Source organism: Venturia canescens, chromosome 9 (genome assembly GCF_019457755.1).
Source record: "Venturia canescens isolate UGA chromosome 9, ASM1945775v1, whole genome shotgun sequence".
NCBI classification, from domain to species: Eukaryota; Metazoa; Arthropoda; class Insecta; order Hymenoptera; family Ichneumonidae; genus Venturia; species Venturia canescens.
The window spans coordinates 15,500,613-15,644,146 of record NC_057429.1 but is presented as its reverse complement, the minus strand read 5'-3'; the positions used below and the strand labels follow the sequence as shown (position 1 = coordinate 15,644,146).

Sequence of the window (143,534 nt, the reverse complement as noted above, 5' to 3'; positions counted from 1 at the left end):
GCTCTTCGGATGCTCATAATTTTCAATTCTCTTTCTCCGAGTTTCGATCTTCTGCCCGATAGATTGCCGACGAGAGAGCGCGTTCTTCGTATTTTCCCCGTATAACATCCGAGTTTCTCGTGTGACGAGGGAGCACACACGCGCACCGTGATGACGACGTTGATTGCATGTGCGTTCGCGCGGCGCACAGGGTCGAGGAAGGAAGGTGAGATGCGCGAGCGAAAAGAAGACGAAACACTGCGAGTATGAATTTGTATATATAAAACAGATAAATGTGTATGCGAGTATAGTTTTTGCTCTTTCTCCGAAAGAACGAGCGAAGCCTCGGGCTCAACTTTCGCTCGACGGACGTTCGCGCGTCTCCGTCACGTTGTCGAAGCATCGCATCGTCTTCCTCGCCTTGTCTTCTTCACCTGCAACTGCTGCCATTTCCTCGGTGTGCGCACGCCGACAGGGATCTCGGGCACAGCGACGAGAGACCCGTGCCGTTATGGAATTATTCAGTGAAACTATATTAAGGCCCGTTCGCTTTAACCGCAAATTAACTCGTTTTTTATCTCGTTTTTTCATCCATTCGAGAAAAAAAGCGGGACGACGTAATATGAAAATCGAAAATTCGACTCCGTCGTGCCTATTTCGCCATCCGAATGCCTTTTGTCTTGCGGTTTTTATAGAGTCGCGGGCGAGATGTCATAAAAATAAACGATTCGTATGTTTGCTGAAGTGTCGGGAGGCTTAATAGAATTATTGCCAGGTGATTATGCTTTTCATTGCTTATTTATGCTTGTTTATATTTTTATTGTTTTTATTTGACTTTCCTATCTGTGGGAGAAGCTTCTTCAATATTTCTGCACGTTCGAGTTCTCTCGTCGAGTGTCTCAGTCCTGCTGGCTGGAGGAATTCTATTTATTTTCAACGTTCGATTCGCTATTCGAATCGATCGTCCATAAAACTCGGACTGCAGCCTTTGGATTCTCAACGTCCGTGGGTTTTATTTCGATAAAAAAGGTTTCGTTGAATCGCGGTGTATTACGATCGGCGGGTGCACTTCGCGTCTTCCTCAAATTTCTTTCTCTTTGCTTATTCGCTCAAATATGACACTGATTCCGAGGGTGATCGAGGAGCGGATAGTTTTCAGTTAAATTTTTTCACCAATTCGTTGCTGGTCAAGAAGCACCGACGATCTCGGGCCAACAGTCCAATTCATTTCTACGAAAATTCTCCGTTTTTATATTTTTACGAATGACTATATTTGTGAGTCATAACCGCGTACGTAACGATCGTACGAATGTGCGCTGAAAGTAACCGGTTAATGGTGTATTGCCTGCTGCCACGATTACGCAAATTGCTCACGGGAAATGGAGCGAAGAGAGGCTCGAACCCTTGCGAAACGCGAAGAGAGGTTTCTTCTTTTGCACACTTCTCGCCATCCTCTTCTCCTCCTCCTTCTTCTTCTTCTGCTTCTGCTCGAAGACCGCGGACCATTTCACAGATGGACGTGTCCACAGTGCGAGAAATACAGGACGCATGAATCTATGTCGACTTGAATACAGTAATGGAGAAATCAAATTTTGGAGAATCCATGGGATCAAAAGCGTTCGCGTCTTCCGCTGGAATAAAAATTCTGCGGCGTCATCCACACGGCTGAGGATAACGGAGATGTTTTTTCCTCTTCCGTGAGCGTCCGGTTGCCCTACTTTTGTCGGCGTCCTTCGAGATTCTTTAAGGTAGAATCGTATTTTATGGGTGTCTAAAATCGATCGATTTTTACTCCCCCTAATTAAACGTATAATTGAATTAATGTCGCAGAGTTATTTATTCGAAATTGTAAATACATTTGTTCAACTCACCTTTTGCCGAATGATATTACAGGCCGTTATAAGCAAACGGAGATCCATCACTGGCCGAACCCCCAATTTCGTTCGCCCCTCTGTCGAAAATACTCTGGTTTTTTATGTAAACAAGCGCAAAGGGAAAACACTAAGGGAAATGAATCAAGAAAAAAGTGTTGATAAAAAAAAAAATTAAAAAATGCCGAAAATTTTGTTCAATCTTTATTTTATTAATTCTCATTAAAAGATGAGTTCTTGTTTAGAATATTCTCGTATGGGAAGAGCCATAAATAATCGTTCGATTAATTAGTGATAGAGAAGTTAAATTTCCTGGAAAAATGGATAAGATTTTGATTCGAAGTTTCCCACTTTGAACGATTCAAGGAAGAAGAATATTGACTCATTATTTAATTAGATTGTCGCTCCTATTGCGAACGTTTCTTTCGAATCAGAATAATTCAGTGTTTTTTCGTACTCTTTTCTCCCTGCGGAATCTCTATTCCCATCAAATTTTATAATCGAATAATCATACTCGCTAAATTGATCGTTAAATGACTGTACGTAATTCCATGTTTATATGAAAAATAAGGCAAGAAAATAGTGCACCCAGAGGCGGTTTACTCGCAAAACTGCGAGTATAGAGTGTGCTGGGACGAGCACATTCGGTGCGAATGTATATTCCCATGTGGCTGTATAATTATCACGACGGCATGTGAAACTGGAGAAACGCTTCCGGTTGAGACACTGTATACTCTGAAATAAGTAGATTCATCCTTCGCCAACAGCGAGCACAGTGAGTGAAACATTAGCGTACATTCACGAGGGTTAATTTATTCGTGTGTTGAGAGCGAATTCAAATGGAACAAAGTCGTTGTTCCATTCAACAGAGTCTCAAGGCCCGAACTATCATTTTATGCAAAAGTTATTAAAAATCAATTGCGAAAAGTCTGCGATGAAAGACTGCGAATCTAAAGAGGGATCGATTTGAAAAAAAGAGAATTGAAAGTACGCGAATGCTGGATGCTTCGAGGACACGGAATTATTGTGGTTCCGTACGAAATATTCTCCTCCAAGTTCGACCAGCTTGGACTCAAACCTCCCAAATACGAAACTTGGTTTTCCTCATCAAACGGGTCAAAGGTTATTCGAAAATCATTATTTTCAATTCGTTTATTATTGAATTTATCGTTGGAGTGAAAGGACACCGTTCATTAAATTAGTACAAGTCTTGAGCGGCGAGAAAAAATAGCAGGAGTAATCCTCGCATGTTAATAAGGTCGAACAAAATGGAAAATGAGGACTTTCGTTTTCAGTTGTTCAAATACGTTTCAGGCGCGTTCGAATTAACGAGTGTTATACACTCGAGTTAAAGTACAAATAATATACACTCAAGCATATTCGTATATATCAATGATTAATCGTTATAATGGTCTCTGCTGCCAACAAATATCGAGGTCAAATTATGCTCGAGGGTTCAAGATTTCTCTCACTCTTTTGATGGGCTCCTGTCAGGCATTCAGGATCCAGTCGATTTTCAATACTCGAATTCATCCTTACTCGAAATAAACGCGTGCTCGGGCCTTTCTTTGTACACGAAAAACTTACGTAATTCGAGTCCAAAATGTCGGGTGAATTGCACACTGATAAAAATTTGTTCGTTCAACAAGATTCATGCAGTTGGACGGAAATTTGGTGGATTGAAATGTTCAATGGTTGAACGAGCCAAAAAATGTGACGTTTGAAAAAAAGTATGACGATTCCCCTAAATGTTTGTTTCCCCGAATGGATTTTGTTCGACGAGCCTAATTTTTCGTCGCGGATGAATCACGAAACAAGATTTCTCGCACCCGCAACTAAAATCGAGCAACAAAAGTTTTTCGAGTTCATTCTGACTCTCTGCCATTTTTCATCGTCATTACGATCGTCGATTTATTCGGTATCGTCGACCAATTTCCGGTCGCGTCGATGCTCAACGAGCGAAGAAAAGAAACCAGCTGCGATGAAGAGACAATGGGCGAGGTGAAACTGAGAACGGTCGATGGTTGGAAGAGCCCGGGCTTCGATCGACCTCTCGAAAGGTCAATCGTCCGAGATTTAGCGAAGAAAGTGAAGTTTCCTAGCGAGAGTGCGAGGAAGAGTCTGCGAGGGGGGCGACGATCCTTTCGCCACTGAAGATCCACGTATTTTAGCTCTTCCTGGGAGTGCATTACAACATTTGAGTTGAAAAATGTATCGCTGCGCGAAGATCAACATTAAAGCAATCAACGGAACGGAGAGTCGATGAAGTTTTCGGAATGATTAAACGCGAGTCCGTTGAAACGAGTGCCAAGATTAATTGAAACGAAGAGCCCTCTCGTTTGTTTAATCTTGTAACGAATTATCGGGAGTTTCGTTGCTCGGAATTTATTGGCGTTTAATATTCTGATCGATGTTTTTCAAAACGCCACGCGACATCAGAATTTCTCGATGCTCCGTTATTAATCCCTGCGTTTAGAAATAAACGTCGAAAAAAATGTATTTCGTCAACTCTTTTTCTCGTCAGCAGCCCATTTTTTAACTTATGCGCGTCATTTGATGGATATTAAGAATCATGCACCGTAATACTTGGGAGAATGTAACTACGTGTCTTCGTTAGCGGATACCTTCACCTTTGAGCTACAGATATACGATTCACTTTCTCGCACAGGTCGTGATGCATCTGAAACCGTGTGACTTTGCTCCGTTTGATCTTCCGGGCAATCGCTGTACGTTGCACGTTCTGTTTCCCTGTGCAAAAGAAAACGCTGAAATTCAGTTTTTCGTAGGTCGATTGTCTCGGGGGATTGGAAAATCAGGCAAATTGTAACGGCACGGAAAAAAGGCGAATATCGTTTGAGGATAAACGAGCAAAGTTTTCGAGCCACTTTGAAAATCCGAGATCTTTCGATTCTTCTCTGCTCCTCGTAGAGTTGAACTTTTGTATCCAGTTTATAAATAGCTCAGAATTTCCAGTTTATCGATAAGCTACGGGAAAAGATATCGAATTAAAAATAAAAATAGATCGTTTCGTTTTAATCAGCCTCCGATGTGAACTCTCATCATTCTTTTTAGCGATTCCACAGCACCGTCTCGCTCTGCGGAGAGCGACGATACGATGATGATTATAACGATGACCCGATGGGTTCACTCTCACGCGCCCCCTCGTACATGCTCGTCTTCCTCCCACCGACTTCTTTCCACACTTCACTTCCGCCAGTGAAAGGATCCCTCGCCGAGTCCCTACGTGTACGCGTATTTTTCCTGTCTCATGTAAGCACAGAATTCACCTGTGCCTTGTACGGAATAATGCATTAGCAAAGCGCACGGAAATAATTCGTTACAATCGATCGCTTCGTTTTTTTCAGAGTTTCAATAATTTCAGAGTTTCATTCGAAGTCGTTTCAGCGGCACGAGGATTTCCGTTGTTGAGTCGAAAATTTATTGCCATTTGTGATGCAAATTGTGAAATAATAATTCGCGATCTTTCGCGTTTAAGGTATTTCTATCACGAACCCGAATATTCTACGAATAACTGATTTTTCATTTAAAAAGTCGAGTAAAAGGGCTGGCGAAGAAATTGGCGAAATTTCAAGTCAGATTATCGGACGTTTAATGAATAATTAAAACTTCAAAAATCGTAAAATTTATGCAGGAGCTTAAGGAGATTCCTTCCTCACTAAATTATTTCTATTCAATAATTCATGTACTAAAACAATTATAAATTCCTGATGCAAACTGTCTCATGCGGATAGAAAAAAAATTAAGAAATCCACAGCCACGATGAAAAACCGAATGCTTAAAAAAGATATTAACGATAGGAGTTGGAAAAGTGGCAGAAGCAGAAGCTTTTCCCGCATAACTGCGACTTTCAGAGGTCAGGAATCAGTCGAAATTTCTAGTGCCCCAATTTGCGCCAGCAAAAAATGCGCTCTTGGGATAGGAATACCTTAATGGTTGAATCAAAGATTTATTGGCTCTCTCGAAATTTCGAAAAAAGCGACGCTTTTTGAGAACTACCTGCTCCAACGAAACCAATCGACTTTTTATGTCGTTATTTTACCACGTGACTAAACAGTTTTTGCTTAATTATTCAAGAGCGTTGGACATGCGAGAGCGACCCAATGAAAATGGCAAGACGATCGTAAATTTGGTGATTCTTTTTTCAGTTTTGTAGAAAGGCGAGTTACATTTGCACTCGCTCAAAATGGAAGCGTGCCTGCCTTTCGAATTTTTAATACAATTTATGAAATTACGAAAAAATCCGATGATATAAAAAGTTGTGAAAATCGAATTTTTCTTTTCGACTGATCCTCACAATCGTCTTCCACGCGAATCCCTTTTCTCCATTATTCGGAGGGAGTTTCTGCCTCTTCGTCTATCATTTTTATAATAATTTTTTCGCAGCTGCTCGCCGGCTCGAAGCGAGGAACCTTCGGCCATGTCTTCGGGACGCCCGAAGATTCCCCGATCGGTATTCTATCGGGTGTCCCACGATCGTCGAGATCGAACGCGATGCTGTGACGAAGAAAATCCGATACGCTACCGGCTGTGCGAAACTCGGGGACTCCGACGCTGTTTGCGAGTCGCCGCGATGGAACTCGATTTCTTACGTAACCGTATGACCGATCTCATACGCGTATAAATATGTTAATGCACACGAGAAACTCGCAGTTTGTATTACATCGGGTGCTGCAGCTGCGGAGTATTTACGCCTGTTTCTTTTCAACAGCAGATGAGTTTTAACGTCGGCGATTATAACAGCGAAATGTTTACTCGACTAAAAAATTCAACCGCTTCAGAATCCGCTTTACGAGGTGAGCCGCTGTCGAGGAAGGATTCTTGGAAGATGCCGAATAAATATCTCGTCGCCCATAGCTCTGTACGCTCTTTATTGCGAGCATTCCCAATGTTTCATTCACCCAAATTGATAAGCCCAAAACGTCGTTTTTTACGCTCACGATTTCTTCATTATTTTCCCCCTTATTTCGCCTCGTGGATTTGGCTTTTTGTAGTATTTTATTATTCCGAATAAAAAATATTTCAACACAAATCTCGTGATAAGTGACGATAATAATAGATTGCGTTCTCACAATGTTGAAAGTAAATATGTGAAGAAATGAGAAAGGAAATAGGAGTCGTCACTGGCGACGAATCCGCTTCGTTATTCGTCGGCGCTTTCCGCGGATTCGAGTTACTCCGCGTGCAAAAAATAATGATCTCATTCGTGCACTTTCGAATTCTTCGATCATCGAAATTCTTGATTCCGATGATTTTGCTCCTCCGCGTAAGCACGTGGGCGGAGCATTTATTCACCTGCAAATATTTGGCTGACCTCAATAAAACAAAAAGGAGATTACTGGAAACGTCATCGAAAGGTGTCTCGCTGAGAGGAGCGAGGGAGACGGAAATGTTGACATCTCGGCGCACCACATGCGCCATGCAAATGCGAATCCTTGGCTCGTTATTACAGCAATAAAAAGACGCGAATACCTCGCGTCCCAGACGCGCGTATTATATTTTTCAACAGCACTTTCTTCCCGTCTTACACTCCACTCGACTGATCGTTCGATAACTTTTTTTGCATCAGCTGTAATAAAATTTCCTCAGAATTTCGAAAGGATCGAGAAGCAGTCGCAGAATTTTGACATTCTCGTTCGAATTCCGCGTGGAAAATCGGCGGATTCTCGTTTCCCAATATCTCGCCCTTCCTTCCTTTCCTTCGGACGAAATCAAGAATTTTCTCAACGTACGCGTCGTAAAAACAAGATCGAGAAACAAAAGCAATAACCGACTCGAGTGCATTCGTGTCACGACGAGTGTCTTTTGTAATTCTAATCGCACCGGGGTTTCTAAATCGTGTTGCTTTTTCCATCGGACTCGACAATGTGTATTAAGAAATAAATTTATACACTTTTAACGTGCGCCACACTACTCTCCAAAAGTTTTTAAACACTCACATTATTTCTTATGGATTCTGCATTGGAACAAAAGTCCGCTGGAAAAGTTGATTTTTTTAGTTGCAAAAGACCTCATCGAACGAGTAAATCTGGCCATTCGATTGTGCAAATAATTCATTGACATTCTTAGGAGAAATGGAGAAAATTATTCGATCAATTAGTTAAATAAAGGGAGTTTTCAGCTCACCGCAGTATTTACAAACTGAGCATAAAAACGTAAAACAATGAAAAACTGTTTTTCTCAACGAGGCTGCTGAACTTTTGAGCGGTAATGTATGTAGCTGAACAGTAAAGTGCTTTATTGTACTCTCGAGGAAGAATCGAAGGTGGGAAAAAGTTCGTCGCTGCAGGTCGAGTGACAATGACACTTTGCGTAACGTCTGGCTAGAGTCCAAAGCCAGTGAATTTGATTCATATATCTGATTGTCGTAGAAAAAGTATCGAGATTAAGCTGCCTGCGAAGGCGACGCGAATTCTTCGCGAGAATACGCAATTCGGTGGAGAAAATTCTCCACGAACGATATGCAACGAGCGAGGATAAATCATTTTTTTAAAAAATTGAGCTTCAGCACTCGTGACGCTCTTATTGCGGCACAAAAGCTAATAATTTTGAAAAAATGTTGGCACACTAACAATCGTTTGCTTTATTTTTTCCTTCTCTTTTCGATATGCTTCTAACACAAAATGAAACTCTAAAAAAACTTGCGATTGTTTCGAAGGTCAGCGAGTATCAGGTTCATTGGAATACGCAATGGGTTTTAATTACATTGGGAAATAAAAACTTTGGTAATAACCGTTGAGGAGAAAAGTGTCAAAAATGTTGACCGATGCGGTGGATCGTTGCGGCAACGAATCGATGCTCTCTCCGTCCACCTGAGTGAGTATTTCTCCTAGTTTTAAAACCGACCGGACTTGTGAATTTTTCGAATCGACGTTTGCTCGACACCGAATAAAATGAAGAAGATTTGGGCGAAGAGAAATTATCGTCTTTTGCAATGTGCAATGTTGGGGAGCGGTTTTCCTTTACATTTTTTGAGCCAACCATCCCAGTCCTTGAATCCATTACTCGCGACAATTTTCTGTGCACAAACGATGTCGTCCTGGATATCGTCGTTGGCAAAGTCCTCGCAACGCTTGTTGCAAACGCCGCCGGCTCTTCCCCTGGCGCACCATTTCAAACTGTTTATTTGAAAGATTCCAAAACTGTAGCTCGAGGCTGTTTTCGGTCCTGTGATCAAGCTCGTGTTCATGTCGCTCTCACTTTTCATTAGACAGATATAATTGCTGATCAGCGATCGCGAAATACCGCCGCGTTGAAGCTCCTTCACCGCGTCACATTCGGCCAATATTTTAGCCTCGGATCGCCACGGATTTGCGAGGAGGATCAAAACGATCCACCACAACGATACGCTCCCCTTGGCAAGCTTTACAATCATTTTTATTTCCTTTGTTTCACAGATTCTCAGGTTTTATTATTTTTGTCAGCCGAATGTTAACTCATCTGCATTTATTTACTAAAATTCTTCCGCCCCCGCGCGCAGCCAGTTTCGACACGGAGCTCAATTCCCCGACAAATTCCCGGACACCGATCAACGTAGCATCGAACTCGAATCTATTAATACTGGCTCCCGCGACTGAATGTAGCTTACTCCTCGCTGCTTTCAATGATATGCCCCGTATTTTATAAGGCCTTGAGCTTGCTCGATAAGCTACTATCTGCATTATTCTGTTTCCCCGTTCGTAACACGAGTGGGAGTTTGCGGAAAACGAAATAAATGAGAGAACGCACCGACGCCACTTTATGAGATAATTCAATGTTTGCTCGTCCGGTTTTAATAGTCGTCGAATTATCGCGCGGTTGCCTATTCGACTACACGTTAAGGTGATCACTCCGAGCCAATATTTTTATCAAAATTATTTTTATTTTTCGAAAAATCTTTATCTTTTATCGCACGAGTTCGGGCGGAGCTCAATATTTTATTATTATGATGAAATAGATTTCTTGGAATTTCGCGGTACACTTGGCTTTTATTTTTCACTAAACTTACGAGCGCAAGCGGAGTATTTAAATTCGAGGAAAACGCATGCGGGAGGTCAAGGCAAAGGGCACACGCTTCCGAAAAATAAATTCGACCTCCTCACTCAAAGTCGTCGATTCGTTACATTCAATTTTTTCGAATCCATAGCAAGGCAGGCTCTTCCCGATGATAATTATTTCAGCTGAAGCTGCAAAAAAACGGAAATGATTAAATGTTTCTTTGTAAATCGCATCAATAAGCTAGAGCTCCGGAGTATCGACTGAGTTTTGTTCGAAAAAGGGGAACCCAGCTATTCTTCCGAACTGCTGAATCCGACAAAATTGTTGTCCTATGGAAAAAAATATTCTTCCTTTGGCTTTTACATCTTTCTCGTAAAAGAGATGAAAAATTCCAATTTATTGTTGAATTTTGAAAATTTACCTCAAAATCCACAAAAACTCGAAAAACCTTTTTCACCTTCCTGCGATAAATTCATTTGAAAAAAATACCAAGTCCAACCGACACAATCTAATCGTAGCATCGAAAAAATATCGATTACACTTCGTCTTTCGGGAGACACGAACCGAAACTGCAATCTTTGTCACTGATGCGTTGACAAAAATGTTGGACATCACGCGAGAATAATTCACAACAGTTTTATTCAAAAGTCTCGTGATGCGTATACACAACTTTTGACAATTACTCATTCACAATCAGATCGTATTTCGCATTTAAAGTCATCATAATGAAAGATAGTTAAAGGTAGGAATGGATAGTAGATTCGTATACAGAGATTTCGTATGTCCTTTCATACTCATAAAAAAACTAATTCCGTAATTAATGTCACTTGTTAGACTCTCGTCCAAGATGGCCGTATTGACTAGACAGAGACGTTACGTTACTCCAATTAGTTCGTATCGCATTAATTCTAATAACCATTGGAATAAGTGAAACGAGACAATTTCTACGATGTGGCGCTCGCGTCGCAACTGTCATGGCGGCTTATAAATTTCGAGGTTAAGTTCTCGATCATGGGATTGAATTCCAGCAAGAAAATCTTATTTTCTTATTGATAAGCAACGAAAATAACTTCATTCGATTCATTCAATTTTTACCCTTGATTTCCTAGTGGATTTGCTACTTAATTTTAACCTTAATATTAATCAACGTGTCTCCAAATGTCGCAAGTCTTTGCAACTCCAAACGGCCTTGGCGCATTCACGAATTTCTCCTCCTCAAAATTGTGCGTGTGAAGATAAATTTTCGGTTTTATATAATATGCACGTTTTTTTCGTTCAATTCTCATCAGTAATGACGATTCGACGGATCTTATCGCGTTCTCGCAGAGGCACTCGATGGGTTTCGCGCTACAAATTATTGCTTATCAGGAGATTTTTCGTGGGGAAACAAAACATGCAAAATCATCGGGATTCCGAGACAATAAATTGGTACAGAGTTCTCTCGTATATTATTACGAGGCTTCGTGGAATTCGTCGGTGTATCCGAGCATTTGTCGTCGCGTTGCGCAATGCTTGAGAAAAAATCAGTGTAAAAGAGCAAGCTGAATAACGTAGGAAGAGAACAGCCTTGCAAATTGAGAACTGGAGAGGCCCGACGATACAATAGAAAATCGTTTGACAAATTTATACGTTTTCAATCGTCCAATACGACGATGGTGATTCTTGAAAAAAATTCAACTAATTTTTGTTTTATTCGCTATTATTTAAAGCTCTAAAATTTTGATTTCACGAAAAAAAATTTAAAAATTGCTCGAAACAATTGCAATCGTTGGTGTTGTTTCTTTTTTTGGAAATTATTTGAATTTTGAAACTGTTTTACGATAATCCTTCTGTTTTGGCCTTTTTACGATTAATTATAAATTCTGATCTCATTTAAATCATTTCGTTTTCCACTATCATATACGAAAGTCTAGTTCGCCCTGGTAATTAGAAAAGTAAATATTTACAAAGCGACGTATTTACAATAAAAATTCTTCGAAACGGACTCCCGGAGTATTCTCGAGGGTCTGAGGGACCCGCGACAAGGGCAGAACACTCGTGCAGTTTCATGAAGAAACTTGGACGATTTTTGCTCGACGGTCCGAATAGCTTTCCAAGCATGTTGAGGCCGGGTCCCGCAGACCCAGTGGGTTTTTCAACGAAAACTGTACTCCGAGAGCTGATAAACGAAAAGAATGATTTTCTTATTAATCAGCTCTTCGTCAATCCCCGTTGATTCACTCGAGGAGCTTAAGTCATGAGTCCTATTATCACATTTAGAAAAATATCGCTTTCCTTTACGATTGAAAGCGAAGAACGAGAGCGGAAAAAGGAGGCTCGAGTGGGACGTTCGTTGACGTTTATCCAGCGGAATTGGTCAGATTGGGAATCCGCGATTTGGCGAATCTGAGATACTCCGGATGGTCGTAAATGATTTGAGCGAGTACTTCGGTGTTGGCATAAATGTCAGCGCGGGTACCTTTGCACATGGCTAGCTGAGGGTCGATGAGCTTCTCGTCGCACTCGACTTCGTGATAGACGTGAATGAGATTTTTATCGGGTGATCGGAAAACGTTGATCTTCGATTTAATCGCCTTTTCGTAGAGGTCAATGTCCTCCTTGCCCCAACCCTTGATGGTGAGATCGAAGCCGCCGATTTCGCGGAAATCTTCTTTGTATATGGACACGATACCGAATCCGAATTGTCGCCAGAAGCCACTTTTTTCATCGATCGCAAAGTGATTGTATTTCTCGTTCTGATTGTGGATGATTTTCGGGTTGAACTGACTGAAAACCACCGGGAAATAGAGGCGTCGATTGAGAACGGTGTTCAATCGAATCCGGACGAGCGCCGATGCCGTGAAAACGATGTCAACGTCGACGAAGAAGAGCAATTCTTTGTCCTCGGCTCGCGAAACGCCCAAACCGAGGGCTCGCCCTCGAGAAAACTCTCCGTCACCTTCCAGAACAGTGATTTTATCGTATCCGTATTTGTATCTCATTTTCTCAATGAGATCCAAAGTCTTGTAATAAGAGTCGTCGTCCTCGCGACGATAAAGAACTACCACGAGGTCCGTTTGATGATCCCTCAGCAAACAAATCTCCTCGTAGTTCTTCAAAAATCTCTCGAATATCGCGAACCTCCCTGCCAGCGGCAGTATGAATTTTATTCTTTTGCTTCTGAGCGGATCTGCTGCGGCCTCGTCGCCGTTGAAGCTCAAAAACCCTGCTGGGAATATACCCAAACGAGACTTTTTCGAAGGACGCTCCTCTCGGTCCACTTCCACGCAATCAACCACTTCACGAATTTCCAAACCTGCGTCATCAAAACAATAAACAAATCAGAGGATCCTTTGAAGCGGAAAAATCGATCGAACGCTCTCGAAATTCCTTTCGGCTTTTCACTTTCAAAGGGAACAAAGAAATCCACGTTCTTCCGGTAATTCAACCGTTCTAGCTCGTTCGTTGACCGTGAAAATTTTCGACGATCCGAAAAACTGCAAGTCCGAGTGTGCACAAACTCACTTATTTGCTCAAATGTTTGGAAAAACAGAGAAATAAAATATTCCGAAGGTGAAAACTTGTGTTAAAGTTTGAAAAAAATCGTGCCCAGATTGCCGGATCGTTGATGAACGATCGAGAAGAAATTATGGTGATTTTCTACAATTTGGAATGTAAATTCGTTCGTGGAAAGTTGATCTCGAGATAAAAGATTGTGTGACGCCGCAGGTAAAAAGATTTAACGAGAGTAACGAGGTCAAGTGTGCGCGAAATCTCGTACCAGTAAAATGCTGATGGAGATAGACGTGTCTCCTGACCGGGAGAGTGACTTTACGGCCTCTGTACTTCCGGTAGACAAGAAGAAGATCGAGTATCGTGTCCGCGCCGTAGGCGTCGACGCGTCTGTAGCCGTAAAGAGCGGAGCGTTCCTCAACGATTCTGCCGCGTTGTCGAGAGTACAAATTAATCGATGCCATGACCTCGCGAGTTATTTCGTCGAGACCCTCTTTAACGTCGCTGTGGACTCTTCGTCGGGGATTCAAATCCCCGAGAGTGAATTCCGACCTCGAATAAAAATCCCACGGTATCACCTCGCGGCTCCTTCGCGGCCTGAAACTTCGCAATCCTGCTGGAAGTCCTGAAATCATTAAAAACTCATGAAAATTTGGAAAATCATATTCATCTGAATTATTCTTCCACTTTTTTCTCAATAATCATCCGCGTAGAGTATTGAAAATAATAAAATTACAAAGAATTTCATTTATTTAGTTATTGCAAGGGGGGGGAGGATTCAAATTTATTTTTTCAACCCCGCTGATTCCACGTGGAGAAAATGCCACTCAAGGTGGAGAAAATGGCAAAAAATCGCGTTCAATGAGTTAACCCGTAGACACATTCAAGTGTCTAGACACCTCAAAATTCCTTTCTTCAATTTGGCCATTTTCTATGATTTTAGATTTTTCCATTTTTTTAATGATCCTAAATCGAGTACTAAGGAATCGTTATCCCTAAAAAGTCTCGTTGTAAGATTCATTTAATGCATTCATGGATGAAATAAAAACGTTTTGAAAAGTCCGAGTGCAAATGTGCATGCACCAGTGTGGTGAGTGTGTGACCTCAAAGTGTCTACGGGTTAAAAAACAATGTTCAAATTCGCAAGTTTCTTAATTATTTTGTCAAAAACTCGAACAAGTTGAATAAAAAATTAATCACGTTCATGGAGTTTTCAGCATTTTTCGGTTCTGCCAATGAAACGAATTTTTAAATCGCGCTTTCCGCTCAGAATTTCATTATTCCTAAGGAGAAAAGAATAAACTCGAATGAATTATTCGCTCGATGAGTTTTGAGCGTACGGTACAACGACACGAGATCGTATGAATTGCCATGAACGATATACGCAATGAAAATTCTAAAAAGATTGTTCGATGCTCTGATGGGCTCAAACGAAGCGTGCCTTGCTTTGGTCTATGCGTGTTCGACGATGACTCGTCTGGCACTCAATTTGTTCGAGTCAATCGTAACACCCAAGTGGATTCTATATTTTGATGTACGAAGAATAGAGACTTTCCGACTTTTATTGTCGAGTGTTCGTCGTTTGAGTTTTGCCGGATGCTCCAAGTCCTGATTGAAACGCGAACGATTCATCAGTCCCACGAGGCCTCGGGGTTATCGTACAGTTTGATGTAAGCAAATTACGAGTGTGTCCCACTCATCGTTCTCAATTACGAGGCTAATTAAGATCGAGTAAGATCGTGAGAAAGAATTTACGATGATTTCGCACTTAATATTCATTGAAGATCTTCAATGGCTTTCTCCATTTCTTTTTTCTACTGAATTTCAATATTTTCCTTGAAGAATTTACGATTTTTTTCCATCGCTGTTCACCGGATATTTTTCGTAATTAATTTTTAACTTTGGGCTTGTTCGTATTTTACCTTTTTTTCAATTTCATTCATTTTCAAACGTTCGTTTTTTATATTCGAATTTCTAATTCACTTGTTTAGTACTTTTAAAAAATTCTCAAACAGTCTTTTTTGTTTTGATATTTGTTTGATCCTCGCGCGAATAGAAGTTCATCAGAAGTGTCAATCGCTCGAATAATTCGAATATTTTTCGTGGAAAAATCGTCAAATTGCGGAGAACGTTGAATAATATTTAAAAAGTGATAATTTTGATGGCTTCTCACCCAAAACTTTGGTGTCGCCGGGATAATTTTCGAAATCAGGAACGTTGGGAAAAAGTGTTACGTTTTTGGCGAGAGGACGTTTCTTGAAGTCGTCAATACCCATGCCCAGTTCTCTCGACATTGTACCAACGTCCCTGTGCAGTCGCACTCTCTCTTGTTGAAGCTCCTGAATCCTGAGGCCCTGCATTAGCGTAAATCAATGAATAAAAATAATCACGATTTTTTCGGGATGTCTGAGAAGATAAAATAAGCGATATAAATATGTGGAAACTCGAGTTTTACTCACTCTCATATAATTATGAATTCTATACATGTGCGGAGGCTTTTTAACAGGATGCAACGTAATGGCTCGATGAATCTCTTTCCTTTTAAGATTCCCAGTAAAAGCATCATCGTTCCCGTTGTGATGCAATATCGTCTGCATCTGTAAACAGCACGTAGAAAAAAAAATCATTTTCACACGATCCCTTAAGTGAAAAATAAATTGAAAATTTGAAAGGCAAAAACGAATCAAATTTCCTCGAATAAAAATCCAAGCATCGGGCACGAAAAGCCAATAAATTATTTTCAAAAAACAGAATAAACGTTGGGCTTATCAGAGGCAACGAATCGAACGCAAGTGAAATTTTCACGAAAATTCTTTGGCTAATCGGCGAACAAATTATTTCACATTTTTTCTTCTAAGCTTCGAAACTTTTAACACAATCGGTCCAGACCGAACATTGAGATAAAAATGCTGAGGGTCAGTGTCATTTCGATTTAAACTGGAACGTAGCAAGATTTGAAATCTCGGTGACGAAAAGGGCGCAAGTGGAGTCTGAGGCTGCGGCTGAGCGTCCTTTTGACTCGAGCTATCGACGTACGTACGAAATAGAGAAGAAAATGAGTGGAATTGCCATACCGGCTTGCTCGAGGTAGTCGGTGAGTTGGCGTGGTTACCATTCGCTTGAATCTAATGACCAACATCCTCATCCTCGTGCATCTGACTTTTTGAGGCAACGAGAGAGGAGGGAAGATATGGAAAGAGAGCAGAAATGGAAGCCACGAACGCGAGCCATAAAAAACCGTGGATTTGAATAATTCCTTCGAGGAACAAAATTCAAGCGACGTTTCCTCCTTAAAATTCAAAGCTTTCCGATTACCTACAGACGATTCGAAACGCTCGAAAAGAGAGCAATGAATAACAATCGTCATTACAATAATTCGACTCATAATTCCACGCATCAACCGAGTGAATTTCGTGCTCAGTTCAAATAAATAAAAAAAAAAGAGAGAGAGAGAGAGAAAATGAGAGAAAGAGATGAGAAGGAAAGTCAAGCACATATTTATTTCCGGATGCTTTGCGCGGATCGTTGACGTTTCAAATTGGCAGACACGAGGGAACTGGAGTCTCCGGTACGCAGAGATTATTCAGACGCTATTTATTGGATAATATTGTTGCTCGTGTACGAGAGCGATTTGTAAACAACTTTATTTCCTCGAGGATGAGAAAATTGGTTCCAAGAGTCGGAGCTCCTACGATCAGCTATGAAATTTCTATTTTATTTTCGGGACAAATCTACAGTTGTGTATATATAAAATTGTTACTTTCATAAGGCAGAATTAACAAGGTCTGCTTGCTCGTGAGTCGTCGTCAAATAAATGCCGGATGCAATCGCTCGTACTTCTCGTGCTTATATCTATATAGACAAATATAAATACACGTATACATATATTTAAGGGTATTTGACTGGTGTCAAATTGAGGCAGAAGGTTACGAGACGTTTTGCACGAAGAATCGTCAGTTCTTCGCTCCTCCTTTTTCTAACAATCTCTCCTGCTCTGTAAATGCGTTTTTCCTCTGCGAACCCTCCAGGAGCGAAGTTTCAATCGAGGGACAACCAACCAGGTGAATTTCGCTTCGAAAGTCCTCTGGCGAGACACAAACTCGTTTATTTTTGGAGACAAAAACGTTTTTTTCGCTTCTTCTGACAATGTGGGTTCATTCAGCACCTTCGGAAATTCGATTCTTTGAAATTTTTTTTTTGTTTTTTCCTTTTGCTGGCGACGGTTCAAGGCACGCTTCAGAGGCGGATTGTACCAAAGGATTGTAATTTTATTTGCGTTGTTTGACGTTGTGTGTGCAAAAAATATTGCCACCGAGCAAACGCGTTCGGATTTCTTCGACCGGGTTGAGAAATTGCTGGAGCTCGCGCGCTCCCTTTCGTGTTTTTTTTTCTTCTGCGGGCATTCGCGTTGTGCAAATAACACGTTAAACGCGCGAGTTTGTAGTCAAACATGCGAGCATTCGAGCCCTGACGTCTCTAAAAGACTCTCCTTGCGCCGCCATCTTTTTTCAAAAGGCAACGTGATTAAAACGTAACACGAAAGAGGATCGAGCTCATGAGCTCGGGGGAGCGTTATCGAATCGGTAAAACGAAATTCAAAAAATCGGAGAGAACAAACGAAACTGAAAGTTTTAATGGAAAAACGGAATTTTCGTTTTGCTGCAGTCGATGACGATTCACCGCGATGATAATTATCGGAAAAAATCTGTATGCAGACTGAAGAGAAAACTGAAGAAAAAAATGTTCATTCCACGGAGAAAATAAAGTTTCAAGCCCGAGTTTTTGGTCGTTTAGGCTTATCAGCGTCTCACAAGTTTTTCTATTTCTTTTTCTGGATTCTCGTAATCGCGTCTCGGAGCGTGGGAGATAAGAGAGAAAAGAGGAGATCAAAGAGTCAACTGGATCGAGTGAAAGGAATGATTGAATGGTGAAAAAAGCTTTTTTTTCTGTTTTTTTTTCAACAGTTATTATAATGTCCGACTACGATTGGGGAGGTGAACGATTGCAACATTAATAATGGCGATTTTGTACGGATGAGGCTGATCATTGAATGTCGAGAAAACGTCGATGGACAATTAATAGAGACCGTTAGGCGATGATGAATGTGCGTAAAAAAACTGCTGATTTATTCTCTCCGTCGTTTTTCACGCAGCTACTCGCACGAGTTGCACAATTCTTTCTTGCGTCATACAACTCACTGAGATCGTCAATCATGAGAGAGTACAAGATTGTAAGGAGCAAGAAAAATTGGCAAAAAACGTGTTCGCATGATTGTGTGCATAACGAGAATAAGCAGAGACTGATCCGAAGTACGTTGGGAGCTACGTTCGTCCATCTCAAGGCAGCTCTCAAGGAGCGAGTCGAGGACATCGTTCACAGTTTTTCAAATAATATATGGAGAAACTGGAAAACGAGAAATTTCGAAAAATTTCATTCCATCGAACGAAATGATTCTCATTGAAGGGAATGATTTCGTCTCGACTTTTGAGGCCTTGTGTGCACTTGCAGCAGGCGAAAAAACGTGATTTTCTTCATTTTTTTTCGACAAGAAAATAAATGTTTATTGAAAAACTGTGAACGATATTCATTAGTACACATGCTCATGTAATTGTACAATTGTTTTCATCAAAAAGTTTCTCAAAGTGGCGCAACTCCAGCTGTACTCCAGCAGCACCTTTTTTGAGCATCAGTTGCGGTGGATATGATAACTAAAAAACTATTAATCCCTACCAAATTTATACCACTTATTTATTATAATAATAACCTGGGCATGGACGAAGAATTTGTTTAAACGTTGATTTAAAAAAGTGGCGACAGTTTTAACAGAAAATTCATTTCTCGAGGTCCTAAATTTTCGGTTTTTTGTTTAAGGAGGGTGGCTGCGTTCGTCAAAATGATAAGAAATTGATCAAATTTGGTGATAATGTTCTTCAACATCAAGTGCGAAGACACAATTTTTTTCAAAATTTTCTTCTGCTTAGTTATCGAGTAATTACGCATTAAAGCAGATTTCTTATGCCCGGAATATATACCATATGGAAATGCAATGCTTATACACGTGAACTTTAGTGATTAATTACTCGATAACTGTACAGAAGAAAAATCTTAAAAAATTTGTATTGTCAAATTTGGCACTAAAATTTTATAAAATTCTGAACTTTTTGAAATTTTTAATGTTTTTAACATGGTTTAGCATGGCAACATTGTATCGTCGCTAGCCACCCTCCTTAATAGTTTTTTAGTAGCCGTGTCCACCGCAAAGGTATTTTTCAAAAAAGACGATTCTGAGATAATCGCGTTTTAAGCTACGAATCTAATGCTCCGATCTTTATGAAATTTGGTGAGAATATTCTTCAGATATTGTACTTGAAGAAAATCTAATAAAAAAAAATTTCGATTTTGGCGCCCATCACAAGTGTATATAAGCCCTTAACAGAGAAGAAAAATCGTTTAGTTTGCTAGGGAAATCGAGTTTTTTTAAGATAATTTTTGTGGTTTCGCGTCTTGTGCGAACGAGCCTAATTCAATTTCGTATGTTTCGATGATAACAGAGATAATAATCTCCACATTAGTTTCATTCTTATCTCGTATAGTGCTCGAGTAAAAAATAGACGATCGAGATCGTATGCGTAAGAATATATAAGACGCTACGAAGGCGGAGTTGGATGAAAGAAAGATGAAAACCGCTTTTATAATTATTTATCGAAGCGTTAGAATCGTGTCAACGGCCAGAGTGATTTAATTGCAGTGACGTGCTCGTAAAATTATCGTAACTGGTCGCAGTAAAACGGAACAGCTTACAGCATTCGCTCGCCGCGCTTCTTTTATCAGCTTCCCCAATAATTTACAGTTTAATGTATTTCTCGAGAAGTGGCTGCGATAACGTCGAAAGTGTCACAAAAAATTGATATTTTTGAGAATATTTTAATGAGAATTCAATGCCGGACAAAGATTTCTGTCTTCTGTTCAACACTTGAAAAACGATCGTTGAAAGTGCACGAAAAAGTGGGCAGCACGAAAGCTTTTCGAGTGTACCCGCGCAGCAGCTTCTCTTATTTTACGTAGCTTCAAAATTTTCTATGATTTCTTCGATTATCCTGACTTTTCCGTTGTTTTTGAAGGACGTTTCGAGATAATTGACGGAGACTCGACAATATTCGCCATTGCTTCAAAGTGAGCTTTCCTCAAAGCTGACATTCACCCACCCCAAATGAATGAAACGAGAAGGCTGTAAGGGAGCTAATAGAAGAGTAAATACCTCGTAACTCCAAGTGCAAGGGATTCCGGCGTACTTTTGGACGCAGCGACCGAGTTCGACGTCCTCGTGAGTGGTGTAAAGATTTTTCAGGCAATATTTGATGTGCGGAACGATCCTGTTGAGCGTCTCCCTCGAAATGATGACGCCCGGACCGCCCATGCAGTAATTTTCGTTGTACTCGAGGGCGAGAGTGCCGAATTCGTCGGCATTTCCTCGTCCGGCTTGGCCAATGTACATTGGCTTTCTCGAGTCGACCGATCTCAGAAATTTTTCCAAACGATCGGCTTTTACGTAGACGTCGTCGTCGGCGCGGACGAACCATTCGTAGCGATCGCGATACTTTTTCCACATGTATTGTAACATGAGGAAAGACTTTTTTTGGGGGGGATAAACGTCGGTGACGCGGGGCAGTGGGACCAATGGCAGATCGGTGCAGTTGTCCGGAACGCTTGAAAATTCGGAGGAAAAGAATTCGATTTTTCCCGGCAAATCCTTCCCCCAAGTCTCCCAAACCGCCTTCGCCCTCGTCCCCAAATACTGCTTCGCTGTCATCACACCGACGTAAACCAAACTCGTTTTTCGCTCTTCCTCCTTCTGCCAATCCTCCCCGAAGGTCGTTCCTTCCTCGCGAATGTTACTCCCCGTTTCTTCCTCCTCGTTATTCGCCATCGTCACGTTATTGCGAAGATCGCCAGCTCGCCAGGCGATCCCGATCAACAGGCCCAACGTCAGGCCAACGACGGCGCTCCCGACGCCGCGTCTCCTTCGCATCACTCTCGACCAACCCTCGATTCGCTCTTACGTCACCGGGAGCAACATGCTTCAATTTTAAATCCTCCAACTTTCGGCTCCGATTTCGCGATCCCTGAAACACCCGATCCTGGAGCTGCGATCGGATCCCCCGTTCGAACGATCCTTCTCACGTCCATCTTGATTTGGTATTTGAAATTTGGAGGTTTCCGAGTGATTCTAAAAATTTTAATACCGCATCGATGTTTAAGGTTTTCAGTATAAATTTGCTTTTGTTCGTCGAGCAGAAAAACGTCGTCGAGCAATTCTATTTAATTCCGATCGAAATATTTTTCTGCGTAAACTATTTATGACAGACTGTGACAAACAAGCGAGAAAAAATCCTACTTTTTATCGAGGTTGGCTTACCGTTTATTCGGGAATATTCCATGGATAGGATCGAAAGGTTAAATTCATGCGAAGAGAATTGCTGAATTACGGTCCACGTGAGTGACTAGTTCGTAGTCCAAGCAGCGACCGGGACGAGAGTCACGATTCTTCCATTCTCTGCGACGACACTTTCGGCCTTCACCGTTTTAATTCTTCCGCAGAACCGGAATTTTTATCGTCCGATTCTGATAGCAGCGTGCTGTTGAATCGTTCAAAATCCGCTGTGATCCTCCGAAATTGAGTGCGGACCAGAGAGACTTTCTAGAAGACAGAAAAAAGCGATTCTCGCCAATGAAATTTCGCCAACGAAACGTCCGAAGTTTCGGTTCAGACTGGAAAACGATTTTTATTTCGAGACTTCGGACATTTGCATCACAATTGTAAATTCGAGCTAAAACGTTTTGTTCTCGACGTTATAAAAAGTGAAAAAAGACGAAATAAACTGCACGTCCAAGAAACGAGCGTTATCGCGAATCTCATATATTTACAAAAGCGTGACTTTTTTCATATTTTTTTGTGCCTTTATTGTACAGCGGACAAGTGGACGAGTGTGTTAACGATTGCCTCAGACTAGAGGTTTCGTCACGTCTCTGGCTGTGCAGCATCATAATCGAAGTAATAATATTGAAATGATTTTTCAGTCTGGCGAGCATTTCAAGCGACTGGAAATTTCGAAAAATTTGCACGTCAAACGTGATAGGCAGTTGGAAAGTTATAATGTGAGAATAAAATGAAAATTGGAGTTTTGTACAAATTGTTTTGTAAAAAAAAACTGTACAAAAGTTTCGTACAGTTTTCCTGTCAATTAAATACTTGGAGAAAGAACATCTCCATTTTTTGACAATTTTTTAAGGTTCCATCAAAATTGCTTGAATTTATCTTTCCTTCCAATCACCATTGCTGCTGTATAAATTTTACGATTTTTGAAATTTTTATTCTTCATCAAATGTTCGATAACCTGGCCTGCAATTTCGCCAATCCATTCGCATGCACTTTTACTTAACTGTTATTTGAAATCAGTTATTTGTCAAATATTCGGATTCCTGAAAGGAATATCTTAAGGAGGGTGGATCACGGAATCAAAATAATCAGAATTTGATCAAATTTCGTGATAACATTCTTTGGCATCGAGTACCCAAATACAATTTTTTTCAAATTTTTTTTACCACATGGTTATCGCACAATTGAGCGTTAAATCGAACTTGTTATTCACGAGATGTATGACTGTATGCTTATACACGTGAACTTTAGTGTTCAATTACTCGAGAGCTTTGTGGTAGAAAAATCTAAAAAAATGTACAATGTCTTAAATATTTTGAAAGAATACATTTACCATATTTTTTTATTAAATTCTTATCATTTTGAAATTCTTTATATTTTTAACGTGACCTGATTTACATACAGCGAGATTAGCGCTTTGTTTAAATTGCTTCATTCCTCTTGGCAAATGTTTCTTTTCAACTTTTCAGTTGCCAGGCGTGAGTGGTATTAAAAAAACGACAATCGTGTCACGTGTAACGGTGATTTTTGTTCAATGAGAAGCAGCGAGCCATCTGCGCGAATGATGCTGTTGATGAGAGGCTAAAAACTTCTGTATAATTTAGTATTATAAGGTCGTCGGCGTGAGTTTATAAAACCGTGTCAAATTTGTGAAAACTTCATCTCGGACAATTCTTCTTAGAAACCCGTTATAAAATCTTTCACGATGGATTAACCACGACGAGAATCCCCCCGCGTCTGTCCCTCTCCTCTTCTTACACTACTCGACCTTACGGCGATGCAGTTACTTTCCCGGAATACAGGTAACACCTGGTGAGCGAGATCTCGTCCAGTGTATAAATAACGTAAAGCAGAGACTTCGATAAACGACGATTGGAGGCTCTATTGACATTTCGAAAAATGTGTATAAATCACTGTTTCTTATTTACCAGCACCTGGCATCATAACGGATTATTAAGGAGTCTACTCCGATAAGAATTCTCAAAAAATCTGTTGTCGAGATTTCAACGAGCAATCTCCGAAAAGATTTTGCTTCAAGCAGGTCGCTTTACAGTGACTGGGAAAACGTTTCTGCTTACTCAAATGTTGTTTACTCTGTAACAGTATTTTTATGAGGCCTTTTATCCTTGAATTTCACAAGATCAGCCTCAGCATAATTCTCGTATGAAGAGCATAACCCTCCCGATTGTGTTTCTAATATCCTCAGGCAAACTCCGTGTGGTCACTGAGCATACACAACAGTGTACTCGCACGCTCGTTTCCGTTCTCATGGATCCTCTCGCTCTTCTCGTTCTATCTTCTCATTAGGGTAATCCCTCTTTTACTATTCTAATTTCGCCTTCGGTATTGCACTCGTTGAATGCTGGGTGCACTGAACTCGGGAAGAACAACTCCAAGGGCGTAATTTCCACATTTAAAGTTTAATGATCACACATGTTCGTTGCTCTTCGTTCTCGCCTTTTCTTTTCCTTCTCACTCTCTATTTTCTTCCCTCTTCGTAACAGCGGTTACAAAAAACAATCATTTTCCACCATCCACTACATCGCAAGTGTCGTAATTGTTTTTGAATTAAATTAACTTTACTTTTCGTTTCCGCTGGATAATTCACGCAATTTTCATCTTTTTTCCCGATGCTAATCACACTCTATTTACCTCCTAAGTAAACACCTTTCTTTATACGATGCGCGCACGATCCTTTTTCCTTTCGTATTAATTATTCGTTGCAAGCTTTCGAGATGGTCTCATTTTTTCTTGCTCCGACATTTTGTGCTCAAATTCAACGAGGTTTCAACTTTTTCGAATATTTTATTTTGAATTTTTTTCTCTCAGGAACGCGTTTTTGGACTTGGAAGACTCGCATTTTTTGTGGAATTTAATAAAACTCTACGTTTTTTTATCGTTTTTCATTTTAACGAATTTTTGTTCAGTAGTTTTGTGGGCTCCTTCGCGAGATGGCAATATTTTGGAGATTGCCCACGATCGCTGCGTGCGAACTCGAGTCCCCGCGGGATTCATTAGCCGAACGGAAAACTGCGAATTTCCATTGGTCATGCCGCGTCTCATCAGTGCTTCGAGACACCTTGAGCCACGTGTTGAATTTCTCATTGGCGTGTATGCGAGAGTGAAATAACCCTGCGGACTGTTCGGTGAGCATTGTTCAAGATAATATAATAATGGAAAACAAGTTTTTGCCTTAACGTCCTCTCCGCAATTGAGGGGCTGCTCTTCCGGAACGTAAAACGAAATGACTCCGGTTTCCGGCCACTTTATCCCGACGTTTCGTACTCGCAGTTACGAAAAGAGGTGCAGAGTGGAACTTCTTCCAACGTGATTTGTCCTCAGGCGCATTGCGATTGCAAATATTTGCAAAAGGAGCAAAAAGTGCATGAAAATTCTTTTCTGTTCGCACTTAAACAAAATTACGGGACTTTCAGAAACTTTTTTTCTCCAAATAATTTGGCGAATGGTAACTATTTTGAAAAAAATTGCGTCTCTGTGAAAAAAAAATGAAAAACATCCGAACACCGAGAAAATTGGCAGTCGTTCGACAAACTCACCTCGCGACGACATCGCCGGCATAACGGAGATTTCTTCGCGCGTTTTGAGAAACTTAATAATCGTATGGGATCAGCGGCATCGGAATTGAGGAAGCCGCGCGACGAGGAGCCGGAAAAGATTTAGCCGATCGAAAACCTGTTCCTTTGACCGAGTCTTCGTGCACAATTTTTTCGTTTCTTATCCATTTGCCTGTCACAATATCCTTGCACGATTTCAATGAGAAGAGAGGCAGTGGGGGAAGAGGGAGGGGGGAAAGCCTTGACTTTTCGCCGTCTGAATGGGATTGAAGTATTACGACAGAGAGAAGTAAAATGGGAAGAGGATAACGAGGGCGTGCAACGGTTGTTTTATACTCCGGTTCCTTTCCTTGTTTATTATTCTTCTTCTTCACTACTTTGCACTTTTCACCTACATACACACATCCAATTATTTTCCCTCGTTTCGATCCACCTGGTAAACGTTTACTGGACACTAAATCATCCGCGCACGGAAATCAGTTGGAGCAGGTTGAATAGCAGTTTCTGCAAATTCCAACACTTTATTCAGCTGGTGAAATTATTCGGTTGTTCAAACTCGAAATTTCTGTTATAGCAGTTTTTGGGGAAGTCTTGAAACGGGATTTTGGAAGATGGAAAAAAGGCACGACGACGGCGAGCACTTGTTAGCGATGGCCCTTCGTTCTGCCCTGTGATTTTCTTCAATTGAACAATCTCAGGAAGGAAGGCACTGAGATAATCGAGGGGCACGGACAAAACCTTTTACTCGCTTCTCAAGCACCGTGCAATTTTCACAATGACAATAATTTTGTGTAATTTGGTTTTATTTTGACGAAATTTAGCATTCGATTACGAAACTGAGATTTGGGAGACTCAACGAGGATCGAAAACGTTCCGGGATTCGCTCACTTTTTTCATCACCCAGCACCACTTGACACTAACGAATTTTTCACAATTTTCTTCACCGATTTGTCGTGATCGAATTGCAACTGGAATCACGGAATAATTAATCGTGCCTGATTGGACAACGTTTTTTGTAGTAGTTCAACTGATTTTAAGGAAAAATGTTGTCTCCGAAGCGGAAGAACTTGACGAAAAGTGAGAAGCAACAGGCTGGCGTTCAGACGTGCGGGGGCCACACTGGCTCACGGCTAAATGGGGCCCCGAAGTTCGGAGGCGATCCGAGAGTCACAGGGCACTTCTCTCGACTCGTCGTCGAACGTGCGTCGAGCTCTTCTGGGTCTCACAGCTTCGTCGTCGTCGCACTCGGCGCCCTCTCTCTCTCTCTCTCTCTCTCTCTTCATCTTTCTTTCTTTCCTTTTTTCCTTCGCTCTCTCTCCCTCGTCCTCTGTCTCTCTCGATGACGATCTCGCGTGGGATCGACCGGTTGTTGGATGCCAGTATGCCAGCACTCCATTTAGCTTTGATCTTGCACACAGTCGAAATCACTACAAATGCTTCTTCGAATTTACGAGCTACGTGAGCAAGTTGAATCGGCGTTTTTGTACAATGTTCTACAGAAATAATTTCGCACATTTGGGAAAATTGGAAAAATATTTCGAACGATAAAAGGAACCCAAAATATTTGATCGCGTTACGTCGATCATTGGAACGAATTTTTCATTACAGTATTTGAGTTAATTATTCAAATTTATAAAATCAATTGAATTGAAGTTTGATAAATTTGATTTTTTTTTTCAATTCTATTGAAATTAATATTATGTGATAGAAATTAATTTAATTGCAATTAAATTCATTCGATTTCTTCCAATCAATGAAAATAAATGAACTCGATTGAAAAGTAATTCAATTTGGATTACAAAATCAATACAAATGCAATTGAAATTAAGAAATTTTAATAAAAAATGAAAATCCAATGTACAGAGGTCAGTAAATATTTATGGAATTCAAAATCGATTTTTAAAATCGAATGACTTAATAATAATTTACGCGATGACGTTGTTTCGAAGCTCGCTCACAGACGCGATTGTTTCGTAACCAAAACTCCAAGCCACAAGTTTTTAATGTCCAGGAACGAAAAAAAAGTGAAGCTCACATTTTTAGCAGCGTGCGATACTGAATAAGTGTTTTATGATGGTGTTTTTTTCGCACACCACGCCTTTTGGGTTTCGGCAGCAAAATGAAGAGCTTCAAATTTCAAGCGTCACGATACGAAGTCTGTTCTTTTGGAAGACAAACTGAATAACCGTGGCAATATTTTTCGAGGTTCCGTGCACATTGGAATAAAGCGTGTTGAAGGCAAGATAAGCCAACTGGAGTGATTGTGGCGATTACTCCACTTGATTCACATCTTTATCTCCAATTTTCTTTAATTTTTTTCTATACACTGCTGACTTTCCGTTTTAAAGCATTTTCAAAATAGATTTTGCTCCGCTCGGCCGGACTTTCGGTCAGCCAAAATCATCGAGGTCCATTTAATCGTTCGAAAAGCGATTCGACTACTCAACAATCACTCAACTTTTCGACGGTTCATTGAAAAATAGTCTAAATTCGTATCCGATGCGATTTTCAATGAGAAATTAAATATTTTGTATTATATTGAGATAAAGCATTCCCATCTCAACATGTCCTTCAGCATCGATCGTCGAGAAAAAGCTAAAAACTACTCCGACCACCTCACGTATGTTTGCCTGACGACGACCTCACACTGATCTCTCTTTTTCCTTTTTTCTCTCCCCCTGCCTCGCTCCCCTCCCCCTCTCTCTCTCTCCTTCCCGCTGTACCTTGACCACCGATGACGCAACAAGAATAACGCGTTCGCCGAACTCCGGGACGTCACGCAAATGAGTTTAGTCAGAAATCGTTTTACTTTTGAATGCGGTCTTGATTGAGAATCCAATTGATCGATCCTTGATCGTTATCCGGACGGCAATATTCTGCTTATCATTTTAATTGGCCGACTGTTGTTGCGTCTCTACGCTTTGTAACGGCAAATGATTGAACGTCGATTCGATCATTGAAAAATGATGGATAAAGCTTTGCAGAATCTTGCCACGAAAAAATTGCGTTTCTGGAAAGAAATCGGAGAAAAAAGCAACGGCGAGCAGGTGCGTTTTCGGACTAACCGCACTCTGGGTTCAGAACTCGATGATCCTCGTAATAATCCTCGGGGCACCAAGGTCACGACGCTCCTATAATCATCAATTTCCACTTGCAGCACCATGAAACCGGTTTAGTGTTGAGGATGACCTTGCCTGGACGAATTTAACGTCGAGGCGATTCGAACCTCACAATTTCGATCTTCCGGAAACGGTGGAATCGTCTGGTTACGCATTCGCGAAATTTGCAATTTAAAAAAATCAAAAACTCCAAGTTCTTCGTTTATTTTTCTACTTTAAATGGGAATCGAATACGTTTATCTCAAAGGAGCTCGTCAAATGTTCGTTTTCTCGAAAGAAAAACACTTTCAGTTGCTTCGAGATTGAAAAAATTGGGTTCTCGATGTTGCTCAAGATTTTTGAGTCCCCACTATCGTCGGGAGGCTCTCGATCGGTTTCGTAACCGGTAAATTTATCGGTTCCCGTGGCATCGTAATTTCACGGTTACGTGATCTTATCCGCTTTTGTTTTTCAAGTCCCGTCTTCAAGATCACTGAACTTTACATAAATCTTCTGTGTCATTAGACAAAGATTTTTTGTGAGCCCCACATACAAGTTGTAATTTACTAAAATTTCGACTAATTTCTTTACCTCTCCTCACTCAATTTATCGGTAGGAGAACGAATGAAGATTTTAACATTCAAAAAGATGTTTCATTGCCAAAAGTTTGTTTATTTTTTTGATGATTTATCGAACACAAATATTTTCAGCTTCACCACTGTTTTTCAACAGTAATTTGCTTTTTAAGCTTTTTTTTTAACCTTTTGTAAAACACAAAGATGGAAGGGACGTACGTTTTTGATGCCAGTCGATTTTCAACCGTAATGGGGTCGACGGGGACATTGCGAACGGGGGATACATCTTTTGTTTTGGTCTCTGAGGTATCCACTCCTGCAGAAACATCCGGCGACACAAACCTGCGATGAGAGGGAAAAGAGAAGAATTTTTAACTGTTTTTTTGTTATCTTGTTCAAAATTTAGTCAGTTGTAATGAAACGAACCGTTGCGCAGGCCTGATTCTTCGGTGGGTTGCAACTTTGTGAACAAGGGCTGCCACATTTGTCGTAAACTTCGTTAGGACCGCATCTTGGTCTGGGTCTCCCGTAACTTTGTGCATTCACTTCGTCTGTGGAAAAATAAGAATGAAAATATTGGCAAAATATCCGACATTGAGCAAGCGTCGGATGATTTTTTGGAAATTCAATTTTCATAAATCGAAATTAACATTGAATGAAAATGGTCGGTGAAAAAACTTGATTATTTTCGCATTTTTATTCAGGGAGGAGCGAGTTGCTTCAACCGGCTCGCGTCAGTGGGAAGAGAAATAATTTCTCGACAGCTTTAATTGCTCGTCAAAAACGATTGAAGCTTGTCAGTATACTTAATGAAAAAAAAGACAGTTTTGAAACTATTGTAATGGAAATATTTGGAAAATTCTTACGAGAGTACATGGCAACGACTGCGACGACGAGCACAAAGAAAACTACACGAGCCATGATGATTTTTTGGTTGCTCGGTATTGCAAGAAGGAGTCAAAAATCAAACTGATAATTGAGCTGATCTTCAGCGAGCATTTATACAAACTGTTCGAGTCTTGGACGAGGAAAACTCTTCTCTTATTTCAGTCTCTTATCTCTCATGATTTTATTGACATATTCATGATCAGATTACAATGTGACGGTTCACTGGGTCAACGTGAATAATTTCGATCGATCTTTTATGAAAATCTTCTTTCCTCAGGTTGAACAAACATGAGCAGGCTTATAACAACAATCGCAGTCGGAGTTGTCGACGGTCCCGCTCCATTGTCGAGCGCACATCGAGCCCTGCATCTGATTTTGATTTTCATTCATTCTTTTCGTTCAACCGACAATATAGTCAATATTGACATTTCTTTATGAATATTTAATTCTTGACGTCGAATTTATTCGACGTCGAGATTCGCATTTTTTTCACCTGCAGACTTGGTGCAATGGGAAACGATTTTTCGGACGATCATTTTCGCAAGATTCGTGGTCACCGGTCGTCCGTTGAAAATTTTATTTTGGAAAAAAGTTGATTTCTCGCGATATCTGATGGTTTTCCTGGTCCGAAGCCTGGGAATTTCTCCATGCTTCATCTCTTTCTAACAAATATCCGTTGGAGACTGACAATTGGGATGCAAATTTTAGTGAAATCTAAACCAGACCGATGCTCGACGACCTGGAAAACCGGAAATTGCGATGACGATCGGTGATGGATTGACGACGATTCTAGATAATATAAAGAAACGATTTTTGCATATTTTAATTGAATTTATATTGAAATAGACGCTTTTTCAGGAATTAGTGAGCTTCAAATAGATGTGGAAAAAATCGACGATGACTTTTTCATCTCGCTCCGTTAAGGGCCCTGCGAATTGCAGGGCCAATTTTGTGGCAAATTTTTTCCAGGTGCACCGACTTTAGAGAATATTTATTTTCTTTTTTATAATTATTATTTGCAGTTTGATTTTTTCGGTCATTTTCACACAATCGAAGAATGAATCGAGAAGTTGAAACGACCCTGAAAAAGACATCGCCTTTGTGTGAAAATGACCGAAAAATCAAACTGGAAATAACAATTATAAAGAAGAAAATAAAAAGTTTCTAAAGTTGGTGCACCTGGAAAAAATTTGCTCATTCAACAAAAGTTTTGTTGAAAATATCGTCAAACTGAACATTTTTGTTTTTGAATTTCATGTTGAATCAACAAATTGAATTTGTTCACGACGACTTATTGATCCATTTTTTTCTGAATCCATCAAATGTTTATTCCAGTGAATAAAAAATCGAGAAATTTTCTAACCATCGCTCAACGCCTTAATTTTGTTTCGGAAATGTTGCTTCCGTAAATTCGAAATATTTTCAAAGTTTCGTTCATTTCACTGGAATGATTGCAAAGGATTTTTGGTTTGATCAAAGTTCAGGAATACTAAAAATAACGAGATTATCCTTCGGGGTCAACAAACATTAAGGCAGGTTCTGAAAAATTCTGCAAATAACGAAAGAAACCATTGAAACGACAGAAATAGCCATCGTCGAATATCTTCCTGTTGGCCGAACGGGAGATTCGTCATAAAATTCGCTCATGAATATGGCGTGGGTAGACGCGATAGAAAAAATGAATTTTTATTTTTAGCAACTCCTCGTAAAACTGAAACGAGCTTCGAGACACGGAGACCCGAGTTTGGGAGAGGGGCGAGAAGCGACGATGGAGAGAGCGAGGAAGAGGAACAGGGAAGACGAGACTGTAAAGAAATCCTGCACACACGTGGTGGAACAGTTGCTGCGGATCGAGAAAGAAAGGCCACGTCTGTTCTTCCACGTTGCCCATCTAACGATTTACTCCTCTCGTGTCCAGACCCCCATTATTATTCCATCCGCTTCGTTCTTCGTATACGAAAATTTTAAAACCCGTTTAAGAATACAAGAGACATCGGAAGGTCTACCCTCAGACGAAAAAGAAAAACAGTAGCTCGAAGTAAAAGCAATAAATACCGGAACCATTTTATTTATTTTTGAGCTCGTGATCTCGGCCTTTCTAATATTCCCTTCCGTTTTTCTACTGCTACAAAAAATATACCAATTTCCAAGTCTCGATTACCATAATCGATAAATTTGTTTGAAAATTTGTTCAAAATTGTATTGCATGATGTTGAAATATCCGAAAAAAATCGATTCATCAGGTCAAGCTGAACTGCAGATTTGTTTTAATTTGACAATTATTTCGGAGTGTTTTTTTAATTATTATAATTCATGAGGTTTGGGAATGTTGAGGTCGTTTGAAATTGCTTCGAGTCAAAATTCGACCGCAATGAGTTAAAAATGACTTTCTTCAGCGTTTTTTTATTTCATGTTGCCTGAAGTGCCCTCAAATCACAGTAATTCCGTTGATCGAGATCGTTTTATGTACCGGACCGAGTCAAGGCCACAGAGAAATCCGATAAGGAAAATCTCATGAATATGGTTGATTGTTTCATTCGAAGTTTAAGGAGGTGATCATGATGCTCCGAATTTTTGGGAGGCGACTAAAATTCAGATGCTGATTTAGCGGAGTTTGGAAAATAGATTGAAACGCGATTTTCAATCTTTCGTTCCCGCAGCAATTTTCGTTTTTTTTTTCATTTCAATTCGTTGACCAATTGTCGGACAACCAAAAAATTTTTTGGAGCTCGAATGCAAATGTGAGACCCTCGAAACCAAGCGCCGACGAAAACTGCCCTGCGGCGCGACGACTTGGAAAGATTTTGCCAAGTTTTTTAAGCTCATCTGTATTCGAAGCCCTGGAAAAGAAAAAACGAGATCACCGTTTTTCATTAACGGTCCGAGCAATTCGGCCGGACGGTCCTTTTGTACTCGACACACATCTCTCGATGTCCTAATCCCTGGAGAACCCCCCAAATAAATATACAAAAGCCTGAATTGCAAATGCATGCTTGACCATTTTTTTTATAGAGTCCTTCGTCCCTTTATATCCTGCACCTTGGCCTTGAGCCAAAAGCCTTTCTGCCATTGATTTTTCGCAAGGAATTATTCAAAATTTGGCTCGCTCTGAGAAATTCGTTGTACGCTTAAATATCATCGAGCAGAGATCGATTTACGAATTCATTTCGCATTCGCTGTTTGATTGCGGATTTTATTTTTTCTGTGCTTGATTTTTAAAAAATTTCTTTTTCTGCATTCGGTAAATTTTTTCTGAAAGTTAAAAATCAACTCTGTCAGCAATCATGATCGCTGCTTCGAGTAATTTCAATCGGACTGTTTACAAAGATGACAGATTCCGGAGAGAGAATAGTCGCGACTGCTGCTTGAAAAAGTACTTTTTTTCAGCTCAATCTGCGCGCGATATTGGCGCCACTGTCCCCTCGAATCTCGCCACGTGCTAACAAACGTCAAAAGTGACAGGCACCGTCGCTGGGACCGTGGATCGTGGAGCGCGCGCCGCGTGTCTCGGCTACAAAAATAAACGAATCACACAAGATATTTGAATTAGATTTTCGGGTGTTCAATCCATCGCAGGATTGAAATCCTGTCGAAACCGAAAGCGGACGGTTCCGGTAAATTTTGTTAATTTTCCCGCTGAAAAATAAGATGAAATTCTATTTATCTGCTATAAGAGAAATCAGGATTTTAATTATTTGCTATTTGTTTCGAAAAGCGTTTAAAAAGTTATGTGAGTTTATCTGCTCCGTGAAACCTCGTAATTTCGTGATCACGCAATTTTGCCCGCTTTTGTGAAGCCTCGATTGCGTGGATTGTCAGGTTCTAGAAGGCGAGAGTTTTTAAGGAAGTTGAGGCATTAGAATGAAAATGGTGTCATCGCTTTTAAACTTATTGCATCTTATAAAGTGAAGTGTAAAAAAAAATCAGTTAAATTTTCAGACAGTTTAGGAGCGTCGTTGCCGAGAAAAATCAATAACAATTTGGGCCAAATAACATGTAATCTTATGGAAGTCAAGACACATTCAGTGATATCTCTGTTAAAAATGATGCTAAAAATATGAAATTTTTTGGGCAACATGAGCAAGGCTTGCTGAGCAATGTCAATTTTTTTCAGATTTATTAGGAGATTTGCTGAGATTATATTATTAATAATCTGTTTCCCGCGCAGTTTTTTGAGGCTAGGATCGTCACCGTTCGTGTTTTCGACTGAGCTTTCACCAGTTTTTCGTCTTTTTTTCCCAACATTTCTTTAAAGTGTATGTAACATTGCCAAACTGTAAACTGGCCTAAATTTTGAAAGGTACAGGTCATAACTTTTGGGTAAAAAAAATGACTGTACAGCCTCAACTTCCTTAAAAGAATCTTCAAATAGAAAAACGTTCAACGGCGCTCTTATTTCTTGAGATATTAGTTTTAGGTTCAGTTTTCCAATTATGGGAAATTGGACTCTCAAAAAAGTACGTTCATCTAAAAAACTCGAAATTGTTTTATTGCTGTCAATTTTTAATAGTTAGCGGCGAGGACACTCCGAATAGGGGATACATCGTCCAAGTTCATCCCTGAGAAATCCTTCTTCGCAGAAACATCCGGCGACACAAACCTGCGATGAGAGGAAAAAGAGAAGAATTTTTAACTGTTTTTTTGTTATCTTGTTCAAAATTCAGTCAGTTGTAATGAAACGAACCGTTGCGCAGGCCTGAATCTTCGGTGCGTTGCAACTTTGTGGACAAGGGTTGCCACAGGTGTCGTAAACTTCGTTAGGACCGCATCCTGGTTCGGGTCTCTCGTCACTTTGTGCATTCACTTCGTCTGTGAAAAAATAAGAATGAAAATATTGGCAAAATCCAACATTGAGCAAGCTCCGCATGATTTTTTCGAAACTCAATTTTCATAAATCGAAATTAACATTAACCGGCTCCCGTCAGTGTGGGAAAAGAAATAATTTCTCAACAGCTTTCATTGCTCGTCAAAAACGATTGAAGCTTGTTAGTATACTTAATGAAATAAAAGACAGTTTTGAAACTATTGTAATCGAAATATTTGGAAAATTCTTACGAGAGTACATGGCAACGACTGCGACGACGAGCAGAAAGAAAACTGCACGAGACATGACTATTTTTTGCTGCCTAGCGTGAAGGCAGAAGTTGAAAATCAAACTGATAACTGAGCTCGTTTCCAGAGAGCATTTATACCAACTTGAACTCCTAATCTTCAATGAAGACAACTTTTTCGCATTTAGATATCTTATCACTCTTAATGCTACTCGTGCATTCACTCATTGGATTGTAATAACGAGCGACTCGATAAAATTCTATGATGATTATCAAATTTTCATCAAATTTCACTTCCGTCAGTGGTTAAATTTCTGTTTACGGCAATTGAAATTATTGAAAATTGCGAACGTCGATGTTCACTACATAACGACGAAATTAATTCGTATATTTATTTTTGTATTTTCGTATTTTAAATTGAAGCTAACAAACCTCATAAAATTTCGAATTTCTTAGAATTTTGAACGATTCTTTCATTTTTTATTCATTCCGTTTGAGGAAATTTCATTTGAATTTTCATGTCAACGTCCCTGTATCAATGGGCTGGCTGCATAATGAAATCTTTTAATTACAAAAAAAAATTGTTTTTAAAATGTTTATTAATACGAAGAATTTTTATCTCCGCTACTCCATTTCAAAATGTCAATCGATTTATTTTGTATATATTTTTTTTTATTTTTCGAAATAGAAGAGAAACGCATTCCTCATGCAAGCTCTATTTTTGGTGCTCGTCGACTTTCAGTCGTAAGTGCCTTGACGACGACATTGCGAGCTGGGGACACATCTTCCATTGTCGTGTCTGAGGTAGCCTTCTCGACAGTAACACCCGGGTTTGCAGACCTGTCGAAAAAAAAAGATAAAAAAATGAAGAATTATTCATAAGCAAATGAAATCGTTCAAAACCTCGTCAATGCGTGAACGAACGAACCGTAGCGCAACTTCGATCTTTTACTGGACCACTGCACCCTGGTGCGCAAGGGTTGCCACAGTTGTTGTACACCTCGTTACGACCGCATCTCGATTTCTGTTTTCCTTTTCGTGCGTCCACTTCGACTGGGCAAAAAAATCTAATAAAAATACAGTTCAAACTGAGCGTTGTAAAATCGCCGTTCCATCGTTTCAATAAACTTTTATAACCGAAATTATTTTCCATGGATAAATGATCGGTGCAACTTGGTGGACAGAAGTTGCACAGTTTATTTGTGAATTTATCAAAATTTCATTCAAAATTCCACTTGGAAAGGGGTCAACGTGCATTCGTTCGATCATGCATTATAAAAAATCTGCAGACGTTGAAACAAATCAATGGAAGAAGCATTCGAAAGTTGTTGAAACGATGGCAGTTTGCCTTTCGGAATAATTCGTACGAGAGTACATAGCGACGAGTGCAACGACCAGCAGAAAGAGCACCACACGAGCCATGCTAATGAATTTGAAATTGAACTTTACTAGAAGATGCGAACAATGAGACTGACGATCGAGCGAATTTTCGGGAAACATTTATACGGATTTTCCGAGCCACGAGAAAGGAAAACTTTTCCTTCGTTCGGGTATCTTATCTTGCATTATGTTTTCGAGATTTATTACGAGACGATAATTACCGCTATTTTGCTAAATTTTCATAATTATTATCAAACTTTTGTCAAATCCTTATCCAACCAGGTTGAATAAACGTTTTTGTTGGATAGGGAGCGGATTATTGTAACAATAATCGAGCAGCTGCGATTATCGACGAAATTGCGTCAACGTCGAACGTACATCGAGGCAAGCATCTGTTCTCAAAGCATATTTATTTTTATCCTCCGATCGATGGCGATCAATATTACGATGGCTCGGCTAATAAACATTCTCTAACGTTGTGAGAATACGAATGTCGAGTTTTTATCGTTTTTAAGTTTTTCTTCAATAGTTTTCGGTTTTTTGAGATTGTTGAATATAATCAGCGGCGGGGAAATTGTCTTTGCAAGCTCAAAGTTTGTTTTTGAATTGAAAAATCACCGGAAAATTGCTTTTGGACGAGCCTGTGAAAATGCACCGCGATAAAAAGCTTCTTCGATCGCGATCAAATTATCTTTTGGCAATGAAATTCGATTTATATCCAAAAGCCGAGAGCCGCTCGCTGCTATTTCGTCGGGAAAAAGAGCCGAAAAAGTTCGATTCGCGTACCTCCACGAACGGCAACTCGAGCTCGAGATTCCTCGACGTTTTGTCGTCCCCGGATAGGAAAAAGTTCAATATCCGGTGGAGGTTGACGATTGGGATGCAAATTTGAGTGAAATGTAAACCAGGGCGCGGGCGAGGATCGAAATTCGCGCTGTTCGACGACGTGGAAAACCGGAAATTGTCATGATCGGCAAAGACTAACATCGACGATTACTTGTATCGATTTTTTCCTCGTCTATTTTTCCATTTTGCTCAATTTCGTTCACAAATGAATTAGCATACGAGGTTGCATGCGAATAAACCCGGAGCGCGAGCAAACCGAGACTTTTTTCATCTCGGTCTGTACAACTGCAGAGTCATTTATAGCATAGACAATTGAACGTTTAATTGGGACGTTTGTACATCTGTCTGAGGTCACATGTGTTCACGTGGCGGTTCAGTCGGACTTAATTGTGGTCGCACGTGGACGCTTGTAAAGCAGGAACTTCCGGGGGTATAATGTTGCAAGGGATTTAAATACTGACATTTGCGTACGAATGTAGCGAAATGTGGAATGGAAAATCACTATTTTCGAGAAGAAAAATACGCAAATTACTCAAAATCGGTGGCTAAACGATCAGGGAAATTTTCATTTTTGTATGCACAAAACGAGTAACGAAGGGTTAACAGAAAGAACCGATCGAGCAGCATCAGGTGCAAAAGTCCTGAGTAAACATTCAAAATCAATGAGCATCGATAATAATCGTGCAAAAATTGTATTTTAATTGCGGAAACGATTAACGTCGAATGAACTCATCGTGTCCGCGAGGAACGGGAAATCCGTCATAAAGTTTGAGAAGCCGAGAAGGGGCCAGGGAAGAAATGAATTTTTATTTTTAGCAGCGGCTCGTTAAATTAAAACGAACTTCGAGACACGAAGATACGAGTTTGGGAGAGGGGTGAGAAGCGACGATGGGGAGAGCGAGGAAGCGGAGCAGGGAAGACGGGACTGTGGAGAAATCCTGCACGCACGTGGTGGAACAGTCGCGTCTGGATCGAGTAAGAAAAGCAACGTCTGTTCTGCCACACGTCGCTCATCTAACGATTCGCTTCTCTTATGTCCAGCAGACCCCCCTCATTATTCAACTCGCCTCGTTTTTCGTACGAAATATTGAAAGCTCGTTTAGCAACGAAAAAGAAACCGGAAGATCTGCACTGAGACGCTGCGACGGTGATCACGAGCTTCGTTTTTATCGGTTCCATTTATTCTGGAATTTATCTTTTCATTTTTTTTCTTCCAGCAGTTTCGACCCGACGTACCGTTGGAGTTGAGCAACTTTTTCTGATTTGAACTGCGCAATTAAAAATTGAAGGTTCGCTCGTTAATTCAGACAATTTTGTGTGGATTTAAAAATTATCGAAAAATTCAATTTTTTAGAATTCAAGATCGTTTATGCACGAAACGATTTTCTCGAGTCTCGGAATTTACAGAGTTTCAATCGATAGTCGACTCACACGCATATCAAAATTTAAAGGCTTCGTCTTATTGGCTATTTAGATGAACGTGTTTAAATATGAAGAAAAATACGCAGATTATAGAAACTATTCGTCAAAAATCATTCATCTTTCCACATCACGAATGAACGCTTCTTACGAAGTTTATAAAAAAGTACACAATAACAACGAAGTATGTAATGAAAGTTTGGCAGAAAATTCGAGATGATGCCCTCACGTTTGCTTATTTCGGCATTTTGTTTCTTCTTGGCTTGGCCCATTCCTGTCATAGACTTCTGTCTTTTTATTAACACTTTTTTCTTTATCCATTTCTCATTGTGTTTTATTTTTGCACTCTCTAAAGTGATTTTTCCCATAGAAAACTATGCTACTTTAGCCAGGGACGAATGAAATTTGGGGTTCGCTCAGTGATGGATCCCCGATTAATCAATGGCTTGTAATTTCATTCCCCAAAAGATAGGTTGAAAAAATGTATTTACAATTTCGAATTAACGACTCTGACATCAAACAATTAGAAATTGATCAAATTTCGTGATAATGTTCTTCATCATCAAGTGCGAAAACACGATTTTTTTCAAAATTTTCTCCTGCTTATAGTTATCGAGTAATTACGCAATCTTTAAAAATTTGTATTGTCAAATTTGGCACTAAAGAATACGTTCACCAAATTTGATAAAATTCTGATAATATTGAAATTTTTTATGTTTTTAGCGTGATTTAGCATGGCAACATTGTAAGCCTGTACCAAATATCCTTAATTACAAAGTAAAAATCGACCCAGTTTAGACACCTATAAAATACGATTCTACGGGCACGATCTACCTCAACTTTTTTTCATGAGTTCTGGAGCGATGTCAAAGTCGATTGAAATTCGGTTCAGGCTGGAACTTTAAAATCACATTTTTTATAAAATTAATCGATTACGTGCGCATCATTTTTGTTGCCATCAAGCTTTTTCTCTCGGGAATCGAAGTTATTTTTTTGGTTCCAGATTCTTTTTAATTCCGGACCGCGATGAGAGCGCCGAAGAATCAGGCGAGGGAAGCCTCTCGCCTGATCGACTGTTTCGTTCCATGTTTATGGAGATGATCACGATTCTCCGAATATTCGAGAGACCAAAAGTTGCGCTTAGTTTCGGATCGTTCCGAGCATCACAAAGCTCGCTCTCTCGACTTTCTTGGACCATTACCGTGGATTTATTTATCTTGAAACCCCAGCAACGACAGTGCTCTCTAATTATTTAGTTTCGATCCTTTCATTCGGATTTAAATGAAGCCATTTTTCTGTTCCATCATCAAATTCATTTTTTTTCATCTTCGATCGAGTTCCCGAATTTTTTCCTTCCACTTTAGTCTCATTTTTGAGCCTTTTTAGAAGAGATAGCAATAGAATTTGATGAAAATAACGTTTACACATTGTTTATTTTAGTATTCAAACTGGGTGAAAAAATTTATTTCATTTTTTTTCAAAAGTTACAACATCAAAAATCACGTTTCCCGAAACACTGTGAAAAAAGTTGCTCCACGGTCTGCTGCGTCATTTCTTCTTGAGACGTTGATGTTGATGCAAAAAGTAAAAAAAACTTTTGCAAAATAAAGTCGTCGTTACAGTCTGTCGAGCCGGATTTTCGAAATTCGATAAATTTACCAATTTACCGGAGTTTCAAAAAAAGTGTGCACTTTGCGTCATAAATCTCACACTTTAATGGTCTTTGTAACATTTTTTAATCACAATATCAAAAATCCGACTCGACGGACCACAAAGAAAACAATTTCGAATATTTCAAACCAAAAAGCATAAAAAACGTTAAAAACTGTGCGAGTTATCGCGCAAACCGTTTCAGGAAAAGTGGTTTTGAGGAAATCGCATTCGAAGTTTCGCATCAGGCCCTCTCGTTCGGCAGTCGCGTTTCCTGCAATAATTTTTCATCTATACAGAATTTTTGCAATCGACTTTCACAGAAATACGCCCAAAAGAATAGAGAAAAAAATAATCTCTAAAAAGAATCGATTTCTTGAAAATTCTGGACGTATCTAAGGCCTCGAAAACAGGAGAGCGAAGCGTTCGGCTCGTCGAAGCCTTTCCAAGTTTTGGTTTTCTCGTTTTTCGCAATTCCGCTTGAGGAGTTTCGGTACAGGCAATACAATGTTGCCATGCTAATCCATGCTAAAAAAATTCAAAAATTCAAAAAGTTCAGAATTTTATAAAATTTGGTGAACATATTCTTTAGTGCCAAATTTGACGACACAAATTTTTTAAGATTTTTCTTCTACACAGTTATCGAGTAATTGATCACTAAAGTTTACGTGTATAAGCATAGCGTTTCCATATATATACATTCCGGGCATGAGAAATCTGCTTTAATGCGTAATTACTCGATAACTAAGTAGAAGAAAATTTTGAAAAAATTTGAGTTTTCGCACTTGATGTTGAAGAACATTATCACCAAATTTGATCAATTTCTTAATATTTTGACTTCTGTACCGAAACTCCTTAAAATTATCGGAGGATTAATGCGGATTTAGCTCTCTCCAAATCCACAGCGAGAATGGTGACGACACCGACGATTCTCGTGCTTTTCAGTCGATCGAAAAATATCTACGAGTCGTAAATCCGCGGAGAACGTTTTTTCAGGTAACCGAGGCTTCGCTGGTGGAAGGGATTTGGCAAGCTTTCGAAGGTCCTCTCGGCGTGAGCACGCCCGAGAGCCTTGGAAAGGGAGAATCGAGCTCTATTTTTTCGTTAACGGTCTGAGCGCTCCGCGAGACGGTCTCTTTGTACTCGGCGCACACCTCCCGACGTCCCGGGCCCGAGGGAACCCCAAACAAACGGGCTTGTATACCTTCGCCCCGCTTCGAGCTCATCCGCACAAAAGCCAGAGTCGCAAACGCCTCGTTGGCCAGTCGCCTTTTACATTTCTCCGTCCGCACCCTCAGCTCGGCCTCGAAACTCTTCTCAAAGGGTTTTGCTACGGAATTATTTAAATTTCGATGGGCGCTGTGAGAATTTCGAATGCTCGGGAGGCCTCCGCAGTTTTTGTGGGGAACGAATCGAGGCGCGGATCTATTTCTATTCGTTTTGTTCCTTTGTCAATATTTTTTCTCGAGATGACAACTTTTTCGAAAAATAAATCACGGTTTTTCGTAGCCGGCAGTGAGCGAGAAGTTTTCGATCTTTTGGCACATTTTTATCAATTTTTCGTCACCAACATTCGGCGGTGCTCCCAATTTTGTTAAATCGTCATGGAGTTATTGATAATTGTCGAGGAAACCGGTAGCCGCGATGTGTGCAATGCGTTGTTAAGGGAAAAATGAAATTTTCGTTCGAAGATAAATTTTTCGCTATTTTTACGATTATTTTTTTACTCGTTTTTCTACTGATTTTACCACTTTTTTAATAATCTTGGTAATTCGCGCCTATTCTATTGAAATGACAATATTTTTGGGGAGAACGAACGATAAATGCTTGAAATTTTGTCACCTTTCGCCTTAATACGCTAGAGACTTGGCGCCACTGATTCAAATATCGTCACGTGACTAATGTCAAAATGGCGGGAATGGTCGCCGTGACGGCAGATCGTTGAACCCTACGCCGTGTCTAATGACGAATGAGTATTTTGCACAGAGGATCTCGGAGAGGATGAACGAAAATGGCACAATTCTTCATTCGATTTTTAACCAGTGAAATTTAAAAAATATCGAGTTTATCGAAGGGAGGAAAAAATCAATGGAACAATGAAACGAGCGCTAGCACCGAATGTCAGGGCCGTTCGCACGAGCCGAGTGTTAACTCTTCGCGACCAATGACGTTCGGGCAAATGCGTGAGTTCGCGAATGAATAACCCCCGGTACGCGGCATATTCCTTTAACGTCGAATTACCGTTATAAATAAGGATTGAAAAGAAAAAAGACGAGCATTGCCACCTCCGACGTATGTTACAATTTTGTGAAAATATTCTTTCGAAATTGCAAGATAAAAAAAAAGTGGACTCTCTGGTGTGCTGGAACTCGATCGTCAAATTGTCTCATTTTGTCGCTCGAATCCGGTAGCATGCAAATAGATTCAGATGAAATTACAGAAAATTTCGAAAAAATCGTAATAAACCTCATACTTTTATACTTACTAACAATAAAAAATGTTTCGAATAAATGTAAAGGAAAGAGAAAATTTACTGATTCTAAAAACGAAAGAGATAGAACGAATTCGTGTTATAATTATATCGAATAATAATCTGTCAAAGAACGCCGGTTGCTGAAAATTAAAATTCGATAAAAAGAATAGGAATTTCCGTTATGAGAAAGCATTGAATATTGAATTGAAAAAGAATAATAAAAGAATGAACAGGGCGCTATAGTCGCCTCAAAAATACGGGCCTGGGGAAGTAAAAGATATATATATATATATATATCTCGGCAGAGTTGTTCATTTGACTAGTAGAGTTAAGCGGAAGTGACGCCTGTGTATTCTCGGGCTGGGGGCTTCGTTACGTTTACATTCCTGTTCACGAAGTCTCTCCGCGCTCGTCGGTTCATTGTGGGAAGCCATTACCCTCTGTGTCCGCGTTAAGCATCGTGCCATATTACCCACGCGCGTCCCCGAAAAAGTTAAAAAATTGAAAATTACAAAAAAAAAGTACGAACGTAACGCAACTGATCGCGGTTAATTTTTAAGGTGATATAAAATATTATGAGAGTTAAGGCCGAAATGGACGACGACGAAAAGGGGTGAGTGTTTATATATATATGTATATATGGATATGATGTGAATATATACACATATATATTGATGTATCCGTTAAATTACATACATCGTCGAAGAAAAAGAAAAACTACGTTGGTGTTTATGCGAGTGAACGAAACTTTCCCTTGGAGTTTCTCGAGCGTGAAATCTCCATTTTTTCGATATCAGTGCATGAGGAAACTACGATCGAACCTGTGAAAAATTTGTTGAAATATTTAATACTTCCAATTCCGAACAGTCCCGATATTTATTCGTTTATAACCACAAAAATGGCGCTCTTTTTTTCTTTCTGTCATGAGTGGAAAATGCCATTCGAGTGCGAAAATGAGGGAAAAAAAATCTGTCGCGCTCCTCGCGAGAGCATCGAACGGGACGCTCTTTTCAGCGTTTTGTACGCCACCTTGGCCGAGAAAGAATCGGAGACAGAGATAATACGAAAAAGAATGCCGGTTTAGCATTCTCCGTAATCGTTTTGTGAATTTCCTTTTTCATGAATTTTTGTTCATCCTCAAAGTGAATCTCATCGCTACTTTTTACGGGGTTCTGTAATTTGTCGATGTTTTTCCGAGTTTTTTTGTGTACACACATCGAGACCGGTGAAAGCGCGCCGGCTCCGTTCGGCATTATTTGCGACTCGGAGTTACTATTTTTTCTTTCATGCCTTCTATCGTCTCTGTATCTGCCCAACTCCCCTGTGCCTCCAGATACGATGTCAGCTTTTTGCTTCTCATTTCTTGCGGCAAACATTTTTTAATTCGTGGCTGTTCGGTAAATATATCGAAACAACGCAAATACGAAGTGAGCAGGAGGACGAGGGGAAAAGAAACGTTTTTTTTGGTGCGATGTTAAATACACGCCCCGATGTTTTTACCTTGGACTTTATCGATTCCACCGAATGAGTAATATACGAATTCTTTTTTTTTCGCCTTCACCGGTTTGAGTCAATTCCCATACGTTTGAATCAATATTTATGATTTTTTATCAACTCCTTATTTTGTTTACTCAAGTATGCTTCTCCATGGTTTTCTTTCGATTTTTTTTCCACCATCTACAGGCAAACCTTGGTTTCGGTGCTTTTCTCAATATCGCTTCTCTTCCTGGGACATACGATGGCGCCACTTTTTGATGCCACGAGGCTGTTTTATATTGCGAAAGTTGCCTAAATCGAGGTTATCAACGACGCACAAAACGTCATGTTTTCCCCTCAATTTTTCGTTTCTTCGTTGTTGGAGCTTTCTCAATCTCCATCGAACTTGTTTTTTTCCTCTTGAACCGGTTTCCTAACGCTTTTGATTCACCAATAATCGCCTCCATGTTTTGCTTCGATTTATCCGCCACGAGGCGCTGTTCCAATATAAATGATCCTTATCTCTATGAGAATCACATTCGATCGAGTTTCGTCGTCGTTTTTCATGAGCTTTGTGAGACTCTGTCACTTGGAAAAAATAGACCACATGTTTTTATATATTTCTGAATGGCTTTCTCAAATCAGTAGAAATTCAAGCTATTTTTGAAAAATATTGAGACAAACATTTTTTACGATGATTCAAAAATTATACTTTGCAAGTTTGAATACTTGATTGTCAATTTTTGTAGTTTTCAACATTTTTTTTCAATGTGCCTGGCTGACAATTATCTTCAATTTCAGAGAGTTTTCATTATTTCTACCAAGCAAAATATTCATTTTTATCATCACGTATTGTAAACACCTCCATCAGTCATTTGTCGTTATCTTCGCTGTTTCGACACAATTGTTTATTCAATCGAGTGCAAACAAGCAGAATCTCACAAAGACTGAAACATAAGCTTTCTCACAGATGAATCTGTTGAACAGAAAAAATGTGTTACTAAGCGACAGCCTGAAAAATGCTTCCGACCAAATCATGAATTGTTCCAAAATAAATACTGCAATAGTTTAGTACCAGCATTCTCGTTTTTGGATTTTTACTTCTTGCAGAATCTATTGTTTCCGTTATCAAAGAATAATTGTTGACTTATTATTGTCAACATTGAAAGATGAAAACGAATCTCAATACATTCGATTTTTAAATTTGTCAAAAAATTAGTAACAAAATCATTTGAAATATTCTCTTTTCCTCAAATTGTGTGTTCCGTGCATTGCAGAAAACTGTTTGTCGGTGGTTTGTCATGGGAAACGACGCAGGAAAATCTTCAGCGCTATTTTGGTCGTTATGGCGATGTAATAGACTGTGTGGTCATGAAAAACAGCGAGTCAGGACGCAGCAGAGGTTTTGGTTTTGTTACTTTCAGCGATCCAGCAAATGTAGCTAGCGTTCTTCAGAACACTCCTCATCAATTGGACGGTCGCACTGTGAGTTTTTGACTTCATTTCAACAGAGCATATAATTCTTTTGTTATACAGCCCAATTTCTGATAACCAAGTTGAGAAAAATTGTACTTGAATTCATTTTCTCTGGCAATGGAAAATTTTGAAATTTTAGTAATTCCTTCAACGTGAAAACATTGACTCGTAACAATATGAAAGTTAATACCAAAAAAGTTGCTCTTTCATTAATTGAATAGTAGGAATGTTGGCTCTACTTTTTACTGAGTGCAACATGTAAATGATCGTCACTGTTTCTTAAATTGCAAAAAAAAAACTAAAAAATTATACAGATCGACCCGAAACCATGCAATCCTCGCACTCTGCAAAAGCCAAAAAGATGCGGAGGTTTTCCGAAGGTTTTCCTCGGCGGTTTACCAAGCAACGTAACCGAAACCGATATGCGATCGTACTTCACTCGTTACGGCAAAGTTATGGAAGTCGTAATAATGTACGATCAGGAGAAAAAGAAATCCAGAGGTAAGATCGGCAAATTCGTAGTTCTATTGGTTCTAAATATCGTTCATCAATGCAGAAGAGTTATTTCGTCACTGTAGAATTCTCTCTACATCAAACCCACCCATAAGTTTTATATTTACATGAATAATTGATGATCAACATAGAACTTTATGCACACTTTTTCGGAAGAGCTCAGAATTGTGAAGTTCCAAAAATAATCGTGGAATAAGAAGCACTTCGATGACCCTGCAATTTATATATTTTATTTCAATTCAAGATCAATATTAAAACATCTTATAATTCAGTAGAATAACAGATTATTACGTTGAATAATGATGATAATTAACAATTATATTTTCGAGGGAATTATCTGAAATAAAAACATTGTTATTTGAGTTAACAAACAGTTTTGAAACTTAAATAATCTTTCGAAGACGTTTCGGATCTTCAAGTAGCTCATGTCTTGTCTGATTTTTCTATTCGTTATGTTAATAAATTTTAAGTACGTCTAATAAGGCTAACTTAAGGTTTGGTCAGGCTGTGCTATGCTAAGTTATAAATACATAGCTTAAGTTGGCTAAGCTACCTTTAAGTGCAATAATTGTAAAAATACGAAAATCCTGCGTTGTTCATTAAATCGATTATTTGGATACAGAAATAAATCAAGAGACATTAAGAAAGTAAGCTTGAATAAAGAAACAAAATGATGGAAGCAAGTTGAAAAATGGAAAATTGATGATGAAAATTTTGATTTTCGACTGAATAAGAATGAAAATATTCTTCATTAATTGATCTTTGGCAACTCGTCTAATTCTCCATCTTTGTGCAATTACCGAATGGGTATTTTAAATTAAAACAGAAGCGATCATCAAAATATCTATTGATCTATTCTCCACCAAGAAATTCTACATTCGTGATTGAAAAATATGTTTGAACGATATTAATTTTCTCGAAATGAAAATCTATTGTTACAGAAGCGTTTTTTCGGTTCGTTTTACTTTATCATTCCCGCTAAAATATTCGACGTGAGAACAAACTTGCACGAACTCATTATATATGCGTTAGAGGAACGATATTTTGAAGAATATAGCAAGAGTTTTTCAAGGTCACAAAAATGAAAAGCTGAAAGTCTGAAATCGTTTTTTTTTTTCAAATTCCTTGACGATGCATGACCCCTTAAGAATGTCATCATGATAAATAACGTTATTAATAACCAATAGCCTGCTAAGATGTGAATTAATTGTTTTTCCACGAGTACTGCGATATCAATATTAATTCATTAACCATCAGTTCAATTTTCGTATAATAATTGAGAAAAATCTTAAACACTCCGGATTACTACAATTCAGTGATAAGGACCCAGCTAAACGTTCTTTCGGAAAAACAGCAACACAAGCTTTCATTCTCTAAGTTTACGAGGGAATGGAGGCTCGAAAAATGGTCCAAAACTAAACTTCGATTGAAGAATCATCAATATAATTTAAAAAAAAATTTTTTAAATGAATGAAATAAAAAACTTTTTGAAGCACGAAAAAATTGAAATGAAAAATAAAAATAAAACTACTCCGCGGCCTTGCGAAACACTTTGATTTGATAAACAATGTGTGTCACGTTTGGACAACAGGATTTGGCTTTCTCAGCTTTGAGGATGAAGACGCGGTCGATCGATGTGTAGCTGAGCATTTCGTCGTCCTGAATGGAAAACAGGTATAGCATATATATCCTCAAACCACAAGTTAATATAAAACGAGAGAAATGAAAGAAAAAAAAAAGACAGAAAACACCAGTTTATATATAGATATAAATATATATATATATATGTGTGTATTTATAGTAATATTGATATATCAAATAAAATTTAGTTCGACTTCGTCGTAAACAGAGTTATGTCCTATGTGTATTTGACTTAAATAATAGTTCATCTTTATCTACGATACTGTAAGATCACGATTTAGACCTAAATTTATTGCGATGCGGATCCTGTGTCAATACAATGAAAAAAGAAAGGGGATAATTGTTATAATTTAAATAATGTTATTTAAATAGTTTATTGGTGCTTTTTAATATTACGAATTAACGAATTTAATTATAAAAACGTACATTTTAAAATAATCTGTTACGATGTTTAGTGAGATAGTGTCGATACTTTTTTTTTTGCAAATTTTGTCTGTAGTTTAGATAATTGTAGGAACGTTTTTTTTTTCTAATAGAATATTTAAAAAATTGACCTCATGGTATCTTTCAATAGTTTTTTAAACTCATGACTTAACGTACTTCACGTTCGTTTTTTTTTGTTACACTATATATACATATATCTATATATACTTGAATGTTTTTTTAGATTTTAATGAATTTATTTGAATGAATCAATTGTACTTAGCGGAAATCATGTGTTTCAAATATTTTCGGTCTTTTCATCGGCTACTTCGTCATTTTTCTTTCTCGAAAACAAATATTTCCGTACAGAAGTTGAAGTAACGGCGGGTTCTGGCAAAATTCACTCATCATTTCCATGAATCATTTATTTATCTTGTCCAAATGATTATTCGAACGAGAAAAATAGCGAAACATGACAAACAATATTGAAAATAAAAGTTTGATGAAATTTTTGCGCAACTGCTTGAAGAAGAATATACAATAGCAATTACGTTGCTCTGCCAAAGTATATTCAAGATGACGATTTTATAAAATTGTGCTGGGATTTACACGAAAATGTTTGCAGCAATTACGAAAAATGAAGAAATTACGGAAATATTTGTTCTCAGATGAAAAATGACCCGTGTTTTGGAAAAATTTGATGAGGCTTACCGAAGTGGTTGATTGTGATGTTTTTCAGGTTGAGATAAAGCGCGCGGAGCCACGTGACTCGTCGAGCAAAATGAATGACGGACATCCAGGACAATGGGGTCCGCCTCAACAAGGTGGACCGCCGATGGGTATGGCCGGTAACATGGGACCGATGGGAGGACCGAATGGTCAGATGGGTGGTCCTATGATGGGAGGACCGATGGGACCTCCTGGTAACATGATGCAACAGTATCAAGGTTGGGGATCAACGGGTCCGCAAACTGGTGCACAATATGCGAGTTACACCGCACAGTTTAACGCTCAGGCTTGGGCACAACCCCAACAGCAACAAATTGCTCCACCTCCACCGCACCAATGGGGTAACAGCTACAACGTTCAACCTGCAGCTGCTACTCAAGGTTACGGTAGCTACGGTGAGTTCTGTTACATCCACTTTACTATCCTCTCACTTTCCATACGTTTTCATCTTTCTTTACTTTTACTCGTGCTATCGAAGTTTGCAGAGTTCCAAAACGAGCAACGATTCGACGAAATTCAAAGTTTTCTGGAGTTAGATCGAGTGACGTTTTAGAAAAAAAACGATCAGTTATTCATATTGCATCTGACGACTCGATAATTTATCGAACGAAAAAGAATTTTACGTGAATGTTCGATTGTTGCAGGAAAAAAATACATTTGAGGAAAAGAAATTAACGACTGTTAGATCTGTGAACGTGAATACTTAAGATTGCTTTTTCAATTTTGTACATGATTATTGTTCTTTGGGAAAACAATCGATAGAGACAATCATAACGAAAATTTCGTCGTCTTCGAATCCTGCAAACTTCAATACCTTTTTTTCTCTTATTTGACACGCGTAGAAATCACGAAATATTGTGGGGCAAGCACGACTTTCGGCTGCAAATAAGGACGGCGGGGCTAAATCGAGTTCCGTTTTCGAGAATATCAATTTTTTGTGGATAGAAAAAAATCACCTTGGGAAATTTAACTTCCTTTTTTTTTTATGAAATGATTCAAATTTTTTAATGTCACAAAGGCAAATTGCTGATTTAGAATCTTCGTCCAATTTTCGCGACCGATAACTTTTATTTTAAGAAAAACTTATTTGAATTGCAGATTTATTTTTGTCCTGTAAGGAAAATATTCATTTTTTTCGACTATCATAGTGTTCTTTTTTCGAATTTTTAAAGAAACGAATAGTAGCCGGAAGTCGGGCGCGGGAAACGTTGAAAAAATTGCCAACCCCATGATAATAGTGGGAGCTGGCAAAACAGTAATTGAAAATAACGAATCGTTCGGGCGTATATACATGAATATTTGTTGATTTATATATTTATTCACGTCTATGCATATATATACGCAATTTCGAAACCGCGAGATCCGCGTAAGGTCGTTATTAATGAATTAACATAACTTTGATCCTGTTCCTCCTCCCCTTCCATCCTGCTTGGAGAGGTTTAGTTGTCTCTTGACCTGGAAACAAACGAAAAATCATAAAAATTGGAAGAAAAAGATTACAAGATAAAATCGTAAAAAAACTCGATTGATGAGATGAAAGGGACGAACAAAAAGCAATAAAGTTTTCACGCGTATAGAAAAAAAAATACTGAAAAAAAATCCGTGCCTCTACGGAGAATAATGAGGAAAGAAAATATCTTTAATAGGATCATGCCTCGAAACGATCATTTTTCCAACTTTCAACTCTCTGACCATCTATTTTTGTCGTCAATCTTTTCATACGTTCATTCGTTTCAGATTCCTTCGCTTTTCGTTGGTTATTGCTGTGAAAAATATTGATAATATTTTCAAAGTAGAATAATATTTATCGAAATGATATCTCCATTTTATACTTTTGGTTTGCAAGTTTTTGATTCGCGTTTCACAATGATTATTCGAATAACGAAATTTTTTAAATTTCTATTATCTCAAATTCGTAATTACATTTCATTTCGAAATGAAAGAGGATCGGATTCGATGATTTATTGTGGGGATGTAATTTTGAAAAGAAGAAATGATTCAATTACCGCAATAAATTTTTTTCAAGATTTGAAGTAGAGAGTTCACGAAGAGCGAATAATCTCGACGAGAAAAACGAGAATAATGAAATCTCGTCTCCCAACGAAAATCTTCCGAAATCTTCTTTACTTTGGCTCGATATCCCCTCGGTCAAACTGAAGACCTCTCACTCTCGAAGGGTCTCTCCGCAAGCGATGTAACTGAAATGATGAAAAAACGTACGTTCGCGAAAGAGTCACGTGAAATTTTGATCACAACGTGAATTTTTGGTATTTTTTTTGGTATTGCTGTATCTTCGTGGATAAACGAACCAACGAACGGTACACTAAATAAAAACAAGCATAATACGGAATGGATAAAGCTGCTGTAAGAAAAAAAAAAAAGCAGAGGCGGAACGCGGTAAGAACGCGAGGTTTTTTAAAAAAGGGCAAAAATGATGAAAAATATTCAGAATTTCGGAATTTTCGTGGGAGACAAATCAACAAAGTGAGTACGACAATGAAATAAACGAAACGAGCAAGGTGAGAAGGGTGAGGGGTGACACAAAAAAAATGTGCAAGAGGAAAGTCAAAAAAGAGCGCATTGTTTAGAATATTGCGAGATTTTTGTAGGAAGTAACAAAAAAACAATAATATAAAGAAAATGTAAAAAAAAAAAGGAAAATGAGGTGGTGACGGTGGTCGGTTACACGTGTTTTGTGTGGTTACGCAGGTGGGCCGGCGGCGGCCGCTTCAGGGGGTTACGGGCCCACGGCGGGTACTGGCGGGGCTGCGGGGGGCGGGCCCGGGGGTTCCTGGAACTCCTGGAACATGCCACAGAATGGGCCCCCTCCTGGGACCCAGCCCCCACCCCAGCCCCCTCAGCCCAACTCCTCGCAGCCCAACTCCAACTCGAACCCCTCTGGCCCGCAGGGTGAGTCTTCAAAAGCTCAGTCAAACCAGAACAAAAAAAAAACAATTCTTTATCTCTCTATTTCTCTCTCTCTCTCTCTCTCTCTCTCACTCTCTTGCTCTCTTATTTCTCTCCTCTTTCCACCGTAAATCGTCATGACAGAAAGTACATGAATTCCCATCAATTTAATAGAGAAACAAATTTTTTTATTCAAATACCGTTCCCAGCGATCCAAGAGTCAGCAATATGACTGACGAATCGTCGAACCAAATTGTCATTTTTTATAATTCATAATATTATTCGATTTGGGGGAAGGATATATTTTATATTATTTTTTCGCGTTTCCATTTATCGAATTTAATTTTATCATTTCGATGAATTATTTAGTATTTTTTCATTAGGTCTGCATCTTGTATTTATTTGGTTTCGTGTTTGTTAAAAAAAATGACAAGTCGTATGCGTTTTTGTTAATTACGATCTTTCTGGGATATATTCTTATCATTTTTGCAATGCTATTGGCTGCAATTATTGTTCGTACTTTGCCACTTTCGTCTTCAATTATTAAGCATTATATTTACTTTGTTCTTTATTCCGTTTCATTATCATTCGTAGCATGTATAGGTCGATTCCGTATGTGCTTTGTAATTATAAACTACTCATTGCCAAATTTCGTTCCCTGTTGCCTTGTGAATGACTGGTTACTCAAATGAACATTATTTGCATAGAATTTGGATGAGTTCGATTTTTCTAGTCATTCTACTAAACTCTTTCACTGACTTGTGATCAATTATTTTTTTATTTTAATCTCGTCTTCGGAAACATTGAAAGGAACTTGCAATAAAATGTACAGGAAAGTTAAATTTTTCCTATTTATCGTGCTTCGTATTCTTTGCCTGTTTCGTTTTTCTGGAACGAATCCTCCAATCATTTTTTTAAGTTAATTTTACTTGCCTCAAGATCTTAAACACAGTGAATACCACTGTTAATGTTCACATGACGAAGGCTTTGAAGTCGGTGGCATAGAACTTTCTTGGCCAATGTTTTTCGTTTGTTCTTTATTTTTTTTTCGTATTTTCCACTTATTTTCTACTTTTTGCGTGTAGATTGTCGAACAGAGCATGCCCTCTCTTCTTTGTTGCTGAATACACTTAACATGTAAATATCTCTACTTTAATTACGCATTAAAAGTTTAACTAATAATTCATAATGTTTTCTGTACTAAATGATATTCGTTTGATTATAGATACAAAAAAATTATGAATTGATAGTTACGGTGGAAGAGGAACGAGATTCTACACAAATAAAACAGTTTTTTACTTGTTCGAAGCGAGTCGAAATATCGAGCAAAAGTTTAGTCGAAAGCGATGAAAAATATGCTGCATTTTTAGAGCATCAAATTCCATACAAAAATTCAGTCGTATAAAGATTTCTTTTCAATTGAACATTCGATAATTTGTTCGTACTAAAATGAAATTGGAAATGTAACATTTTTAAATGCATAACTGACGGAATTCCCAATTTTTGCCTTTTTTTTTCTTTCAATAATTCAAATTGGCTTTTTGACTCTTTGTAGCTTGTAGGACAAATAGAAATAGAGAAAGAGAGACTGAGAGATATGGAAGAGAGAGAGAGCGAGAGAGAGAGAGAGAAAAAAGAGAGTGAAAAGAAAGAAGAAAAGAAGAAAAAATAATTTTGTATAAAATAGAGTGTAGAGTAGGGTAGTGCACTCCTATTCTCATTCCTCATTACATCCCCGTAACCTTGTCAGCTGGTGGACGGATCAGTGTTCTATTATATATTAACGAAAGTCGTAGCTATTTTTGGAATATTTATTTTCGCTAAATTTTCCATTTTTGCCATTGTTTTCAACAAAAATTTTACTACTTTTATATTTACATATAAATATTCATTTATATTTTTTTATATCTATTTTAGAGTAGCGCAGAATTTGTAAATGTTTTTCCTATACGACCGAACGTCACGTTCTTCATTTGCTTGCTGATGTGCCTGTAAAATATTCGACTTCCTGATATTTTTTTATTACTTATCTATGGTTTGTTATTTATTTTTTTATTTTTCTATTTCGTAAGCGTTACGTTTGTTATTTTAGTATCGAATTGTCGAGTCTTGCTACTCAGAGATTCTAGCTGGTCGATTAATATCGCACGAGATAGTTGATCGATTTGTTTCTATTTCGAGACCGTACGACGAAGTGTGTCTGCGCCATTTTTTGTTCTTTCTAATCAAGGTCAGATGCTTTGGATAGATTTGATGCGATAAAACAAAATTGAAACGAAACATCCGGGGGAAATCGAGGGGGCTGATGAGAATCGAATTCTCAAGTTTTCGACCAAACATTGGTATCGTAGAATTCTCGGTTTTTTAATTAAAAATTGACCAAAAAATAAATTCTCGAAATTTGAAAATCACACCTTAGCGCCGCGGACCAAAATTCCTAAGCCTTTTTTCTAAAACGATGAATTCAAAATACTTAGTTCTCGCCTTCTGTCAGCGTACCGTTATTCGGTAATTGATAGAAAAATAAAACAAATGACGAATAAGCATTAGTCGAAATGAATTTCGAAAAAAACCATCCTTCGAACAAAAAACTCCTTCTCCTGAGAATTAACCTGGTAAATGCAATTGTGGTGGAAAAGCAGGGAGAGAAAAGAATACTTTTGAATTATCGCCTTCAAAAAGCGCCCCCCCCCCCCCGCCCCCCGTTAAAGAATGAGAACAATCACTAACTGTAAAATCGAAGCCTTTTCACTGGTACAATTGACCTCGAAATGCCATTCTATTTGATGAATGAAAATTTGTCTGCAAATCCTTGCGAGATCGTTAAAATAATAAATAACACATGACCCGAAGAACAAAAACGTAGAAATCTAGTCTCTCTAATACAGGTTTTAGTGAATGAAGTGAAGAAAGAAGATGATGAAAAGGGTGGAGAGAAATTGAGAGAGAGAAAGAGAGAGAGAGAGAGAGAGAGAGAGAGAGAGCGAAAGAGAGAAAGAGGAAGATAGAAAAATTATAGAGAGATAAAGAGCGAAAAGAAAAAAAAAACATTTGGTTGGCGCGATGTTTCAGGTGACATGTATTCGAGGCAGACAACGGGTTCGGGTGCGCCTGGTTCGAGTAGCAGCTCTGCAAAGACTCCGGACTACAGTTATACAGGTTACACTGGGAGTTACGCTGACACGTCTTATCCACAACGTTCGTACCAGGGTGGGGAGAGCAACCAAGGTGGGTATGCCGCCAGCGCCCCTAAACCTGGCCAGCAAGGCTTTGATTTCAAAGAGTGGCCCACCTCATGACCATTTTAATTGACCCGCGATAGAGTAATGTGCTGAGAGAGAAAAAGAGCGAGAGAAAAAAAAATAACAAAAAAGTAAAAAAAAATAAATAAATAAATAAAAAAACGAACCAACCGACAGAAACTTAAAAAAAAAAAAAAACAAAACTCAACAACCGATCACGACAAGCATCATGAAGAATCACTGAACAGACTCCTCATTGCGGCGTGGTTTTTATCAATTTTGTTGCGAAAATCAAGAAGAAAAATGTCTTTTCGTGTAATAAAATAACGCCCGGCAGAGTTGGCTAAGATTGACGGGGAGAAAGAGGGTGAAATTTTGTTGCCCGAAGCCTGTGGAAATATGGAAAGAAAGACGAAAGTACAGAAAAAGAAAGGAGTTTCGTGTTTTCATTGTAAAAGAAAAAAAAAAATTGAGGTACAGATATCGAAACCACGTCGCAATCGAGATATAGATATCATGACGCTGAAAACTTTGGGAAAAATACGTGTACGAGAGAGAGACTAAAATATGATGAATTTAAGGAACTTCAAGGACAGGGAGTGATTCATGATTCGAAAGACATGATAAAAAGTAATGGTTATGATGAGAAAAAGAACGGTACGATATATTATTAAACAATGAAAATAATATGAGCGAGCGAGCGTAAAGGTTTGCGTTTATAATTAAATAATGAATATTCGCGCTTGGAAGACGCGCGAGACTGGCGTGATTCCAAAATGTTCCCCTCATCTCTCTTTCTTTCTCTTTCTTTTCTATGATCTCTCTCCATTTCGTTGCTTTATGTTGTTGTATTTTTTCCAATTTTTTTATCATCACGTAGAATGCAAAAATCCGTTAAATTCGACGAATCAAAGGGGAGAACGTAAAGAGGAAAAAGAAAACACGTAACGCTTGAGCGAGAAAAAGAGAGAAAGGGAGAGACAGAGAAATAGATAGAATGAGAACTCGACGACGGACGACGATTAACTCAATCGCAACATCTCCTTCCGACCGAGCCCTTTTCGCGATCTCTCACATTTAATTGTAATAAATAATCATAATTGTAATAATAAATAATGATAATCGAATAGATAATGTTTAATGAGACGACGATGAGAACGACGTGGAAACGAAAAAAACAAAATATAAAACAAACAAAATATCTTCAAACTATTGATGAACTCTCGCGATAGCGTTCACACTGGCTGATTTACATTTAACAAATTAGATTTAGCGTTGATTGAAGAAAGAGAGAAAGAAAAAAAAACAAAAGAAAAGAAAAACAACACGGAACACGATAAAAATTGAATAAAATGAACGAATGAAACATGCAAATTCATAGAATTCTCGTCGCTTTTGTACAAAATTGTACCGCGCACTTTTTTGTCGCGTTTATATTATTACTTTTCCTCCTTTCCCGCGCCCTTGCTACAAGCTCTTTTTGACAATGATCTTTTTTACCACGATCTTTCCTCTCCCTTCACGAGATGTTGTTGAATTCGCGTGAAAATTCCTCAAATTCCCCTTTGCACCGTATTTATTCTCCCACAAAAACGTCACCGTTTTTTTTTCTTTTATCGTTTGTTATTCTCGTTCGAAAAACAAAACATAGCACGTAAGAATTGGAGCGAAAAAAAAAAATAAAAATAAACAAAATACCGCAACTCGTTTATCCCTCGCAAATTTGTAAAATATGAACTCCGCCTGATGAGGCCGTTAAGTAGATCGTAAAATAAAGATAAAATATAAAGAATCAATAAAACTGGAATTATTCAAAGTTAAGCGTCGAGAAATGCGGAATCAAAACGAAATTGTTCTCTAGTTTCGTTGTAACAAACTTATAAAAATAACAAATACATACACACACTTACAGACACACACAAGAACGAACGCAAAAACAACTGATCAATGTGCAAAATGAAAAAATTATGATAATTGTGAGCCTGGCACGTCTCGAGTGATAGTACGAAACACTACGCTATTTATTATTATTTAAAAAAAACAAACACAAAGTATAATACGAATATTTGTTGTTTTCTCTCTTTTGTCGTTTTTTAAATGGATTTTCGTTTGTTTGTTTTTTTTTTTTTTTTTTAAATATAATTTCGTCGAAACTTAGAAATAATACCCTAAAAATAATGAAACGAAACTCGGAGTGCATAGTATTTTCCATTAACGGCGCAATTTTTTCTACCGCATAGTCCTTAAAGCGAGGATCTTAAGACAGTTTTCTTATTAAGATTGTAAATTCTGTATAGCGGCGAGACTGAGTTCATCACGAATAGGTTGAGAGTTTGTTGAAGAGGGCTCGAGGAAGAGATAATAAAAAGGGTTTAAAAAACACGCATGAATAAATTTTCCTTTTTTTCTTTTCTCCAGTTCTTATTCGTCGTCGTCGTCGTCGTCGTCGAATGCGAATATAATGAAACGAATTAGAACGTCGAAAAAAATGTTGCGATCGTTCGACAATCCGTGTTTTCCCCGGGGGCTTCGATCTGAAAAGTCTACCTGATTAAATATATGGCTTAATTATATTTACTCTGTAGGGTTTTACCATAGACCTAAAAAAAAACGAACAAACAAATGGAGAGAATAACAAGAGAGTTACAAAAAAGAATATTTATCTTTTAGAGAGTCGATCTCTGAAGAGGCTCGCGTCTATTGCCCTGATTGCGAGAGCCTCGTTACGTCGTGTCCCTTCAGTAGTTATCAATCTTTTTATCAACGAGAACAAATGCAATACAGCTATTTTCGAGTCGAATATGACATTTGGAAGAATTTGATCGCAGCGTTCCATTTTCCATATATCGAGTTCGAAAATTCCTTATCGAAATGCACAGCGTTGATTTGAGAGAAAACAAAAATGATTACTAAAATTCCTGAAACGAAGCGTGGCACTTAAAATTCCTGGGATCAACGCGACGTCGAATCAATACGAGACGACAATTAACAATAGATGAACGACTAATTCATTCGAACGAGAATAAAATTAAAGAAACATTACCGAAAGGGAAGCTCAATTAAATCTTATCCCTATCGAAACGTTCACTGACGCGACGAATAACTATAAAAAACACTAAACACACAGCAATCCAGAGAACAAAAATTTTACACTCGCATGCTAACCGGAGCGAGAGAGAAGGGGAGGGAGAGAGAATCGATTGATTAAATGATTGAAACAAGTTGTTGATTATTCAATTAATAAAATAAATTAAATAGAAATAAAAAGGATCGAATGAAACGAATAGGAAGACGAGAAGAAATATGAATACGAGAGAAACGTCGAGAGGAAAATAAATCGATACAAAAGTACGATAAATCATCTTAGAGAAGGAAATAAGTTTTTTACCTAAACAAATGAATAAAAAGGCTGTCCATTTCTCACCTTAAACTGTAAAGTAAATAATAGTAGAGGAGAAAAGATAAGAAGTACTAAAATGAAGCATAAAATTAACGTTTTCAAGTTAATCAGAATGAACGAGAGGGTGATAAAGAAAAAACCACTAGTGCTATTACCATTGAAACTCAACGGAGTAACGAAGAAAACTCGAACACCGATATTGTCTTTTTTGTCTAATAATGCGAAAATTTGATTGACGAGGAAAGAAGAAGCATTTCAAAAGTGAATGCTTCCATAGTTTTAGGAAAACTAACGATACAAGGGGTGAGGAGAAGGTCTCGAAGAATTTCGTGACAAAAATCGAAGATGAAATTGAGCATTCGAATGCAAAAAAAAAAGGAGAATTACAAATACAATTTTACTATTAATCGAAGATGAATGCAAGAAAGGGTAAATTCGCAATGGGATATTGAGAACGGTTTGAGTAATCATTGAAAGGCCAAATATACAAAATTAACTCCGAGAGTTTAATCTCTGAATGAATATATTATGAGAAACGCCCGTAACAGAAGTAAAATAATTTTCCATTAACGAGTCTCGCAAGGATGAAAAACTAGGCAATTACGAATTTTCCACTCTGTAAATACACACTATTCTTCCTCCTTTACTTTTTTCCACGCTTTTTCTTCACCCGATCCGTTACCCTTCTTTTGTGAATGGAGCTAACGAAAAAAATGGTATTTTCGTGTTGCCGGAAGTAGAAACGAAAGAAATGGCTGAAAGACTATCTAAAAGTAATTACGATTTATTGATTATGAGAATAACCTGATATTTACATTTACAATGAGAAACATTACACTATTGAAAAAAAAAAAAAAAAAATATTTTAAATGTTGAAAATAACGAAGATAATTTAATGAATTTATTGGTAGCGGAGTTATGAGTAGCCGTTCTTTCTTTTTTTCGTTTATTTATGTTCCAAAACGTTGATTAATTCAAGTCGTTTACAACGACTGTTTTGACTTCCCCTTTTTTGTCCTTTCAGTTGACGATAGGGCTGCACACTCGCGCCATGCACTCAGGGTTGTTATTAATTATTTAATATTAATTTTTCGAGCTTAAGATCCAATGATGAATTTAAATTTGTTTCTCGTATTCAGAACTCGATTTAACTGCAAGACTATGAGAACTCCACGTCTACGAACTTGGCTCCTCTTTATTTCAATCATTCTCAGTTTTCTTTTCATTATTTCGCGATAAAGTAAGCTCGGATCACCGCAGGGTCCGTTGTTATTAAATATTTAAGCGGTTCGAAGCCGCGTAGCCCCAGGGATTGCATTTTTTCTTTCGTCGTTCAATCTTTGCCAATTTTATTCCCCAAAGGTGTTTAATATCTGAATTTCTCACGAACTTGCCACGCGATTCCACTTTTAATGGTCCCGCCCCCCTCGTTCCTTTGGCTTTTGCATTTATTCCCCGGGCAACACCGTCCCTCGTTGATTAATCGTAAAAGAAACTAAACAACAAGTAAATTACCACAAATTGTATTATAGAGGAAAAAACAAATCGTTTGTGCATGAAGACTACAAAAATGTAGATTTATATTGTAATTAAGATTCATTTTTATTCGTCGTTTTTGCTCCCTTATTCTCTTTGTACACTTCAATTGCCTCTCATTCCCTCTTTTCGTAAACTTAATTAGTTCGTACATTCATAAATATACAATTGAATTAATAAATTATACCGCGAGTGTATACAAGAGTCGTAAGTTATATTTTTAAACGTCTTTTTACGTAGATTATTAAATTCGAGAATAATTTCCCAACAGCCCTTTTTTCCCTCACTCCCCAACACTCAAGACTGGTTATTTAACTAATCGCTACGTTTTAATGTTTACTACACAATTTAATATTTCTCGTTGTTTTTTTTCTGTTTTCTAATATCGTATGAAAGAGAGCGAGAGAGAGAGCCGTTGCCTCGTTTCTTCTTCCTTTCCGGTTATTTCGACATGAGCCCCATTCTTTCGTACTTCGCGTCTGCTCGTTGCCGAAATTTCTTGTTGATTTTTGACTCCCTCATTGAGAAATCCTATTCCTAATTCTTTCCACTCTCATTCTCCATACAATCGTTGAATTTCAACAAATATACAAATTCGAGATAGACAAACTACAAAGATATACTTATTGAAACGACACATCAATACACGCCAGATTCTAAACTACGTTTACGTATGAAACGTTAAGAAATTACCGAATACACTAAACTTTTGAGAAATATTAAATGCACGCGAATATTATACCGGCTAGTAACGACAGCCAACGAAAAGAACGTTAAAATCGAACCCGAAACGGGCAACGCAAACTAAAAGTGGCTCGTAAATTTTCTTGAAGAAAAAAAACTGAAGATTTGACCGTAAAATCTGAAGCAAGAAACAAACGGAAGTAACCAAAAGTTCTGGGAACTCGATGAAAATTTAATCGCCCATGTCGGCTTTAGTTTCTCGATAAATTAATAAAAATTTAAAAAATTAAAAAAAAAACATTTTTAATGAAGGAAATTTCTTAACAATGGGAATAAACTAGTTGAATGAAGGAAATTTAACGAGAAGTGAGCAAGCTCGAAAGTGCATTCGAATTGAAAAATCGAGGTTTTCACGTTTTATCAATAAATTTGACGAATCAAATTTACTGATAAGCAAACAATGAAAAAGCTGCGATCGAGAAACATCTTCAAAGTGAAAAAATCTCAATTTCCATGGTTTGATGTGCACCTGCGAAATTCGATGAGTTAAAACAAGAGGAAATCATTCAAAGAAACGGAATTAATGAAAAAGAAAATGAAAACAAGTGGGACCGTAGAGGAAATGGTCGATCGACTCTGTCATGAATTAGTGAGAAGTAAGATAAATAAACGTTACGTCGATAAAGATAAATATTGATTAAAAATAGAAAACGAAAAGTGAGAAAACGAAATGGAAATTATTAATCTAATAAATTACCTGTATACTTGTAACGTTTAGCTTTGTATTGGTAAGATCGAGCCCCCGAGCCCCTTAAAAAATTGAAAAAAGAGAGGAAAGAGAGAGAGGGAGGAGAGAGGAGGAAATGGAACGAAAACTTGAAAAATATTAGACTTAGTAGCTTAGAAATCGATGATGACCAATGACGAATCTGCGTGTCTCGAGAGTTTAGCAGACTCGAGTGACAAAAGGTTCCTTTACGCTCGCTCATGTCCCACGAACAGTCGCGTTCTCAGCACTCGATAAAAAGCGACTGTTTAGGCGCGACAAAAAAGAGTACGATTTTCGTGTCGCGGTAAAAACGGGAGTAAATAAAACTCACTTAAAACCGTGTGAAGAAATGGATGCAGAAAAATGTCGATTAAACTGTCTTAGAAAATCGTAACGGGCGATGAAAACATTGATAGAAAACCACACGAGAATCGTACAAAATTGGTTGCTCCAGAGAAGTCGTTCACAGCACATTATCTCTGAAAATAAAGAAAATCGAAAATGAAAAAGAAAAAAAAAAAAGAAAAAAAATCAAGTATGTACGACGTTGAAGATCATTTCCAGATTAAGAACTGAGCTGGGAAATGAATTTACACAGAGGAAGAGATAAAAAAGAGAGGAAGAAGGATTCTACGGGGTTTTTCAAGGAATTAAAAAGAAAAAAAATTGGTTAATGAACGGATTTAATTCAAGAACGATTACTAACGATCATGATAATGGTTATACGAGAAAAAGAGAGATGAAAAAAGAAAACAAAGATACAAACAAAAGTAGAGGTTTACGAGACAAGGTAAAAATTGAATTATTGTCCGTGCGACGATCTTATATACACATTATTGATAATAACGATATTGAATGGTGAATATAATATACATACACACAATCACGGAAAATGATTATCATTATTAATATTATTACTATTATTTTTAATACGATTATTATTATTATCATAATTATTTTGATTATTTGACACTTTTACTACATTTTATTCAATCATACGAAAATTTTGTGTGTTTAACACAAACACATGGGCACCTCGACACAATATTACATATTCACGATCGCGTGGTTTAGCTAAATTCGTACATCGCAGAGAAAGTGAAACCGCGAATTTGGGAAAGAGACTGGATACTTCATAAAACAAAAGCTTTTGCAGACAAGTAAAATGTAATGTAAAGCGAATTAATTTGAAATAAAAGGGAAAGGAACGTTTGACAACAGAGCGAGGATTGATTCAAGTCGAAAATGTTTGGTGGCACGAATCGATTTTCAGTCTGACGAGAAAAGTGATGAAAATTTTTCAAAAATCACATTCGAATGGGAACGAAAGATTGCGGGGCGCGATCGTGTTAGCCAGGTGTTTCGGGACTGGCAAAGAAAAAGAGGGAAAAACAGGGCAACTAGGCGTGGGTGGAAGTACGAAGGGAGAATGAGGAGAGAAGAGCAGGCCATCCGGGCGATCGTTTTATCACGTTTAATTCTTCACAATGTTCATCGAGTTTTCGTTGAAAGAAACAAAATGTTCGAAAGGCTCGTCGACCGACGAGGACTCTCGATCGCCGAACTGTTAACTCGAAATAATTTTAATCTTAATTTTTCATCGTTTTTTTTTTAATCCTTCATATTACTTTACTTCGTTTCCAAATATAAGGAAACGAGATTTATTATAACGAATACGGTCATGAATTAAAGTTCATACATATTATTCATCTACACATACAAACTTATTTACACCCAAAAACACGAGAGCGAGAGAGAGAGAGAGAGAGAAGAAAAAAGAACGAAAGAAAAAAATACATGAAGTATATATGTGAATATACAATATATACGAAATATTAGCAACTGTTTCTACTATTACGATTAGTGTATGTGGCAAAAAAAGCAAAAAAAGCAAAACAACAAAAAACTCACGATTTTTAAGAGTAACGAGACACATTTGAACGAAATCAAGTACGCTGAATAAGCGACAGAGTCAAAAAAGACCGCTGAACTTTTTCGAAGAACACTTGAAAGTTGTGTCTCATATCACAGAACGTTCATTTCGACGATTTCATTTAAAAAAAAAAAAAAAAAAAAAAAAAAATGAAAACAAAAGATCCCAAGACCGAGATGCACGAAGAAAAACGTTCAAACTTCAACCATCGCTATCACTTGAAAAAAAGAAAGCAAAAAACATTTGGTACTCTCACTAATTGCTACAACGACTGTGTTTACATATATACGTTTTTGTATATACATATATTTCACGAGAAATGTATGCATATATACATTAATAATCGATTAGGATTTATTCCGTGACTGCACCTCCCCCCCCCCCCCCCCCCCCCTCGCCCCCCAAGTTAGAGTCGTTTTAATAACTGTCGAATGAACTGATAATAGTTAATTGATAATCAATGTTTGTGGTGATATATACAAAAACACACTCACACAAAAAACACTAAACACACACACACACGAATATATTTCTATATATTGATCATTTGACTTGGTTCATGAAGTATAATAATAATAATAATAATAATAATAATAATAATAATAATAATAATAATAATAATAATTAGTATTCATGATTAACGACAGCTTTTTCTTTTTTCGCGTCCCAGGTTGACGCGGTTGGGAATCATGTTATCGTCATATTTACCCCAAAGTGCCCTTTGCTTCTCGAAACAAAAAAGAACATAACAAATATAAAATAATATACATATATACATATATACACATAAATATATATATATATATTAGTGTCAAATAGAGATGTAATAATGTGAAAAAAGAATAATAATAATAATATTTCTCGTAAAGATTGTTCGGAGGGTGAGGAGCCATAATTGACGGGGGTAATCGCTCGAAAAATAAAGTTAATGCAGAATTTTTCGAAATCGTCGATGCCGAGGGCGCTGGCGTCCGTCACAGTGAATCGTCCTATTGTCCGATGAGCATTGACCGCGAGATCGAGAAGAGTTTTTGGCGGCTGCTTCTTCGCTCTTTGCTTGTTAATTTTCGTGATTATTTGTCTGTTACGAGAATCCGAAATCACTCGGAGGCGAGAAACTAGACGAAAACGAAACGCTCTTCGAGAGCCTTTTACCGATTTCGGGAGAATTTTTGAATTTGAAATTGGTAAGAATTTTTCGTTCTTGGATATAGATCGATGGACTCGACGGTCCGCCGGGGACTCGTGGGGGCCACTTTGCACGAGGCTTCGTCGAGGAAACGCGTTTTCGTATAAGGACCTTGAACGATGCATTAAGGCTTTTTTTATACACGTGTGGGTTTTCAATGGTTTTTTTCTCGTCTGTAGAGATTTTTTTATACTTTCGTTTCATAACGTTATAAATTTGTAAGAAACTTACCACAAACGACGAGAATATTAGCCTCGAGGCGTTCCATTTTTGTCAATTTTTTAGTCTAAATAAACGCCCGACGTTTTGTTTCCTTTCCTTTTAAACCCGCGAGATTTTCGTTTTCAAACTTAATTTTTCTTGTTTTTTTTTTGTTTTTTTTTTTAAATTTTTTATTTTTAGAGAGTAACGTTACCGATAATGGAAGAAATAAGGGAAAAGGAATATTTAAATGTACTAAGAAATGTATAAAATTCATGAACTTAATTGTTCAGTAATATCCGGTATAAAGTAAGAGAGAGAGAGAGAGAGAGAGAACAAACGAGAGAATAAACGAGACAGAGAGAATGAGACCGCAACTTATTATTACGAATACAATTAAGGATTTACGATTAATGAATGAAAAGAAAAGAAGAAACAAACGAGCGAAACTGAGAGAAAGATATTAAAGGAGGGGAAAAAAGTAAACATAAATATGGTCACGGTGTACCTTGAGCGCGTTTCCGAACACTGAACGCCTCAGTGCAAAGAAAGTGTGATCCATTTCCACGATTCGATAACGTTCCTTTGATTGACGTTCGTTTTCCTTGGATAATTAACCGCTTTCAAAGTGTGTTACACTTCTGCTGTGACGGGGGGGCTCGTGCATCTCGGCATTTTCGCGCATCGCTCACTCCCCGAACCCCGAGATCCCGTTGAATATTTTTTAGACGAGAAAACATAGCGTACCAGTGGAAGGAGCGAGAGGATAATAATAATTTTTCGAAAATTCACGAAACAAGCAATTAGACCAAAAGTAACGTCAAACATACACACGAAAGACAAACAAAATGATTGTATATTCGTTCGCGCTGTCGTGACGATCGTCTTTTCTCAATTTGATTCATCGAACCTAAAGACCCGCGGGACCCTTGAATTATCGATTAAATAAAGTAACGAAACAATGAGGCAGAATGTTTTTCATGATAACGAGCGAAACAAAATCATACTTAAAACGTAGCACGTACGGTTATTAAGTCAAATTTCAGGTGACTAAAGAATCGCAGTAATTAAAGATAATTTACGAATAAAATAATGATTAAAGGGAAAACAAATTAAACGCCAAACCAGAATGAGAATACGAGCAATTTTGAACAACGGGCGTCCAGGAGACTAGCGTAGAAGTCACCTCAATTAACTACGTCAACAACAACAACAACAACAACAACAACAATAACAACAATAAAACGAAACCATACAGACACTAAAGACAGGAGAACCGTAAGAAAAATAAAAAAACAACAACAACAACAAAAAGCCTTATTCGATAAGCTAAAATATCGATATAAGACTGTAGGGATTACGTTATCATTATTATAAATATTATTATTATTATTATTATTATCATCATCATTATTATCACTATTATTATTGTCTTTGATTATCATTAATATTACGAAGGGAGAGCCGCGTGGCCAGATTACCGAACGAAGAGGCAAAAACAAAACCTATTAGCTTATGTTGTTAACGGTTGTTAATTAAGGAGTAATGAAAAAAAACGTAACTGACACTTGTATCTTATAGATATTTGAATAATGAATTAATGAGAGTAATGAAAAAATGTCGCCCGAGCCTCCGCCATTTACACGACGAAAATATTAAGGCAAATCGTAATAATTTAAAGACGAAAGCACGTTTAATGATATAAAATTATTGAAATCGCTCGTTGCATTTAATGTTTAAGCCCTGGGTAAATATGACTATAATAATATAATACAACCGTGTGTAATGCAGGAATAGAATTTAGACGATAACTATATAATGAAAAGGAGAACTGATGAAAAGAAAATAGATCTCTCATGTTTTTATTTTTTCTTACGTTCGAACGTGTTTATTCTTCATGCTTATCGTTTATTTTTCTTAATTCTCGATGGTCGATCCAATCCTCGCATATGTGGCGTTGATCGGGATCGATTATTATTCGATTATCCTCTACACGCGGGGAGCACTCTTACGTTGATTATCGCATTTTTCTTGAATTATTTGATGATTTTGAACACGATATTTATATCCTCGAATGAAGGACGAGAAAAAAAATGATACCGATGAAACCGGAAGCGGACGAAGACGACTCGACACTGACCGACTCGACCGCACGATATACTCGTTCGAGTCTTTCATGACGCGAACTCTTTTGAAACTCAACACTTGACTTTTGACGTTCTTACGCATAATGATAAAATTCAATCCTGTTTTGAAGCTGACGAAGTTATTTTTTTTTTTTCATTTTTCATCGCTTTTCATTGTAACAGCATCTCAAGTTTCTTCTCGCTCAATGCGTCGATGAAGATTTGGAAATATTGCCCACGGTGATAAAACGCGCGTGTTGATCCAATTGTAGAATTATAAAATTGAATTATATAGGATGAAAGATAAGAGAACATTAAAAACAATGGAACAAAAGGAAACACACGTTATTAAGACAGTGAAGTAAGGATCCGCAAGGTGTCAAAGTATTGCTACAACTATCAAACTATTACATTTAATTATCATCTAATTAATTGCGAGAATTTATTAAAAGTGATGAGGGTGATTTAAGTAAAAGTGAGGAGAAAACATGAAAACCACATAAGCATTTAAAAGGAGTATAGAGATCGAGAATTATGACAACGTTATGGTTACTAAAGTACGATTATTGCTGTATATTTATTGAATTAAAAGAATTGAAAGAAGAAAAATAAACGTAATCCTTAATATTTTTCACGATTATACACACGAGAGAGGCAAAGAGAGACGAAGGAATAATAATTATTGTAGATTCTTATGATTTTTCTTTACCCCAACGGTTGTACAGTAGGTAAATTCGTAACGAGGAAAAAAGAACTAAAAAACAATTATGTAAGATTCGATTTTAACGAGAAAATACAGTATAAGAAGTTTTAAGAAAAACCATTGCAGATTTCATTCGTTTAGTATTGAATGACTAACAAAAAAGCATTTTTTTACCTTGTCGATGATGCTTTGCCACGGTAATTAATTATTAAAACAAGTAATTCAGCGGGTTACCCAAAACGTGTAAACGTCGGATTATCGTTAATTATTGAGAGTTATTCGAATCGGTCTAGTTTTACGGAAAAAAAATAAAATAAAAGAAACAAGTTACAAAATAAAACAAGTAAAGTAAATTTAAATTAAAACAAACAAATAGTATAAACAACACACGATATGTCAAATGAAACATTGTTGATATCCGCCTAAGGTTTAGGATTATTTAAAAAAAATGACGCCACACACTGTGATCCGTTACGATTAAATGAGATTACGAGATAGCGAGAGAGAGAGAGAGAAAGAGACGAAGCGGTTGGAGACGAATTTTACAATCGTGTGCCAGGAATACGATCGTTTTTTTCGTTTTATTTCGTAATGATATAAGATTTCAACTGAACGAAGTAACACTATTTTCATTCAAAATTTTCTTTTGAAGCTCGAACACATTATTTGTAGATTGGTTTTTTCGAATTTCATCGCTCCGATTTCCGTTCGATTTTGCGGTCACTTTCCGCATTCGAGTGGAAAAAAATGTACGTAGCTCAAATGGAAGTTTCTAAGCTTGGCTGGATGACGATTTATTTTTCTTTATTTAAATGAACGCTATTCGAGAAACGAGAAAACTGGAAGAATTAGGGAAATCGTGAATCAGGGGGAAACAAGAAATCTGCTGAATCGTTGTGCTGATCCATTTTGATTTTTGAATCCGCGACCCAATTCGCCGGTCGATCATTTATCTTTTTCGTTCTCGCGTTTTTCCCTCCTCAGTAAAATATATTAAAAAATAAATAAACGGAGAAAAAACAAAGACAAACAAACGGAATGAAAGGTGGAAAAGTTACGGGTGTTAAGGGACTCTAAGGGTGTGGAAGAGGTTTCGACGTGAATGACGACGAGTGAAAGATGTTAAAAAGAAACAAAAAAAAAACAAAATAAACAAACAAGGAACGAAGATAAAACGAGAAAACATAAACCAAGAACGTTGTAGGTAAAAGTAAAAGAGCGAAACAAAACACAAGTCGACTAATTATTGAATTAAGGGATAAGTTTTGTACAAATGTATTATAAATTACCGATTATCCTCTGAGAGTACCTTAAACAGAACGAAGAATAAAAAAAGGAAAGAAAGATTAAGATTGATGCATAATCTCGACTCGGTTAATTATCTTAAGCACAGAACATGTATAGATCGTCATTTTTGTTTTTATTTTCCTCGTTAGGCGATAAATTAAAACGAAAAAGAAGATGAAGAATAGGAAGAAAAAAACATAAGAAATATCTAAGGTTAGAAGAATTTTTAAAATCCACTGTGAGTGGAAGACTGGATTTATTCGCGGCAGGGACAGGAACAAATGTAGGATTAAAGAAAAACAAAAGAAACAAACAAAATCACGAAGTAAGAAGAAAAAAAAAAGAAAACGAAACAAAAGTATCACGTTGACTGTCATTCATTAAACGGTATCAATTATTAAGTAATTTATTAAAACGTAAAAAAGAAATAACACCATCCTCGAAGTAAGGCAGGTTTACACATAGACGTAATAAAAAAAGTAAAATAAAGAAGGTGGGTGCAATTGTGATGGGGCTGAAAAACATAAACGAATGAAAGAAAGAGAAAGGAATGAGAATTTAAAAATGGAAATATTTTTAACGTACCGTCAAATGCCAACCATTGTGTTCTCTTGTGAATCATATAATTATTCCGTAACTTTTAAATAGCAGAGGAAAACGAAAAAAACATGAAATAAAGAATACGTCAATGAGAGGGGGGAAAAAGTAAAGTAAAGTAAACACGTAAAAAGTTTGTCTAAGTCGTCGGTTAGTCGTTATGAATTAATTTGTCCATAAGAAAAAAAGGAAAGTCTGTTGAGGGCAAGAGATAAGAAAAAAGTGCATCGAGTTAATAAAAAAAACGTACATGAACGATAAAAAAGAAAAAAAAACCAAACAAAACTGTATCTTAGTGTGCGAATGTGGGAGTGAACGAGGTAAAGACGAGCAAACAAAATCCAACAAGAAAGTCGGTTAGAAAGAGCCAACGGGAGAAGAAAAGACATAAGTAAAGAAAAGGTTTGGAGTTGTAGTTTTCTCGGAACTGAATTTCGTAAAGAAAAACCAAAATGAACCTCGTACTTTTTACGTAAAAGAAAAAACAAACAAACAAATGGTTGCATTAACTTAAGAGTATGTTAGATTAAACAAACGAAAAACAAAAAGAATCAATACAAAAAGGGCGTTTGTTCGCCGAAGCAGATTCTAAGCTTTGCCAAGTCTCAGATAAGGTCTTAAAGTTAATCCGAAAGCATGAAAAACGTATTACAAATTGAAACAAAAAATGAAGATGAATAAAAATGGGAATAAAAACATAATATGAAAACGTAACCAAACGTTCGGGTCAAAGTAGAAATTATCGACTATATCTTATCTCAGAGAGAGCTAATAGGGATTAAAAATAAAGAAGAAGAAGAAGAAGAAAAACAAAGTAAAACAGAGAGAGAGAGAGAAAATATACAATTAAATGATGAATTCAAAAGTGCATAATTAAATCGTTAGTGTATTATTACGAAGCGCGAGCGATCAACATTCGAAACGGAGGAGGGGCAATATTTCCAAAGAACAAAAACAAACGAGACGTCACATTTCCAGAAAGCAAACAACACACTGAACATCGATCCATCGACGCATTGAATTTTTCTCTTTTTTTTCTTTTTCGTATTAAAATATAAGTAGAGAGGGAATTGAAAACCCAGAAGAAGGGAGTGTGACGGCAAGGGCAAAAATCGCGTTCCGAGTTTAAAAACTGATGAATTCCAATAAAAATTAAAGTTCCGGATCGCTAGGTTGAGCTACGAAAACCATTGAGGCAGAAAAAACCCCATGAGACCTCTAAAATCCCGTTGGGCAAACTGTCCAGCGTCCAAATTACCAATTTAAAAATACAAAAAGTGTGAGAGAAGTGTGTGTCAAGTTGGAGAGCGAAAATTTTATTCGAACCCTCAATCGATTCTATATCCAGGAAACCAAATTTATCCATTGAATCAAAGAACTGCGTGTTTCCTGCCCAAATTCCGGAGATTCAACTCCACCCACCGGAAGAGCTATTCGAGTTTTCCGAATATTTATCCTCGACCGTCATTTTCAGTTGATTTATTTTACACGTATTAAGGGCATGATTATTTCGATAGAAATGCCTTGCGTATCTGCTCCCTTCTTCTCCTCCAACCTGTCCAAAAATTATCCTCGTTTTCGACAAAAAAAACAAAATCATAACGAATAAAGAATAAAATAATGAAATGATTAACGAAAAAAAAGAAAATAAAAGAAAACAGTAACTACTATACTTACCATTACTTGAACTACTACTACTACTACTACTACTACTACTACAACTACAACTACTACTACTACTACTACTACTACTATTACTGCTACTACTACTACTACTACTTTACTATTACTATACTATTACAAACTACTATTGATATGAATAAACAAACAAACAAAAATTATATATATATATGTATATACACCCACATATATATACATATATATAAATATCTAAATATACACATTACACACATAAATATATATATATTAATATACTTAACGGTGTTTCTAGTGGATTAATTGATTAATTGATACTTAAGATATTATAATATTAATATTATCAATAGAAACATTAATGACGATTATAATGATATATAATGATCTATATATAAATATAAACATTATATACCGATATACTGATGAATAAGTTGATATGATTATTACAATTAGCTGGTGATTTATTATGATTATAATTATAATTATTATTATGATTATGATAATTATTAATATTATTACTATATGATAATAATATAGATAAAAGCAATGGATCATTATTTGAAAAGTACATTAATGGTATATATTAGCTTATGAAAAATGATTAAACAGATAAAGAAAAATAATAATAACGATGGTGAAATGGAATTTTATTCGTCTTTTCATATCTACATGTTTATTTTTATTTGTTTTTGCTATTTAGTTGAAATATTCAGTGACCCTCGCCTTTTTAAATCTTAAGATCTTCAATCAACGTACTATTAATCTATGCACTGTTAAATATATATATATCGTGTTATTCCTGCTACGCTTATTCTTTTTATCGACTTAAAACACTGCACAGCCGTTAATATTGACTTTCGATATTCTCGATGTATTTTTTTTCCTTCAGTTTCTCGTCGGTTTCTTCTCCGTTACTCTTCCCATCTATGTAAACATGACATTCTTTTATATTTTCTAGTACATTTTGCAATTGTTTTTTCTTCTTCTTAATGTTCAACATATTTTTCGAATCGAACGCTCCTCGCTTCGTAGTCATGCCCTGAGTGAATGAACGAATGTGTGACTTTAGAAAATTATTGAAAATGACAGTTCTCCAATTGTGAATCGTTTTAACGGTTCGGAGACAGAAGATCGACACTAAAAAATTGAGCCGACAGAGTTTGGAAATAAAATTGTTCCGGAGACAAAGCACGCGAAGGAAAGAAAAGTGCACGTCCATGTTTATCTTCCATGGTATATGGACTCTTTGAGCAAAGAATTTTGAATGTGGGGAAAAAAAATTGCAACGTTTATCAGATGGGAAAAAATGAATATCGACAAATCGACCTTCTGCTTTCTTTTTTGCCGCTTCCTTTTTGTAATTCAACGAATACATAATGTGTGAAAAGAAAAAAATATGATTCAATGATATTATACTTGAAAAAAATGTGTCCAACGCGACGAAGGAATTCCGAGAGAGGTGGTCCACTGTTTTCTTTTTTTCTGCTTGAATTATTTTAACTTTGTTTTCGTTGAATCTCGTTCGAAATGTGCGGGAATTCCAAAGTCCTCGCTTTATTTATCATGAAGCATGGGTGGCGTTCAGGCTATAAATACTTATTTATTTTTCATTATTTATAACAATCGGTGCAGTGTTTTGAGCGGATTCCTTTGCGAATACCGAATTTGGGAATTTGAAGAAGAGAAAAAAACTGAAAAAACACGTGGCTAAATTGTTAATCGATTTTTCTTCAGTAAAATCATACGTCGATCGGCCGTGTTCGATAATAATTTTCAAATTTTTACCAAGTTCGTTATTCCCAAAATGAAAATCGTGAAAACGACATTTTTTCTTTACCATTTTCAATGATAAAACGAGAAATCATGCTCTTTCGATCCTTAGAAGAAAAAATTCGTTTTCCAATTTTTTGTTTCAATAACGATAAGAAAAATCTGTTCAATTCTACGTAGAATTAAGTAATTTTCCGATACGGCCAGCTATAAAAAAGAAATTTATCCTGATTCCCATGAACATATCCTCGACCTCACTGACCATGAACAATTGTCTATTTCTCTCTTATTTCATCCACAGAATCCACTCCGAATCCAAAGTTCAAAAACATTGAGATCCCAAGTCCAACGTCCTTCATACCGAGCAACGGAGACGCTGCACCTGGTCCCCAAAGATTTTCCCTCGTCCAGCACACCAATTACCATCCTTACAGACGCTAGCAGTTGAGCACTGAGAAGTACCGAAGCGATTGTTGGGAGAAAACAGAAGACTTTAGAAGTAGGATAGAAAGAATGTGTGAGAGGCTGGTCGTGAGCAAAAAAATGGTAAAAAAAACAACTAAAATTATTTCGAGGTAAAAATTATTTAAGACATAGATTTTTTCAATATATTTCGAGTATTAGATTATTTTATATTTATCTTTGAGTAAGAGTACGAAAAAAGAGCTTGCACATAAAATATGTATAAATAATGAACTGGCATGAATTGTGGATATTAAAATTAAGAATTGTTTTATACGAGAAAACAAAAACAATTTCGAACGCGAAAAATGACCTCTAACTTGTCCTTGAGTTAAAAATTAAATGGAAAGTACGATGAATATTTGAAAGTTATGAATTTATAGCTCAAAAGTTTCGTTATGTCGAAAACGTTTGTATTGATTTGTAGTTTGTTTTGTTGTCTCTCGTTTCATTTTATTTCAATCGATTTAATTGACGTTTACCGTGATATTGAATGAAAGGATTGAAGGATTTTCATCGATTGAAGGAACACTGGATTTAACCCATCAAAGAAACAGCGTCTCGTGCTCATTTCATATTAATTCCTTTCCACTCAGTTTCTCATCCTTAAGCATTTTTTGAATTCGATTTAAAAGGAAAAAAATATTGAAGAAATTTTGGTTCCAAATTCTACTCAATGAACGCGAAGATACTTGACAAATTATAATTATTTTTTGACTCATTTTCACATATTTTTTCGTCGCGAGCAAAATAGCAACAGTTTAGGTCATTCAAACTCCTTGAAACGGAAGTGATTTCTTTCTCCTCTAAAAATAGTCGCAAAAGCTCAAAATAGGTTTGCCGAAAGAGAAAACATTTTCAAAATTTGTCAAAAAGGAATTTTTAAAATGCAAAATAATTATTTTATGTAGAGACAAAAGAAAAAAAATATTACAGGACTTCTTCTGAATTGCACATTTCATTCTTTTTCGTGGCAAGCGAGGATTCAGATAGGATTTGACAGGCAAAACCATCGAGACTGATCACCCCAAAAAACTTCTCCGTCCTAAAAGAAATTCCTCTAAATTCTCAACTTCTCCATCCATTCAGTCCAAGCATTGGTACGTCGTGAAAAAAATCAGGTTTCGATCGAGACTCGATCGAAAGAAAAAAACGAAAGAAGATGCGGATGGTGAGGGAAAGAGAAGCATCTCGTCAGTATCACGTTGTTTTGTGCGATTCTAACAGGACCAGGCTACGGATCTTCGAATCTCGCGAGTATTCCAGCGGCGCCTGGTACCAACGACAATTACGGGGGTGGTGGGCCCCAAAGGGGTTACGCAGGATCGTCCACCAACATGACCAATTATCATCCTTATCGTCGCTAAAAGAAGAGAATAATAAAAGCGAACAAATCACCCAAAAGAACGAGAAACAAAAGTAATGTGCGTTCAAAGATTGAGGAACACAATGATAATAATTCTACCTCACTGGAGAGTTAGATGAAAAAAAATCGCCCGTCCCGTTCCAAAAGTACTGTACCATAATATTCATTGATCGCAGAGCATTTTGCGTGCCACAAATATACGAATTTGTCTCCCCAGCCATGTGAAGCGACAGAAAAGTAAAAAAAAAAAAATGAATTTTACCCACGGAATGCGTGTTTATTTTTCATTTCCTGTAAAAGGTCCTCTTCGCATGCAAAATTTCAAAATTATGATGTTTTTTTTTCTAATTTAATTAATTTTTGGGATAGTAATACAAGGAAATAACGATTTACTTTACACTGGCTTGTTGAGATTTTTTCCTCCTCACGTTTTTTTTTATTCCCCAATTAAGAAATTTGCTCTTTTTGCGTATTCAACGTACTTAACGAACATCCAATCAGAAGAGAAATATTTCAGAAGGCGAATTCATTCTTCCAACCTCTTGTTTTTAATTGTCGGTCACTTATAAAGACACATTGACTCTCGATTTCTTGCCATGTGTTCGCTTAATCGAAAGAAAATGAAAATTACAGTAATACATACAGGCAGATGAAAACAAATGAAAGAAAATTTCGATCGAGCCACTCGCGAGAATGAATTTTTCTGTCGTTTCCAAATACGACCATCTTTGTCGCTGTTCCCCTTACGCGAATTATAAGATTACAATAATATTAACAGTAATTAAACTTAATTAATATAAATATTTATAGTAATTGGAGAAAAAAGAAAATTACTATGGCAACAATTCTTCCCTCGCTCCAATCCAATTATATGCTCTTCGTACTTTGATTAAACAATAATTCCGTAATATTTTGTTATTGCAGTTTAATTATACGAAAAATTTGGGCAAAACTGAATAAGGGTTGAAATATTTTCCAGGGTAGAGTAACGTAACAAAGAACGAACAAAAATAATGCTGCGAATGAATAAAACTTCACATTTTAATAGAAATATTGTCGTACTGTGATTGACTAATTTTTCCACATTTGAAATGTCACACATTAATTCATATTTTTACATTAATTTTTTTAAATTCCTTCCAGCAGAATCTGTACATCAGTGAAATTAAATATTATCATTCTAATTCGATATGTACATCATTGGTGAAATATATTTCATACTTTCTCTTGTTGGTTAGGCATTTCCATTAAAAATCGATCGTCTTATGGTCTCCGTTTTTTTTTTCTTCAAAATCGTCGGCTCCTTATTCATGAACGAAACGTCACTTTCGTTGATCGGGGCTCGGACGGATTTTCCACCAAGTCACATTATCTTTTTTTCAAAAAAATATTCGTTCGAATCGCCATCTATCAATTGATAAATCAATTTTTCTACGTTTCGATTGAGCTAAAATCATGTTAGTTTTCCTTGAATTAATTGAATTCTTTGAAGTTTAGTCACTTGAAAAAGACTAGGATCGGATGGATTCACGCGATCGCACACTTGTGGCAGCGCCCCTTGTCTAATTTCGTTTTGTCGACGACTTCTTGCTCCAGTTGTTTCCGTATAGTTTCTGCAAAAGAGATGTTTTGTAAGTTCTCCAAAGGGAAAACAAACTAGAAAAATCGATAAAAAAGGTAAGTCTCACCTGCGACCGATTTTTTTCCAATTGTTGACAACGCCTCGTACAATTCTTTGGTAAGTTGAGTTTCTGGACTGAGGCCAGAGGTCCAGATCAACAGCATCCGGTAACCGTGCTCCTTCCAGCTCGACGGACCTACGATTTCAGCTTTATCGTCCTTTTCATAGGTCTGCTCGTTGGTCAATATATAAGAAGTTAAAAAAAAAGGGGGACACCTGTTTGTCTCCGGATACGTATATAGAAAGAACATTTTTTGGTGCAAATTAATCGAGCTCTTTTAATATTTTGTTTTTGTATTTACTGATTTTTTCAAACGTGCACACAGTTGAAGAAAACTATGACAAAGACAATAAAATTCACATTTTTCACGGCTGGATTAAAAGGGAAGTTGAAAAAACTTGCGCTCTGTGAGCCTCTTTGGTCATTTACTGTTGAAAAACTTTTCTTCTAAACATTCTTTTTGGATGATGCATTTATTAAGCATTATTAGCATTAATGTTAATAATTATTAGTTCTAAAATTTAATTCAATTTTCAGTTACTGCATGGTAACATTGTTTACGGTTCTATAGTTACAATGGTAATAACAACACCGAATATACCGATATTTTGACGTACTAAATCTAAATCTGGAGTCCGATTGGCCAAGCTACCTCCAAAGTTTTGAGTGGACAGCAAAAAACCTTAACAATGGGTAAAAATAGCTAAAAATCGCAGTCTGAATATGTGAAAATTTTATTGATCTAGATCAAGTATTTTTTTTCACATTTCGACGCACTGTGAATTCAAATCCGTCATTTAATAATCTTGTTCAGACGTACATTTAGCAAAAATCGTAAAAGATAGCAAAAGAAAGTGAAAAAATAGTTTTGTTAATGAGTTGAACATGCATGATTCCTCCGAAATAATAAATATCTATGAATTCTGAAAGCGATGAATTGGGAATTAAGAAAAATAGTACAAAAAACTACATAATAAATCATAGACATGATCTTTAAGTGAATGCTTTTTCATTTTCTGCAAATGATGAGAAGATGCAATAGCGATATAAATGTCGCGTGGAAAAACCTTCATTGATCTTACATCGTTCTTCTTTTGTAACGAATCTGTGACGGTAATATTAATATTGTCGATTTTCATGCGGTTCGTTTATTTTCAAATGTCAATGAATGATCGAAAATTTTCAGTTTCATGTTGTATGACGCAAAAATATAACCGAAGTATGAATATTTTTTTCCAATTGACATGATAAAATGAAGCTTATTACCGGTATATTGATGCTCAATAGCTGTGATTTGGTCGTGAGTAAAAGCCCAATGGAGAGCAAGTTTTTTCCAATCCCCTGGAGCGAGTTGTTTGAAAGCGAGTTTCCACAAAATTGAGCGAACATGTTGGGAAAGATGACTATTGTTGCTACTGGACGTGCTACCCCCTCGGGATCCCTCCCGCCATCGACGGCGCGCTGGAGTTAATTCACGTACCTCCCTGTCCGAATTCGAGTCCTCCTTCAAAATGATTTATTAATACGATCGTCACGTAATCAGTATTTTTTCGTGACGATGACCAAACTTGATCATTTAGCAGTTGGAGGCTGTCGGTTAATTCGTTAACCAGAATCGAACTATGGTATTTTAAATTTTACACAATTCAGAGACGATTTGGAAGCTGTTGACAAAATTGATCGAATAAAAAATCACACGTCCGTATTTAGTTTATCATCAGTACTTCGCAAAAATGTGATGTGAAAGGTAAGTAAAAGTTCACCGTACAATTAAAATCGTGGTTTTTGTTATTGGCTTCATCGAGAACATTTTTTGAAAAATGAATTATAAGAAAGATATAATTATAAAAATAATATTCTTACCGGACTCGGATAATCCAAACGTGATGTTTTTATGATCATATCAACGATAGCTGTAAAGCTGCCCCTAGCAGCAATGTATAGGGGTGTTCTCCCACTCTGAAAGATATCGAACGAAAAATCTTTCTTTACTATTTAAAAATCATTTTATTCGACCAGAGTGAGAAAGTATGTCTGTATGTGTGTGTGTGTGTGTGTGAGAGAGAGAAAGAGAGATAGAGCAGAGAGGTCAAGTGCTAAAAGTAAAATGGTGAATAAATGTCGGGTCACGTAGCGAGGTCGTACATGAAAAGATTTAGTCTGACAGGATCGTGGTAGGAAACTCGTCCAATTTCTTCGATTATCTTTTTTCTTCCACGTTCTTGATATCTAAGTGAAAAAAGGGAAAATTCTTGAACGAAAAAGTGAGACAAAACATCCTTTTTACCTTCTCACGTTGCTCGATGTTTGCGCCCGCTGCAAGTAAAAGCTTGCAGATATCAGTGTGACCCATTTCCGCAGCTATGTGTATTGGTGATTGTAGTCTCTGAAAAAACATCCCCCGGGATTGCCTGTTACTGCATATAGGGGCTTACATTGATCCAGGAGTTCCTGGCTCCCAAAAATCTTTTCATCACGTAAAGACAACAAGAGGGAAATGGGGAGCACCGGTTTTTGCCGAAATTTCATTAATCTTGGTGTTTACATTTTTACAGTGACTTACCAAATTCAAACAGTTCGGATCGGCACCCTTATTTATTAAGATTTCGACGGTTTCTATCTCGTTGTTTTCGCAAGCAAGATGGAGTGGCGTATTTCCGTTCTAGAGGGGAAAAAAATCTGTCTCATGGAAAGAATTCTTTATAAATAAAATAGAAGCATGAAGAAAATCTACATGAAGCCGGAAGTAAATGGATCGACATGACAGCAAATGAGTAAAAAAATAAACGAGACGTCAATATGTAAACGTCACGAAGCCAAGTTTTTGAAGTCACTTACGTTACATTGTTTATTGATATTCCCATGTTGAAGTATCGATTCGAGAATTCCTTTGCATCCTTGACTCGCGGCTACGTGAAGGGCCGTCAATCCAATCTGAATAAAAAGTTCCTGTTTGTTTTTGTGTATATTTTGGTGTGCCTGTTTCCTGCCCTCCCTCAACGTCAATATTTTATAATGCCAGCCCAAGCGGACAATAAACAAGATTTATCTTCTGTATATCATTTATTATTTGCGCTTTTCAGAACGAACATACTGCATCAAAGAGGTTTCAGAAACGATTTCAATGACTTGTGATCCCGAAGAATAGCAGCCAATTATTTTTTTATTATGGTCGTTTTACAATGCAGCGTTATTTTTACACACCTCGTCACCGATTTCCGTGCTACTTCCAGATTTCAACAATGTTTGGGCAATGCTCGTGTGTCTTGTTCTCGTTGCCACGTGTAATGGTGTATTGCCCTCGTTATCTTGGGCATTAACGTCACCACCGAGACTTATTAAAGCCTCTACAGCTTCGGTGTGACCCTCTGCACAACCGTAGTGCATTGGTGTTTGTCCTTTCTGATGATTCATGTCACATGAAATTGATGGATAGAATGAAGCTCAGCAAAAAAAGGCAATAAAAATATATTTTCGCAAAGTTTTCAGGAGCCTTATTACTTGATTGAGTCTAAATAATTGAGCGGGAAATTCAGTCTACATAATTTCATAGAATTTGCTGTTTCGATCAACCTAAATAATAAACTTACTTTATCCTTGGCGTCCAGCTCCATTTCCGGTATCTTTGATAGGGATAAAATGACATCACGATGGCCAGCAACGGCAGCATGATGAAGTGCAGTCGCACCGGTGCAATCCGTTGCATCGACACTCAGAGATTCAACTGCTTCGGTGAGATATTCCACTACTCCTACGCTATTGCCTCTCGAAGCACACATCAACAGGGTGTATTGTTTCTGATGATAAATTAAATAAAAGAATACTGGATAAAAACGAGACGAAAATGCAATCGATAGCTACACGTATATTTGAAGAATTTGTTTTCGCTCAATACCAAAATCAATATTATTGATAAAAACAATTTTTCGAAAGTCGAACCCAAATCATTCAAAGCTTAACAGATTAATGAAGATTCCTGTAAGAATAGCTTTTGTACAAATCGTGGATACGATCCATTTTATCTTTGATAAAAAAAAAACGTATTTAACGACCTCGTAATTTAGGGTCGACCGAATATATATTTCGGTCAGTCGAGAATTTAATATCCACAGGAGGTATTCATCTCGGGAATAGATGGAGGGTACGTATTGGGGTGAAACAAGAGGGAAGAAGACTGGCGAAGATACGTCGAGAGTAGAAGAGGAGAAAAGTTGGCAAACTCCATCGCGGAGTGGCAAGTGCTCGTTTAGTTGGTGTGTGGGCTAATGTTCTTATGTTTGGTTTGAGACGGTCGATCGGTGCTCGGATTATCCACAGCACTCGATGGTACACCATATTTCCTCAGGTGGTTTTAAAAGTAAGCTCTGCCCTATATTACTTCTCGATGGGGATAGGAACTACGTGCAGGAGCATAAAGAGGTGATGCAATTTTAACACATTCGATAAGGCGATGAAGAACTCCTTTTTCTCTGGCTAAATAATTTATAATATTTTCAAAACCCTGCGGAACGATTTTAATCCGCCACAGAAAGAAAGCTTGAAATCGAGAATAAGTTGTGGGCTATTAACTCTCCGAATTATTGTGTGTGTGTGTTTTTTTTATGAAAAATATATAAACGAAACAATAAAAAAAAGCATTCGCAAGCTACAGAATGGTTTTGAATTTATGGTAAAAAATCCCAGCTGCTTTGACGTGTTGCTACACTTGTGAATATTTACCAATAAAACTTGTTCTCCATTTGATGATAAAAATTTATCAGTAACAGAAAAATGTAAATGAAAAACCGGTGGGCTCATCCGAAAATATTTCAGAAGACATTTTGAATATTATTGATATTTTGTATAGACAAAAGTTACGAAATCATACTGAAATAGCAAAAGCTGCTTTCGCCCAATAAATAATCGAAATATTCCATTGTTTTGGAGAATGATTTTCGACCGACGAAGTACACTAATTCAAGGAATGTCCCGAACTCCCTTATTGATTGCATAGTTCTGACCAAGAATTCGACAATTTATCGCGTCTCTTTGATCCTACAGCACAAAGAGGCCAGGCTATTAAAATCCTGTCGATAATTGGCTATATCTGTATTGCACTTGTACCTTATTCACAGCGGTCACATTCGCCCCAGCGTTGATCAACATTCTGACAGCCTCTTGGTGTCCGTACCAGGCTGCCATGTGCAGAGGCCTCATTCCATACTGTCGATATTTCGATGTTTGAATTAAAAATAAATAATTGATTTATCGCATGAACAATTTCGCTTCGTCGAGTTAAAATTTCATGAAAAATGTTCATGAACTAATTTTTTACTGAATATCGATGCCAATTGTAATGGAAATGATACAGAAAAAAATAATTCCAGTTAGTTACCAATTTCGATGTAATTTTTAGTCAAATTTTAGTATTAGTTCGAGCAGTCAGACTTCCAATTACCAAATATCTTACCTTGTCTTTCGCTTCGATGTCACATTTCGCCTGGATCAACATCTCTATTATCTCAGTATTGCCCCGAGAAGCTGCCCAGTGAATCGGAGCACGTCCGTACTGTGAAATTGTATGAAATTATTGGCTCGAACAGGCATATATGAAGATAACACGTGCACAGGTTCACTCGCATCTGCGACTCAATGGAGAAGGCTCATGATGAGTGAATACAGTTTTTATTTATTCTACACGAATCGATGCTTTCATCTATTTCCATTTTAATTCCATGGTAAGTATAAAAATTTATCAAAACGCCGATATTTTGAAAAATGTCGAAACATTTCACATACTCAGTAGACTCACTTGAGTTATTTATTTTCGCAATCTTCGCGTAAACTTACAATCGATTTTTACCTTCTACATCAACATTATACGAGAGCGATCCGACTCGTGCGTTGCTGAGTAGCTTCAAACTGACTGGTTCATCCCATTACTAATACGACTTTTGAGTCTTCGAAGATTATTTAAGATTTCGAATCATCAAAATTCGTAAGTTTATTTAAAATACAGACACGAATAGATTAATCAATACTCACATTATTCCTGGAATCGACGTCGACTGTTTCCTTGAGGACTTTGCGAACCGAGTCAGATTCGTTCTTGATGACTGCTTCGTGAAGCAATAAGTCGTTCTTCAGTACTATTTCCGTTTAAGAGAGAAATCGTGTAACAAGTGGTCCGATTAATCAGTGCTTTTAAAGTAGGATTCCGCATAAGTACGATACTCAAAACATCCAAAAACTATTGTGATTCAGGATAGACAAAATTGACGTTTAGAGATCGGCAGCTAAGTTTTTTTCTCTTTCAAACCGAATCTCCGTGGCTTTTGGCTGAGTTCTAAAAGCATGGCATTCGACGTCTGCTTCTGACATGCTGAGCAGAAATTGAAAAACCGCCAATAACGAAAAATGAAAGTACGATTGTTGATTGGATCGAAAGAGAGTCAACGGTTGCTTGTCAACATAACGCGATCGAATGGGTTGAAAAAAACTCCAAAGTCCATGCGAAATAGTGTAGGGTTCAAACACATGCTTCAGCTTTATATGATTTTAGAAAGTTCCCCCGGTGTATCAAGTTTTTGAACGCTTTCAAATAATTTAATAGAACATTAGAGTTTAAGAGCTTTGTGGAAGGTTCATTATCGACAAAGTAGGGTCAGAAGCCATGTTCGACGTTCCATAATAATTATTATTTCCCCTACCCTTCGTTACGAGAAAAAAGGGAAGTTTCTCGAGAAAACCGTAAGTCTGACAATGAGGCAAACATTAGTGATTACTGAGAGTTTTGGAAATAATCGTAAAGCATTTTTCACTTGCCTCGATAGTGAGCTTAGAATGAGTGAGGTTTAAGATCAAAGTAGGATGAGGAAGAGAATGAGAGTTCAGGCAAAAGAAGATCAATTGAATCAACTCACTTCTAGCAGTCTTTTGATTAAGTCCTTCGTCTTGTATGGCTTCGCGAAGATTCAGTGGTGGAGGAATCTTCACCCTAGAAAGTTTCGATCTGTCATGGTCAACCATTTTTTCTTCCTCTTTTTTCACCCCTCACAGAACAATATTTTTCCGCATGGTGAGAAAGATGCTGCCCTGTTTTCTCATCTGAGAAATAATATGACAGGTTAATATTGAAGATTGAGGTCGGAACAAAACTCATTCTGTATTTATTATTTTCATTTCGATGTAACGGCAGCTTCTCATCGTATTGTTTTATTATATCGAGCGGCAGAAAATTCGTTGAGATTACTGTGTCCGATAGAAATCCATTTAATTGGACAACCATACAAAAAATCGCAATTTCTTCCCAACTTCATAAAACCTAAATCGAAGTTGAAATTTTATTTGATACCAAGATTCGATGTGTCACTCTTCCGTTCATAACGTCGCATCAACAGTACGTGAATGGAGCTTTAGTCAGATCAGAGTGTATCTGAATCAAAGGATTTTTCCTCCGAATTCTCGGAACGACAATTCGATCGCACTCATTGTTCTTTAAAAATAAATTCAACTCTACCATCGAACGAATCGAAAACGAGGTCATCGGTTATAAAAAAGTACTGCGTTCCAGAGAGAATTATTTGCGACTATTCATCGCTCGGGACATAACAATGTACACACGGTGAGTTTTAGTTGTACAATCGAAATGAAAGTACGATAAAAAAAAAACAAAAAAACAAAAGTTACGACACGAAAATCATCATAATTTTTTTCCACTCTTTTTGAAACCTTTTAATTCCTCGTTGTTTCAGTGTTTTGCTGCTTACTGCAGTTTGATTCAACAACGAGGCTTTATTCAATGATAAATGTCGTCAGATAGGATTTCTCACGGTCCATATATTATTTTACGTTCCGTTTACGACGCTCTATACATGCGAGGAAAACTGAATGTGGCTCCAGAGTTACGCTCCTCGTTTTATCGTGCTACAATATTATGGGTACTCCACCTAACCGTATCATATATTGTCTATGCAGTTGCATACACTAACGAGAGACTCCGAGCATGAATCGTGCACCGAACAACGTATCCCGTCCTCCGTAGTAATTATCCTTGACAAAGGGCACCAACAAAATTTCCTCGACACCCAAAAGCTAGTGGTTTCAAGTTTTACCAACAAATTGAAAATTTAACTGATACCACAATTTCATTCTCGAAGGGCATAAAGATCATTTATTTATATTGTTCGAATGGAGAATGAGAATGAAGCGTGAAATAACGGAGGCTGTAAAGATGAGTGCCAATTTTTCGTTTTCATTCGGCATTTCTCAAAATGTGTGAAAGTCCTTTTTTCCCCATCGACTGGGGGGCAGTGAAGGCTCACTTGCGTCCAATCATCGTTACTTGTTCAATTCTCCTGCAAACACGACTCGCTCGAATAGGAATTTTCGATGCATAGTGACCCAATTAGGAGTTGGTAGTTGGCGAATTCGGATACCGTACTACGACCACATGGACATTTATCTTCGTGATCAGTGTGTAGTGCGAGCGAGAGAGAAAGAAAGGAAGGATGAAAATTTGTAGAGTGGCAGGGTCATACATCGTTCAAGTCACGTGAAAATGGCTGAATTGCTGAAACTGACGTGGTAAGAGTTAAACAAAAGTTGAGAACATCTGGAATTCATATTCGATGCATTTCTATTTGATGCATACGTAAAATTACCTCGAAAAGTTATAAACTCTGTCTGTTTCTTCCGAATATACGTATTGCCACAGAGAAACATAGACGAGAGAAAATGTTTTGTGGTCTGCCAAGGCAAAAGGGAGAAATGAAACCTGAGGGGTTGGCCCAATAGAAGTGGTGGTTAATATGTACGAGCCGTCGCTGAAAGACTCTTTTTACAAGCCTCGATGAATACTGCATTCTCTTAAAGGGGAAACACTGGCGAAGGGACGAAAAGGGAGAGAAAAAATGGCACGTATTGAACAGTGTTCACGTAAAGGGAACGGAGTAGATTAACCGACGAGAAAATACCTTTCAGAAGAACATAATGATCAAGTTTTATTGATTGAGAGTCCACTTTTATCTGGTTGATGTACAATTAATTGATTTTCATTCACTTACAGGCTTTTATGACTGAATAAATGACACTTCAACTCTATTTTTTTTTGTGAGGATTGTAGGGATATTGTGAAGGGAGTGCAATGAATTGTACAATTATTGGCTGTTCAGGATTCGATTCTAACGCTTCTGGGCATTACTGACCACTTTTCATATCACGAAATGGCGTTACGAGTTGATTAATGGGTGCTAATTTGTCGATACGGTGATAAAGTTCTCATCGTCATTATCAGCATTCTAATCATTCGGAGTACGTTTATACTTCATAGCTTCCTAAGGGAAATAGCTGGAGGACCGAGTAACGGAGTACGAGATAAATTTCTGTGATGAATTAAGCCCTCGAGGTAAAAGGCTACTCTGGGGATAGCGAAAAATAACGAGCTCACGTATGCACGTTACTTTTGATCTCGGAAGACTCTAAAAAGGCTTTTTCATTGAGTAAAAAACGTGTTGGAAAATCCGAGTTACTTTAATCCTTTGCTCACCCACTTTAGGTCCTATTAGATTCCTTTTTGTACAAGGATCATCATGCGGAATGGACTAGTGAAAAAGCGCTCTGTTTTTTTAAAATGAATATTGCACGGTTTTGGAGTCATTCGTTTTCAAGTAAAATCAAACATTTCTATTGAATTTCGTTGAATCTCTTCCCACTTTTTATATTAAAAATTCGAAGATTTTATCGCGTTATAGCTGTCGTAGTACTAAGTTGCTGAAGTAAATTAGAGCTATTATCACTCTAAATTAATGTCAGGTTTATTTATTCAAAATTGTAAATACATTTTTTCAACTTATTTCTCAACTTATGTTCGCGAATGAAATTACAAGTCATTAATTGAATGGGCATTCATGGTTGACAAAATCCAAAATTTTATTAGTCTCTGGCTAAAATACTATAGTTTTTTATGTAAAAAATCGCTCTAGAGAGCGCAAATGCTATAACAGGAATGGGCGAGACCAAGAAGAAATAAAATGCCGAAATAAGCAAATGTGAGGTTACGAGTGTTCATTTTACCAATTCCGTTCAATCTTCAACATAATTTATCTTTTTACTAGTAAGACTCGAATTTTTTCCCAGACCTTCATTTTATATACTTCATTGTGATTGCGTACGTTTTTCATAAACTTCATAAGAAGCGTTCATTCGTCCTCTGTGTGTGTGTTTTTTTTTCATATTTAAACACGTTTATCTCAATAACCAATAAGACGAACCCTTTGAAATTTGATTCGCGTGTCAGTCGACTTCCCACTGAAACTCTAAATTTCAAAACTTCCTTAAGAAAATCATTTCATGCATGAACTACCTTAAATGAATATTGTACGGTTTTGGAGTGATTCTTTTCCAAGGAAAATCCAACATACGTAGAAGCTTTTTATCAGCTTCTCAGAACACGGAAAAGCAGGTCGACCGGGATCAATTATTACACGATAACTTTGAGCATGCATATTTCAACTCCGTCATACATTAGCCGCGTTGACGTATATTGGGCTCCATTTCATAGCGAGGGAAAATAAATGTAAAAAATTGCTCATAATCTCGTATTTCTCTCACATTCTTAGTCACTCTCTAAAACTCGTATATTTCCCAGCGTTTATATAATGAAATTCCTGTTTCTCGAAAATCAGATATTCGTTTTATGTTACTATCCGGAAATAGAAGAAAATCTAAATGTTAACTTGAGATCCCAAGGGCTCGCTTTTCCTATGGTACAAAGTCGGACTTTTCAACCGTGACGAATTTATAATCTGGGCACGAAGAGTTTTCCTCTTGGGTCACGAGGCTGTACTATGTACGAAGTAATTAAAATTCTTATGAAATAGTACAGAGAGAAGGAAAACGCATAAATGGAAGATTTCAACTGAATTTCAGCGGGACGAGCGATTTAATTCTTAGTCGTGTCATCCTAATTAGTTGTCATTTCGTGTTCATTTTCTAAGTAAAAACTTGCAAGGGAATCCCACTGAAATTTCGGGTTCATTTGATTTCTGCAATACATGAAATACATTGGTCGAATTTTGTCGCATTTTCTGCCTATTTATGGACATTTTCATTAAAATTATCATAAAATTCTTGAAAATTTACGAAATCAGCATTAATTCCCAGCACTTTTTTCTCTCCTCGGGAATTCTCGTTGCTCTCATGCCCTAGAAAAAATGCTCGTGCGGACAAGGAACGCTCGGAAGTTCCCTCTCGTTTTGGTGCTTCACGGGACATTGAATCGAGGAGAATCAACTCGCGAAATTGCAACCACAGAATTTCAATTTACTCCCTTATTATTCGACGTTAACGAGCTTTCTCTTTGAGTCGGTGATCATCGCCAATGAGTAATTCGAGCGTATTTTCTTTCGAGGATTCCCATTCGATAGCCCCGAAATTTATAGATTTACATTCCACATTTTTATTATTTACTTTTACAATTGTCTATTGCGAATGTGCAGATTCTTTCGGACACGGCTGATGAAATTTGACTGTTTAATTGAAGTTTTTCGTAGCTCTGAGGAATACGACGAACACGAGAGTTGGGAAAAAGCAAAAAGGTTTGAGACTAAAAGCAGAAAATGGGGAAATATCGAATTCCTGAAATTCCTGAAAGTCTCGTGCCTTTCCCAGCGCTCCGGAGTCGAAATGAAAACCTTGAAAAATGCATGACCGTCGGATTACCGTCTCGATGAATTCGCAGCTATTTTGGGCTCCGCGAACCTTTTTCTCTGCCCCCGTCACTCGAGGTTTTTTTTTCGACGGGCTGATTTCTCCCCCGTTCTTTTCAATGGTCTGGTCCACATCAATAATCCATATGGTCGAATTCACGTTTCTTGCTTTCTCTACGCTTGAAAATCTTTCGAGAATTTTAAGTTTGCCCTTTACCCTGCTTTGAAAAGGGAACAAAACACCGATCTCGAGTCGCCAGTGTCCGCAGGTGGTTCCCCGATTCACAAGTTTTCATTCATATGCGAGCTGCCACATTCCCCTCGATCGATTTCACGTATGAAAAGTGGTTTCTTCAACTTTCACCCTCCAAGATGCTCCCTTCGAAAACAGAAACACTTTTTCATTTCATCGGTTTTTCTCCCTCCCAGAATATTTGTTTTACATCCGGGCGGAATTTGACTACGCTTTTGTTTGCGTAGCTGTCGAAAAAACATCGATGAAGTCAGCTTTTTTGGGCGACGTTATTCTCGCCGTTTTGAAAGCTCGCTCATATTTGTTCTGTGTTTGAAGGGTGTTAAAAAAGTTTTGCAAACATGAGAGAAGTTTCTACCGCTGTTTCTCTCACTTCGGAGGACACGACGGAACAATTTTCCACGGATATTCGATCGAATATCTCTGTGAAATCGACAGAAAGCATTCAAACATTTATCGATTTCGTATAAAGAATAAAATTTTTACAAATTCCAACACATTTCTCAGCTCACTTATGAGTACTTTTCTTCGTCGTTACAGTGGTTTCTTTGCGTGACACATGAGCGAGATCTTTTACAAATTCTAGTTTGCACGCAAAGCCTCTTCGATTGCCGCCAGCTGAGGCTATAATTAATCGCGTTATCACGTTCCCTTGGCTCTAAAATTATAGCTTATACTACGCGCAGCGTCTCGAACTTGTATCAATTTGCAAAGTTCGCCTCGGGCTTAGGAATCAGCTGCACCTGTTACCGAAACTTCGTTGAATTTTTATTGATTCTCCAGACTTCTTGATCACGTCAATTTGAAATCACGTGAAAACCCAAAACCGATAGATAAACATCCAAAGTTTCTTGGGACTTGGAAAACTTTGAAGTTCGCTTGAAAAACGGTGGATCTTTTCGAGGAAATTGAAACGAGTGAAAAGGTAGAGATGGAGTGCGGTTTAACATTTCCACGATTTTCGTAAAGGCTATTCAACAACGTAATTCAACGATGCATTTTATTTTCGCATACTCCCGTATAGAAAGTTCCCAGAAATCGTATTTTCTACTGGTCCATTTGTGCAAAAAGTTGTCCATTTTAATGTGATGAAACTTAATTTTTTTACTTTTTCGTTTACGACCGAATTTTCCGTATAATTAGCACGTGAAATTCTTTCAAGTGTTCATTCATCGGCTCCTCTTCGTTGATTGGCTAATAGTGCAATAATCCAATAAGAGTTCATTCACTAGAGCTTCATCGACGTTGAAGCAGAAATCAGGTTTCACTAATTGCCATCAACTCGAGAGGGAACCTGATATACTGGCATTGCACAAGAGACTGTTGATGAAATTGTGAAAAAAGATTCCACGAGAAAAGAGCTTTTAAATAGCTCAAAGATTTTTAGTGAATCATCAAGATTTTGTGAATGTCCAAAATTTGAAAATATTTGTAAACAAATGTGAATAATTTCACTTACCTGAGTCGGCGATCGTTGCTCATTTATTTTCTCATTTCAATCGAATTGAACTTTTTGATTTTCTTTTAAAATGTTGACTGAATAAATGTACTAATTAATCGATAGTTTCGTTAAGAAAAATCGAGACGCGTTGATCCGCGATCTCGAGGACGAGAGGAACGAAAAGTACGTTTCGAGGTGCCACCAGTCAGCACGAGGATCGACATGCTACTGACCCGAAACACTCCTGCTCGCTTGTTTCATCCCCATGAGACTCTGCCCACCCCCTCACCTGGTCGATAAGAGCGCAGCCACGTGGTAGGGACACGCACTACCAGCATATAGGGCTTGTAATTGCGTGATCTTTTTTTTCCACTAATGTTCTTAATGGCATGCGTATGGATATTTCCACGTCGAAATACGTATATTTTCATTAAAAAACGACTGAGATTTTTCTTTCCGATACTAAAAAAGTGAGAAAAAATACGATCGAAAGAAGGAAGAAAATAAATGGGACGTTGGGAGATGAATTTTCCTAACGGTTTCTATGTAAAAACAGGTGATTTTTCTTTCTTTTCCGAGGCAATAAAAAAAGGTCGAAAAATACCATTGAAGAAATAGGAAATAATGCAGGGAGATTCGGTTTCGATGGCAGTTCTTTTCCATCTTAAATGGACTGCAATTTTTCTTTCCCCAATACAAGAAAGCCGGAAGAGTAGCTTCGACGATATGAGCAGAATTGAGAATAGTTTTTTCACCAATCGATTTTCATGGCTCCATTTTTTTCCATGGAAAGGAACCCAAAAAGTTGTTTTTTGCGCATTTAAGGGGTCTGACCGCATCTGAAATTCAAATACGCCTAGACGATGAGTATTTTAGGCTCATGGGGGTTGATATTGAGATTTTTCTTGGAACGTATTTTGTCTGATTTGGGGTGAGCATTAGGCCGAGCAAAATCAACGACGTCGGAAATAATCATAGTCGTATTATCGTTGAATAAACGTGGAACAGTTCATATATATATGCACGCACGATTCACGAGTAGCGTGCTCTATCCATCTTATTTACAACGCGGCCAGCCTATCTAGGCATCTATACACATCACTGAAACAGGCATAAATCTATACTCATTACGAATAAATGTCCGCCGAGAGTTGTATTCATAAAGTTGCTTTCATCATTCTCCATCAGTTTTAGTATAGTTTTTTTAAATTTATTTATTTATTATTTATTTATATCACAAAAAGCCAGTGTTGCAGGAAATCGAGTGGCTGCGAATGTGTATCCAGGCAGATCCAGTATTTGTGATTAAATTACGAAGAAAGAAAATGGATTTCGGAATGGTGCGTTGTGGGAAGTCTTTGGTCGTCGCGAGCTCGGTTATCCCTCGAGGACTGGAAATTTTGTAAATTACGAATGAATAAGTATGCGAATTCATGAATTTTCTGGAATGAATTTCGTCATGTTTCTATGAGTTCAAACTCATTTTCGTTTTATAACGATGATGAAATTCATTTTGCCGAATTGAAATCGTCCTCACGTTCATAAACGCCTGGTAAGATTTAACTTTCGAGTAAACGCGCGAGCCAGTCGTTGTCAAAGATTCCTCCAAGCTTCGGAACTTTCTGCACAAAATTTTCATCGCTGTCGCTCGTTTCCTTCCAGATTTTTCTGTCACTGTACTCTCGAGAATCCGGGTGGTTCTGCAATTCAACATTTTTCGAGTAACCGTTCTTATTTGCCCCTTTTCGCACGCGGGTTCCAACGTTTCTTATCGAACCTCGTATCGAGATGTCGATCATAACTATCGAACTTTCAATCGAACGATATTTTCACTCCGAAATGGAAGATGCCCGAATTTTCATGATCTTAATTTTTTCTGTTAACATTTTTTATATTTCGATTCGATCGAATAAATGGAAAAAAAACCTTTTGAGTTGCCCAATAGCAGTTGACAAAAATGATCATTTTTTCGTGCTTTACATAATCGTTCGAAATCTATTTTTTACATAATCAAATATTATATTATCGGTTGTGTCGATCGCAGTTCACGCTCCCTGCTATCGAATGTCATTTTTACTCCAAATTTGTACTAAAGATTTGGAATTTTGTAAAATTTCAATCGGTTCATAACTTTTTGAGAATTTTTTTTTCTATTTTAATATATCGATGAAAAAAACATTATCAAAATCCGATGAAAAAATTGGTTAATAGAAATTACCATTTTTCGTATCCTGTTGTATTCGTCGTTGTAAATTCTCGGACCATTTTCACGATATTTCGGTATCTGGTTTGTACCGTGAATTATTAAAGTTAGATCTTCTAAAGTTCCATTGTTGGTTTGGGGCCCAGCCTGAATTGAACCACAGCACAATTAGCACACTTTATACGCCCTGAAATGTTCGTTAAATAATTTTTTCGTTTCGCTCTCTTCTCACTCCCCTGCATTCTAATGGTAAATGACGTTAACGATCGAAGTTCCCCGATTAATTGGGCTCTCAATTATTTGACGTAATTTGATTCAACGCCGAACAATTTGGAACTCTCTATTCATTCCTGGCTTTATTTCTCGACGACGCATCGATCGCAAATTTCTTTGAGTGAATTTATTGCTCAATTGATTTATAACCACGTCGGAAAACAATCGCCGAATTATCAAGCCAATGATAAATAATTAGAGTTCGTTCAATTGAAACGTGCAAATTTATCCACAAAAAAGCTATAAAATCAAAAGAAAATTTCGTCGATCAAAAGTTGATTTTGTTTCGGCTGTAAAACGATTTCACTTATTGAAAGCTTGAAAATCCTTGGAATTGGTTCATCGAGTTGTAGCTCCATAAAGGGCTCGAGGATTGAAAGTGTTCCAATTTTATAAAAAATGTGCCAATTAATCGTTGGAATCGAGTTCCAATGAATGATTTTCAAAATAATTTTTCAATCAATAACAATCCTACTGATTGTCGAACAAATTTGAAACAATTTGGAACAAAAAATAATGTTGTTCTAGCAAATGTAAATAATTTCGAACAATTTACTTTTCAAGGTGAGTAAAGGGTAGTTTTATATTCCGAATTCATGAAGATTCTTAGAGCAGTTTGTTCCTTAATTGAATTAATTGAAATCCGTACTCCTTTGAAGAATATCTCAGTGAAATCGCAGTCTATTGAGAAACTCACCTGATCCGTAATTTCCAGTGTCCAAGTTCCTCGAGGATTTTCGCCCCAAGTGGCAACCGACATAAATTTCCACTTGGTGAAACCCTCTTTCGAATCGTCCAATCGTCTTGGATTCAGTACCGTCGTCTTCGTTCCTTCAGGGGATAAAAAATCGTTTCTAGAGAAAACTTGGACAGAGAATGTCACGCGGAAAAGAGAAAGGAACGAGCGAATGGAAAGGGAAAAAGAAAATGTTCGTAAGCTCCATAATCCGGGAATTTAATGGCGGATTATTCGATCAAATTAAGAAAACATTCTATTTAATAATAAAACAGTTCAGTTACAAAATATTCAAAACAATAAATGAATTCTCAATATCATCAAGTAGTTATGAAAACCAAAAGTTTTTTCTGAATTTTTGTGGAAAAAAATAACCGAATAAGCCAGCTCCAATTATTTCAATACCACAATTAATTTTCCAATCCAAACTGTTCGTGAGTGAGAACATTATTCCAGGTCAACGACATAAGAAAGAGTCGAAGAAAAGCTCTTTCATTTCATACAACGTTCTGCACCCCTCCCCGTAAGCAAATGAGAGAAGAGAGAAGGAAAAAGGAAACTCATAGAAAAATGAAAATGGAGGAAGATCGTAGAAAAAGAGAGACGGCATAATGTACCCGAAGGTGATGTCAGGTGCATCTCGAGTGCACCACGGCGCGTGTACTTGATGCTCGTCTCTATTTGCACGTGCTCCAAAAAGAAAACTGCCGCCTCGACTGCTTCTTCTACGTGACATCCATCGACGTCGAATCTCACGATTCTCGTATTTCCATAGCCGAGACTCTTGTTAATTCTGAGATAGCATAAAGAAATAAAGCGTCTTGGATAGAGGAAAATAAATGGTGATTCTGATGGGAAATGTTAAAAAATCACTGAGGTTCTCGGTGGGAGGGCACTTTTTTCACCGTTTCATTTGCACAGATGATGAAATGAAAATAAAGGACGAGAAAGTGGTTGAACGAAAGCGTAGTTCAGAGAGTCGAAATTTTTAGTAATTTAATAATATTCGTTACGATCTTATGCGCAATTCCATTATAACTATTCCAACATAATTCTGCAATGTTAAGATCTGTTGAAACTTCTATTAGCAAAGGGTATTTGAGGAGCTCTAAAGTCTGGTGTAGTTCCATTTCCATGATCATACATGGAGCAAGCATAGAAGTCAACTCACATAGGTAATGGATTAAAGCGGCAAAATCGGCCCTCGGGAACGGTGGTCCAGTTTTGAGCGGTCGTAACTAAAGCATGTGCGTTCATGAGGCCAAAGCCGAATCGAGGATTGAACCAAAATCCAGCTGAATTTTTGAGCCAGCCAGGATTCTCTCTGAGTATTTTCGGAAAAAGTGTTGTTAGCTGTCATTGGTGGGACTGCAGGATTGAATTTAATCTTGGTAACTGTCGCAGCCTCAACGAGCCCACTAAAGTGTGTTTAAGCACGTTTCGCACTCCGTTAAATTTACAGAAGGTTATTTTTCGAGCATCGCATGTTTTTTTCTCTGAAACTTCTTCTCGCTACAACCAGGACGAAGTAAGCCACCGAAAACTCTCGCCACTTCAGTTCTCAGCGTCTTTTATTTTCCTCCGCGACCCCAATGCACGAGAATTAAAATTTGTTGATTGAAATTTCGTGACCCAGATTTTTTGCTCGTGCACTCAACGAACGAGTGCGTTTGTGTATATGTGCGGATGCAACGTACACTTGAAACATGTCAAAAGTGTCTTTCCTTATTCGTCTTCAACCGAGAGACATTGAAGATGTAGCGAGAGTTTAAAAACGCCGTGTACAGTTGAATGTACAGTAAAAGTACGGTCGAATGAAAGCTTCGGAAAGGCAACGACCCGGAAAAAGGACGAGACCAGGATTAACATTTTTTTTTATCACTTCGACTTTTCGGATTCTGTCGTTCAAGGTCGTAACGAGGCTTGGTAAAAACGCATAAAAAACCCGGATTGATTAAAGTCCTTCGGGAACAAAAAAGTTTTCGAAAAATCGTTTGAAACTAACAGAAAGGAGAACAATACAAATTTTTAAAAGTGGGCATTTTGTGGATGAAAAAAAAACGAATCAGCATGCGTACCTGAGAGGGCTGTACTCGGAGGTTTGAACGACCAGATGTTGAACGTCTCTCCAGGTGAGCTCTTTGCTTGTTGAAAAAGTAGAAAATGAAAAAAGCAGAGAAAAAAGTGAATATACCCATGAGGACATCGAGGTTTACCATTCCAGCTTTAATTGAACGAAGTTGCGTCAAAGTGTTTAAAGAATGAGTTAAAAGTGGATGAGAAATCGAAAGACAATTCAGTGAGCGTTATTTTGCTCCGCAATACGGACACGGAAAATTGTGCAGATGACATTAAGAGAGCGCAAAAGTAAAAGAAATGAAGAAAGAGAAGCAGTATGAGGTTGAAGAAACATATACAGAGGTCTAGCAGCGTTTTCCAAGATCGAAAAGCGAGTTTCTCTTTCCCCTTAGGGATGGTTTGTAAAGAGGTAGCTCTCGGGGATGAAAAGTAATCTTAGTTTGCTCGTAAAGTCAACGTGCCATGGACTAATGTGAATATCTATACTTTCACGTGTCCCAATATAAATATATGCAGGCGCATATGCATTTAGTTGGTTTTATTACGCTTTTCGTGCTTTTTTTTTTCGTCTTGCGTATACTGCTTACTTCACTTGAAGGGCCAAGGCAAATATACCGGCGGCTAATGGTGCCGAGGCCGAAGTTCCGGTATGGCGAGTTGTGCATTTGTTTCTCAGATCCGTCGTTGCCTTAATAAACAAAGTGTCGAAAAAAGAATTTTCAAGTGTACGATTAACCGAGCCTTTAAATCTCCGAACGAAAAAGTCAATTTTATTATATTATTGTTCAGCGCAAGACTCACACGTTAATTAAGGGGGGTCTATTCGGCTTTAAAAAGCCAAAAAAATCGATTGTTTTCGGGAATGCTTTTGGGATAGACGGAAATAACGAAGTAACAGCGATCTTTTCGGTATAGTTTCAAGGATATTTCAAGAGCACAAAAACATTGTTTTGACGTGAGAAGTACTAATTTGTACATGGTTTATGCTCACTCGGCTGTGTACGATATGGAGATCGTAATTATTGTCTGCAACGAAAATTCTAAATTTTTTTTCCATTTTTATATATTTTCCTTTCATATGAACCCATAAAAACCGGACAAAAATTGCGAAATTCTATATTTTTAAGCGAGTTTGATAAAAAAACGCTTCTAAAGAGCAAGAATATCACTTTAACTTGCTGTAAATATAGAATTTCACAATTTTTTCGGGTTTTTATAGGTTCGTATGGAAGGAAAGAATACGAAAATGGAAAAAAAATTAGAATTTTTGTTGCAGACAATAATTACGATCTCCACATTGCACGCAGCTGAGAAACTTGGACGATCGGACTCTGAACATAAACCATGTACAAATTAGTATTTCTCACATTAAAAAAGTGTTTTTGTACCTTGAAATATCCTTGAAACTACTAAAAAGTTCACCATGGGGAGCTATTTCCGTCTATCCTAAAAACATTCCCGAAAACAATCGATTTCTTTTTAAAGCAGAATTCCCCCTTGATGAATAAATTATTGCATAAATATAACCCACTCACAATCATCTGATCTTGATAAGCTCCGCTGCTGTAAGTCGTCGCTAATGTTGCTGGGCATCGTTCGCCGTACCAAGGGAATTTGCCAGTTTGACTCGCTGAACCCACTGCAATTGTGTAAATACTTCCTACATATCCGTCGCAACCGCAATCATCGTGCTTCGATCCACCGTTGCCGGATGCCCACACGTAGATATTTCCCTTGCCACCTCTGCCCTGTGTTCCCGAACAAAGCTCGCATCACTTGATAATAGGAAGAAAAGGCTCACGTGTGTTTCTTTCGCTTGGGTTTGTAAAAGCTCGATTGGAATTCCAAGCTAACGTTAAGCGAAAAAAGCGCTGGGTCAATGTGACTCGAACTATCGAAGTCGATTAATCAGCGCGAGTTTGATTAATGAGGCTCACACTTTTGTGGGTGACTTGATCAAACAATGGCGATTCGACAGTTAGTGGTCTGGGTCGATTCCCAGGAAAATATTCCTGAAAAGATTTTCTCCTTCTTTGTTGTTCCGTATCGAACGAAATTACATGATGTTCTGGAAATTGTGGAGTTTTTTGTTCACGAAATCACTCAATAGCGTGGCTCGCCAGAGTAAATACGAGCGATGGGGATGAACGAATTGGGGAAAAAAACGGCAAGATGAAAGCGAAAGGAAGGGAGAGAAAAGGGAAAATAAAAAGTGGAATTAGAGTGAACCAACCTCGACGATTCCCCGCTTCAATGCCTCCGTAGCAAGCCTTCCCGGTGATTCTAAACTTTTTCCATCGTCCGCTGGACCCCAAGAAGCCGTGTAAATATCGACGAGCTCTTGCTTATAGCCGAGCGCCTCACCCTCAACCCGATCGTTCACAATGCCATCCAGTAGCTTTATCCCACCTATACTCGCCTCGAAGGCAACCCCGACTCCACACTTCCGATTGTTGGCCTCCATTGCTATTTCACCCGCACATCTCGTCCCGTGACCGTTGGTCCCTTTGAAAATTTAATCCTTATAACAATCTTGAATCTCGTGAGGCTTGTGCTAAAAATTTATTCGAATACGAAAAATGTTATATTCCCATGCACATTTTATGCCAAATGCAGCATCACAAATTTATGTGTGGAATGAAATGTGCCAGATGTCACTCAAGAAATTCTTACACGAAGATAAAAAAATGAAATTCCCCTTGGACCTCGGAGATGAAAGCGTTTTTAATAATAAAATTCATCCGACTTGTGTCATCTAGATTTTATCAGAAAGTTTACGATCTTTTAGGACGCTCGCGCCGTAAAAAGTTTGACGTTTGAAAATTCTCGTGAGGCTGATTTTACAGGATCAATTTTGTTGATTGGATTTTTCTATTTGGTCTATTAGTATCGTTGAAAATAATTTCTCTTGGGAATACGCGAATGACTTTAAAAGGAAAGGTTCAGGTAAGGAAATACCTGAAGATTCATAACGGGGAATCGGATCATTGTCAGCGTTGTTGACGTCGTAACTTATTTCCGGATCCTGTAAATTCGTAAAACATTATAAATACGATTTGTCGACTCAAAGTTCCGCATTGCTACGTCATCTGTGAGCATAGAAGGAAATAAATAATTGATGCCACCGCGATCAGTTTCGTGTCTGGTCGCAGAAACGCACGTAATTTGAACGAAGATCCTGATGAGTGTGCTCGAGACCATCATCCAGTACAGCGATTCTTATCCCGCGTCCGGTTACCCCAAGTCGATAAACAGGAATAACGTTCAAATCGAGTTTTGGAAGTGCTTTGACGGTTCGTGTGTCTTGCTTGAATCAGAGGGTAAGAGAGCAGATATTATTGGAAAATTTGTAACATTGGCACAGATGTCGTTCTGCGGGGAAAGCGAAGTGACTATTTTATCGACGAATGGTAAGGGGACGAAAATCAAAGCGATCAATATTGTGAGTTTTTTTCTCTTTTCGATTAGTTTAACTGTTGAGAGGGGAAAATAGTTTTTCTGCTTTACCAGGTACCACTCTTCGGCCCAGAGCTCATCATTGAACATAGTGGCGACATCTAATCCGCCATCGACTTCTCTATTCCATTTCCGACTCATCAGTAGCCTAGAACTTGATTCCATGCTATCAAACAAACGTTTTTCTCTCACGAGAGGCTTCTCCGAATCCGATAAATTCGTTGCAACGTAATCTCGCTTATGACGCTCGAAGATTCTTTGCTGATCCGCCCAAAGGATCTGTGAACCAGACATTTTCGATCAGCCCTCGGGTCCTTTTGTCATTTTTTAACAGCAGCTCATCCTGAACGAATAATTACAGCGTTGAATTTGAAATTTGAAAGAATTCAATTAAGCAGGATCGCTATACATTTTATCAGATGTCAGATGAATTTGTTCATCAAAGAACTTGAAGATCGTGCTTCAATCCGCTTAGCGTCGATGACCAATGTTTAGAGGAACTCGATCAAGGTGCCAATTTTAAGCCCGAGGAAAAGTTGCGATTTCGCAAATAATCGAATGTGGAGGAGACTTTAAAATTGGCTTATTACGAGATGAATGAAGAGTTTAATGAAAAGCTGGTGTGTCCAGGATGATTTTTTCTCTCATTATAAACTTTTTTCAACAACATAAAGCATGAATGCTGAAAAGTACGCCAGGAATGTGGTGAATTAAAATTTCCCGTTAAAGATCGTTGCATCTTGTTAAGAAAAAGTTGAAAACCTACCTCAGGATGGGAATCGAGGTTCTTGTCAAATCTGGTATTGCCTCGTTTCCTTTGGCGCCGTTGATCGATTTTGTGCCACAGATACGTATCTTGGAATCCGAGAACCTGAACAGTGTAATAAAAGTGTCATGATTCAAGATCGGTGATTCTCAGAAACCTAAAAAAAACTATGCAATCGATGAAAAAAACAGAAAAATAATCAAATAATACTCTTGGGATGAGATCGGGCGAGTGCACAAAGCCCGGTAAATATGAGAAAAGTAATCTAATCGATGGAAGATTATACACGAAGGAGCTCGAGGTAAAGGGAACATCATAAGACTTTGGACAGTTGATGACGTCATCAGTTTGGAATATAACAAGGGTAGGATGAGTTTAAGGGTTCATAGTGGAAGAGGGGTGATGACGCTCCAATTTCCGGATTCCCTGGAGGGGAAGTTCGTATCAGGAAAGCACGAGAGGTCGGTTGGTGTCACGACCGTCTGAATAGTCCCTCATATACCACCCAAAAGTCACATTCCAAGCGTGCTCGGAGTTCATTGGGTGACATTATCATTATTATGAAGATAGAGAGAGCCAGAGGGATAGAGGAAGGTATGTCATGTCCGATCGCGTAGGGTCACGTGCCGGTCGCAAGAACACCATATGGTTTTTGTAAGGTATCCCTGGCGGATACGTACGAGGATCGGTGACCGGTTGGCTCGACCCGATTCGCTGGAATGGTCCGATGGGCGTGGGCGAATACAGATCCTAACAAAAGGGCGAAAGAAAAAGGGGGCACATCGCTCGGTGGTTATAGAGTGCATGCGACACAGCGTTCGGCTGAGCTTGGTGTAGCTAATCTATATTTATATACCTGTGAAGTAACACGATCCATGTGGCCCGCCCAACTCTGATCTGCTCATCGTTCTCTTCGCCTCATTCACCTCCTTATTCATTTGTGCTGCGTTCCCTTCCCAAGACTCCTGTTCTTGGTTACGTAAGAGGATGCTTATTTTACCTTAAACAGCTAGTTCTACCGAGGGTAATGAGAAAGCAACAGAGTTCCATCAGGTTCCATGGGACTTGATGCAATGATGCATACAAAAATAATCCACCCGTTAATTCGTTCGTGGAGATCCAAGCAGTCAACGAAGAGACGCTCAAGTCGTAATCCACCTACGGTTTCTCGTAACTCAGTCGACTCTGCTCCTTCTCGTCTGTCCCCAATCGTTGCCAGAGCACGTTTTCCTCAATCTATCTCTCATCATTATTTTAGTCTGCATCATTCAAGGCGAATGATGGGGATCAGGAGCATACACATTTGCATATAAATGACCGAGTATACAATATCCGCAACTAGATATCCGGCCAGAAATAACCGCACTTTGTCTCACGGATTTCCGTGTATACGCTCGGCAAGCCCACGCGCGCAGTTGTCTCGGAGGTGCCGTAGAACGTTGAGCCAGAGTCAGCAGACTGATCTCCGGCCACTGGATCTCCGAGACGTTCAACGAGAATGGAATACGTGTGTGTGCGCGCGTGTAAGTTCGCTCCATGCGAAGAGAGCTTCCTTATATACATTCCGAGATGAAGCGCAGGAGGGTTGTTCCGTTTGTGACTAGATTTGTCTGAGGCACACGAGAAAAGCTAGTCGTTGACTCGCACGCGGCCGCGCTGCGAAGGGTACCCTCGTGGATATGTGCTTTATGCTGTCATATACGTGCAGACTACTTTCGCCTGTGTACATATGTGCCCAATATACATAGGTTATATTCTTGAAGCTTAGCCTCTACAACGAGTTATATATCACACGTCAGAATAAAGTAAACGTCTGTGCTGTCGTTTCAATCACGTTTTTGAAGACCTCCAAGCTTGGAACATTCATCACACGAATGTAGAGGACGAAGAGACTCTATTGGAGGCAGAGAAATACTCTGGTGAAGTTAACCGGTGCATGAATTTATGCCAGATATTTTCTTGGCGTCATCATCAAGATCATTGATATTTTCCAGACGCCTTCAACATTTTGTCTCCCCTTACTGTTTGCTCCTTTGGGGAGCGACTTGTTTCTTCGAGCAGTTTTCCTATGGACTAATCATCGAAATAGGTTTTTTGCTCTTCGGCATCTTCTATGAGTGCACCTCACTGACACTTACGCTTTGAGCCGAGGAAGAGCAATCTGCGAATAAGACGAATGACGCGGTGATCCTACGTCGTCTCTCGTTCCTCAATTATTCGTCGATCAGTCACTCAGCCCCGATTTTTTTGCCGCCCCGATTTCCTACACCGGGATCACTCTCCGGAGCGTTAAATAATGGAACACTATCGCGCGGAAGCTCTTTCGGATTATTTTCCTGCTTACTTAGTTTGTTCTTGGTTGAGAGTCTCGGGCTTGATCTGTTCAGGGGAGGAGACACTTGACATCGGAGAGACTCTTGCTTTGCCGGATGGTTTCGATGAATGCTTCGAGATGAAGGAAAACTCGCGGAGGCAAGATTCAGAAACATTGCTACACCCGGACGGAAAACCATGGCGGAAAGAGTCAGTCAGCGTGGAGCGCGCTTTTTACCCGTGCGCCATCTGTCGAAGGGATTGGTGAAGCTCAACGTAGAAAAGAGAGCCGCGGTAAGATGTCATTGTTTGGTGATCAGCGGACGATCCGTCTTATCGGTATTCAGATTGTGTCCTCGTAGGTGGCAGGTCCGTGGGGACGATGTGTTTACGTCGACGGGGAAGAGCAAAATGAGAATGGACCAAGATAGAAAGCCGCGGCGCAGAGAGGCAGAGCGAGACGCCTGGAAAATGGGTTGATGCCCCGGCGCCAGAGGAGAGAAGAAGAATGGGAAACGATCGAGCAAGGCGAAATTCTCGAGCGGGGTAGGAATGACTCGGAGGTGCTAGAGCATGTTCCAATACCAGAGAAGACTGCTGATTGGTTGCTTGTTGAAGCGAGCGCAAGTACGCAAGCGCAAAACGCTATTTTCGCAGTTCATTTGTTTTGATCGGATTCCCAACTGTCGTTCGCGTAATCTCTTGACTCTAAGCTCTCTCTGCGGGTGTCTCGTCAGTCTCCAATGAGAAGTCTTAAGGTCTATGCTGCTGGAATATCCGTTAGAACTCGCGAGCGCAGATGCCTGCTTGCTTCTCTTCATCTTCTTTTTCATAGTTGACTTCTCGCCATTGGCGTCCTTTTATCCTCTCATGTCCGTCTACCCGCTACTTGATTTTTAGTCTTCACTTCGACTTTGACGATTAAATGCTCCGGCGACTGGCCAATCCTCAGGATATTTGATGTCATTGATTTCCATGCTGTTGCACACCCTTGACTATCTTCCCTCGTCCCGCTCAAAGCTGATACTCCGCAGGCCACCAATTATTACTTTGACCCCCTTGACAATCTTCCGATCACAATGATCTCGAAACCATAATTAGTGTATTCGTTGCTCGAGATGAGAATTTATCGACAAAGGGGACCATGAGTAGAAACTACTCTTGAGAGAACTCTCTCGAAGTTTATTTGTCGAGGAGCAGCTTCCTGTTTCTTCTTTCAGAGATCTATACGGGTATAATCGTTACCCGATTCGTGCTATCACATTGTTGTTACTGACCTGCTGTGTTCCCTTTAAGGAGAAAGTTTCAAGCAGATTTCATCAATTTTCATCGATAAAGCTTCTGTCCTTATGGAACTTTAATTATTTCGATAGTCTCAAGTGTTTCGAGAATTTACGCCAAGTTCAAACTTCAATTGATGCTTCTACAACAATTGAGTTTTTAGAAATAACAGGGAGCATAATCAAGTCCAAAGTAGAGCAACGATTCTATTCAACTTTTGCCATTGTTGCTCTTTCGTTTAGAGACGGCTGTAGTTGAATGAATTTCGAATTTGAAAATGTGGTCGACTTCTGTTGAAACAGACGGACGAACAGTTAATTACCGAATCCGTCTTCCTCTTCCTTCCCCCCTTTTTCATCCCCTTCTGACTTCTTCCGGTCATTCTCTCTTCTCCTACCGCTTTTTGTACTCTCCTTCTCCCGAGTTCTCGAAGCACAGCTTAATTATGTGAAATAATTACGCGTCCTACAAAATATACGTTGAGGGTAAGCCCACGCATTGCGCAACGTGGATTGCGGTTAGCCGCACAGGCCTTCGGGGCCACCTAACAAAACCAGCAACACCGCTATCCAGTGCAGTCGCATTCCCAGGTTGCAGCTGCAATTGCATCGGCTTCGGAGCATGCGCCAACGCATATTTATACACACACTTGCCTCTCTAATACTCGTGCTCTTCCCTGAGCTTGCTACACAATTGGAATTGTTCGTAACCAAAGTCTTGATGATTTATTTCTCTCTCACGTAAAATCCTCTCTCGGAACATCTACCAAGTTTTCTAGTTCCAGGTCGTTGCGGCTCTCGACGAAAATTGTGCGAAAGGTACAAAATTTATTTTATTTTTCAAATAAAACTAACCAAATGTTTCATGCAGTTTCCAAACGCTCAGAAATTTCTTTTTTTCGTTAATTTCATTGGGGAATCAGATTCTCGGAGGAATTCCGACCCATTCTACCAAAAATAATTGACAAATATTTCATACAATATTTTCTATCGTCATGAATGTGGCGAAATTCTATTTGGTCTTCGATTTTTTTCAATGTTCAATGTTCTCTTCACTACTTCTCGTCCAGCAACTGCAGAAATTAGCAGAATATCGTAAAGTCATTGCGACAATAATTTTTTTATTTTCCTAGCCCCGGAGCTGCAATAGGAGAAAAAAAATTGAAGAGCCGTTGACTAATCAACACAAGTATGGGCACTTGGGCTCGTGAGTGAGGAATGTTTACAAAGCTTCTTCGAGTACGTTTCATTAACTGAATGACTCCACGAGGCTTCTGTGACGTTCATTAACGTCGAAGGAAGACAAAAAAGTGCATTCATCCCCAGTGAATCTTGAAATAATTAACCTGAAGGGAGAAAACATTTTTTTTCCGCTAAAAAATTGTACAGAAACGTTTGGGAATATTCACTAAGAAGATTCACACACTCGGAGTGATTAATAGGACACTACATCTAATAATTCAAGAGACGATTGCAGCACGACAAAATCACAAGGTAAGTGTGAACTTTCGTACGATGTTCAACCTCCTCGTTTAAACGTCTCGTTGCCTCGCGATGTAACGATAATCGTAACGACGACGAGCAGACGACGTTTGCGACTGTAACGATCCTGCCGACATGGGACTTCAGCGATTATACGGAAGAACAGAACGAGGAAGAGGAGAGATGTGTCGAAGAAACTGTTACGACGATGAAGATCTCTGCATCCATCGGCTTTTCTCTTGACTCGTTTGCTGCTCTTACGACTTGTATTTTTACATGAATTACAATTCCAAATTTCTAGTATTTCCATACCTGAATATAGTCGGGGATGATTTTATTCGTGGATTTGAGAAACTTCATTAGTTTCTTACTATAAATAGAAATTGAGACTCGATTCGTTGGGCGAAAATCTAAGAAATTTTATGATGAAAATATTCACTGGAAAAGCTAAAAAATTTGCGATCATTTTCCCAACCGATTCGGAGGCTTTCGGTGTCATTGGATGTATCGATGTGCAATTTTAAAAAAATCTAGTTTCGACCAAACATTTACTTTTCATTAAGTAGTTTAAATGTCGAGTTATTTTAGAACGTTTTAATTGGCGATTCTGCCACAATAGGAATTAAATGCAACGAGGGATTTTCAACGTTTGTAAATGTCCGAGACGAGAAGTGGTCACATATATATAACCAGCTAAAGAAAGCACAAGGGAGCTCGGACTTGCGTTATACGGAAAGGACGAAGAGAAGTCCGAGCGTAACCGCCGTACGCTGCAACTAACCAAAATTTGTTCTTTGCCACGAAAAGCAGAGCTTCTCCATACGCTCGTAAGTTCAACGATGCAGACTATACTATTAGTTGTATAGTAGGTGTACCAGTTAAACAGTTACGTACTGCGACATCCTATAAAGTACAGTCGAGTCTCTCACACGTTTTTCGAATCAGCAGCAACTTTGGAAGCCCCCCAAGAAGGGAATTTTACGTGAAGCAAACTTTGACAAGCCTGAACCACTTTTCCTAAAATTCTAATGATTTGTTCCCGGATTTTTTCAACATCGATCTATCCCTGAAAATCCATGAAAATTCGACTTTGTTTAGAAAAAACGGGGTGTCGTTGAATTCGTTAAAAAATGAATGTACGAAGGGTGTAAAGACACAATTTTTGTGGTTGTTCAGGTGCGAAAGTAAACTCAATAAAATTTTTTAACCGAAATAAAGATGCAGGAAAAATTTGTTTCTTTTGATTTCTTGAAACTTATTGAAAATCGAAATGATCGATCGACACGAATGAAAGAGTTGTTGAAAAACTGTCATGCGTGATTTGGAGCACCTGCCAATTCCGAGGCAACGATGAGGATTGTTCCTCTACGTGTAGTAATTATGGCCACTGCAGACGGGCACGAGGAGAAATGCAAAGCTGGTGAAAGGTTGAAGTGAGAGACCGAGTCGATGCACAGGGGAACAACGAGGGAGAGAGCGATGGAAGTTTATGTTTAAAGCTCCTGAACGCAAGGCTAGGTTTTGGTTGCACGATAATCGTCTACAAGCTCGAGGCAAAAGTCCAACGTGTTGCCATTCCTGTCTTTTCCCTTTCCTCACTTTGTTCCTTCGTCTCAAATTCCTGCAACATCGTCTCACTCGTTTTATGCTCTCTTGGGTTTTCCACGCTCGTACGACATTGTAAACCTTGGTTTAAGGTCCGACCCCCTGTTCCATCGTTAACGTACCAAAATTGCATATACACGTGTACACATTGCTGACCATTTTCCACCACTGCAATCTTCCTTCCAGCTTTCACGCAGTAAATAAATTCATTTCATTAGTTGTTTTAATAAAAGTCAATTTTCAGTATGAAATTAATATCTTCAAACAATCATAACGAATGTCAGGAAATTTTCTACAGGAATTGATTGCACGGGGACGTTTTTTCTAAGCTTCAATCGTCGTCTGACTACTGCAAGTTTTATCTACTGTCAGAAACTTAAAACTCTCAGGGAAAACGTGGCTTTGAAGAAAAAAATGTTCTCTTGCTGGATAATAACTCGCTGTTTTTTTCTTCAGCTCTCATCCCCGGATGAGAGCAATTCATAAAGATGGAAAATAATGAATCTTTTCCAGTTCTTATTGCATTGGGAAGAGCTTATGACATTCATTCTCCTTTGTCGAAGCTCACTTGTTTGATGCTCTGTGTATTTGGCTCACTGTTCTCGGGCGTGGCCTTTAATGTGGGATGGAAGTCTCTGAGAAGCTCGAACAGCATGACGTATTAAAAAAGAGAAGTGAAAGAAGCGTTGTAACGAAATAGAAATCGTCGTTTCACTGACGTTCGTTAGCAAACACGATTTTTTGTGGAAAGAATGAATAAATAAAATGTGAATGTGAAAAGGAGTTTATGTGGAACTAAATAAATTCGAAATATACACAAAAGAGTAGGAAGATCCTTCGAGAAAGTTGTTCTTCGTGACGGAAGCATAATCCGCGCGATTTTCGTACCGCAGCGAATCGAAAACTCTTTCCGCATTTGTTAAATTTTTTATGCCTGCTTCATTCTCGCTTTTTATTTTCTCATGAATTCGTTTGGCAACGTCACCCTCATTGAGGCGCTCTGTGTCTGCTGTTTTTTCGCGTTTCCTCGTTGCGGGGCAAAATAATTGTTTTCACGTCACCCTTTTTCTCTCTCGCTCTCAGCTAGTAACACTCCCTTTTTCTTTGAGCTCCGAGACACCTTTGCGTAGCAAAGGGATCGTTAAAAACCGAGGGAAAACACGATTTCTTTTCCACAAGAGGGTGCGATACGGGCAAAAAAAACGAACGTCAAGGATGAGAGAAATATAAGCTTGTTTCGTTCCACGAACTCTCCGCTCTCGTGCTTTTTCTTGTTGTTTTAGGTACTCCTACGTTCGTTTTTCTCTCTTTACACACTGATTCACATTTCATCGTCGTACGTCATCGAGATATATTCGGCTCTGTACTGATTACACTCTTGCTCGCGAGGCTGTGTTCCAGCATATGCGCCTTGAGCTTATTTCCGGTGTGTTTGGCGAACACTTGAAAATATATTGACTCTTATCGGATTATCTTGCTGACCTCTCCTTTGCGCTCTCTGCTCTGACATTACGTACGTTACATTCACACGAGATGTTCGATGTTGAAAATTCCCTTTCGGTATTCTTCCCCCTCAATTTTTCCAGTTAATCATTAGTAAAATCTGTTAAATCACGTTCCTCCACGAGATTCCCTTCGTTTTCATCGAATGGAGTTCGTTACCGTCGTCGCTATCTTCACCACCGAGAATATTTTCATTTTCAATTATTCTATGACAACTTTATAGAAAATATTTGAATTTATAAATGTATTTTTTCGAGCTCCAACAATTCCGTATTTCCATTAGTATACGAAGAGACACTGCTGGTCGAAATATGTACAACGTAATAATTCAAGAGCGTGTTCTCTCGTGTGTCATTGGGGAGACAAGCTAATATAGCGAGGCTCTATACGGGTCCCCACGTTCGTACGTATCCAACAGTCTCGCGCTTCCCTTTTAAACTCCACTGCGAAAAGGATGAATCGAATAATCGGAAGAAACTAAAGCGCTGATTGAAATTCGCTCGTAGTAGGGAGTTCCACGTTTCCTGATACTCTCGATTTTCCTTCGAAAATAATGGCAATTGTTTCGAATCACCTCCTCGACACGACTCCAAATTTTTCAAGTGATAACAAACTTTCTGCTGCATAAAGAAAGCGACACGAATATTTGGAGCTGATACGAAATATATTCAAAAATAATCGTAACGTCGAAAATATTCAATAAAATTGAATGAAATTTTTTAAAATCAATAATTAAACGAACTTACCAAGTGAAATTCTATTATAATTGTACGTAGCGTCTCCTCCGAAAATCACTATTATCTAAGTGTTGAAAGAGTGCGCCAAAATAAGGAGTACATATCTTTTGATATTTTTTGAATTATTAAAAGTTAATACACTGACAATAGGGTATTTTACACCATGTAAAAAAATATATAAAAATCCATGATTATGATAGATTTCGTAAAAAGTGAACGAGAAACGTCAATATTTATTCATAAAAATGCAATGTAAATTTTATAATTCAATTTTTAAAATCGTCTTTTTTCAACTGTTTTTCAAATGTCGAAGACGCCATCCGCCATATTGGATTCAAACGTGACGTCACTCCGATAGCAAACAATCTAGATTCTTATTGTGCGCTCTGTGTTATTTTGAAATTTTACAAGTTATTATGCACGTTTGTGAACTTTTATCATTCATTCGATTAAAATCGCATTATGGAAAACGGTTTTGTGAAAGCAGATAGTACAAATCTACCAATGATAAATATGTTGATGGTGGCGATGAATCCACAATTTTCGTGGCATTTTTACACTTGTATTATTGCATTCAGGCACGAGACACCAATGGTATACCACTATAACTCATTATTTTTACAAATCTTATTACTTGCTCTTTCGCAATTGTATTGTTTACTAACGGAGTGACGTCGCAAACCGAAAAAACATGGCGGCTAGCGTTTCCGCGCGAAAATTGAAAATCATAAATAAATAATAGTTTTCAAGACAGTTTTCGGTCTTATAAAATTGAAATAAAAATTCTACTGGTTTATTACGATCACAGGATTATTTTAAAACAGTTTTCAAAAAAAGGTGTAATACCCTATCGGAGGAATGCGGATATAATAGTGACAGAAAAGAAAATATTTAGAGAGTACTACAAACCTTGTGGTCTAAGACGGGGCTGGTGTAAGGTACTACATAACAATGATCTAAAGGAGGAGGCCTGAAGTAAAATTCTTGAATCAACGATACAAAAACCGCAAATATTCTCACAGGATATCAAACATCATTAAATACGTCGATAGTGCGACGTATTCGAGACCGTTGGATGGCACAAGAATCGCGTGAAAACATAAACAAAGTTTAGTTCTAAGGGAATAGATAAATAAGATATTTCAGTCGTTTCACTTTCCAACGAGTTGGCCAATTTAACGATTGTGGCTGCGGGATGAGACGGTTGAACAAGAGAACCGATTTGGCTTGATAGTTCCACGTCCCTAGTATAAAATATACACTCCTACGTGTATAAAATGAAGATTGAGTGAGACACACACACACACACACACACACGCGCGCGCGCGCGCGCGCATACAAACAGTAAAATATGCACATATATTGTGACGATGCGCGACCTGCAGATAGAAAGTTATCGCCAACGAAGATATATAAATTAAGAAGGTACATAGGACGCGTATACATAGCAACGAATGTACCACGAGGAACGAGGCTTACTCGCGCGCGCACACACACACACACACACATACACACCATTCTCTACCCCAGAGTTCAGCTGGAATTGGGCGTTACAAAGTGACTAAGTTATTAAGAAGTTGTTCAAGTTTTAATCGCATCTCTCCCTGCCCGTTGGCCTCGCTTGGTCTCTTCCCATCCTTTCGTCCACAATATACCCCATTTCAAATCCACCCCCCCACCCCCAATTCCGCCTTTCGAGTTTTCACCCCACTATCCACAAGCTCACCGAGACTCTGTTGACAGAGTTATATTCTTGCCGAGTTTATCGAGACTTTGTGCACGTGTGGACCCGCGGGAGGGTGCACAGGAAGGAGTTTCTCCTAGCCTACAATTTCAGTGCCCCCTGCCCCGCCGCCCCGACCCGTTTACACTTTTCCGAAGCGCTCTTCGGGATAACTTTATTATTAGCTTGGATGAACTGGAATGGAATTTGCAGCGAAAAAGACAGCAAAAAACATGATAATAAGAAGAGTGCTTTCTCATTATATCGTGCGGGCTGCTCTTTTTTTCGATGTTAATATCCTGGATTGTTTTCTCTCTCTCTCTCTCTTTTTTTTTTTTTTTTTTTTCATTTATTCATAAATTCTTCAAATTTTCTCGAGCCAGTTGAAATTGAATGTTCTCCGTCAAACGGCGAGGATTGGGTCACTTTTATTCGGGGTTTTGAACAGAGCAGAAAATCCGGGAACGATTAATCTCATGTTTTTTTGGCCCTCCCAAACAATTATGCTTTCTGCTTAATTGTTCCTCCCTGCTTGCCTCCTCCTTATACGCTTCGTTTTAATACTTACTAATCCAAGATTTTTGTAGCCGTACTGGAGAGCCAGGAGGGAGGCGACCTGAGGTCCACCATCGATTCGAACCACCCATTCGTCTTGGTAAGAGTTCACTTCCACTGTGGAATTAGTTTCGTCGTCGGGCTTGCACAACGGGAGTAGAAAAAGACACAGACAAATCACGAGAAAATGCTTCCTGGAGATGAAAAATTTACGATTAAGAATTAGTCCGACGAAGATTAAAAGTATTCGAGTCTTTGTCGCATTGTCGCGAAGAGATGAACTTTGAAATGTTATTCTCATTTATTTTTTCCATTGAAAACGAGTCCCCCGAAATCGGTAGTTGAAAATTGCATTCTCTTGCGCTTATTTACTTCTAATTAAACATCATGAATAATAATATCTCACTGCTTACTTGGCCATTAGTCGATGATCGATTTTTTCACAAAAATCCAACTGTACTTTTAGATTAAATCGTATAACGAAGAAAAACAACGATTCCACTCTTCACATTGGTTTCTTAAGTTGGAAAAGGGTTTCACTTCTGTTCAACTCGGTTTATCTATCAAAGGCTTGTTTTTTTTTCTCTTTTCGTGAAATAATTAAAAAATTGGGTAAACCGGCTGGTCTGGTTTGATTCACCGTACTCGGTGACAGGTCTCGTCGGTGGTATCTCTCAGCTGCCTTTCGTCGCAGTGACAACTAGAAGTGTACGTGTACGGTAGAGCGAATGGAACGAGCCGAGAGGAAACAAGAACTCGGCAAGCTGACTATTGGATTCCAAGTGACAGGTGATCGAACGGTGCGTCGAACAATTAGTCCGGACGTTCTTTTTTCTCCGCTCCGTCTTTTTCCTCCCTTGTCCATCTTCCCTCTTCCCTCTTCCCTCTCTCTCTCTCTCGCTCTCTCTCTCTCTCTCTCTTTCTCCCTCTTTCACACTCGCTGTCCATCTCACCAGCGCGTTTTACCCCCGCTTCTTGCCATCTCCACAACCTCGGATGCTCTCAGAGTCAATGGAGGGGACAGAGCGAATTAACGATTGCGAATTCAGCCGAAGGGACTGGCGAGGTGAGAGCAAAGAGAGAGCGAGTGAGAGCGAAACAAATAAAGAAGAATACAAGAGACAAGGAGGCAGAGAGCGTGAGATAAACGAACGAAAAGATAAAGAGCGAACTAGGGATAGTCACCATGGCGAAGGAGAGATAGTGGGGAAGCGCTCGAAACGTATGCTCGGGTGTATTTCATGTATAATCCGCACCCCTGTGCTACAAAACCATTAATCTTTGGTAAGTAAGAACAAACGTAGGCTGAGCTGGACCAGGTTAAAAATAGAGAATGACCTTTATCGCTATCAACGACTTGGAAAAGCGGTCATTCTGTGTCTTTTTTAAAATGAACTATTTTACTGCATTTATAACTATATTCCCATGCGGAATTTCAAGCTACTTTTACAGCTTTTCTCAACTTCTTGCTCGAAAGATGACGGTCATTGGAGCGGGCTCAGTTTCATATCGAGTGGAACGAATAAAAACCAAATCCCTTCATCGTCACTCGAGTCGAAGCATATTCCGAACGTTAAACATTCGGAAACAATTTTCATAAATACCGTTCCGAGTGCTTTTGTTGGAATAACACAAATCGATTTTTCGAACTGGAATGCATGCTCGACTTGCAAGCGTATTTGTGGAGCTAGATGAGAAACATGCTTTCCTATACGGATCATGGATTCGAAGAGAAGTAGTCACGTGGATCGACACGGAAATCAGAAATTTCACCACTTGAATCCCTAAAATCGCATTAGATTTCATCACAAACTATCATCTCTCACGTTCCCTCGTGTATAAGTTCGGAGCTCCGCTTGTGGGTAATGCGTGAGGATTTTCTTCGTTAGAAATTCCCCAAGCTGGTGCAGCTCCAACTCCTCGAGCTCTTTCTCCTTCTCTCATCCGCGATCTGTCCTGCTCCCATACGGCCAATGAAATTGAAGGACCCTGATGGGAAAACTGATGGCTCATATCGTTTGTGAATATATACGAAAAGAAGAGATTCCGATGGAAAATTCAGTCACAGTCTGCACGATTGACGGGGTGATCGATGATGCCCGAAGACTAACCTTATAATGTCACGGAGAACTTCCATTTCCTCGTTTCAAAGAAAGTCTCTGATATTTACGTGCGTTTATATCGCACGAGGGGGAGCGAAATTCTATCATATAAGTATATTTACAGTGGCCATGGAAACACTTGCTTGGGGTTGGGAGAAAAGGGGAGGCCTCGTCGACGCGAAACAGAAATGATGGTCACCTGAGAAAAAATTCATTGATGCGACTCGGCTATTTGTAACGAGGGAAAAAATTTCGACAAGATTCCTCAATAAGTTTTCTTCAGTCCTCCTGAAATTTGAACTTCTACCTGAGAGATTCGCAAGTGCTCCATTTCGTTTCTATGTCTTCTTTGGATGTGAATAAAAGTTTGTACAAATGTCGAGTCCGGAGTCGAGAATCGATATCATCGCACGATGAATCGACCGGGAAATGTGACGGAGGCAAGCGATTCACGTGTTTTCAAAAGCAAAGAGTTTTCCTTATCTAAATAATTTCATCCTCGAATGTACTTCAGAAAGGGAATGATTTTATGCATTTTCGTCCCGTATTTTCACGACTCCGCGTACATTGACTTTTTGTCGAATGGATAGGTAGAGCTTCCTCGTGATGACGGTGAACGCGGGGAAACCTGAAAGTGGAAAATTGCGTTTTACTCGAGGACGAAAAGTCAGGCATTCGCGTTTCGTGATTCACCTGGTTCGGGTTCTTTCGAAGTTTTTCCATGTGTACTTTGTACAGCAGAAAGGAACGAACGTGCAGATGTACGGATACAGTGCAGAGGGAAGAAAAATTGAGAGAGCGAGATTGTGTTTGTGAAAAGATTGGAGTAAAAATCCCCGGAATCCTTTATAAAGTTTGTCCTCGATTTGTTTTTTAATCATGCGCATTGAGAGTGGAATAACGATCGCTTTGATCTTCCGAATCGTAAACATCCTTTCGCCCTCCTTCCCAAAGTCATCGCGAAAGGAAATTCAGTTCGATGCTCCACTTGACATCGATCATTACAATTAGTGCAAAATGAATGCACCCCAATTACTGCAAGTACTTGAAGGAAAGTGTCGATGTTTCTGGAACGCGCTTCAAAGTAATTACAATAATTATCGCGCTGTCGTAGTCTCCGTTTTTTTCTCTCATTTGTCACACTGCGAAAGGAAGCGAAAGTTGCTCCTTTTTTTACACGATCCTCAAGGAGCTTACGAGCTTGTAAAGCATAACGTTGCAAACGTGCGCCAGTCGTCTTGTCTAGGCGGCAGAGGTAAACGATATTTTCCAGCGGGTTTCTCATCGTCGCAGTGTAATTAACGGGCTTGCTTCTCTGCGCCGATAGTTTCCACTCGGAGTGTAATCACCGTGAGAGATTAAGCGGAGCTCTAGCCGCACACACACCTCTATATAAATGTCGTTCACTCGTGTTTCTAGCCATACATTTATACATCCTGGAAGAACTTTGGAAGAGGGCACGCAAGGAGAAAAGTTGACACACATCCACAAAGTAACGTGAATATGATTGCATTCGAGAGATCCATGAACGTTGTTCGAACGATATGCTCGAACAAGGCGAGCTTTTCATCGGTGGTGAATGTATATAACAAAAAATCTGTAATAATCGTACGATATCGCGACGCAGAGATGGAAAAATGTGGATGCTTGTATTCTCATGTTTTTCATCGAGAAATTATGTCCGTTGTTGAAGATGGATGAGAACTTTGTTTTCCAGTGTAAATATTTATGTTTTCTGGAGGTTCGATTATTCATTCGATTCCGGATCACACGGATTGGAAATAATTCAATATGAAAACGTTTATTTTCATTGTGCAAAATGCCGGTGGCTCGATATTTTCGTACAGCGAGTTTTCATTCGTTCGGTTGGAAGAACGGATCTAAGTAATTTGCGTTCTATGCGAACAGTACACCGAGAGGCTTGGCGAACCAAGATTGGATAGAATGAAAAATACGCAGAGGAAATAGCAGGAAGATGAAAAAAAGGAGGTGGATGACAAGAGGATGGAGTTTGGACTTTGGAAAGCAGGCAAGGAAACCGCGAAAGAGGAATTGGGGTGGAAATCGAGACGAGAGAAACGCTGCCCCTTGGGTCTCCTCGTCGCGATTCACGATCCCTTACTGACGAGGGGGCGAGTTTTTTTATCCGGCAATTTGACGCGGGTTATCACATCGCGAGAGACTGTTGAGATTTACGAACCTTCCAAAAGCTCGCTCGATATTTCATCGCTTTTTTTTTCATATTTTCAAACAGATTTTGTCTGATATAATTGGAAAAAATGTAAAAATCGTCTTTCATAGGGATTTTTGTTCTTACGAATTTTTTAAGGTTTTTTTAAGCGTTGAAATCGTTATCGATAATAAATGATGGAATTCGAGTGAAAATGACGAATATCTCGGTTTATTCACTCGCCGGAGTTCGAGCAGCGAACTCATGTCAGTATTTTTGAATATTTCGAAACTAGGAAAAACCGCAAATAGAGTGATGAGATTTTGATGAAAAAGGTGGCAGCCCCGAAGCAGGAACAACCGGGAATTACATCGTGAATAACACAAAGGTCAAGTTACCAATGCGTTCTCGGTCGGTAAAACAGAAACTTGGCTCTAACCTCAAGGGAAGTTCGTCGAGTTCCTATTAAACCGCGAGGCATCTCGCAGCGCAGTGTATTGAAGTGCACGAATAACTTTGCTGCCCAACAGATGCTCCGACAGTTTTAAGATAATATCGTTTCCCCATAGTTGCTTACGAAAGTTTCAATTGCGTTACTGAAACTCTCTTGTTTTGCGTATAAACGTACACATCTCTCGACTCCCTCTTTGTATAAATTCAAGAGTTTTCCCCCTTCTATCTCGTTCTATCTTACCGATCGATGTGAGCTCACATTGCATTTGTAATTTTGCACTTTGACTTGCTGTAGCTTTCACACGGATTCACGATAAATTTTATAAATTAATCAAACTATCGTGAGATTAAATAGATTCATGATAAAAATAACGTCAAATATTCCGTTAAACATTTTTTTATTCTTCGCCTTCGCAACATCGCAGCAATGACATTGCTTTTTAAGGCGTCTACCCTAATTAGAATATTCAAAAAATCGATTTTTTTTAAATGCATTTTTCGAAAGTATACATATTTAAAAGTATAATATATAAAATTTTATAAAGATGTGAGCTGTCCAAGTGCACTTTTCAGCGAAGTTTACTCGGCTGTCTGAGCGCGCTAGCACGCACGGGCCAGCAGTGCGGTACCGCGTACCTGCCTTTATTTAAACGCGTTTTTCTCAAAATTACGTTTCTGGACGGCTCGTTGATCAAATCTCCGAAACCATTCAACCGATCCTTACCAAAATTTTGCCACGTGTTCTTTATGACTAGCTATAGCGCATATTATACGAATTCTGAAATTTTGAGCGGAACTATTATTTTTTTTGCAAAAGACGACGAAAAAATGTGCTTTTTCGTAATTTTTGGAAAAATGGCCGCCATCTTGTTATTTTTGAGAAAATCAAAAATCTTATGATACGCGCTATAGCCATTTACCTATTGAATCTGAAACCATTTTTTGTTTCTCCGATCATCCATTCTTCGAAAAAAATTTTCGAAGGCTGTAGACTATGAAAAAATTCCAAGTCTCGAAAATTTTGAAATTTTTCGAAAATCGAAAAAATCGAAAAAATGACCTCCCACGATCGGTTCGAAACACGTTTCACGCGATTCTGAGTCAAATGAGACGAAAGTGTAATGACCGAAAAAAAAAAAAATTTCGAAGGCAGTAGACCATGAAAAAATTCCGAGATTCGAAAATTTTCAAATTTTTCGAAAATCGAAAAAATCGAAAAAATGACGAAAAATAAATATAAAAAAAAATTTTGTGTATTTTAAGAGTATACTTTTCAAGCCTAATACTTTTTATATTCGTATTTATAATTTATACCGTTCAAAAAAATTCGTAAAAATAGTCTTTTTTTGTCGGTCTAATTAGGGTAGACCCCTTAATGTTTTTTTTCTTTTTTTTTTAAATCGAATCGATTTTCTTGGATGCATCCATTCATGTTGCAATGCTCTTGTACGTTCGTTTTAAATTCACGATATCGAGCTCGAGCTTTTTAATGCCATGAAAAAAAAGATTAGAAATCCGAGGAGAGTTTTTGTTTCATTGCGAATTCCACAGTAACATCTGGTCGAAATAAATTTTGAATTCTCTTTTGATATACGCTGTTTCCCCAAAATGATGGAGAGGCAAACTTTGCGGAGGACTTTCTCCGATAAACTTCATCGAGAGATTGAAATTTCATATCAAGCCTGAGGAAAGAGAGGAGAACGGAAGGAGGACATAAGAAGGTCGGGGGGAAAAGAGAAAAAGTGCAATTTCAATTGCGATTTCTCCGGGTTGAGTACAAGAACGTTCTCAACGTCCGGACCGTGTGGGTACACTTTTGAACCGAAACGAAAGTTACTCGGGAACAATTGAAAGGTATATGAGATCGGAGAGTCCACCTGTGTTACGGACTTCGGCAAGTTCATCTTTAAGACTGAGCTCGTAAGGAAGATTTTTCTTTTTTTTTCTACATGCCATCCACCTGGCACGAGAATGCACGAATCAGAGTGGAGAACACACCGGGTCTATGCGCTCGTATCTCGTTTAGTTCTCCCCCGTCGTTATTTTCGTTTTTTTCTTCGTTTTTCTTGAGTTACATTCTATTTTATGATTTTCCGATCGAAAGAAACGTACGAAGTGGCACAAGGGCATTCGACTTGAATTTTTTCATTCGAAGGGAATGAGAAGAAAAGCCGAATTTCAATTTCGATTTTCGTCATTTTATTTCCTACTCCGTAGTGTGATTTGTTTTTGTTTTTATCAGCGATAATATTTAACAGAAAATCGGCCGATCGCAGGAATTGAACGAATAAAACAGATGGCGGACTGACAAGTGCCCGATGACAGTTGCTCAATGCAACCGAATCTAATCCCAGGAATTTCAAAACGCGAGCATTGAAATGATGCGACAGCGCTCTGTTATTTGTCATAACGAAAAAACTTTCTAAAACGTTTTCTCTGCAGATAAAGTTCCTTCGTCAAAACAGCTCGAGCATTCAGTTTTATCGATGTTGTGTTTGGCGATTTTCAAAGATGCGTGGAGCCGAATTCTGCAAGAGAATTTTTCCAATTAAACTGATGCGAGTAGATCGTGAGATTCATTTGTGAAGAATGAGAAAGATGAAAAATGATAAAGACTGCATTGTCCAAGTGGACCACAAATATTCCCTGAATCGTGAAGTGGCTCGGTGGGGCTCCGCGATGATGCGGCACGACTCCGAAAAACCTCACTCTTGCGGGAGAGCAAGCGCGGAGTGAGCACGGAAAATTGGAAACTTTCCGCACGATAAAATCGGCCTTAATTTTCAATAAATTTAGCTTCACCTGGCTACGCCGAAGAAAAAGATGAAGATACGAGTCCAAGGAAAAGACGAAGGACAGTGCGGAAATTTGAGAGATTAATGGAGAGCTAGATTTTTGCTGTGCGATAAATACTTCGATCTTCAACAATAATGTTTAGCCAAGTTATGTGCGAGAGTTATTGAACGAGCATTCGCGATTGTAGGAGTTGGACGAAAATTTATTCCCGCACTTTTCGATGCGACTCTATTTTTCATCCCGCGTGTTCGATTGAATTGTGCACGATTTTTCCTAGAAATATTGCCATCGAATTTTTCTCATAAAAAATGGAATCAACAACGGTTATTATCGAAGATTCAGATCGGCGGAGTGCTGCATCATAACCGACGAAACATCGAGTGAAGGCTCCGGTTGTTAAGCCGTACTTCCATCAGAGCTTCAGAAGCTTACAAAGTCGTGCAACATTCTCTATTTACCCGTATAAATCGTTCAAGCGAGCAGAGTCATTAGAATACCATAAACATTAATGAGTATGACGAATCTCGTCGGAAGGGCTTGAGAGAATAATGAATGGGTATTTTATCAAAGTTCCACAAAATAAATAAGTGTTGAAAAATCAGAATCCCCTAATCGATAAAAAAAAGTAGTTCGTATACTTTATTAGATATTGAAAGTTAAAGTTCTATGGTTTCTCCAACCGAACGCATGGTAATCGTCAAACAAAAAATGTGTATCGAAATAACTCGAGAGCGGTTCTTACGATTTTGATTTTCAAAAAACACAGTGTTAGAGTATCTTCTGAAGAAAAACTTAAAAAAACAGCATGATCTACTGTCTAGTGTTTGAGGAAACGACACACTGACACGTTTTCTCAAAAGTTCTCATTATAAATTTCTCACGCCCGAGTACGATCGAAAGAAAGAACGAATCACAGCGAAATAAAAAAATGCTGTCAGGCCACAAGTCAAAAAAGATCGAAATAGTGAAAAGGCAGAGTGAGAACTCGTCTCAAGAAGGAGGTGGATGACTGCGTTGTTTTTCGTCCCACAGTCCCACACTCGGAGGGTGGCCTAAAGCATAGATATAATCACCATACTTGAAAGCTTAGTATGTACCCTCTAAAAATGCAAAAACCCTCTTGGCTTACTCTCGAGGGATAATGGTATGTATATATTTGCTATGTGGACATATATTATGTACGTACTCGTTTATACAAACGTAAATATATACGTGTGTATATACATGCGGCATGGCCACACTGTATATTGCGTTCAGCTGGTGGTTGGCACGCGAATCTCTCGCCACCAGGTAATTTACTTGGTAATTATAAAGTTGCTGCGTAGTTGTGAATATTCAGATCCGATTACATCTATGATCGTATAAATTATGGACTTTGATGGGGCAAGAGTGGGGGGGGGGGGGGGGGCGTCACTGGTGAATGCAGCACTTTTTCATTTTCTCCCATGGGTGAGGTGATTTTGCTTTTTTTTATTCACCTTTTTCCTCGTGCCATCACAAACGAAAGTGAATGTGACTTTTCCTCGGATAATTTCGCATTAAAATTCGGTCTGCATCGATATTTAATTTGGTGGACAAAATTGAATTAGGTTTCGACACTTTACGAGGTTAAGTAATCGTGGAATTTTTCTCTTTTTTTTTTTTTTTTTTTTTTTTTTTCATTTTATTGTTTCATGTAACGTAAAATATTCTGGGGATTTTCGCTACTCCACGCTCGACTGTACTTTGGAAAATTTGGAAAATTTTCTGGACCCGTAGCCGGCGATCTGGGGCCTGATCAAACATTCGTTTCTGGATATTTTCGTCTGGTTTATGGCTGCCGCGCGTCGCAGAAATTTTGGAATATTTCACATAGGAGGAGTTTATCTGCTACAATCAATACCAACGCGTTGACAAGGTACCGATAAGCGGATACTCTGACGTCAGTCCGCGTATGAAACGAAGAATCACACGCGACAGCGGCCATTATGCTCGTTATTTTCTCTGGGAATGCCTCGAGTTCATAAACTAATAATTATTTGTGAAATCATCGAAGAAAATGGGATGAAAAAATGTGTCAAATTAGACGAAATCTCTTGCAACATTTTGGTAAAGAAAAAAATCGACATCGCTCCCGACCATCCATTTTTACACTCGCATTTGTATCAAGCTAAAACTGATCGATCAATATTTGACTCTCGATTGATTTATCAGCTCGTGATGACGCTGCGCTATACACAGTTTCATAGTTCGTAGGAGCGCAGCTAAAATAGAACTTCGACCGACGCCCCTCGAGGGGTTGAAAGAATTAACGACCCGTCGATTTTACTTAAGCTTAGCATCGCTATGTAGGTATACACACACGTGTGTCCACATATGAGGCATAAAGCGCGTCATTGGTTGAATGAAACGACGATTTCACACGGTAAAAGTTAACAAGCAGCGTGCAAGCGTGATCTATCGTTCGTTTTCACGGAACGATCGTGTTCCGCGAGGCAGAGAGAGAGAGAGAGAGGGAGAGAGAAAAGAGCAAAAAATATTCCGTTTCGAGCGATAACCCGAAGCGTGAGTAGGGAAAATCGATTTTTGCGAAGCCCGGCGCCAGTGGGTAAAGCCCGCATTGATCAGACCCGAGTGAATATTTCAGCATGCACATTAGAACTGATTTCTTCGACTCTACAGCCGTTTAAGGTAGTACCAAAAATGTACTCTTTCACGAGTCAGAAGTTGCAAAATATGAGAAATTCTCATATTCACGTAGAGCCTTCACTTTCAATTGTCGCTAATTATAGACCCACGAGGAAATTAACAAATGTAACGGAATCCAGTGAAACTGGAGAACGGCAGAAATAAATACGGGTCCACGAAAATGACGCCCGCATCACTCCCAATCGCAATGAAGTATTTGCTAATAATTACAAGCATCGCTCGTTGTCGAAAAAGAAAGGGTCACTTGACCTCGTTTCCCGATTCGTTTAATCAATTTATTTCGAATAATCGGACATTCTCGTACCGTGTTTAAATGTCGTTAATTAAGTTTTCAGGAAAAAGTGCGCATTCGTTTGGCAGGATTTGTTATTCAGCTGGCACTCTGTTTATAATGAAATTTGTACTCGTTGTTTTCTGATTTAATGATAATTCATGTTTTTATCTAAAATTAAAAAATCGACGTAGAACCCTCCTGACATCTCTAGCCTTCGAATCTTCTCTTTCGAAAATGACAGTAAGCGAATGCAGAAAATGGAGTCTCAGTAGAACGAGCACACCGAGCAAGATCTGGTTGGAACTGGGCAACCAGAAATTAGAGTTTCTGTCTCCAGATGTACGTATGGCACATATTCGAAGTTGAATCTGCAGCGGAAAGTTCTTTGCGAGTGAGTAAAGCCCGTATGAGGTCAAACAGGGCCATTTCCTCGTAGATATTTGCCTGGGAACGTTGATAGTGGGAAAATGAATGAGAATGAAAGGTCGTAGGAATGCTAAGCAAAGTAGGGACGAAACTGTTGGAAAAATCACGAATTCTAGTGAAGCGGAAGGAAAAAAATGAGGATGAAAAAAAAACACTCCAAAAATAACCGTTCCTCGCATGAATTTTGAAGCTACAACACACATTGGGAGAAAAGAACCGGTTAGAAAAGTCCAGAAATCCGAAAAAGAGCTCCTCGTACGATTGGGAGCAACGAGGAGAGCGTACTCCCGTCCTTGGAAGGGCGGAACGGTCCTCACAAACGTAGCAAAGCTTGGCGGATAGATTCGGAACGCGGAGGATGCTGGAAAGGCTCACGAAGGAATGGCGTACTGTGCCAGAGCCCGGGGAAAGGGTCGAAGGGGTCAGAGGGATGAAATCACCGTACGAACACCGGTAGTCGGACACGGCCAGTAGATTTCGTACGATGTTCGTAATTTCGTCGTGGAGACCAGCTCGAATCGTATACAGTGACCGCACCGCGCAGCCGGAAACTCGTTTCCACCATGAGAACCAGACCCTGGCAACTTCCAACACAACGATACACGGTTAACTGTAATAGATGAGCTTGCGTATCATACGAACACGACAAATCTGATCTCCGCCCCTTCGCTTCCAAAAAAAAATAAAAAAATAAAAAAATAACTTTCATGCTATTTTTTCTCGCTACCATAAATTATATTTTAATGGACACATTTTTCTCGTGCGAAGCATTCTCGACGAACAAAAATGAACTGGACCCTGGTTCGCGAGGGGAGGAAGAAGCGGAACACATTCGGATGGATGATTTTTATCGTGCTCATAAAATGTAACGTTTTTGAAAGTTTTTCAAACGTGCCCCTTAATACTTTTGGAATAAATATATTGTAACGCACGATTGAATTGTTTGCTCTGGGATCCCCCAAATCATCTCGACAGCTTTTGTTTTAATTCGATTGGAAACTATGTTCAGGCAGAATTAAGGTATTACTGTTATTTAAAATCAGTTATTCGTAGAATATTCGGGCTCGTGAAAGGAATACCTTAGTGTGTTTCACTGGAACTGCAACAGAAACACAATTATTTTCTTTTATTTCCTTCCTGTATCGTTCGAATCTAGGAAACCCGCAAATTTGATGGCATTTATTAGTCTCTTTTTTAAAGCGAAACGATTTGAGTCCTAGGACAATGAAAGGAAGAATTTGTTACGGTGATTTGTAAGATGAAAAATTTCTGGCAGTTTAAAATAGAGTACGAAAGCTGCAGAGTTAAAAAATGGGCTGCCTTTAAATATAGTTTGTGTCTCTGGTCGGAGGTGCAGCCTGTACGTTTTTATTATTTCACTTGATTTTTTTGTGCCCATTTAAGGGGCGCTTTTTTCTTAACTCCTCCGCGCCAGAGATTTTTTTCCATCTGGTATGACGATATCAGAGCGCATACAACGCCTCTTTGCTTAACCCGAAGGCCCTCGGGTCGGAAAGCTCAAGAAAAGGGTGAGGGATTCTCGTGAGCTGATGCTGTGAAATAAGCGGCTGTAGGTAAGCTCCGAGACTCTCCTCGGGCTATTTAGCGCATCTGCCTCCAAACAGAAGGAAAGCATATGATGCCTCCCTTCTACTCTCGTTGCTATCTCGCTGCTACTCCTGCTGCTGCTTCTGGTATGGCTCGCACCGATGGCGAAAAGGTGGAGGTTGATGGAAATTACCTTTTTTTTGCTATACCCTTGAGATGTGTGGCATCGGGACCTCCGATCTCACGAGTATCAGCACCGAAAATCTAGAACGTGGTCGGACTGGCCGTCACTGCCAGTGGGCCAAAATGTACGTTCTCTTTTTTCAATTAAAAATATTTTTTACTGGGAGATGCAATACTTTTTTCATCATTTTTTTTAAACTCCAATATACCGATTTGATTGTTTTGAAAAGAGGGATTTTTTTATTAAAAACAATCAATTTTTTTTTTATCGTTTTGCATTCACGACTGTATTTTCCGAATTTGCGTAGACTGCGTGGAAAAAGATGTTTTTTTTTTTAACCGATGCTCCAATTCACAATAGTTCGCATCGATTTTTCTTCCATCGCGTTGATAAAATCACAATTTTCAGTGTACCAGTTAAGGCGTTATATACACTTGCAGCAGGCAAAATAACGTGATTTTCGTGATTTTTTTTCGATAAAGAAAATAAATGTTTATTGAAAAACTGTGAACGAAATTCATTAGTACACATGTTCGTGTACTTTTGCAATTTTTTTCATGAAAAAATTTCTCAAAATTGCACAACTCAGCTGTATTCCAGTAGCACCTTTTTTTGAGCATCAGTCGCGACATGATAACTAAAAAATTATCAATCCGATCCATACCAAATGCATACCACTTGTTTATTATAATAATAGTTTGGGCCCTGACAAAGGATTTGTAAAAAATGTTCACTTAAAAAAAAATGGCGACTGTTTTAACGAAGAAATTCATTTTTTGAGGTGCTAAATTTTCGGTTTTTTGTTATAATTTTTTTTTCCAACAAAATACGAAATCCTTAGTTCGGGCCTTGGCTATTATTATAATAAATAAGTGGTATAAATTTCGTATGGATCTGATTAATAGTTTTTTAGTAATCGTGTCAGCCGCAAAGGTATTTTTCAAAAAAGACGATTTTGAGATAATATGGCGTTTAAAGATTTTGAATAAAAAATTTTTCAATTTTTCCGCCCATCATAAGTGCATGTAAGGTCAAAGCGGCTGGGAAATTATTTATTCAACGAAGTTTACTTGGCCTCGTAATAATGGCATGATGGACGTGAAGAGCTCCGGCAAAGCCGCCACGTAACAAGTGTGTCAACGTCAAGAAATTTCGTCTCTTGTGTTCGAAGCTTGCGGAGATTCTTCATCCATTACTGCGACTAGTAAGACCCGATTCTCGTGGGATCGAGAGAAACCAAAGTACAGAATACGACCAACGCTCGAAGAGAGACCCACGAGAGAATGGGCAAGAATCAGTGTTGCCTCGGAGGTTCGATTTCAAAACTGCGATATAGAGCCTGATACACGGGTAGCTTCGTGTCAACAAGGCACACGAAGGAAATATCGTCTCTCAAATATTGAATATTATTCGAACAAATCCAAGAAATCTTATCAAATTTCATCTCATAAAAAAAGCGTTTTATATTTTTCGTTAAATAAGCCAAATATTTTCATCATCGGTTCAAAGTGCGTGGGATCAAAAAAAGAATTAATATTTTTTCGAAATTTTCGAAAATAATCCGCATTTTCATGAGTTGTCATAACTTCCAGATAAAAATTCAGTTTCCTTTTATATGGAAACTCCCATACGAATAAATGCAGTGCAGTTATAGACAGAGCACAATGAAATCTAGGTTGTCTCGATTTCCCACGCGTTAGATTTCAAAACTAATGGAATTAAGGGTTGAGGTTGCCGGAGACTGGGTTAAGGACGAAGGTACCGTAGCAGCGAGAAGACGAAGGGGAGGAGGATGAGGTTAACTTGGTTCACTATTTGCCCACGGTTCAAGTGCATCCAGTATAAGTGAGAGCGGGTTGCCTCCGGCCTTTCGTGAGGTTTCAGGCACGCGAGAATCCTCTTGCCCTTTTTCCAGCTACATCTCGATTCGCTCTAGTCCCCGAGCATGGTATAAGGAAAACCACATTTTGGCTGTCCTCTTCGTCACAAAGAGAAAGCGACGGAGCTAGAGGGAGAGAGTGTGATCTCGTCTTCGCCGTCGGTAACTAACCGACAGAGAAGCATTCACTTGAAGGAGAAACGGTCCAGAGAAACGATGAAATTTTCGCCCACGAACGCTAATCCAACCCTGCGTTGGGGCCCGATGGAGTTGACCGAGAAAGCAAATGAGATTGCGCTCGTGCTTTCCGGAAATTCTGATTTGCTGCGGTTAACCAAAACTTATTGTACCCATTGTGGTTGATTCATTCTGATCTTTCGGTTCTTATAATTCAGCTCGTGTTGATTTACAGAGTTCGTATGCGCCCAGAACTCCCGATTTTTTCCGACGCTCCGAGCTTCAATTTTTCGATGGATTCTACGAAAAAAACCGTTTTTTAACGCCTCCCATGAACTCGAATTTTCTCGACGAACGTCTCGGAATCCCGCGAGCCGGGAGGGAGCGTTTCCTCGAGGATTTACCCGCGTATCTTCGAAGAGTAGGATATTTCACGATTTTCGGTTTTCAAGCATACTCGAAGGATACGCGCGCGGTGCGTAAATAAGAAAATCCTCGCGCCAGTAGCCTCGAAATCGCGACGAAAAGAGACTAAGGTAAAAATGAAAGTTCGGAAGAGGGGAGGCTGCGGCGAGGGGATAGAAAAAGGAGGACACGGGGGGATTGTGAAAAGAATGAAAATGGAACAACGGGAACGCGCATCCGTCGGCCATTATTTTTGCGCAGGGGCGAGAGAGAGAGAGCGTTGAAGAGCGAGAGAAAAAGAGAGCGAGAGCAAGCTCTCCGTCGAAAGCAAACTCTCCTGCTCTCCTCTTTGTACTCGCCGCCTTTCATTTCCCATTTCACCGTTATACTACTCGTTGCAATTTTTTCCTCTCTCCTTCCTTCTCCCCCCCCCCCCCCCTCTCCATCTGTCTCTTTACTTCTCTAACCCTCTCAGTAGCTGCTTTTCTCTTTTTCTTCTTCTTTATATACGTTCTCGCACGGAATGTCGACGGTTTGATTTTCGAAAGAGTCTCATCGAGGTTACGGAGTGGCCCGCAAATAGTCTGGAGTGCATGGAAAAAAGCTTCAGACAAAAGCATGGAAAAGTCTGCTAACCGAAACGGAAACTCGAGAATATTTATAAAAAACAAAATCGTTGCACAAATTCATGAAAAACAGAAGATAATTCGCACTTTGCTCCATTTTTATTTCACCGAATCCACCAAGTTTCATTTGTCACGAGGACTTAGCGTTGACTTGTCAATTCGAGCGAATATGTCGGGAATGTCGAAGCATTCCGAAAAATATGAACCCACCAAAATATCAATTCGAATAAAGAAAAACAGCGTGCAACATTCCGGTGAGAATCGTGGATTAGAATAGGGGCTCGAAGATCGGAGGGATGGGAAAAGCTGCTGGTGACGAGGATAATCGTTGCAGGGCGAGCTGCACGTAATGGGGGAACGCCAAGGGAAAGTAAAGGGTGATTCGAAGGGGTCAGAGATGTCCGTTGGTCTAAGAGCTGCAACCGTTGATCTTCGGGCTAGCTTAATCCGGAGGGTTATCGCGCTTGACTCGAGGGAGATTAAAAGAGACGAGAATAAATTGAGGAAAAACTATGAAAAATTAGGGGATCGAAGGATGCTCGAGAAATGGTTTGACAGATGGATTGATGCACTTGATGACAAAAAACATGGTACGTAAAGCGAGTTGAATGGTTAGTACAAAAAGTAATTATATTTCAAATGAGAACAGAGGAATACTAACCATGGTATCCGCTTCCAGTTTACTGCCCTGAGGAATGAAAAGGTGAGGGAGAGAGCACGAGTGAAGTATCGAGTGTGGCTCCCAGAGTTTTTGTTTTCCCCGAGAACAAAGGAATCTCGAATGACAAATGCAAAACGTGGACTACCGGTCAACCGGATCTGGTGTTCGAGCGGAGGAACCTCCGCAAAAAGGTATGTCGGGGGTAGGTACAAAAAAGGTACATGTTCAAAAGTGTACTGGTGCTGTTATGTGGCTCGTGGACAAACAAAACGAATCGAACCGTGGAAAATAACACTCGATAGGTCGAATTGCCGTTGCCGTTGGTGGGCGCTGCGGCGACTCAAGCTTTAAACAAATTATACTCGTGGTCAACTTTTCTCAATGTGCGCGTGTATCGAGTGTTATCGAAACAAAGAGAAACTAACCCAAATTATCTTTCGTGTCGAACAGTCCTTGCCTTTTGTTTTCCTTCTATTCGATATGCCATTCTACCCAAAAGTTGTAATTATTTTTTCATTCATTTTTCAACTCGGCCCATTTCCTGTCCATCATTCCCTCCATTTTATTCCCTCTTATTATAACGTTATAGAATTTATTGATTTTTCTGTAGTACAGCAAAACGGTAGGATGTCAATATAACATGACGTCAAAATGACATTGGTAATAATAACGCAGTGTCAATGCCAACACAAGCAAAAATAACACAGCACCGATACAACATATTTTAAAAATAAAATAAAATAAAATGTCGAAATAACATCAATTTTATCACCATTATTGATATCATCGCATAGTCAATATTATAGGTCGATTTATGTGTTCAATTATCGATAAAAATGAAATCGATACACAAACTCGATCGCCGCCGTGCGTGTTCGAAAGATCTTTTGATGTGTGTGCGGAATCGTTGGATGGATTCGGAACACTTTATCGGACATTTTGCCCCGGTCTCCCCCATACACTTATTACGTGTTGTTATTTTCCTTTTCTGTTATTTATGTCGTGTGTCATGTTTGTTGTGTGTTATTTATGTTGTGTGTTATTTGTGTATGTTATTTTGCCTCGAGTTATTTTGACGTTATATTGACGTGTCACCCAGCAAAACGTGGTTCTCGAAAAAATGTTCATCCTCTTACTCGTCCCGCGTATTTTTTTCATAATTATTTGAAGGGCACGCTTCCCTATCAGTTTTTGGATGATCAACTGTTCTCGAGCCAACTCGTAGCTGGGCTACCCAAGTCGGTGGTTCTGACAACACGAGTATGTTCAGCGGCTCGTAAAACTTCTCTCGTACACTCGTCTCACAAGGATCCGAATTTCGTTTGACTAGTCGCATCAACGTGAAACAATTTTATCACAAGGTGGCCAGTGCACAGAGAAAAGCCCATTTCAATTGGTGAATCCGAGGAAGAATGCGAATATGTATGCTTCATTTATAAAATTCGACAATTCGAGGTGCAAGCATATAAATTCGATTACTCGGAGTGTTTCATTAACCAACGTAGCTATTAAATTGGGTAGGAAGGTAAGAAAGCTGGAGAAGGAATGGGAAGAAATAAAATATTAGAGAAGAAGCGGCAGACATGAGATAGCCATAGAAGCAGAGGTTAGGACATATAAATGAATAAGCCGAGAAGAAAAGAGCATAAAAAAGGCGAGAAGAGAGGCAAGCAAAAGGCAAGAGAGAGAGAGAGAGAGCGAGAAAGAGAGACACGAGTAGAATCCATAAACGAAAAGCGAGAGGTTGCAGCGGAAAAACGTGAGTTGGTTACGAACTCTCCGATGAAACCTCGACCAGGAGGCTGCACGGATATACCCATCTTTATATTTCTCATGAAGTATTTTCCCCTTGCCTCCCTCTTTTCGCCCATTTTTCCTCTTCTTTTAAACTCTCCGTACGTCGCGACCGTGATAAGCCATGGTTAAAAAACGTGCAGAGATTCATTTCGAGTTCATGCCTTCCGGAATATTCGCATTTTTATAGCGTGCTCGGTACGAGGGTGAAGGCATTTTTTCCCCTTTATGTCGAACGACCAATGCTTTTTCTTCGCCTTATCGTTGGCATGTTGAATTGATAAGCCATCATACGAGTGGCTTCCAATGGAAACATCCAATAGGATTTTCCATCCTCGCAATTTACAAGTGTAAATGGCAGCTTACTGAGCAGCCTGGGAGCCACAATTGAGGGAATAATATGCTGGGGAAGCTGGAGCTTTCGTGGAGTATTTCACTTCTCTCGACATAATTCGCGCACCCTAACGGCTGTCTGCTCCTGGAGTTAAACAAGGCTTCGTTATAATCATTTAAAAAATTGAACTGTCAGAAGAATTATTATTGGAGATGCTTCGGTTTGCCGCAAGATAATGCGAAAGCGTCTCGTCCAGCTTTCGTCGTAATTGAAAAGCTTTTTTCCCTCATACGAAACAAGTAACCCACGTAAATATGGCATATTTCTGAACGAGAGAACTGGTGCATCTATTAACGTGCAATCACATTAGGATGTGTACGTAAATACAGTTATGGGGCTGTTACGTACGAACGAGGAGATACGAAATTGCCACATGGGACACGTGCAAGAATATATATTAGTCCAGGAGAGCGGGGAATCGCAAGAGCGAGGGGAGGATTCAGTCCGAGAGTTAAAGAGCACAGTGGCACGAGAGCAAAAGCGAGGAAAGCTACAACGTGTGTACGTCTCGTTGTCGTGCCCCAGATGCACATACACAAGCCGTGAATTTTACACGTTAGCATCGTTTAATGCGAATGAAGTCGAGCACTGGGTACACACAAGAACACGGGAACGCGAAAGTCCTGTTGGAGAGGTGGTGGCTAACCGTCCCAGGGAAAAGAGAGGTTGGGTAGAGGCTAAAAGTGTGGGACCCGCCACCTCGTCCTCTGGGTATGATAACGACGCGATATTAACTGAATTAGCGACGATATAAAGCCCACTTGCGGCTTAATCCCGACCACTTTCCACTGCGACAGGGAAGCGAGCTTGCGAAATAGAGCAAGAGAGAAAGAGAGAATTAGGCAGGGCTTTGCCGATGTAACGCTACCGATGTCCTCGCATTCCTCATCCTTTCTCTGTTCAACCTTCTTCCAGTTTCTCTCTTTCTTTTCTTCGCATATTTCATCCAGAGAAACGAGCGAAACCAGAAAAAAGTCTCCGGGGGGACAAGAGAGGGCACGAATATCGAAGAATAATATTCGTTGATGTATCTCGGATAATTTCAGACGAGGAAAAAAACGTTCGGTTTTTCAACACGAACCTCCCATTCAAGAGCTTCCCATTTTCAAAGCCCGCAAGCTTTTTTCACTCTGCGGAATAAATATCCATAAAATTATTCATATTTTTGTCATTTTTAAGTATTCAATTATGTGCTGGATAATTTGTAAGGAGGACTGTGATTTTTACTCCTCGCGGACTCTCATAACCGGTCGCGAACTGCACCCTCTTTTGCTTAAAGCGTGCAAATCGCGTAAGCGTTTATAGAATCATGAAACGTCCCATTAAAATGATAATTCCTTCGAAACGCTTTGAACATTGAATTCGTGAGATTTCCCCTTTTTCACGTTTTCCGGAGCCCACAGCGGTTTTCATGGTACTACCTTAACGTATATGTACAAAAGGTCTATGTATAGCACGCAACGGGGCTTTCTGGCCTGATAAATCGCTGAAAACGATTTGATTAACTTCTCGGCTATACGTCACTCGCCACTGGTCGCTGACGCCGTCCCTGCTGCTGGCTTCCAGCGCCGTTTGTAACCCGGTGGTGTTGAACGAGAGAGAGCGAGAGGGTGGAAGCAGGCGAGAAATGAAGAAAGAGAAAGAGCGAGGGAGAGGCCCGATGCCTCTCGCGGTTGCCTGGTTTACACGTGTCCTTACATATGTACAAGCCACGTGGTCGTATAAGCCACATGACTGTGAAGGGAGGGGGAGGGCTGAGTTAGCCGATGTTTCACAAACGTCCGCCAACGCACTCAATGGACGTTCCTACCAACTGGCATTCACCGTTGTTGCTCTCATGTCTCCATGTTTTGTTCTCGTACTACGAAAACTGGATGCACATAATACGTCATGTCCGTTTGTCCCGACTGACATCGTCCTACTGATGTGAAATTTAGGAGCTCTTGTAGCCTCCGCTTGAACTCTGTAAGGGATGAAATCCTTTGGACTGCAGTTCCAGCACGAGGAGCCAATAAGTTAGATTTACGGAGCGTGTTTCTTCGACTCCACACTCTGGAATCGAGTGTTTTTTCTGAATTTCTTATTTTCAAGGAATGAATAAATTTTTCTGTTCTACTTACTCCGCTGCTTGCTCCCACGGTACAGACTTTTTGAGAGCTTCCGACTCAACGAAACGGATCATTGTGGCGCTCATCGTGCAAGTGCGAGAGAGGTTCGAAGCCTCTTTCGCCAGGACGTTTCACAGTGACTGCTGAAAGTAAAGGCACGAGGGCTGGAACAGAGCGAAATAATTCATCTGTGCGTTCATCTCCGCAATTTATTTTTCTCTCTGTATGTCATCCGGGGAGCTCTTTTCACTCGGGTTTTCTATCCATACGTGGATGAGGGAATAGACAAACCGAAGGACGTAAAAAAGCTCAACCAACCCACAACAACTATCTACGCCGGTGACTCAAAAGCCCGAAACTACCGTTGACATTAGGGATTCCGTGTGTCGAGTATGTACCCGGTGGCTGTTCCGAGTGCGTTCCATTTATGAATACGTAACGAAGTCCCGAGAACAAGCCCCGTGGTATTCTCATTTTTCAGCTTCCTTCCTCACCTCTGCCTTGCTCTCTCACCTGCTTTTGTTGTTCAACGAAGTAACGGAGAAAGTCCAGTCGTGGATTGAGCCACCCTCCGGATGTTAGAGCTCGTGCCGCAACCGGGAATCAAACAACGCGGTCATCGATGGCAACTGTAAGACAGCAGCTTCAACGCGCTGTAAATATATAATTTCGTAATTTTTTCGGGTTTTCATAGGTTCATGTCAAAGGGAAATGCATGACAATGGAAAAAAAACTTGGAATTTTTGTTGCAGACGATAATTACGACCTCCGCATTGTACGCAGCTGAGAAACTCCGACGATCAGACTCCGCACATGAACCATGTACAAATTAGTAATTCTCAAATTAAAACAATGTTTCTGTACTCTTGAAATGTCCTTGAAACCATACCGAAAAGTTCGATATGCTGAGTTATTTCCGTCTATCCTAAAAACATTTTCGAAAACAATCGATTTTTTGACTTTCCAAAGCAGGACCCCCCTTAATATTGATACTGCACGCGATTTGAGAACAATTGTCCCGGTTAACGATGTCGTTCGTTTAAACATTGAAATAATGACGGAGCATTTTTACAGTATGATTGATAAAGGTTTGTAATTACAGGGAGCGTGGGAGGAAAGCGGTACACGCTCCAGGAAATTTTTAGCATACTCAGTGGACGTGAATCGTTCATCGATATTGGCACCTGATAATTATCCTGAACATCGAGCAGTGGCTTTCACGAGATAGCTGGCCGGGGAGAGCCGGGGGTGGGAGATTTGAAGCAAGCGTATACAATGGTGCATCGGGCAGACATTTATTTTTATTCGTGTCACGGATCTCGAGAGCCGTCGTTCTATTGCAACCCCCCCTCCTCGTCGCTGTGAAACGACAGGCGTCGCATAGCATCGACTTTGTATGCATTCGCACACATACGGAGTGTGCTTAAACCGAAGCTTGTTCGCGATAAGACATTAAATTAGAGATAATATTTTTAGACGAAAAGTATGAAAAAGGTGGTGGTTCGTGGGCTTGGCATTGCCATGTTCCTGATTAGCTTCCCTTCGGTCTTCAATAACTCGCAAGATTTTTTTCCCGTTGAAAAACATCCAAAGATCTTGCGCGCTTGAGAATCTCCTCGATGCGGTGCCTCATAGAATTTGCTGACTTTTTGGACACCCGGTACTCGCACGTAGAACAAGATACAGAGAACGGGTAGACGGATGCGTTCTCCGGCTCACCCAGCAGAGTTTCATACATGAATATCTCATGAATTCCGTTTCACGCGAGCACGACCACGAGGGTAAAAGTGGATTTCTCTATCTCACGTTGTGTATCAGTGCGTTTCTGTCACTCCAAGAGCTTCATTGTGCCAGGATATGGATTGCGCGTGAAAGAGAGAGGGAGACGCAAAAAGTGAGCATCAGCGGTGCCCAGACGAGTCGTGACATATCTCGTAACACCCGACTCACTTGTCCCATCGGCTAATAATCGATGGATTCAAATATCTCGATGAGAATTCCGAATGTACGTGGAATTTCATATTCGAGTGTTACGAAGCCTGCAATTATCGAAATTGGCGGCATCATAATAATTCGCTTTTCGATTATGCTCCACTTTCGCTTTTATCGTTTTAAATACCTTTTACATTTTCTACTCAATTATTCCGGCTGACTTTCGCTGCTTATCGCGAAGAAAACATTGAATATGCTTCGCATTTCGATACTTCGTCGAATCAGAGGTTTCAATTTGCTTTCAAAGCTGCATGGTTTGCGGCAAAATTGATGGAAATTTATTTCTGCTCGTCAACATGTAGGATCGGATATAATAAATTCGAAATTCTTTATTTTCAAATTCAATTTTAAACGAATGAAAATATATTTTTTTAAAACGACTTCGTTCTTCGAGGTTCACGAACAAAACTGTCACTTCTCTTCATATTTCCTTTTTCTTCACTCCCAATTAATTTTAAAGAAAGGGTTGTTTTTTTTTTATCACCGCTTGTTACAACGTGAAAATATCACCTTTCGAATACGTCTTCTCTTCATGTTCCGTCCCCACAAAGAGGCTTACAATCCTGAAGTTTGCAACGTTGGAGTCCAACGAAATTGACGAAAATAACGTTTGTAACTGCTATTTTTTATTTCACGAATCTTTGGTGTAAACTGAAAAACTACGAATTGTAAATTAGGCAGTAATTGGAGAGCTACCGGAATTATTGGAGAGTCTTTTGACATCATTTCGTTGGACTCGAACGTTGAAAACTTCAGCGTCACAGTGCCTCACCGAGCCTTAAGCTCAAATCCCCGAATTGATTCTGCACATTTCTTTGTGTGGAACAATAATTCACGGCACGATATATCTGTATCGTGGATACGCAAATCACAGCTACAGAAGTCGAAAACAGTGGACAGCGGGGGCAAGCATGGCAAGAGGATGATGGAGCTTCCGGTCATCGAAACGCGCGGATGGTAGTTGGTGAAAATCGATGGTGAAAATGCGACTGTTGCAGTTCGCATTCTCTCGATTTCATCCTCCCTCTCTTTCTCTCTTCTCCCGTTCTCTTTCTGCCTACTCTCCTGTTTTTCTCTGCCCCTCATCCGCGAGAGGAACCCCCTCGCACAACGAAAATGTGCGGGGAGCATCGCCGCGGTGTGTATCCTGTCGGTTCTCATCTCTCACTATTCTGAAAGCTTCGACTGAATCGAAGAGGACTCGGCTGGCTAACGTCCACCACTAATTGGAATTCCTCGAGCAAAATTCTCGAATCCTATGATCGTATAACGGGGTAAAACGCAATTTCGCGATGTCGCTGGTGGAATGAGGACGATCCTTGTCGTAAGCAAGTTCACACTTCCGAGAAACGGGTGTACACGCGTCCACTAATTTCTTTTTTCCGAGCCTGAGGAAATATTGATTCCTGGAATCAAAGCGACGAGATAATTCCGGAACTGGGGAGTAGAAAAATGAGCGAAAAATTCGAGTCCGGAGAGCTCGCCGTTCAACCTGAGTTTTTATCATTCGCAACACAAGAATTAATTTTCGCTCGAAATAATAATCGCAGTCGAGACAAAAACGCTGCTGTGACTTGGAAAAGTTGAAGATAGTACAAAGAAAAATTGATGAAAACTGTGCGCGTCGGTGCTCGTGAACGAGGTCAAAAGTCGAGCCGTCACTTCATCGGGCGATGGGGTTAAAAAGTCGAAATCGAGGTACGATATGGAATTTCCATTTACCGTAGTCTTTAGAGGCTCTGGAAGGGTGTTCAGCTGCAAAGTGGGAATTGAGAGAGGGATTTTTTTCGTGATAAAAATCGATTTTATGCGCCTCTAGAGAATCCGTTTGTCCTCCTTTTTTTCATCACCCAGCAGGCGCGCCCTCCTCGATCGACAAAGCGATGACTACCCCCGCGCGTCGGGCTATGCGGCCAAGTGATATAAAATATATTCGTATTTTTTCAAGGGATATTCTCGTGGAATCTAGAATCGAAATATTCTGGTACATTCAAGTCCCAGGGTGACTGCGAACTTGGACGCGGTGGTGCTTTCTGCCAGCCAGAATCCTGGATTTAGTTTTGATGAGTTCTCCTCCGCCCCCAACATTCACGCTTGTACATATTACCCGTGCATATATCTGTACCGATCGGAAATATATGTATATACGCGCAGAGGATGAACTCCGGGAAAAAGGAAAGGGCTGAGGATTCCGGGGGCGGCGCGAGGGGTCAGACTGTAGCCCCAAAAAGTCCACAGCTCAATCGCTGCCATTGAATACCAATGTAAACGTTTTCCCGAGGATCCCCTGTCTCCCATATCTCCTTTTTTCGCCTGTCCTATACTCCCTTTTATCTACACACGCACTGTTTCGACTGGTGAGCCAGAACTCCGGGTATAACCTTGCCTACGCATCGAGAGAGAGAGAGAGAGAGAAAAATAATCCGTGAAAAAGTAAAAATAACAAAAAATTACAGGCCACTGGGATGAAAAAACGAAAATGGAAGAATGAACAATACACATGTATAACAATATGAGCGTACATAAAATACATTTTTCGAGCCACGCTTGAGCGCTTATTCATTTTTGCATGATTTCTTCCTCGCGAGCTTTTCACCCGAAAATCGTTTCGCACGACGGCCCTTTGAGGCCCCCCTCCTCTCTTTCTCTCGTAACGTCGTTCGAACCCTCGTTCACGAGACAATCGGACACGTTTCTTTCGAAGGATTGAAGTACGGAAAAACGACACTTTGATTTTCGATTTGGGTCAGAGAGGAATCGAGATATTTATTTCGGATTTTCTACCGAGCTCAAGTGCCGAATTGTGTGTATACGAGAAAATATGAGAGGGAGGAGGACGGAGATGGACTCGGGGCAATATTATCAACGTGTATTTGTAAGCACGAAGGCATCCAAAGACTATACAGAGGACAAGGATAAGGTCGAAAATTGTGGAAACGGATGAGCTCGCTAACGACAACATTTCTACACACTTTTCGTTTCATTTTTTCTCTCCCTCTCGATTCGAGCCATTGCTGTAACAAGATTCGAAAAATAACGTGTATGAGTGGACCAGGATAATCGCCTTTGAGAGTCTTTAGAACTGTTCTCACCTTGACTGAAAGTGGCAAAGCAGTTTTGCCAACTCCAACACGTAAATGAGGACGAATTCTCTGGATTACCAACGAACGAAAATAATCTCATTTTTACGTGTAATAATGAAGCAATATGATATTTCAAGGAATATTTTTAGAGCATCAGAAAAACCCGGGTTATGGTGAAAAGTTTGGAGGGTTCATTTTGATTTTTGGAGACGTCGTTTAACACAAAGCTCTCTTCCATTTATAAGAACGCCCAGGGGAAGGGAATAAAAAAAATTGAGCAAGAGGCTAATTCTATTTTCTCTTTTTCAATCTATAGCTTTTTCACATTTTTCATTTTTCTTTTCCTTTTAAGGTATACTTCCATTTTTCCTCCTTCATTTTTCTCTCCCTTTCTCGCTTCGCCATTTTTTTTAAGCCCGTCTCGTTTTTATCTTTCGCTTCTTATCTATAACCGAGGTAGAGTGCGCTCCGGCGGAGTTCAGTTGAAACAGAATAAACCATAAACGGTGGCAAAGCAAGGACGATGTTGATTTAAAATTCTAATGCACCTTTAGCTGGCTACGGAGGCTGAACTTTTGCTCTATTTTACATGGATTGGCTGGTACGAAGGCAGCGAGTTATGCCACATTTGAACACGGCTCGGCCCGGGGTAGGAGTTCGTACATTTTCTCGTGTTACCGCACGCTACGTCGCGGCAAAAGCACATTCTAATCTCATCCTTTCCCTCCCCTTTCGCCACCCTTCTTCTTGTTCTCGAGCAAAGTTTTTTCCTTTTTTTCGCTTCCCTCGTTTGATGCTCCGGGGTGTAACGAAGTTGCCAAGATCTCGAAACGAGTCAAAGGCTCGGGAGCTTGGAGTTGGGGTTAATTTCGTTAGAAAACCGTTTGATTTTCGAATCATCCCTCGTCGATTTTCTCGAGCCCAACTGCTCCTTTTGTGTTCGAAATAAATTTTTTTTTTATTTTTTTCATTTTTTTATTCTCTTGCTCTCCATCCATGGATGCAGTTCTGGATCTCTTTTTCCCATTATTTTTCAAGCTAGTTAGGTAAATTCAGGAAATGAAGAAATTCATCAATAAATTAAGTTGCCAGCTGATTTTTTATCTGCCAGCAGAACACGCGACTGCAGCTTTCACGAGGATAACGAAGCGCAGGAGGAGAGAAAAGGGCGAGAGATTGGAGCACAAAGAGAGGAGCGAAAAGACAATGTTATTTTATGCTGATAAGGTGTGTAACAAACAAAATAGAGCTATCAGTATTCAGGAAAGGTTGAAGAACGGATATAGAACATTGAGAAAACTCGCGACTCATCCTACCCTTTTTACCGAGGTAAATCCAAACGACCCTCGAACTTTGACTTTAAAGAGTCGCTCCCGAATCGACGCGATCCTCTGTCCCTTTGCCTCTTTCTTTTTTTCCATTTCGTCTCGGCCTCATCATATTCCAGAACTTCTCGCACCGCATCAACTTTCTTTCATTCATCCCAGATTTTGTTTTCATTGCCTGTTCTGCGCGGAAGCCTCCGGAAGCCTTCGTTTTCCAGGGTCTCTAGGTCGGAATTCGATGAAACAAATAATTCCGTAAATCCTGATCAGCTGTGAAAAGATTATTCCCGTTGAATAATGAGCTTCGAGAACCAACAGAATTTCAACGGATCGTGCCAGCAGGTCGATACTGATTTTTCATTAAAATTTTATCAAATTGCACGAGCTCTTTCTATTCATTTTTCCACGATAACATTTCGAATTCAATTCCTTCGGTAGAACTCAACGCACTGTCTTCGCGCGCACAGGAAAATTAAAAACACGAGAACACGCCGAGAGTTTTGTAAAACTTGATGAAACGCTGCGGAGATGACGAAAGAAAAAGAGCGAGAAAGAGGGCAAGCGAGTCCTGATAAAATATTGGATAACAGTACGCCGTCTTGATCGAACAATCGTTAATTATTTTTGAGTATTTCATCGAGGTTGGTAGAGAAGAGGAAGAATCGGTTGAGGGAGGTAACGAGTTCGAAAAATTTATTATCCTGATGCTTTACGAAGCGGTAACGTCGTAGCTTTTGCCCGATGAGAAGCGAAAGCGCAAGAGGCAGGAGCGGGGGAGGAGGAGGCAGGAGGGGGTCGTTCGAAGGGATGCACAACGGGAAACGAGACTCGAGTGGTTTTCACGGGGATGGCTTCTCGATATTGGATGCGCTCGGCCGGTTTCGCTTTTAATTAATTTCCATGATGTTTATCGCCTACAAAGAAAAACATGGCTCAACCCCTTGCTCTTCTCTGCAGCCGCACTTTTAACCCTCCGTCTCGTCAGCGTTTGCGGTCAGCAAGATATTTTTTTTCTAATTACTTTCTGCGAGGCTTTTTTGTCTTTGGTTTTCAAAGATACGACTATGATACCGCAGAGACGTGGAAGAGCAAGGCGACACGGCCATGTGTGTGGGCTTGATAAAAAATTGACTGATGAAATGCTCGGTTGCAATGTAGAAGGAGGTAAATAAAATAGCAATAGAGACCAGATTGAAAATAATCTAGGGTTTTTCGTCGAAGAATGTTTACCTCGTATCTCATTTAGATCTATGCTATTGGATACCCAGTGACAAACCTCCTCGGTTGATAGCAGTTAGAAAAAGGGATAAATAAATTACGAGTATAAACTTATTTTTATTTATTATTATTATTATATAAATTTATTATTTATAATATAAAATTATTTATTTAAAAAAAATGTTATATTATTGATTTGAAATGAAATGAATTTTACGTAACATAAATTTTTATTTTTTAAAAATATTTATTTTTTATTTAATTTTGATTATTTTAATTTATTATTTATAATATAAAATTATTTATTTTAAAAAATAACTTAAATTTAACATTTAATATTAAAGATATTGAAATGATTTTAAATCTTTAAATAAATTTATAAATAAATGTATTAATTTTATAATGAAAATATAATGTTTTCATTTAAACTATATAAATAAGAACAAAAATGGATTTTAACCATAAAGGAACCGACTGTGGGGAAAGGTTTACGAAAAATAATGGAGACAGAAATCGCGGGGGATTGCACATGATGAAGAGGCGAGGAGGGTGTGAGAGGAGAGAAAACGACTGAGAAAGAGAATGAGCAAAGGAGCATGGACGAAAAAGTAGGAAAGAGTTGTGCAAAGCTTTTGGTTTTGGAGAGAAAAGGACACTTGGAATCTGCGAAGAAGCAGGAATAAGAAGGAAAAAGACAAAAAAGGGATAGGAAGAGAAATAAGAAAGAGATGAAGAAGAAGGAGCAAGTGAATGTAATTGGCTTGAGCCAGAACTCTCGCTATCTTGCCAGTCAAGCAGTTTCTCAGCTACGAGTCGCTATCAGCGCGAATATAAATTCAACTCTTTTTATTTCTCCATCGTTTTTTCCCCTTTTTAGTCTCTTTTCCGTTCACCTTGCGCCCTCCGTCCAATATATATACGTACACATGCCGTCGCTGCGGATCAGTTTCTTGCTCGTTTGGCCGATGAAATTAACGACGTTAATTTGTTTTAAGTACCCTCGATAACCCTATTTATCGACTGTGTGCTTATCTCTTGCCTTCCGCACCAACAAAAAGAAGCTCCTGTCTTTCCAACCACTTTCTCGACGGCGCTTAACTTTTTCACGAATATCTCAGCCCTGAGGAATATCCGTGGAAGCAATGAGGACAAGCTGGCTTTCGAAAATAATCAAAGTTTTTGCTCCTAATGAACTTGGTAGTGCAACAGAAAAATTAACGAGCCAATTGACTCCACGATGCTTGCACTCCCACAGCAACGGATTCCCCTCGTTTCAAGAAGCATAAAAACTCCGGTAAAAGAATCTTATGAAAAAGTACGACGAATAAATAAAGCTGGAGAGCGATTTGTCAAGCAAATGTGACATGCATGTCCTGAATTTTTACTTTCCCGGTGTTTTTCTTCACGCCTGCTCGCAAAGATTGTATCGTTCCGGTGTGGATCGTCGAGTTGAAGATTTGCGATAAAACATTTTGTCGCGGTAATTTGTAAAGGTGAAGCAAATGCACGGAGATTTCATGGGGAAAGAAAGAGAAGCGAATGCGGATGTTTTCTCGGCATTCGTACCGGGAGAAGACGCGCCCTTTCATGACTACCTGATGCGCGCCAATTTACAACGGGACGACGACGACGACGACGATACACATTTACCCACCAACACGAACGCACCAGGAGAAAATACGAACGTTTTGAAATGGATGCCCGACGAGACGTCTACTTCGCGTACACATACGTTGAGTCAACGAGAGTGTTTCAACAGAATTTTTATTTTTCGCTTTTACTTTACACCCTCTTTGCCTTGCCAGCCGATTTTAATCTTTTTCCGCTCTCTTTCTTCTTCATTTTTTCCCTCCCTTTCAATCTTTCTTCCTTCCATTGTACCGCAATATTGTTATCCTTACTGTTGAAGTAACTGCCTTTGCGTACCCAGCCCCAGGCTACGTGTGTACAAACGTGTCAAAGAAAAAACGCTTTTGGTGTTTGTCTCACTGCGTGCTTTACTACTTATTATAAGCTGATAACTGTGTCACACGTTATAACGAATCCCTCACAGATTTAAACCTTATGATTCATCGTATAAAAGGATCCGTACAGGAAAGCATTTCCCTAATCTCGTTTCTAGTGCAGTAACGAGAAAAAGTTTTCGAGTTCATTCTTTCCATGTATCTCGTACTTTCGGATCAACGAAAACCTCATTTTTTCATAGTCAAATCCCAATGAGAAAATTCCCAAAAGCCACGGAGCTGAATGAATCAACAGCTTTTTTCATTCATGTTTTGTATGGTGATGGGAAAATTAAGCGATTCGAGCAACTCCGGTACAAACAAAAAATACATTTTTTCACCCAAAGCTTCCCCGCGTTCACCGGAGGTCTGCACGTCTCTTCGATTATGCAGGAAAAACGTGGACGTCGCATGCGAAATTATATTCCGTGTACAACAGTGTGCGGTCGTTCGATCGCTCGCTCTGAGGGGACGGTAGCAAAAAAAAGATTTTTTGAAAATCACGCTGCTGAACAGAAATATCATAAAGTTCTACAGGCTCGTAATAAGAGGCAAAAGAATGGAGGGAGTGATCGACGGGAAAAGGGATGAGTTAAAAAACGAAGGAAAAGTGACCAGGTATCTGAGAGAGAACTTTTTTTTCGATCTTTTGTCACGCTTGGAAGTGAAATTTCGCTTAAAAAATGAGCCTATTGGTTATTGTAAAATTAATAATTATGAAAAATTTGAAAAAAGCTCTCGCAGATGCCTGGTAAATTGTGTAAGGAAGTAGCATGTCAAATTTTGAAAGGAACGGTCCAGTAGATTTCGATTTACACTGTTCATCGGTGGACAACTTTTATCCGAAGTACCTCTGCTTAACCATCGAATCAAATATTGATATTCGAGTTTTAAAAATTCAGGAAATCTTGTTCATATATTGTATTGTGATGCCACAATCAATAAAATAGACTTGTATCGTCTGTAAAGTTTAAAACAAAACCTTCGAATTTTCTTGACCGAATTGACGTTACCCCGGCCTTAAGGAGGTTGAATGAAACGACGGTACGATTTAGTCGGTAATAGAATTTTTTCATCCATTGGAAATGATAAATTCAGAGTCTTCCTTATTGAATTTTAGATGAGCGTGAGGATAAATTTATGTGGATTCACACTAAACTGGCATTAATGTTGAACGAGACAGTTCTAGCTTAGCATGCTCGACTGTATATGCATAATAAATGTATATACACGTCACTAGAATTGGACGTGAAATACCCAACGTCGAAAAAGAGAGAAAGAAAGAGGGACCGAATTGATGGAATATAGCTCACTCCTTCGATTTGGATTAATGCCAGCTTCGACATTAGTCGTTGGCTTCGCGACTCGATCGTACTCCTAGACCAAGAAGAAATAATTCCAGACGCCACAGCGTTGAGCTTATCGCAGGTTATTCGAAGCGGCGTTACGTCTATCACGTTTACTTCCACTACTGGCTCCCTCGTTTTCCGTGATTCCTTGGGAACTCTCGCGTCATCATTTCGAACACTTTTGAGCTCGATATATCTCAGAGAACCCATTGTACCTTTTGTCGATTTTACGGATTTTGGCCGAAAGCATAACATCGACGTTTCTTCAGTTATTTCACCGAGATATTTTCTTCATGAAATTCAATTTTTGCACTACTCAATCAAATAAATAGCTTGGATCGTTCAATCATTTCGGCGATGAGACACTGAAACGACTCGAAAAATTTCCAATATTTTTGGGGCTCCCTCTCTTCGGAATACCTTAATTACAACGAATTTTATATCACTCGAGTTTTCGATCGAGGACGTTCTGGAGTAAAACAAACGGATACGAATTCACGCATTTCGGAAATGGCGCAGCTGAAAATTTCGATTTTTTTACTCTTCCATTTATTTATTGCCCATATTTTACTATCGTTCTCGTGCTAAAACGCAACTGATTTTCGGTCCATTTAAAAATGAATTTCTTTTCTCATGAATAAACCGTGATTGATCAATATATTTCTAAATTCATTGTGAATGTAAGCACACGCACAAACGCATGTTGGAAAGTTGAAGCTCGACAATGTTTACTCCCGTTAACAATATAGCGAATGATCGTATTTGCGTATGTGGTTTCAATGGTCCATTAGATCTGAGCGAATGGACCATTTTCTTCACCCCCCGGTATCCTTCCTCCGCTTCTCCGTCTCTCTCTCCCTTCTTCACATTATCCTCCGTGTACGCGGCCGGCTACAACGTACATTGTTCGCTCGAGCTTGCATTATTCAAGTACGTTCTAAACTCTCGAAAACAATGACGAAAATGGCAGCCAGTTGTGGCGGGGTATTTAAACAATGAGCTGCCCGGGAGTGCGAGATGTATACGAGATCGGATACAACGAGCTTTCGTATTCCTATACACATGGGCACACGAATAATCTCACAGTGAAATGTTCAAAACAATCCGGGAACAATGCTTTTTGAAACAGGCTCGTTTTTCTTGCTCATAAATCATGGACGCTTCAAATATTCCTTCCAATTCATCGAGCCGCATTTATAACTTTTTTATTTTCAAAAGGCCAGTCATGTTTTATCGTTTATAGTGAAAAAACAGTTGGTTCATTCGTTTATTGAGAGCGAATGGATTTTT

At 38.9% G+C, this 143,534-nt stretch overlaps 7 protein-coding genes and 1 long non-coding RNA gene across 18 annotated transcripts; 1 reads left to right on the top strand and 7 right to left on the bottom strand.

Moving 5' to 3' along the window:
• Positions 1-8,427: 8,427 nt before the first annotated feature.
• Positions 8,428-9,546, bottom strand: LOC122415969 (lysozyme c-1-like). Its single transcript, XM_043428590.1, has one exon. The coding sequence runs from the start codon at positions 9,241-9,243 to the stop codon at positions 8,788-8,790; it is 456 nt and encodes a 151-aa protein (XP_043284525.1). The 5' UTR covers positions 9,244-9,546; the 3' UTR covers positions 8,428-8,787.
• Positions 9,547-10,467: 921 nt separating this feature from the next.
• Positions 10,468-26,557, bottom strand: Chsy (Chondroitin sulfate synthase). 3 transcript variants are annotated; one of them, XM_043428574.1, is made up of 7 exons: positions 25,332-26,557; positions 21,754-22,035; positions 20,596-21,564; positions 15,797-15,934; positions 15,511-15,691; positions 13,606-13,962; positions 10,468-13,140 (listed from the first exon to the last, which is right to left on the bottom strand). In XM_043428574.1, exons 3-7 carry the CDS (start codon positions 21,364-21,366, stop codon positions 12,185-12,187), a joined length of 2,403 nt encoding a protein of 800 aa, XP_043284509.1. In that variant the 5' UTR covers positions 21,367-21,564; positions 21,754-22,035; positions 25,332-26,557; the 3' UTR covers positions 10,468-12,184. The 3 variants fall into 3 exon arrangements, with proteins under 3 accessions (XP_043284509.1, XP_043284511.1, XP_043284510.1); XM_043428576.1 differs by lacking the exon at positions 25,332-26,557 and adding an exon at positions 23,853-24,816; XM_043428575.1 differs by lacking the exon at positions 25,332-26,557 and having other exon boundaries at positions 21,754-22,285.
• Positions 26,558-29,122: 2,565 nt separating this feature from the next.
• On the bottom strand, positions 29,123-36,462 carry LOC122416603 (zonadhesin-like). The gene is made up of 8 exons (XM_043429671.1): positions 36,329-36,462; positions 35,890-36,014; positions 35,714-35,801; positions 34,595-34,719; positions 34,453-34,510; positions 29,889-29,906; positions 29,449-29,573; positions 29,123-29,364 (listed from the first exon to the last, which is right to left on the bottom strand). The coding sequence occupies exons 1-8, from the start codon at positions 36,459-36,461 to the stop codon at positions 29,263-29,265; spliced, it is 774 nt and encodes a 257-aa protein (XP_043285606.1). The 5' UTR covers position 36,462; the 3' UTR covers positions 29,123-29,262.
• On the bottom strand, positions 34,379-35,073 carry LOC122415970 (chymotrypsin-elastase inhibitor ixodidin-like). The gene is made up of 3 exons (XM_043428591.1): positions 34,966-35,073; positions 34,595-34,719; positions 34,379-34,510 (listed from the first exon to the last, which is right to left on the bottom strand). Exons 1-3 carry the CDS (start codon positions 35,018-35,020, stop codon positions 34,421-34,423), a joined length of 270 nt encoding a protein of 89 aa, XP_043284526.1. The 5' UTR covers positions 35,021-35,073; the 3' UTR covers positions 34,379-34,420.
• A 6,647-nt stretch (positions 36,463-43,109) lies between the features above and the next one.
• On the top strand, positions 43,110-75,085 carry Hrb27C (Heterogeneous nuclear ribonucleoprotein at 27C). Of its 5 annotated transcripts, none has more exons than XM_043428586.1 (8): positions 43,110-43,342; positions 45,483-45,690; positions 45,996-46,182; positions 47,786-47,868; positions 48,998-49,382; positions 51,697-51,897; positions 54,967-55,122; positions 73,289-73,810. In XM_043428586.1, exons 1-8 carry the CDS (start codon positions 43,305-43,307, stop codon positions 73,426-73,428), a joined length of 1,398 nt encoding a protein of 465 aa, XP_043284521.1. In that variant the 5' UTR covers positions 43,110-43,304; the 3' UTR covers positions 73,429-73,810. The 5 variants fall into 5 exon arrangements, with proteins under 5 accessions (XP_043284521.1, XP_043284520.1, XP_043284523.1 ...); XM_043428585.1 differs by lacking the exon at positions 73,289-73,810 and adding an exon at positions 74,677-75,085 and having other exon boundaries at positions 43,111-43,342; XM_043428588.1 differs by lacking the exon at positions 73,289-73,810 and adding an exon at positions 64,129-71,204 and having other exon boundaries at positions 43,111-43,342.
• Positions 49,669-66,836, bottom strand: LOC122415971 (uncharacterized). The gene is made up of 3 exons (XR_006262037.1): positions 66,725-66,836; positions 50,994-51,185; positions 49,669-50,442 (listed from the first exon to the last, which is right to left on the bottom strand). It is a non-coding gene; the product is annotated as an uncharacterized lncRNA (long non-coding RNA).
• A 753-nt stretch (positions 75,086-75,838) lies between the features above and the next one.
• LOC122415967 (ankyrin repeat and death domain-containing protein 1A-like) lies at positions 75,839-90,094 on the bottom strand. 4 transcript variants are annotated; one of them, XM_043428580.1, is made up of 14 exons: positions 89,897-90,094; positions 83,400-83,583; positions 82,522-82,625; positions 81,947-82,045; positions 81,601-81,699; positions 80,088-80,294; positions 79,702-79,899; positions 79,336-79,431; positions 79,061-79,159; positions 78,785-78,883; positions 78,361-78,456; positions 77,764-78,001; positions 76,504-76,644; positions 75,839-76,428 (listed from the first exon to the last, which is right to left on the bottom strand). In XM_043428580.1, the coding sequence occupies exons 2-14, from the start codon at positions 83,503-83,505 to the stop codon at positions 76,343-76,345; spliced, it is 1,668 nt and encodes a 555-aa protein (XP_043284515.1). In that variant the 5' UTR covers positions 83,506-83,583; positions 89,897-90,094; the 3' UTR covers positions 75,839-76,342. The 4 variants fall into 4 exon arrangements, with proteins under 4 accessions (XP_043284515.1, XP_043284516.1, XP_043284517.1 ...); XM_043428581.1 differs by having other exon boundaries at positions 76,504-76,632; XM_043428582.1 differs by lacking the exon at positions 75,839-76,428 and having other exon boundaries at positions 76,522-76,666.
• A 964-nt stretch (positions 90,095-91,058) lies between these two features.
• Positions 91,059-111,352, bottom strand: LOC122415965 (neuroendocrine convertase 1-like). 2 transcript variants are annotated; one of them, XM_043428578.1, is made up of 16 exons: positions 111,003-111,352; positions 110,603-110,783; positions 99,392-99,496; positions 98,677-98,904; positions 98,330-98,476; positions 98,128-98,194; positions 97,403-97,674; positions 96,705-96,917; positions 95,757-95,857; positions 95,169-95,234; positions 94,262-94,414; positions 93,708-93,883; positions 93,052-93,185; positions 92,097-92,228; positions 91,416-91,578; positions 91,059-91,269 (listed from the first exon to the last, which is right to left on the bottom strand). In XM_043428578.1, the coding sequence occupies exons 1-15, from the start codon at positions 111,008-111,010 to the stop codon at positions 91,438-91,440; spliced, it is 2,124 nt and encodes a 707-aa protein (XP_043284513.1). In that variant the 5' UTR covers positions 111,011-111,352; the 3' UTR covers positions 91,059-91,269; positions 91,416-91,437. The 2 variants fall into 2 exon arrangements, with proteins under 2 accessions (XP_043284513.1, XP_043284514.1); XM_043428579.1 differs by lacking the exons at positions 91,059-91,269; positions 91,416-91,578 and having other exon boundaries at positions 92,175-92,268.
• Between the last annotated feature and the right edge of the window lie 32,182 nt (positions 111,353-143,534).

Coding starts and splice junctions, on each gene's coding strand:
- LOC122415969 (XM_043428590.1), bottom strand. CDS start 9,243: ATGATTGTAAAGCTTGCCAAGGGGAGCGTATCGTTGTGGTGGATCGTT.
- Chsy (XM_043428574.1), bottom strand. CDS start 21,366: ATGCGAAGGAGACGCGGCGTCGGGAGCGCCGTCGTTGGCCTGACGTTG. Junction 15,935..20,595: donor CTTGCACTTGGAGTTACGAG/GTATTTACTCTT, acceptor TGCTGTTTACAG/ATGCAGACGATATTGCATCA. Junction 15,692..15,796: donor GAATTCATAATTATATGAGA/GTGAGTAAAACT, acceptor ACGCTAATGCAG/GGCCTCAGGATTCAGGAGCT.
- LOC122415970 (XM_043428591.1), bottom strand. CDS start 35,020: ATGTCTCGTGCAGTTTTCTTTCTGCTCGTCGTCGCAGTCGTTGCCATG. Junction 34,720..34,965: donor AGTCGTTGCCATGTACTCTC/GTAAGAATTTTC, acceptor ATTTTTTCACAG/ACGAAGTGAATGCACAAAGT. Junction 34,511..34,594: donor AGATTCAGGCCTGCGCAACG/GTTCGTTTCATT, acceptor CTCTCATCGCAG/GTTTGTGTCGCCGGATGTTT.
- LOC122416603 (XM_043429671.1), bottom strand. CDS start 36,461: ATGTTTCCCGAAAATTCGCTCGATCGTCAGTCTCATTGTTCGCATCTT. Junction 35,802..35,889: donor AAGATCGAAGTTGCGCTACG/GTTCGTTCGTTC, acceptor TTTTTTCGACAG/GTCTGCAAACCCGGGTGTTA. Junction 34,511..34,594: donor AGATTCAGGCCTGCGCAACG/GTTCGTTTCATT, acceptor CTCTCATCGCAG/GTTTGTGTCGCCGGATGTTT.
- Hrb27C (XM_043428585.1), top strand. CDS start 43,305: ATGAGAGTTAAGGCCGAAATGGACGACGACGAAAAGGG. Junction 43,343..45,482: donor ATGGACGACGACGAAAAGGG/GTGAGTGTTTAT, acceptor CGTGCATTGCAG/AAAACTGTTTGTCGGTGGTT. Junction 51,898..54,966: donor GAACCCCTCTGGCCCGCAGG/GTGAGTCTTCAA, acceptor GCGATGTTTCAG/GTGACATGTATTCGAGGCAG.
- LOC122415967 (XM_043428580.1), bottom strand. CDS start 83,505: ATGGTTGACCATGACAGATCGAAACTTTCTAGGGTGAAGATTCCTCCA. Junction 79,160..79,335: donor ATATCAATAAACAATGTAAC/GTAAGTGACTTC, acceptor TTTCCCCTCTAG/AACGGAAATACGCCACTCCA. Junction 76,645..77,763: donor TATTGAGCATCAATATACCG/GTAATAAGCTTC, acceptor AGGACGATAAAG/CTGAAATCGTAGGTCCGTCG.
- LOC122415965 (XM_043428578.1), bottom strand. Junction 99,497..110,602: donor GCTACAAAAATCTTGGATTA/GTAAGTATTAAA, acceptor TACACTGTTCAG/GTTCTCGGATTCCAAGATAC. Junction 93,884..94,261: donor CGCTTTAATCCATTACCTAT/GTGAGTTGACTT, acceptor ATGCTATCTCAG/AATTAACAAGAGTCTCGGCT.